At 36.8% G+C, this 105,701-nt stretch overlaps 2 protein-coding genes across 6 annotated transcripts; both read left to right on the top strand.

Moving 5' to 3' along the window:
* Positions 1-7,752: 7,752 nt before the first annotated feature.
* Positions 7,753-46,976, top strand: CARNMT1 (carnosine N-methyltransferase 1). Of its 2 annotated transcripts, XM_057721748.1 has the most exons (8): positions 7,763-8,389; positions 15,168-15,363; positions 16,200-16,363; positions 31,760-31,900; positions 32,837-33,015; positions 35,058-35,171; positions 45,563-45,666; positions 46,363-46,976. In XM_057721748.1, exons 1-8 carry the CDS (start codon positions 7,896-7,898, stop codon positions 46,462-46,464), a joined length of 1,494 nt encoding a protein of 497 aa, XP_057577731.1. In that variant the 5' UTR covers positions 7,763-7,895; the 3' UTR covers positions 46,465-46,976. The 2 variants fall into 2 exon arrangements, with proteins under 2 accessions (XP_057577730.1, XP_057577731.1); XM_057721747.1 differs by lacking the exons at positions 45,563-45,666; positions 46,363-46,976 and adding an exon at positions 43,583-45,556 and having other exon boundaries at positions 7,753-8,389.
* Positions 46,977-59,178: 12,202 nt separating this feature from the next.
* On the top strand, positions 59,179-90,841 carry C2H9orf40 (chromosome 2 C9orf40 homolog). Of its 4 annotated transcripts, XR_009051319.1 has the most exons (5): positions 59,179-59,868; positions 63,962-64,137; positions 71,240-71,384; positions 90,061-90,149; positions 90,669-90,841. XR_009051319.1 is itself a non-coding variant. In XM_057721750.1 (3 exons), the coding sequence occupies exons 1-2, from the start codon at positions 59,440-59,442 to the stop codon at positions 64,118-64,120; spliced, it is 588 nt and encodes a 195-aa protein (XP_057577733.1). In that variant the 5' UTR covers positions 59,179-59,439; the 3' UTR covers positions 64,121-64,137; positions 71,240-71,411. The 4 variants fall into 4 exon arrangements, 2 of the variants coding, with proteins under 2 accessions (XP_057577733.1, XP_057577732.1); XR_009051320.1 differs by lacking the exon at positions 90,669-90,841 and having other exon boundaries at positions 90,064-90,101; XM_057721750.1 differs by lacking the exons at positions 90,061-90,149; positions 90,669-90,841 and having other exon boundaries at positions 71,240-71,411.
* Positions 90,842-105,701: the final 14,860 nt, after the last annotated feature.

The raw sequence follows: 105,701 nt of genomic DNA on the forward strand, positions 1-105,701 counted from the left end.
TTTTTCCCCACTGTACCATAACCTTTTTGAACGCTTGGACCATGAATTACATTTCTCTTGTGTTCACAACACTTAAGAATTTTTTACACTTAACATGAAGACTGACAAATTATTGGATAGGTTATTTTTCTTTAGGAAGTCAATGGTTAGAATCTCAAGAATAAATGAAAATTGTGTAAATTGTTGCTATTCAGAGCCTAGCTCTTTGGGTAATTCTGTTCCCACCTTACTGATTTAAAAATAGCCCCCTGTTTTAAAATGTAGGTTTATTATTATTCAGGTATGGTGAGACCAAGAGGTCAGGAGACAGCTGCCATTGACAAGATAGTGTTTTACTTACAGTCTTCAAGAAGAGGGGTACACTTTACCACATAGGGCCACACTGGGAAGCACCAGGATCAATTAGGAGATGGGGGGGGCGGCAAGGGGAAAGTGTGGGCACAAGCCTTTATTGTGGTTTCCACAGGTTTCCTTTATTGTGCTTTCTTTTCCAAAGACAAGCAGGTTTAGGATTGGCTAGTCTGAATAATTTCAGCAGGCTCTGGGGTGTGGGGACTGTCCCCAGTTATCTAGTACCTGGCCCTGGGTTGATTAGGGCAGGGAAATGTTGACTTGGTGTGTGAGAGTTTGATAAAGAAGATGGTTGAAGGACTGTGGGTTCTGGATTGGTTAGTTTGTATCCGAAAGATTCAGGGAACTTGTTAGCGATCAGACAATTAGCTGGCCCTGAGAGAGGCAGTCTCTCCCCAGCCAGTGGCCCCAGGTGGCAGAGCATTAAGGATACAGAAAATAAGGGTGAGGACCCACTGTGCCCTAGGAGGCCAGGGACTGCAGGCTGCACCTGGGAATCCCCACCTTGAAAGGAATTGTTCCTGAGTGGCACCTTGGGCTTTGCCAACCTGGATTTATAGGGGGAGCTTCCCTCCTGGAGCCCTGTGAGGATTTAACTGCCTCCTTTTTGATTGTGGTTATTTTAAAAAACAAAAAATTTCATTGCAGCCACCTATAAATCGTATTTTACAAACTGCAGAAGTGAAGATACAGAGGACTGCCACCCAGTGAGCTAGGCATTAGACACCAAATGCCTTAGTTTCCATTCTTTTGCTTTAGAGATGCGTACCTGCATATTTAGGGGTGGAATAATGGGATATCTGGAATTTGTGTCAGAATAATGGAGAGCGGGAGGTACAAAGGAAACAAGACTGGCCAGGAGTGATGACTGTTGAAGCTGTGTGGTAGTTCTCATTGCTATTCTCAGTACTTTCTACGTGTTAGAAATTTTCCATAATAAAACTTAAAAAAAAAACAGAATACAGAAAATAAGAAAATATAGTTACTACACTCCCCTCTTTCCCACCTGGGTTCACAACAATTGAGTAATAAGACAAAGTAGAGGCAGATTGTGGTCCAAATATCCCCTCTTTTACTGATAAAGCCTATCTTGGAGAATATAGCTTTACACGAGAGTCAAACGAGCATCCTAACTCCATCCAGAATTAGACTTACTCATATAGTCATAGCAGTATTGGACCAGGACAGTTTTTCCAGCTGGGAAGGATTTTATGGCATGAGCAACAGAGAAGAAAATGTGCTTACTACAAGCAAGTTTACTCCTAAGAGGGGGGAAAAAATAAGGCCAGGAGCTGAGTTGAGCACTCTCAGTTTATCCCTCCCAAATGTACCAATCAGAGGAGATACCCCACCTTCCCCAGGCAGAGGAGCAGAGAAAGTCAAGGGGTATTGCTTGACTGAACTCCCTTTTCATGGATGGAAAGGTCAAGAGCAGAAAGAAACATTACCTTCCACCAAAAAACATTGATTTTTCTGGAGATTTTAGGAAGATAATGGGATTCTGCCACTTTCCTAGCCATGATTCTTCATCCTCATCTCTAATTGGATGGCTCTGATTCTGCAAAAGAAATGCAAAAGAAACCCTGTCTTCAGAACTTCAGTTTTCTGCTGTATGACATCATATTCTTATTCTGATTCTGCCTCTGGCTAAAGGTAAAAAAAAGTCTTGTTTTTTCTTTTTAATATCTCCAGAAAGACATTAAATCTGAACATGGACATGACATCTGCCACAGCTACTTCCTTCTTCTGTAGCCTGATGCCCCCTCCCACCATGACTTTTTATGTCCATCCAAAATATTACAAGCTTGTTTACAACATTTTTTTTTGATTAAGGCACACTTTTAATAAAAGGTTGATATAAAACTTTTGGTACAAAATTTTGTAGAAAAACTAGAAAATTCAGTCTTGCAAAGTAACGAAAATAAATGAGCTCATATTCTGCTGGGGAACCACATATTTTAGCAACTAATCACAAAGAAGAATGAGGCACTCAGTAACAGGGGAAGGGGAGCTCTGAGATGATAGGAGAAGGTAGGAGATGGGTGGGGACTCATGGGACATGGCTGGAAAGATTGCCTGTGGCCCACTGGGAAGGATGTTATACGTTATATGTTATGTTGAAGAACTTAGACTTTATTCAGTAGGCAATGGAACATCACTGAGGGATTTGGATGAGAAGAGCAACATAATCAATTCACTTTTGAAAAAGAAAACTATTTATTGAGAAAAGAATCATCTGAAGTCTCTCATATACCTGAGGCAGTCTCATATATGAAATCTGGAGGCTAGCAGACAAGTCAGGAAGTGTTGCAATAGACCAGATTCCTGACCTAGGCCAAGCCCTGCCCCAAGTAATATTTATGTAAGCTTATTTATTAGCAAGTAAAGTATATACCAGAATTCATTTGGCATAGCGCATAGAGTACAATAAAAGAAACTAAAGCCAACCATTAATTATATATACATATTTAGTTAGTTATGCTTATAGTGTGGGTATATATTAAATCAGAGAAGATTTGTTCTTTGAGAGGATTTGTCACTCCTACTTTATTCCTTTTTTCTGTTTAAACATGAAGATAAAGATATTGTTATTTGCCTTCCTGGCAGCAAACTACCCCCACCCCCACCTAGCTTAGAATATTTAATTTTCTTCTTTTTTTGGGGGGGGAGTTGCATTTGGGTCTTCATGGCTGCACGTGGGCTTTTCTCTAGTTGTGGCGAGCGGGGGCCTACTCTTCGTTGCAGTGCGCAGGCTTCTCAGTGCGGTGGCTTCTCTTGTTGCAGAGCATGGGCTCTAGGCACAGAGGCTTCAGTAGTTGTGGCACTCGGGTCCTAGAGTGCACAGGCTTCGGTAGTTGTGGCACATGGGCTTAGTTGCTCCACAGCATGCGGGATCTTCCTCGACCAGGGCTCAAACACATGTACTCTGCATTGGCAGGCAGATTCTTAACCACTGCTCCACCAGGGAAGTCCCTAGTTTTCTTCTTGATAAGAGATGAGAGGCCTGAGAGGTTTAGGCCAAAATAAAAATTCTGATTGTATTTCAGGATTATGAAGATGCTGTTAATTAGCCTAAGTCTGTTCAGGTAATTCTATATCTTTTTTCTACTATTAGTTTAGAAATGGGAATGTGAAGCACTATGGGAAGTCTGCTGGGTGGCTTCCAGGAAAAGTGTTCCTACTGAAGAAAAGACACTCATACAGGAAGAAACAGGCCTTCTTTGCTGAATTTGTTGTATCTGGGTGTGATGCCTGAAACTGTGGCAACCATCTTAATTAAAGATTGTGAGAGATTAAGCTAGCATGCTGAAAATAGCAGAGCCCAAAGATGGAAAGGACTGGGTTGATAATCTAGATAATTCAACCTGGAGCTGATGTACCTTGTAACTTCATGTTATTTTGGATAGTAAATGTCCTTATTATTTAAGCTAGTTTTAGTTGGATGTTCCCTTCATATCACGGAGAGCAGTCTACCTACTACAGGCTCTCAGAGAGAAAGATACTGTGAGACTTTTATCTATCATCAGTAAAAGGACTCGTGTATGCTACATGTTGTTTCTAAAGCAGTGTTTTTCAAGTTTTAATGTACCTATGAAACACCTGGGGATATTGTTTAAATGCAAATTCAGTAGGTGAGGCCTGAAATACTGCATTTCTAAGAAGCTCCCAGGATTTGTCCATGGTGCTGGAATAGGGTCTACACCTTTGAGTAGCAAATGTAGACCACAGCTATAGCTCAGTAAGGGTTAGATAGATGGGAAACCTCCAAGTGACTGATAGGACTTTTGAAGGGAGAGCCAGGAGTCAGGATGAGGTACAATAGTGACTGCTAATTCAGATAGATTAGCCCAATATTATTCCTTATTAATATTGATAATTTCAGAAAAGGTAAGGGGCAGATAGGTGGTGAAAGCAGGACAAGATCTTAGAGGCTGACTCTGCAGAGAAGAAGGAAGTAGAAAGTGTCTTTCTTACTTGTAGGAGGTGCTCAGACAAAGCACAAATCTTTGATGCTACCCGGGCTTTCAGATGGCTTTTATAGGCCTTTTGCCTGAAAATACTGTGGTACTCCCATCTTTACAACCATAGATAATTTAAACTACTACCAACAAAATAATCTGTAAAATAAGTGTAAAGAAGTGTAAACAAATTTTGATTTTCTTCCACAATTACTACTCTGACACTTTTTTGAGAGAGAAGTAATAGATATGTTACTCTTCTTAAATTTTTGTGCAGATACATTTGCTTGACCGATATCCTAAACATGCATGGGTTTGCCAGGAGGGTCACTTGGCCCTAGATTTCTAGACAGGGAAGCATGCAATAATGTCAACTCAAATTATTCTTTTAACTTGAAATGTTTCCCAACAACAAAAACATTAATGATTTAGAGCTTAGAGGATGGGAAAACATCTTTATAGGGACTACTTTAGTGCTTCTGTAAAGAAATAGTGAGTATTCTTCCTAGCAGTATGGTGGATAACCTATGACTTATTTTGCCAAGTTTGAGAATAACTACTGAGAGCATTAAAATAATGTGTATACAAAGATTGCAACTGGAAGTGGCTCCTGTGATTAAGAATATAAAGATTCACTAAAGGTACAAAGAGATCATTTACAGGTGTCATAGCTTTAGTTTCACAGTGGAGAGTATGCTCATTATTTAAAGACAAATTATGGTATTTTTAGCCTAAATCCAGGTATTAGAACAAAGAATACAAAGCCAAAACTAGCTAGTTGTGAGTCAAAGACAGTACTCATAAAGAGCAGACTTAATAGAGGGATTCCAAGAAGAAAGACTGTAAATCGCAGAATGATGATGATTATAAGGGACCCTGATATTAAGCTGAGCAAGTCCCTAGCTGCTGTCCTCTTTTTCCATGAGGTCCTTAGATCAACAGCAGCTTGAATCTTTGTTGATATGAAAACAAGATATTTAAACATAAAGAGTAAGAAATAGTTTATCTCTATAAACATGTTTCTTGAGCAATGTAGTCTCTTGCTTTTCATCAGTAAAATATGTGTATCTTTTCTTGCCCACCTAGAATGTCAAATTGCTATAAATAACAATTTTTGCAAGCTTTCCAAAAGTAAAAAGACTTCATGAAACTTATTTAAGGCTAAACAAGATCGACTTCAGTAAAGGCAGTAGATCCACTGCTTAATAGTTTTTTGGGCTTTGTCCACGTGCTTTCAGATCTGGGGCTTTACCATTTAGGAGCTGTATGACTTTGATAGCATTACTTAAAGTCTTTAAGTTACAGTGTTTTCACCTGTTAAAGAAAACAGGAATGATGATACTGTTTTAAGTATTAAGCTAAAGTCAATGATGTATGTAGTGTTTAGCACAGTGCCTGGTACTAGTAAATTCTTTTATTCATTCCATAAACTGGTTTTAGAAAATCATCACATGCCAGACAGTGTGCTGGTTGTTATGGGCTTGAACAAAACATATCAGTATATGCCTCTCGCCCTCAAAGAACTTGAGTCTAGTAGGGTTAAAAGGTAAACCAACATAATATATAAATACAAACTTTCAATGAGATATCCACTTGGGGAACATGAGGTGAATAAAAATATACTTATGGTTAATAGGTGAATAGGCCCGCTGATTCCTAAGTCTTTATAAACATTTATTCATTATGAAACAACCTTGAGAATAATGAAGGCGTAACTTTGTTGGTAGGACTGGAAAAACTAAGGGATGCTTAGTGTGTTTTGGTTATTAATTCTTGGAGATTAATTGACCTCTGGATGAAAACATTCCAAAACTTTCAGCCCAGAGGGCCTACTGTTTGGGAAGATTTCTATAGGAGAAAATATTGCAAAGAAGTTAGGAAAAGGAAGTCTTAAGAAAAGTGTTTTAAAACAAGGTCAGAAATGTATTCTAAAGAGATCTGAAAGGAGAGAGAACAATTATTAAGCTGATATACTAGGCATTTCTCACTCTTTATCTCATTTATGCCTCCCAATGGCCCTGTAGGAAGGATAATATTACATCCATTTTAGAAACAATAGAATCAAGACTTCAGGTAACTTTTTAAACAGGTCACACTAACTGGCAAAGCGAAAATGAGAAGTCCATACTTCACTAGCTTCTAGATGCCTTTAGCTTGGTGCAAAAGACATAGGAGGCAATTAACACATTTGTTGGAAAGAATGAATGAATAAATGTACTTCAGCTCTGCTATTTATGTGTCCCTGGGTAAGAAAATTAATTTTTCTGAGTCTGTCTTCATTTGTTAAAGGAATATAACAAGACTTCCTTCACAGAGTTGAGGTAAGGAACAAATAGGTGATACAGTAGGGAAAAACAATTAAAATATAAAATATTAAATGTTATATAGCAAGATATATGTCACAAATTATGATGTATAATTTGTGTGTGCATATGAAAACAGCATTGGTAACAGTTAATATTATGAGAATTTATAATAACTTCCAAACACCAGATTCTAAGAAGAAAGGTACTGGGTAGAAAAGTTGGAAGACTAGGCAAGGAATTGATACATTGTGTCTGGGAAGGGGATATGGGTGGTTAGGGACATGATAAAGAAACTTGACATTTGTAACCCTTTGCATTTTCCCTTTGAATTAATTTTGAACCATGTATTACTGCTTCACTATTTAAAAAATGGACTTTAAACTTTATAAAAAATATTGTATAAAAAGGTAACATTAACATAGAATAACCACAGTACTTTTCTTTAGCATTGCCTTTATTTCAGTTATTAATTTAAATTATGAAAATGAAGCCACTTAATTTTCAATATGATTATATCTTTTTAACAGAATTTCTGGTCCCCGGGCAAGTTTAACTCTTCTGAATAAAACAATCTTCTTTCACCATTATTTTAAAAGGCTAATTTGCTGGATGGTAGATTAAATTGAGTGGAACGAGATATTTTCTAAGAATAACTTTAAATGCAGGTAGGGCAGCCGTTTTATCCATGAGCCCAGAGAGACATGGGGCGGAAAGTTAACGCAGGTAAACAAGAGCCAGTGGTTAAGTCTGCCATTGCTATGGCCACCATTAGATGCTAGCGCTGCACCGCCGCGTCACAGCTCCTTAGCGTTTTGGTGTTCTTCCAAAGTGCGAGTTACTAGCCAGAGTTGGGTTCTGAATTTTTCCTGATCTGCTGCCACGACCAGTCCAGGGCGGGATTAGGACTTTCGCTGTCCCCGAAACACTGAAAAGATGACAGTGTTCCTCTACCTTTATGCAATTAAAAATAGAAATTCACTTAAGAAATTAATTAAAACTTATAGGGCGAATGCACTACCTTCCTTCTAGACTTTTTGAAATAAAAGTTCCGAATAAATTCATCAAAGCTGAACTTTTTTCCTGCATTTTTCTCCTTAGCCACAGTTCAGCGGCCATCCAGCATCCGCAGGCTCTCAAGGCCGAACCACGCGGCTGCTCGCAGGCGCCAGCCCCAACCCACCAGGAATCTCCTCCTTCGCCCCGCCCATCTGGCCCTTAGCCCCGCCCGCCTCACGCGTTGTCGTGACGTCAGCGCGCCGTCGCCGGAGGCCGGCAGCAAATGAGCGCAGGTGGCTGCGGCCCTCCGTCGTGCTCTCGAATGCGCAAGCGCGGTCGTTCCCGGCGCTCGGAAGACCTGGCGGAGCCGGGCGCGGATGGAGGCCTGAGGGCGGCGGGGGCGGAGCGCCCCGCGAGCCGGGGGCATGTCCGCGGCGGGCGCCGTCTAGAGGAAGGCCGAGCAGCCGCCACCACGCTTTCGGCCGCGGCGAGACGCAAGCGAGCCAGGCCGAGGGCCACGGCGGCGATGCAGCGACGGCGGCGCCCTCCGCCGCCCGCCTCTCAGCTGCCCGAGGGCTGCGGGGGAGGCGGCGGCGGCTGCGGGGGAGGCGGCGGGAGCGAGGAGGTAGAAGTGCAGTTCTCCGCCGGGCGTTTGGGCTCCGCCGCGGCGGTTTCGGCGGCGGCGGCGGCGGCGGCCACGCGCAGCACAGAGGAAGAGGAGGAGAGGCTCGAGCGCGAGCACTTCTGGAAGATCATCAATGCCTTCCGCTACTACGGGTAAGGAGCCCGTGGCGGACCCTGGCCCAGTCCGTCGGGGCGCCCGCTGCATGCGGCGTACCCGCCGGCACCGTGGCGCCCGCCGCGCTAGCCTCCCGGCAGCCACGCCTCCGGGGCATCTGAACCGGGCAGCCTGAGCTGACCTCGCGGCCTGGAGTCATCTCGCACCACCTTAGCCTCTCCCGGCCCTGCACGCCCGCGTGTCTGCCGCGCTGTCTGTTGCTCAGCCTCTTGTCTTCTGACCTCAGGATCAGATCAGCCCTCTTGCCTTCCATCCCTCGTTAAAGGTTTGGCTTTGAGGCCGGTGGGGGTGACCGGAAAAGTGCTGTAAGAGTGTCAGATAGAAGATGTTGGTAGAATCGCCAGTGCTGGGCATGATTTGTATGTATTGTCGATGTCCTCCAAAGTGAAGAGACGGAGAGCCCAAGTTCACCTACACGTGGGATGCCGTAGGACGTTTTTTACCAAACTGTTGCCAGTTCTTGTGAGAGCAGCGTTAAGATCCCCCCCCACCCCTTGGCGCTGGGAACGCACGGGCACGTCTGTGGTGACCGAGTGAATGATGCCGCTCAGTGTCTTTAACTGGTGGGTGAAGTTAAGGTCGGAGATGGTCCGGATGTTCTAAAATTTTCAGATTTTTAAGGAGGGAAATGAGAGAGCACTGTAGGAGCTGCCTTTATGATCTTTTTTCTGCAAATATTTATCGAATTCTCATTGTGGGTTGGGCACAGGGGTAGGACTTCTGAAATTCCTAACTTTTACTTTTCTTGTAGATAAATCTTAAAGTAGCTTAGTCACAAAATTATAACTCCAAGGTCTGAAAGGGACTTAAAGCAACTGGAGTTTCAGGTAAAGAAAGCACATTTATTCGTGTGAGAGATGAGTCCACCGACGACTATGTTCTGAGTCTGCAGTTGGAATCAGATAGATGTGACCTCCTACTCATGTAAAACTGTTCCCTTAGGTGGGCTCCTGCTGTGCTTTATGCAAATTTTTTAATATTGCTTGACTGACCTCCTCAAGGGCAGGGACTGAACCTTATTTATTTTTGTGTCACCAGTGCTTGGCATTTTGTTGTAGTCTGTTTTCAACAAATAACACAAGTAGTAGCAAAGAAGTACATTTGTCATTCCCACATAGTTTGTCAATTTGTGACTGATGGTTAAACTAGTTTGTTACTATTCTGAATTTAAAAACTTGCTTAATAAAAGCTTAAAGTTATTCAGACTCTGATTACATTTGTGACATGAATTTTTGAAGTGGAAAGATCTTGATGAAATAATTTACTAATTAAACCCAGGCATAGGAACCATGGATTGCATTATTTATGGAACTCAAAAGGGAATTAGTAGTATGGGGATCTGATTTAGTATCAACATAGCGAGGAAGGCAGACAACCAGAGAATTGAATTTGTTGCAAGTATTGTGTCTGGAAGAACCATACAGGGAGGGGAATAAGTTGACATTAAATAGCTAAAAGTGTTAGGTGCAGAAAAATCTGGTGTATCTTACTGTTGAAAAATGTAGAAAGAATGTTAGGAAATGTCTTGGGACTAGAGTGGACTCAGTTAAAATATGTGTTTATACACAGTTCTAATGTATTAGGACTAGTTTAGAATTGATATTTATGATGGGGTATCAGCTGGGCCTTTTTTGTGGGGAGGACAGGGTGTTTTGACCTGAAACTAGGACCCAAGGATGGCAATACAGAAAAGGGCACTCTGTGTATGTTCTGGTGATTGTGATACAATTTTCTATACTCTCCTCCCTCCCTCCTTCTTTACCAGTTCTCTGTGGGATTGGGGAAAATTTCATTTTTTATAACAGTCCTTCTTGTTTGTAAGTACTCCCTTAAAAAAATTGAAATCCCTGTACTGAAAATAGTAGACAATTAAAAATATGTGTAGGGGTATGGAAAGGATTGTGTAACAGAAAACACTGGATTATTACATTCCAACATTTTATAATCTTCTAGACCTGTTCTTTCCAATACCATAGCCACTAATCACATCTGGCTCAATTTAAGCTTAAATTAATTAAAATTTAATAAAATTAAAAATTCCTTTTCTCAGTAGCCACATGTGGTTATTGTCTGCTGTATTGGACAGTGCAGATGTAAGCCTTTCCATCATTGTAAGTTCTTACGGACGATCCTATTCTAGACCTTTAGCAGGTACTTCCAAATTTCGGAGAGTTTGGTTTTATCGCTCACTGTCTTTTTGTCAGTATATAGGAGATTTAGATAAAGGTTATAAGGCAATAAATGTCTTTTGATTAATATTGTCTCTTTCCAGTGGCTTCCAGATTTGTACTTCCTACAGATTTTGCTTAGATAACATATTCTGACTAAGGTAAAAATGATTATAGCATTGTACTGAATAGCAAAAAACGTTAGCCCTAAGATAACACTCTTGTTATGAATGGAGATACCTACTCACATAGGAAATACTACATTTGAAATATCAAACATCTTGTCAGAAATGTCCTACTTTTAGAAATAGCAGTTAGGTGAAATCTAAAAACTGACATGTGGAGCTCATCTTTACAGGTGAGGGGATATAAAGAGATGAGCAGCTTGCCTAGGGTCATACAACCAAATTGTGGAATTTGGCCTGAATCTGGCCTGAAATCCGAAATCATTAACCAAAAATCTGCACTGCGTTAGTAAGCAGTGGTACTAGTAAGACAGTTTTAACCTTGGGTATTTAATACATATTTAAAATGGATTGAGACAGACTCTCCTTCTGAAAATGTATGCTTTCCTGTTTGAAATTCTAGAATAGTTCAACAGATGCAGAGGAATGAGTCTTTAGCCCTTAGCTCAATCCAGCATTGGACCCACTCTTATGAAAGGTGACAGTCAGAGTTTGGGTCACTGCTAAGGCCAGCCTTCTAGGGAGAGCTGGAGGTAGGAATACCCTTGAGGAAATACAGCTGCTGACTCTATTTTCTCCTCTTAGGTGCCCCAGGATGTGGCCTCTTAGTGCTTACTGAGTTCAGAACCAAGGAGAGTCTGAAGGTTGTAAAACTTTCCTTTGAAGCAGGGTTGGCAAACTTTCTTTAAAGAGCCAGGCAGTCAATATTTTAAGCTCTGAGAGCTGGGTGGTCTCTGCTAAAACTGTTCAACTGTGTGCTTGTGTGAAAGCAGCCACAGGCAGCATGTGAAGGAAGGAGCATAGCTGTGTTCCAGTAGAACTCTACAAAAACAGGCAAGTAGCCAGGACATAACTTGCCCACTGCTGTCTTAAAACACATTGATAATGTAAGCATTTACAGAATAGAGCAGTTAGCCCCCGTTATAATAGTATAGTAAGGATTGGACTCTTCTCAACTTTGCTAAGACCTCATTTATTTTAAGAGAGTATGTAGATGTTATGGACAGCTTTGCATACCGTTAAGTAATCAAGGGTTAAGGGATATGCTGCATCTTATCCTGCTGTGTATAGTTATATCGCTTTTATATGGAATTAACAGGAAGTATGTGCGGGCTTTTCTGACCAATCCATAACGTATTCAACTCCCCTGAATTCTGGTCTCCAGGGAGAACCAGAAGTGGTGCCTAGGGAGCATAACTGAGCATTTATTGATTGCTTTTTACATATGCTGAAATATAGAGTTTAAATAGTGACAAAGATGAGGTTTGTATTTTAGAAGACTTTCTGATTGGAGGTGAGAGGGAGTTAGGTTGGGGAAAACATATTTAGGTAGCAGGCCTCTCAGTTTATCTTTGGGAGACACAGTGAAGGCCTGAGGTAAAGCTTTGGAGGAGGGGGAATATGCACATAGTTTTATGAAGTAGAATCAAAACGATTTCAGGCTTCTTGACTGTGTGAACTATGAGAAGAGGCATTTTAGGATGACTCATTAATTTCTGACTTGAGTGGATGTATGGTGTACCATTCATCAACATCAGCCATATAGGAAGAAGTACAAGTTTTTTTGATGGGACATGTGCTAAGTTCAGTTTGGAAATGCTGAGTTTTGAGGTGTTGTGAAAGGGAGGTTGTGAGGTATCCAGTGACTAGGAATTCTAGGAAGTAATTACTGTGAGACTATTTAACTTGTTGACAGTAAATTGTAAACTGTTGCAACTCTGCTGTTTGCCAACTTTAGTTCCTTAGTGTGATACTCTGATCGCAATGTAAATTGGTACAGCCATTCTGAAAATCAGTTTGTATCAAGAGCTTTAAAAATACTTATCTTTTCTGACCTGGTAATTCTTTGGGGAATTTGTGGTAATTTTGTTTCCCCTGAAATACAGACTTTTTTTTAACACAAAAATTTCATTGTATAGACAAGTGAAAGTATCTAGATGCCCAGTGTTTGGGAAATAGCTAAGTAAATTTTGGTTGATAAGATGGGATAATGATGAAGTCCTTGTAGTCATTTGTCATATAGCCATTTGAGAACTTTTTTTTGACCTGGAAAAGTTCTTTTGATAAGGATGAAGAATTACAAGTGCTTTTAAAACTTTAATGTGCATGTGAATCATTTGGTGATCTTGTAAAAAGGCAGATTACATTTCAGTAGGTCTTGCATGGGACCTGAGATTCCCCGTTCCCAAGTGATATGCTGTGGTCTGTACCGCATTTTGACTAGAAAGGTGTCAGATGACTTTGTCTTAAACCACAACAGTAAAACAGAGAGAAATATGCCAAAAAGTTAGAAGTGGTTGCCTCTAGAAGAGGCGTCATTACGAAATTTTTTCCCCAAGTACTTTATTTTTCTGCATTTTTCATATTTTCACTGTATACACGTTCGTTATATAAATTAGATATACTTCCGATATTTGAGTGCTGACTATGTTTTAGGCACTGGGCTAAGTGTGTTGTGTGCATTATTTTATTACACTTTCAGTGAAATCCATTAGGTAGGCAAAGGAGTATAATGGTATCTACCTCATGGGGTTTTATGGATGTTTTTCAGAATAATTCATTTTAAGAGATTTGGTTTAGTGCCTGGCATTTATTAAATCTCAATAAATCATAGCTCCTGTCAGCATCATCATGGTTATGTATCTCCTTGTTTTGGTATATGAGACAGTTGAGGCATAGAGAAAGGAAGTAACTTGCCAAGAGTCATGTAGCAAGTAGGTAGCATAACCTGGATTTCGATCTGGATCTGTGAGACTCCAGAGCTCACTATTATATTGTCTCGGGGCGGGAAGGGGGGAGAGAAAACATTTGTGCAGCCACTGCCAACTTGATTTCACATTATCCCTAACCACCCCCAGAATACCACCACACACAATCTTCTAAAAATGTGACCAGGTTTTTACTTAAGTTTTGTCAAGTTTCTTTAGAACATCTCTAAACATGACTTTTCAGAAATTAGACAGTAATTTGACATAAAAAGATAAAAATGAGAGAATTATTTCAATGAATAGAGACACTCAGGCAACCAAGTGAAAAAGAATATTTTTCATTTCCATTTAATATTGAGTAAATGCTGAAGAACATTTAAAAGAAACATATGCATTTATGTATTTATTTATTTGTACATGTAAAATGTAAAGAGTGATGTAGTGAACACCTACCACCCAGTTTACAAAAAGGACATTATCTTATCCTTTTCCCCTCAAAGGACATCATTTTCCTGAATTTTCGTTTCCTTGCTTTCCTTGTAGTTTCTCTACATATGTTCAGTCCCTACAATATATTGCTTATTTTTGTACAAGATGGAATTGTACATTATGTATTTTTCTGCAACTTGCTTTTTTCAACAAGTATTTTGTTTCTGAGTTTTATCCATATTGTGTGTACCTGTATGTATTAACTGTATTCCATTGTATAACTATATTGTATTTTCTTTGTTCAGTCTACTGGTGATGGACTTTTTGCATTGTTTCTAGATTTTTTGCTTGTTATTTCTTACAGTGCTGTGATGAGACTTACGTGTCATGTGCCCATTTGCTAGAGTTTCTTGAGTATGTGTCTAGGTGTATGATTGCTTGGTCATGGAGAGTGTGCATATTAAGCTTTACTAGGTAATACTAAATTTTCTGAAGTGGTTGTACTAACTTATGCACCCACCATCAGTCAGTATATAAATATTCTAAATCTTCCACATTTTTACCAATATTTGATATAGTCAGGCTTTTCAACTTTGCCCATTTGATTGATGTAAAATAACATTTCATTGTGAGTGTAATATTTAACTTTCAAAAATGATGTTCTTTTTAGGTTTTATAAATAGGTAGTCCTCAGAGTGACCTTTAGAGTTACCTGGAAACTTTTGGAATACAAAGTGTGAATATTGTTGTGTAAAAAGCTGTAGAATTTCAGTTTTTCATTTGTTTACTACTTTTGTAGTATATAAGATCTTTTACAATATTTTAAAAAAATTCAACTTGGTTGGCTCTTAATTTCAAAACACATTTTGTACATATTCTAAAGTAATTTCAGAGCAGCATTCTGCTATTTGGTGGAGAAATGTAAAGCATTCAGCTGTTTTGCTGAAAAGTTTAGTTTTGGAAAGTAAAATCATAAAAATAAACTTATTGGACATTAATCCTCTTTATGTTTCCTTTTTTCCTCCCTTCTACTTGGTACAGGTATTTTAACTATTTGTCTTTTGTTTGGCTGCTTAGAGAGTTTGTATAAGATGAAAACATACAAAACTTCGTAAGTCAATATCCTTTAAGAAACGAAAAGATCGGAAGTGGCTGGGCAGTATCCAACAGTATAAGGAGATAATTGTACAGGAAGACAACCTTAAAATAAGATTGGCCTCTGGTGAGAATTCTTTTGCCAATTTAAAAACACCTTTTATGTTTTAGCACCAGTATGCATGAGCGAGTGCACCGAACAGAAAGACAGTTTCGATCACTCCCAGCTAATCAACAGAAACTACTTCCTCAGTTTCTTCTTCACTTGGACAAGATCCGGAAATGCGTTGATCATAATCAAGAGATACTACTGACCATTGTGAATGATTGCATACATATGTTTGAAAATAAAGAATATGGAGAAGATGTATGTGAAAGTTTGTTCTATTTGTTTTTATTTTAGCGTTTAACCTCTACCTTTTGAGATCTTTCTTTCTGGATTTCATTTTTATAATTTTGCATGAGTCATTGGCTCTACTTAGAAAATGTTTTCACTTATATGTTCAGGCATCTTATTAGGCTTAATAGAACAGTATGCCCGAAACTGGATTTGTTCACTGATTTTCTTCCCCTAAAAATACTACGATAATAGTGGGCATTTTCATACACTTTTCACATAGTGTTCTGACTTTCATGGTATATGGAGTTAGTGACTTACATTTTTATAAACAACTTTACTAGCTATGTAAAATTCATTTCCCTTGCTAAACATTATTTTCAGAATATTGTATCTATTGATATTCATCTTTTACTTTAAAAATTATTTTCACTTACAAATATCAAGGGACTTTCAGTAATAGAAACTGAAGTCCTGTTTTTGTATCCACAAGATAGATAGAGTTGGGCCACTCCAGTGTGAGCCTCTCCATGCTGCCCCATCAATGACCTGGAGGGAGTTTCTTCCCTCTTAGACAGAATTTTCGGACTCCATAGCAGCTCAGTTTTGGTCCTCTCCTGAGTAAAGACTGCTTAATTATATGTTGGTTTCATGATTAATGGACCATAGTTTATTGAGGGTAGAAGTGAGACCACCAAACTGTTTTCATTTAGAATCTTAAGGTGCACTTCAACCCCTGTTGAGGTGAGAGACAAGTGATTTACCCTCTGAACCATCTATAAAGCCCCTTAATAGCATGTTTATTTAACCATATTCAAGGTTGAGTACTTTCTGAGAAACTAATTGATTTCTCTTTTTTTAAACAGGGGAATGGAAAAATTATGCCAGCATCTACATTTGACATGGATAAGTTAAAATCCACATTGAAACAGTTTGTGCGAGACTGGAGTGAAACTGGGAAAGCAGAAAGGGATGCCTGCTACCAGCCAATCATTAAAGAAATTTTAAAGAATTTTCCAAAAGAGAGATGGTAAATAGTATCTTGATTTTAACCAATTTCTTTAAGATATGTAAGCACTGAGTTTCTCTAAGAGGCATTTCACAGTCTTGATTCATTTTTACAGTTCCTGTGTGCCTGTATTTTTTCATGTGTGAGTGTGCGCTGTTATATTTGTTTTTGGGTGCTTTGTGTGAGATAGCAGTTAACGTATTGAATAATTATTGCTCTAGCACTATGGGAAATTAGAAATTAAACAATGAGAAGACTAGATTGAATGTTCATTATCAGCGATGTCAATTTTTTTCATAATTTGCTTTATAGCAGAACAAAAAGCTGCAAACTATTTTAATTTTCCTCACTATGGCATATTTGTAAGCAAATGAGGGATCTTTAGCTCAGAGAAGAGATCTTAACTTTTTTATGCCATGAAAATCTTGAGCATTCTGAAGCTCATAGTTTCTTTTCCAGGATAACATTTATAAGTGAGTAGAATAACATACAGGATTACAAAGAAACCAGTTATTTTGAAATATAGTTATCAAAATACTTAAAAAGCAAATGTGATATAACCTGCTTTTTATCACATATGACAGTAAATAAAAGTCTAGCAGGAAGTATTAATGTATTTTGAAAATAACTGAACAGTATATGTTATCTTGAGAATCTCAACAGCTAATGTGAAGTGAAAATATGTATCATTTCTATTGGTGATAAAGTCACAGGTACTCCTAAAACTACTGTTTGTTGTCTGCATTCGTAATTGACAAAAAAAAAATCAGTTAAAGGTTAATAAAATTAAAATGTAATTTTTTTCCACCCCCTTATAGGTACAGTGAATTCTGTCCATAGACCTCTTTGGTCTGTGGATCCCAGGTTAGGAACCTGACTTAGAGGTTACATATTTAAAGAGAACCACTGGGTGGAATTCAGACTCGTTTAAAAGGATCTTTGTAGAGAGAGAGGCTCCTTTTCCTCATCTTCTTCCCCTCCTCATTGATGGAAATCTTTAAGTTTGGATGTATCCATCCAGAAATTTCAGTACATATGTGTGTGTGTCCCTTCTCTCCCTCTCTTTTTTGAAATAACTTCAAAATTACAGATAAATTGTATGAATTGTACAGAGAGCTCCCATATATATTTTTTTAAGTAAATTCACCAATTCTTCGCATTTTACATTTGCTTTTTAATTTCCTTTTCCTACTTCCCTTCCTTCCTCCTTCCTCCCATTATGTGTTTGTCTACAGCCATGCATATACACAATTATTATTTAAACTATTTGAGAGATCAGTTTGTATACATCATGCTTTTTACTGCTTAACACTTGAGATTTTTCCTTAAGAACAATGATATTCTCTTACATAATCACAGTGCAGTTACCAGATTGAGGAAATTTAAACTTGAAGCTGTTTTCTAATCTGTGGTCAGTATTTAGGTTTCATAAATTATCCTGATAATGGCCTTTATAACACTTATTTTTCTGTACAGTCTAGGATCCAATCCAGGATATTGTGTTATGTTTAATTCTGATGTCTTTAATCTGGAACAATTCCTAGGCCTTTTTTTGACTTTTATGACATTAACATTTTTGAAGAATACAAGGAACTTATAGAATATTCCTCAGTTTGACATTGTCTGATGTTTCTTCATGATTAGATCTAGATTATATGTCCTCTCTCAAAATAGTTCATAATGGATGTTGTATCCTTTTCAGGATATCACATTCAGAGACATGCAGTGTCTGTTAGCCCATCATTGATGATTTTAATCAAGATGTTATTTGGTTTTCCCACTGTTTAGTTCCTGTTTCTCTTGTAACTAATAAGCAATTTCTGAGGGGACATTTTGAGACCATGCAATTAATATCCTGCTCCTTCTCAAACCTTCTTCCTCCTAGAATTGTCATCCATTGAATCTTGCATGAACTAACCTGTGCTATGATGGTTGTGGAATGGTGATTTTCTGACTCTACAATTATCAGTCAGCATTCTGCTTACAGGAAAGACTCATGGTTTCTATTTTATTCAATAGGTTATAATCCATTACCATTTACAAAAATTTTCGTTTTCAAATTTCCTCAGATTTGGCCAGCAGGAGTGCAGTCAGTTGGTGCCTATGCCCTTTTGGCATGACATGCCTCAGTCATTTTTTTGAGCACTTCCTTTCTGGCATAATAAGATATTTCAGTCCCATCTTGTATCTTCCCTACTCAGTCCTAAAATTGGGTATTTTTTCAAGGACCTGGTTCCTTTTAATGTGGAATGCTGTCTAGAAATCAAGATCTGGCACTAGACATGTTCATTGTTCCACGATGTCATTGCTTATGGGCCTTTCAGTGGACAGAACACACACAAACACACACACACACATACACCCCCCCCCCCCCCCAAACACAAGAAGTCATGAGTTTGTACTGATATCTTCAATTCTATTCCAACCCCATTGGGTTCCTCCCTTTGCTTACTGCATTCTCTATATCTGTCTGTCTGTTTCCACAGTGAAAACCCTGGCTTCTGACAACATCAGTATACTTGCTCATTCACTCAGTCCTACAATACACACAAAATTGTTACAGAATTGCTACCTCCATACTGTAGGAAAAACAAAACTACCCAAAAAGTTTAGGATTTGCTGGCAGTTATTTTGCCCCCAAACTGAGGGCTTTTAATAAAAATATTCTTCATAGTTTACTCAAATTAGCTCCGCTTCAGTCTTCTCAACCTCGATGTGGTTATATTTTTTGTGAAATTCAGTATATTTGGTTTATTTGTTTCTGTTTGCTTTCATTTTAGGGTTGTGTGTTCCTGCCCCCTACCCTATTCTTGTTGATTTTTTTTTCTTTCCATTTGTGGACTAATCATCTCCACAAAACTATACAAAAAAGTGATATTCAGAAAAGTCATTCCTTCCCTTGTTTTTTTATACTGCATCTCACTGCCACTCAACCATGTAGGTAATCAATATTATCGATTTCGCATCTCTCCTTCTTGTGTTTTTCTGTTTTTTTTTAATGGAAAGAAGCAGATACGTATTTTTTTTTCTTTTTAAGTACTCCCTTTTTCCATACACAAAATGGAGCATACTATATTTTATTTTGCACTTTGCTTTTTTCACTTATTGATACGTCCTAGATTAGTTCTGTATCAGTTCATGGAGGTCTTAATCTTTTTTTTTAACAGTTTCAGAGTACTTCAACCAATATCTTATATTTGGTTATTTAAGTAAAGTAGTTGGCAGTATCTTGCAGTTATGCTACAATTAATAACCTTGTGCATGTATATTTTTGTATTGTTGGAGATACAAAAATATCTTTAGTATAAATTCTTTTTTTTCCCTAATCTTCCTTTTTTTTTTTTAATTCTCTTTATTGGAATATAATTGCTTTACCCTGTTGTGCCAGTTTTTGAGGTACACCAGAGAGAATCAGCTGTATTTATTAGTGTAAATTCTTAGATGTGGGATTGCTGCACCTGAAAGGTAAATGCATATTGGTTGCTATGCAACAAAATACCATAAATTTAATTTTAAAACAACACATACTTATTTATTTCATAATTTCTGTGGGTCAGAAGCCTGAGCATAGCTTCGCTGAGTTCTCTGTGTAGGATCTTACAAGGCTGTAATCAAGATGTCTGCTGGGCTGTGTTCTCATATAGAGGCTTGACTGTAGAAGCATCAACTTCCAAGCTCACTCAAGTTGTTGGCAGAATGTCATTGTGGCTGTAGGTCCTAGCTTCTAGTTGATTGAAGGCTAGAAGCCTGCCTCAGTTCTTGGGGGCCTCTAGCAGTTGCTTGTCTTGTGGGCTTTCACAAATGGCTACTTACTTCTTCGAGCCAGCAAGGAAAGTCTCTAGAGCAAACAGGCTGTTACATTGTAAAAGACTCCCTTGAGTCTTTCACAGGAGTGATATCTGTTTGTTAGAAGCAAGTCATAGGTCTCCTGCACACTCAAAGGAAGGAATTATGAAAAGGTGTGAACACCAGGAGGTGGGGACCACTTTAGAGTCTGTCTGCCACTTTTATTGCCACGTATCACTATAAGGGTTGTATTGTTTTGCCTTCTTACCAGCAATATATGAAAGTGCCTGTTTACTCGCAGCCTTGCCAAACATACTATGTCAGTAAGCTTTTGAACTTTTGCCAATCTAATAGATGGCAAATTGTATCTTGGCTTAGCTTTAATTTGCATTTCTCTTTTTGTGAGTGAGGTTGGACGTCTTCATGTGTTTAAGAGCCACTTTACATCCTTTTTGGTTTTGAGAATTATATACTTTCATTTGTATATTATATATGTCTTTTTCTCTCCCCTCATTTAAAAAAATTGCAGTCAAATGCACATAACAAAAGTAACCATTGTAACACAATATTGTAAATGAATTATACTCCAATATAAAAAAAAATTAAACTAGCAGACAAAAAAATAACCATTTTAAAGGAAGCAATTCAATGGCATTAAGTACATTCACAATATTGTGCATCCATCATCTCTATATACTTTTTTTTTTAAGAACTTTTATTGAGATACAGTTAACATGCAATAAACTGCATATATTTAGAGTGTACAATTTGGTATCCCAATCTCCCAGTTCATTCCCCCCAACCCTCCCAGCTTTCCCCACTTGGTGTCCATATGTTTGTTCTCTACATCTGTGTCTCTATTTCTGCCTTGCAGACCAGTTGATTTGTACCATTTTTCTATATTCCACATATATGCGTTTATATACGATATTTGTTTTTCTCTTTCTGACTCACTTCACTCTGTATGACAGACTCTAGGTCCATCCATGTCTCTAAAAATGTCCCAGTTTCATTGCTTTTTACGGCTGAGTAATATTCCATTGTGTATATGTACCACATCTTTTTTATCCATTCATCTGTTGATGGACATTTAGGTTGCTTCCATGTCCTGGCTATTGTAAATAGTGCTTCAGTGAACATTGGAGTGCATGTGTCTTTTTGAATGATGGTGTTCTCTGGATATATGCCCAGCAGTGGGATTGCTGGGTCATATGGTAACTCTATTTTTAGTTTTTCAAGGAACCTACATACTGTTCTCCATAGTGGTTGTACCAACTTACATTCCCACCAACAGTGCAAGAGTGTTCCCTTTTCTCCACACCCTCTCCAGCATTTACTGTTGGTAGATTTTCTGCATCATCTCTATCTATTTCTAAAACATTTTCATCAACACAGAATAAATCCCATATCCATTAAACAGTTACTCCCCATTCTTTTCACCCCAGTTCCTACCTTCGCCAGCACTTTGACTATGAGATATCTAGATGTGGTTTTTCTTTGTGTTTATCCTGCTTGAAGTTGACTTTGCTTTTGAGGGTTTGAGTAGATACACATCACTGAATCAAAAATTCTTTGCTCTTTTTTTTTTAAGGTTTTGTTTGTTTGTTTGTTTATTTATTTAATTTATTTATCTGCATTGGGTCTTAGTGACAGCACCTGGGATCTTCGTTGCAGCATGGGGAATCTTTTGTTGTGGCGCACAGGCTCTCTAGTTCTGACTCACAGGCTCAGTAGTTGTGGCACACAGGCTCTCTAGTTGTGGCATACGGGCTCCAGAGCAAGTGCATGGGCTCAGTAGTTCTGGCATGTGGGCTCTAGAGCGCACGGGCTCAGTAGTTGCCCCATGGCATGTGGGATCTTAGTTCCCAGACCAAGGGTTGAACCTGCGTCCCCTGCACTGAAAGGTGGATTCTTAACCGCTGGACCACCAAGGAAGTCCCTGAAATTCTTTGTTGTTATCTCTTCACATATTTCTCCTACCTTTTTCTCTGTTTATTTCTCTTCTGGGACTCCAGTTACATATATATTAAACTGTTTGCTATTGTCTCTCAGGTTTCAGGTGGCTCTTTTTCCATATTGCCCTTCCCCCTTAACTCTTTTTATATTTTGGTTGGATAATTTCTATTGACTTTACTTGGACTTCACTGATTCTTTATTATGCCAGTCTGTTGATAAGCCCATTGAAAGACTTAAAAGTCTCTTTTGTTATTTAGTGAGCCTTTAATATTTAATGCATGCTGATCCACCTTGTTTGAATACTTATATGTCTGTGTGCCATGTAGATTGTCTTTAGCTGAATAAATATCATGAAACTCACTGAATGTATTTTTGCTTGTGACCAGTAGTTTTTTGGCATGCTGTGCTGTAATTACGTTCTGAACACAAGATGACGGGATAATCGATTCATTGTATGCTTTTTTTTTTTTTAATTTATGTATTTATTTAATTGGCTGTGTTAGGTCTTTTTTTGCTGTGCACGGGCTTTCTTTTAGTTGCGGTGAGTGGGGGCTGCTCTTCGCTGTGGTGCGCAGGCTCCTCATCGCCATGGCTTCTCTTGTTGCAGAGCACGGGCTCTAGGCACGTGGGTTTCAGTAGTTGCAGCACATGGGCTCAATAGTTGTGGCTCACGGGCTCTAAAGCGCAGGCTCAATAGTTGTGACGCACGGGCTTAGTTGCTCCGCGGCATGTGGGATCTTCCTGGAGCAGGGATCGAACCCGTGTCCCCTGCGCTGGCAGGCGGATTCTTAACCCCTGCGCCACCTCGGAAGCCCTGCTTTTCTTTTTTTTTTTTATCACCTTAAGCTTTCATAAGTTTTATTTCATTGTTGATGAAGTTATGAGACTTTACTGATTTTCAAATCTATAAATATTTCTTCAGTCGGGTGTATAGTGTCCTCGGTGTGAGACCCAGAAATAGCTCAATAAGCGAGTAACTTTAGATGCCGCACATTATTTCAGCCATGTTATCAGACTTAAAAAAGAAAAAAAAAAAAAGACGACTACTTGTTTCTGCATGTCCAGATATCTAATGCACAAGATTCAGCAACAGTGTAGGTAATAATTCACTGCCTTTTTGTATGTGCTCTGCAGATATAATTTAGGAAGAAGTTTTTTAGTGACATGTTTTTCTAAAAAGAAGTTTATTCTTGGGCTTCAAAGCTAGGCATATTTGAAATACTTCAACTACAGATACATCAGATTTCAGATTTCAAATGCTTGACATATGTAGTACTCATTTGACAAGCTTTAAATTTCCATTTTTAGTGTCCATAGGCTTTGTTAATGCATTTTGTATACTATACTATGTGTGGATTGAAGATGACTTGTCATAGATAAGATTGTGTGATCTTTGACTCTTTTTTTGCTTGTGTTAATCCACTGTTAGATACATGATTTGCAAATATTTTCTCCCATTTTCACTTTCTTGATAGTCTTTTGATGTAAAAATTTTATAATTTGAAGTCCAGTTTATCTGTTTTTTCTTTTGTTGCCTCGCTTTTCATGCCATATCCATTAAATCATTGCCAAATCCAGTGTCATGAAGATTTTCCCCAATATTTTCTTCTAAGATTTTTATATATATAGTTGTAGTTCTTAGGTTTATTTCTTTGCTCCATTTTGAGTTAATTTTTGCATGTGGAATAAGGTAATGGTCTGACTTCATTCTTTTACATGTGAATATCCAGTTTTCTCAGCACCATCTGTTAAAAAGATTGTCTTTTTCCCTATTGAATTGTCTTGGCACTGTCCTTGAAAATCAGTTGACCATATGTGATGGTTTGTTTCTGGACTCGCTATTCTATTCCATTGGTCTGTGTGTCTGCCCCTCTATCAGTACCATGCTTTCCAAAGGTAAAAATTATAAAAGTAGGGTCAAACATCATACTGAACAATGAGAAAAATATTTGCAATTCATAAGCAATATTCGGACAAAGTATTTGTACTGAGTATATGGTTTGACAATTGTATATTACATATGAGATATTTTAGTCAAGATTATGTGCTTATTTGTGCTTCAGGTTTTTTTTTTCCTCCAGTATGAAAACTTTTATATTAATGTTATTTTTCATATAAATGGAGATCTGAGAATAACTTACAAAATATAGGATAGAACTCTCATCAACTAAGTTGTCTTCTTTAAATTCATTCTTTATATTTGAACAGTTATATTTAAAAGAAGAAACATGTCTTTAAGAGGAAATAAAAATGCAAAAAGTACCCTATTAGATGGGAATTTTATTAGGTTATTTTATTAAAAAAATAAATTTAAATTTATTATTAAGTAAGTTGGGATTGTCTTTATTTTTTTTTATTTTTTATTTTTTATTTTTTGGGGGTACACCGGGTTGGGATTGTCTTTTAAACTAAGATTTTGTGACAACAAATGCACATAAAATATTTCATTCAGTTGCATTCTTTTTAACTACAACTAAGATAAAAAGGCAAGTATGTATCTATTACTATATTACATAAGTGTATCTTGTATACTTAATATATGCTACATATATATTTACTATATCCACATATATACATTTTACCACAAGTATTAGTGCACCATTTACCAAAAAAAAATAATGAAAAACTTCTCGGCCTTTTCTGTTGGTTTGCTACACCTGCTATATTTATTTATAAGATGGTATACATGAGTGTGTGATAATGTGAGTTACTGTGTAATAAATATCCTTTTTGATACTGAGGAATCTCCCCTGTATTCCTGCTGTCCTGAGAGTTTTTGTCACAAAAGGATGTTGCATTTTGTCAAATGCCTTTTCTGTGTCAAATGAAGTGATATTTTTTTTTGTCCTATTAATTTTCTTCTGTTTTAAAGGCTACCTTTGTTTAATAAATTCTACAAGTTTTTTGTTAACTTTTATTGATAGTCTTACATTAAATATTCTACAACTATTAGAATTATAATCGTCTCATTATTTCCTTATTTTTCATACTTTTTATAAATTACTATTTTTAGTTTTAGAAACTTTTATAAATATTGCTGCTTCCAAAAATATATTCTTAAAGTTTCTAGTTGGTGCATTCTCTCAGTGTATATACTATCTATAAAATTATAGATAATATAGTTTAATAGCTTTCGTAAACATAAAGTCCAGATATTTCTCAGAATTCAAAATATCTTTGTTTCTGATAAGCAGACTGTGAGATAAGACTCTTTACAATTGGAATATACCAAAGTTTGTGTATTTTTGAAAGGCTGAATGCCCAATGCATATGTCAGCATAATTTCTAGCACTTTAAACATGATTTCGTTCATACTCAGTGATCATTGAACCATGTATATTACCATGGTATCCAGTCATAACAATGGTAGCCATGCTAAAAGGGCATGTCATTGTTAAAGGTACTTAGTGAACTAGCACAAGTATTATTTTACTGTTATTTGTTACTGTTGTTGCTATTATTATTATTGTTACTATTGACAGGTAGAATGTAGACTGGTGAGAAAAGGATGAATTAACTCTTAATGTTTCTAACAGGTTATTTTAAAATAAATAAATAATTGAAAAAAATTTTTGAATAGGTAAAACATTTTACAGGGTTCAAAATTTTAAAGGTTTCAAAGGATATGAAGTTTCCTACCCAGCTACCCATTTCCCTTCCCTGAAAGTAATCAACGTTATAAAAGTGGACAGAGATATATGAACTTTAAATAAAGTGCACCAAAATATCAAACTGCTTTTTTTTGTCATTATGGTACCCAATGGGAAATTTACATATTTCTTCCTGTCATTTGTTTTGCTTGTTAAATTTAGATCGGTTTCCTTATAGTAGATAAAATGATTTAAAAAAAAAACTTTAAAAAGTAAACCTAATAAAACACAGCAAAGGCGTTATCCATATTCAAGTTGTAACTTTGCCACAAAAAGTAAACTCCAAGTCCTGGGAAAGGAACATAAAAATAGCCCTTCAGAATCCAGGTTGACTGTAGATAAATCTTGGTTAAGTTTGGGTCTCAGATAAATTTTTAGGATTCTGTTTGTGCCACAGCAAGTGCATGGGAATTTGATATTTTTACACTTGGGCTGAATTTGACTCATATTTATGTCAGCTAGCTCTTTTGATTGTGTTCTTTTCTTTTTGAAATTTCAATAAAGCCTATTCTAACTGAGCTGTCTGCAAAGGATAATATACTTAAGTATGCATAAATTAACTATACTTGTGATCATTAAAATACTTTTTCCTATGAAAGCATATTTGTCTTATGTTTGTCCAGTTTGTTCCTGTGTAAAATTTTTTTAAGTGTCTGAGTTTACAAGTACAAGCAGCCTTGAAGCAGTAGATTGATATCTATACTGGGGTCTATTTGTAAATTAAGGGAATGCTGTTTTAATTGTGCTGAACACCAAACACTTCAGGAGTTATTAGCTCAAGAATTTAGTGCTATAAAGTTTATAGTTGCTAAGGAAAGAGAGATTCTTAGGTATGAGTCCTATTTGAAATGGGAAATCACAACCATGTAGAATCATATTCTCTTATGAATCCTGGAAACTGGACTGTATTTTTTAGATCTTAATTTCATTAACCCATTCTATTTTAGAAGAATTTGAAGAGATATTTTGTTTGTGGGTGGGAAATCTATTATGTCTTTGCCTTTCAGTATATGTCTAACACTTCAAGAAGACAATGATATACTATAGAATATACTGAATATATTTTTTAATTTTATATAGTTGAGCATTAGGAAAAAATATGCTGAGCTTTAAAAAAGTGTATTCCATTTAGATTAAAATAAAGGATATAAGTTATAACTTATAAAAGGATTATGTTTAGCTGAAAGAAACCATTTTAAAAGAGCAAAAGGAGATTGCCAAATAACACAAAAGTAGTTTAGAGACTGAAAATAATCTCTTTTTTCCATCCGTAAAGCCCTCTAAGACCAAAGACGAATATATATTTCAGATTTCTTTCAGATCAAGATCTCAAGCACCTGCATTCCAGGATTTCAAGTGCTTACAAATCTAGAGTAGTAACTCAGTGGAAAAACAATTCAAGACTATAACCTGTAGAAAAATAGTGTAAATAGTAAACAGAAAAAAATATAAAGTGCTTAATCTCATAAGAAAATGCAAATGTAAAAACCACACTAAGATGCCATTTTCATCTATTATATTGCAAAGATTTAAAAGTTATATAATTTACTGAAGGTGTGAGAAAACAGGTTGCTGATGGAAGAATAAATTTGTAAAATTTTCTGGAGGGCAGCTTGGTGATATTTAACAAAATTCAAATACATGTCTTTTGATCCTTGCAGTTCAGTTTTGGGAACGCTATCTACAGATGTACATGTGGAAAATTATTTATGCCAAGGATGTTAGTTTTCATGTTATAATAACAAGAGATTGGAAACAATCTAAATGTCCTTAATTAGCAGATTTTGATACATTATTATACAATATTACAGTGGACTACTCATTCATTCATAAAACAGATTAAGATAGCTCTGTGTACTGATCGGGAAAGAAGTTCAGGAAACATTAGATCAGGATTGGTAAACTTTTTCTTAATAGGCCAGCTAGAAAACTATTAGGCTTTGTAGGCAGTGTGGTCTCTGGGGGCTGTTTAGCTCTCTTGTCATGCAAATGCAGCCAGAGACAGTACATAAATGAATGGACATGGCTCTGTTCCAATAAAACCTTATTTACAAATACAGGTTACTGGTTAGTGGGTCATAGTTGCTGACCCCTTTTAAATGAAAGAAGCAAAGTGATGAACTAGGTATATAAACTACAGAAGAGGTATGAATGAAGTACCGAAAGCATTCAGAAAGTGAGTTAAAGCTTTGTCTGGGATATTGGGAAAACAAAGATTTTATAGATAGGTAATAATTTAAACTCAGTTTCTGTAGGTATATAGGAGCTCTAAAGATTAAGGTGAGAGTGTTTTCTGAAATCGGTGAGAAGTTGTCTTGCTGATATACGGAGTTCTTTGTTGGAAGTAGATATGTAAGTTGGGACCATATTTTTGAAGGGGCTAGGTGCTGATTCTGATTTCTAACCCATTTTCTAGTTTGAATAAAAAGTGTGTCAACATCCAACTCTATTAAACCTTGACATTTTCACGTAGTTATTTAAGATCTCTTTTTTCTGTATTATTTTAAAGAAACACTACAGATACAGTTGAAACTGCCCTGTAAAACATACAGAGCACATTCTCTCTAATATACATTTGTTACTCTAATCTTACCTTCCTACATTAGCTACATGTCTGTATGCATGTACATAAACAATATATTGTGTTCTGTACGTTTTAAAAGATCATATGATGGTTCATGGTGTCATTTCACAATTGTTTTTTGCTCAAAATTGTGTTTTATGATTTCTCTGTATGGGCCAGCACTATTCAGTAGACATACAATGCAAGTCACCTATGTTATTTTAAATTTTCTGGTAGTCACATAAAAAGTGTAAATGGAAACAGGTGAAAATAGTATACTTTAATAACCCAGTATATCTGAAATACATTAATATATAATCAGTATATAAGCTTATTAGTGAGATATTTTGCATTCCTTTTTTATACTAAGTCTTTGAAATCTGGTATTTAGTTTATACTTGCAACACATCTCAATTAGAACTAACCACATTTTGAGTATTCAGTAGCCACAAATGAGTTGTGGCTTTTACCATGTGAATTGCTGTTATTCAAATAGAACCCAAAACTTTTGATGCTTGAAAGTTGTGCATACTCCTACCACCAGGGGTCAGCTAAGTGTCATCCTGCTGAGACACCAAGAAAAAGTATTTTGTGTGTTGGAATTTGCTAATTTGCAGCTGCTATGCAAAAATCGTTCTGTTCACAGTAAAGAAAACTTTTTCGAGAACAATATTTGCTGCTGGTGAAACAGTTGTAGCACAAAGGTTGGTGAAACATGATCCATGTCCTCTTCAGACACACAGGGGCTCTCTGTAGTCTTCATTCTTGCTTGTCTGGAAAACCATTGAAACTTTTCCCACTGTTATCAGGGGTGTTACATTTATCGTAAATACACTGCTTCTCCATAGTTGGGCCTTAATAACTACATAAACTTGTTTGCTTGCCTGTTTTTTTGCTGAGAATCTCAGGCAGGCAACATTTGATTACTGAGGCACATATTAATTATATGGCTTAATTCCTGGTTTTCTAAGTTTAAAGTCAGCTCACCATAAAGGTCTAAACTTAGATTTCTATTTCTCTTATTCTCCACAGAATAGAAACGCCCTTGACTTTATAAGGACTCATACTAGAAAGTGCCTTTTAGAGTGTCTTAGTTTCTTTTTTGTTTGTTTTATATTTTTAGAGTGTCTTAGTTTCATACACACTGTGTTTAGAGGGACTTTCTTATATGCTGTTAATATCCCTTATATGAAGACCCAATTGGGGAAAAAAAAATCTAGCTAAGAACAAAGATTTGGGGAAAAGTTCTCCCATTCAGTGCTTGATTCTTGATCATTTTTTCAGTTCTTAGAGAATTTGTTTTAATGTGGCTCCTTTAATATCCCCACTAAAATCCTTTTTTTCTTTTTCTGTAATACAAATAATTGATAGATCTATAGTAATTTCTACTAACTCTTAAGATAAGGCTTGATGTATTCTGTATTCCATGGCTTTATGACAGCCTTTTAATAGTGGTTTTCTGTAGAAACTTTCTGCCACAAGGTAGGGATAAAGAGTTCAGTAGGCCTGATTAGTTTGGAAGTATTTGGTAATGGCTATCATAAAGTTATCTTTCTTTAAGTGAACAAAATAAATGTTAGTACTGTTATTAACACAACTTTCCCTTAAGTTTGGCATGATTTCTAAGATTACCATGATTTCTGCATGGTAATCTTTTACTTGGATTATCAGCCATTCAGAAATTGATTATTAGTGATTATTTTATAAAGATTTAAATACTCAATTTACTTCCATATATCCTTTTACTTTCTGTTGCATTACCTTGATTAAAAAAAAAAAACTAAGCTGAAAACAGCCACTTGTAAAAAATTCATGTTTTTGATTGGGCAAGTGGGAACTGAGAAAAGAAAAGAGGTAGTTCTGGAGAGTAAGTGTTTTGGTGGAGTTGGTAGAGAGTAGAAAATGATAATAGTAGGTCCTTTATACAAGGGCTAGCATAGAGTTCTATAGCTAGGAGTTTTTCAATTCCTGCTTTTAAAAATATGTATGTTCATGTTAGATAACCAATATAGGTAGGTCTGAACAGAATGAGAGGATGTACCCATTTATTAAAAATTAGTATTCATACACAAAAACATATTGCATATAATCAGGAATGAAAAGGAAACATTCTGTTTTATTTTAGTGAAAACTGTTATAAGGTATCTTGGCATTAGTTTGTCCACGTCAAGTATTAGAGAATATCTTACTAATCATAATAAGCCTATTTGCCAGGAATCATTTTTATAAATAAAATGATTATAAATAAGGCATAAAATTTCAGCTTATGCCTTACTGCATATATATAAAATTAAGCAGTAAAACAGACTAAGTAGACTTCATTGAGGTTTTTATACAAATAACCTGTTCCATGTATAGATATTTAAGATTGAAGGACCCCTGGCAAATTCCCTCATTACTGTATTTGTAGACTGAATTTTCAAAAGCCCCATAGTTCTGTTTGTTTCTTTTCATTGTGAAGTGGGAAATGCTAAAGGTTATCAAATGGGCTATTAGTAAAAAGTTCTGTTGCCTCTTGGAGCACGTCAAACTTGAAGGCCATACAGTTTAAAGGTAAAAAAGAATTTTTCATGGGATTAGACTTGGATATTGGGTTTGATTTATGAGCTAAATTTGAGGAATGCAGACAATAGTGAAATTCCTTTTTAATTGACACGATGACCACTGATTATACACGTTTTTCTCTGAATTTCCACAAGAACACCATTTTAGTTTCCTTAGGATTATGTTGACTTCCCAGAAGTCCTGAGAAAAGTCTTTGCTTTGCTAAGGCTTTCTAATGATTTGAAAGTAGAATGGCAGATGTTACAGCAGAGGAAATTTGTGATGGTAGGGTGATGCTAATAAGTGAAGAACAGTTTGGTTGTGAACCTCTGGTTTGGTGTAATATATTTGCATCATATACACTTAATTAGAAAGCAGTGCCCCATTTTCCCCATGAGAATATCCCAGCTCCACATTCTTTTGCTGGTTGAAATATATAAGATTTTAAAAGAGACCTGACACATTAAAATCTGCTTGTACTTAATTTGGTTACATATATAGAATTCAGAAGTAAAGTTATGTCTTGTTTTACTGTCTCATGCTAAAATAATTTTGTTCAATCTCTTTGTATGTATAGGGATCCCTTTGGAATAATTTGTCTTCCCAAAACAGGTGATAACTACTAGGAATATGAGTGTCTTCATAAGTCTTGAACATAAGGCAATTCCTTCTTCTTAAAAGTAATACTTTGGGGACAAAACCCTAATCCAACAACTGAACATTTGATAATTCCCTGTATCCTTATTTCTCATTGATATTGTAGAAGTATTTCTCAAATTTAAGAAGTCAGAATCTTGAGTGAGCTTATTCTTACTAAATATTTTAAGTTTTTAGTTGTTAATATGGATTTTGTCTTTTTTTATTTTTTTTTTCCCTTTTCTTTGAGGGGTTGGACATAATTGCCTTATTTCATTTCAGGGATCCTTCTAAAGTAAATATTCTGGTACCTGGTGCTGGACTAGGAAGACTGGCCTGGGAAATAGCTATGCTAGGTTATGCTTGTCAAGGAAATGAATGGAGTTTTTTTATGCTATTTTCTTCCAACTTTGTACTCAACAGGTATTTAATTTACTTTTTGCTGGACATAGTAATTTCTCAGAATCAGATTGACTTACCTATTTCTGAACAATTCTGAATTTGAAGATAAGTACATAGTGTTTAATTATGGTATAAATCGTAAATGTTTCTTATACTAAAATTGAATTGCTTATACAATTACTACTTTAATTAGTTGCCTAGTTAATAGAATGTTGAACAGGATGGGTAAGGGATGTTTTAAAAAGTGATTGAGTACTCCCTGAAACTGAAATGATTTCTCTCCAGAATTTAGGGCTATTGTCCTGGAAGGAGTATTTTCTTATTGTTCCTTAAACTTATTCACCCCTTTGTTTCTTTAATGGAATAAGATTTTAATGTAGCAATCATAATTTTTTTCTTAATCAAATTCTTATAAAATGGCTCACATAACTGAGTTGGAAAGATCTCTCAGAACTTCTGTGGCCTCATTTAGAAAGTAGTGGGAAAGAGTTTTTAAAGCCAGAAGAGGTGTGTTAGAGAAAAAAAAATAGCTGCCTTGTTTAGATAATATGTCATCTTGGTAGCAGTGTGAGTTAGGGGATAGTGAGAAGGTAAAAAGGAGAGTGTTGTACAAAATAATTAAAATAATTAGGTAACAAAATCCATACCATTTTTTGAAAAAAATACTTAGACTGTTTTTTACTTGAGCTTGAGTTTCAGCAATATATTTTTAAAAATTTGAATGAATAGCACATTTATATATCTGAATTTAATTTTGTTTCTGTCTTTTAATCCATGATTGGTTACTTATCTACGTGCATATGTGGAGTTTCATATAATTGGGTGGAGTGGAGTGGTAACACTTTAAGTATTTAATTGTATAAGTAAATCTTCAAACAGGTTATATTTTAGTGTTTAAAGTAGACTTTCCTGGTAAAATACTTAGTTAACACTGAATTTTATGCTCATATTTTGCAGATGTTCTGAAGTTAATAAATATAAGCTTTATCCCTGGATTCATCAGTTTAGCAATAACCGGAGGTCAGCCGACCAGATTCGACCCATCTTTTTCCCTGATGTTGACCCCCACAGTCTTCCTCCCGGTTCTAATTTTTCTATGACAGCAGGAGATTTTCAGGAGATATACTCAGAATGCAGTAAGTCCAAAGCAAGCATTTTAAAGATCACATCCTTTATTCTAAATTTAATGAGCTAATTTTTACTAAGCCAAAGGGGTGGTCATTAATTTTGATGGTAGAATATAAGATATACTTCAGTGACAATTTAGAATGTTTTCAAAGTTATGTATAAGGCAATGATGGGAAATATAAAGAAATATGGGATCCCACAGAAATTTAGAATCTGTTGGATCTATTGATATAAGACAACACGTAAACAGGGTTGAGTAATGAATATAATAAAGATGGAAGTAGTTCAGTGTGGGAAGTGAACTCTTTGTGGAGAGGCTGTGGCTTGAAGGATAGGGAGGCATGGCATTCGGAGGTACAAAGATACAAATGAATGAGGGAATCGGGGCTGGTAGAACAGCCTGACTGGAAGGAAAAAGGACATTTGGGGATTTAATGGGAGATATAGCTAGAGAAGCAGGTTGGTTCCAGGTTGTGGAGGATCTTTATAATCAGGCTATGACGTTTGGACCTCAGCCTGGCAAAATGTGGAAGAAATTTAAGCATTAGAGAAAGGGAGATGATAATGGGGAAAGAGGAGAGGGATTGGCAATAGAAGGAAGAAGAAAAATAGAAGGCTGAGGGGTCAGCAAGTTCGTTCAACAGGTATTTCTTGAGCACCTGCTAAGTAGCAGGTATGTTCCAGGCATTACAGAGAGAGCAGTGAGCAAAACAAAGCCCCTGTACACAGGGAACCCGTATTCCAGTTAGAAGAGAGAGGCAGTAACAAATTAATGCTGCAAGGAAGGGAAATAAGGGAGGGTAGAGGGGATAATGAGTGACCAGGGAGGGGCTGCTGGTTTATATAGAGTTCCCAGGGAAGGCCTTTCTAAAAGGGGAACTTAGAAATTGAGCAGAGAACCTCGAGAGAATGAAGAGGCAAGCCATTCAGATCTGTGGGGGAAGGTGTTGCAGACCGAGGGAATGGCAAAGGAAGGAGGATTGGGGGTGGAGAGGGAGCTTGTTCTGCTCATGAAGAGCAAGAGATCCGTTTGGCTGGGGTGTAGTAAGCAGTGGACAAGTGCTGGGAGAGCAGGTTGGAGAGGGTTTGGTGAGGCTGGCTTGTAGGCCACAGCAAAGACTTGGAATTGTACTCAGAGAGCAATGGGAGGCTTTGGAGAGATGAGAGCAGGAGACTAACAAGGTAATAAAGTTTTTGTTTATTTTTCCCAGAACGTTGACATTGGGAAAACCTGCACTCTGAAGGTAGAAGGAGAGAGAAGGTGTTAGATATTGGGGAAATGTTAGGAGCAGGGTCTCAAAATAGAAGTGAAACGATGGAAAATGTTGCTTTGGCAAGTAAAAGTGACTTTCTTCCGGAGCAAGGTTTGAAAGAGGTGGCGAAGGTAATCCGTGGTTGGATCTAGTGCCTTATTTGTACAGACAGCCGCCTTCAATGCAGCCTGTTCTCGGTTCTGTCTCTGTGCCAGGCCACAGTCTCCAAACAGCAAACAGGGTTCTCTGCTGGGTCCCCACCCACTGCTGCTGACTGTCCCCATTCCCCTTTGCAACTGGCAGTTCTCCCAAGTGCTGGTGGATGCTTATGTATGTTGATGCCATTTATTTCTCACTTGGCAGCACATGCATGCAGTCTTTTTAAAACCTTCCAGAATTGGTAGCTAACACTGGTTTAAGTCACAACTTAAAATTCAAATGACTCTTATTTCATCTTAACTGATTTTAAATGAATGCTAGAAGTTGAAAAGATTATAAACAAGATTCTTACAAATATTATTTGGTAAAGATATAGTGATGTAGGTTATCAAAAATAATTTCCAAGTTGATTACCTTATCAAATTAGTATTAAAAGCTTTTATAAATTACAAAGAATCTCATAAATGATTATTTGGTTGCCTTGATTATAGTAGTTGATTGGAAGAGTTTAGCTTCTGTACTCCTGCAGTTAAGTGAAATATTCATAGTCTGTAGAGAGGTAACGGGTACATTTATAGAATTCATTACAAGAAAGGCAAAATAACATAACATGAAGTAATTTGATTTTCCTTGAATAGATACCTGGGACTGTATTGCTACCTGTTTCTTCATAGACACAGCTCACAATGTAATTGATTATATTGACACAATATGGAAAATACTCAAGCCAGGTGGAATTTGGATAAATCTAGGTAAGTTCCTCAGTATTTATTAGAAATTATACATTAATCTGAGTACTTATAGCTGTTCTATATTTGGTAACTTCACAGCATTAAATGTTCACAAAAGTTGTAATCATGTTGTACATGTTGTAAAACCTGCACAGTTTCCTTTAGACTGCATTCTAATTAGTGGTGCAGTTCCTCCAATCATAGCTAGTTCCTCCAAAAGCAGTGGAACCTCCAAAAGTTGTATATTCACACTAGGTCAGTCTCAGCAGTCATAATTTCAAAGAGGTACTATTAGTTCAGTGATAATCATCCCTCATCTTCCCCATGCTTCACTCCATGGAGACAGCACTTCTGTTAAGAAGAAAGTGTTCTTTTATTTCTGTAATGAAACATTTGAGGGAAAGCACTTAATCTCCCCCATGGACATCTCCTCCCCAGTACATATACATTCTGGGAAAAGAGTAGGTATGATACTTTGTGACTACCTTGAGTTTAAGAAAGAGTAGAAACATAATTTCATTTATGCAAAAACCTTTTTACTGCATCCTATTGCTAGGTGCTAGAAATCAAATGATGAGTATGACATGGTCCTTCCCATCCAGAGTCTAAGGGAAATTGCCAGTTTTATCCTCTTCCTTTAAAATAAAGGGAGAATAATGATAATCAAGGTAAATATGCTTGTGATGAAAGCAGCTGTAAAATATAGCCTTGATATGAAGCAGATATCTCTAACCTTGGGTCTTCCTTAAGGGAAAAGTATTCCTTTTTCCAAGGAATGATTGAAAGATAACAGTACCTACTGGGTATTTGCTCTCTGTGGGTTAGGCATTATGTTAGCCACTTAAAAATACCTTGTTTAGTCTCAAAACAACCGTATGTTGAACTGGGATTATTGCTATTTTATTTATTTTTATTTTTAATTAATTAATGTATTTATTGGTTGCATTGGGTCTTCGTTGCTGCACACGGGCTTTCTCTAGCTATGGGGAGCGGGGGCTACTCTTCATTGTGATGTAGGCTCCTCATTGCAATGGCTTCTCTTGTTGCGGAGCACGGGCTCTAGGTGTGTGGGCTTCAGTAGTTGAGGCACACAGGCTCAATAGTTGTGGCTCATGGGCTCTAGAGCGCAGGCTCAATAGTTGTGGTGCATGGGCTTAGTTGCTTTGTGTCATGTGGGATCTTCCCAGCTCAGGGCTTGAACCTGTGTCCCCTGCATTGGCAGGCGGATTCTTAACCACTGTGCCACCAGGCAAGTCCCTATTGCTATTTTATAGTTGAAGAAACTGAATCTCGGGTTAAGTAACTAGCAGAAAGGCTGTGGAGCTTATATATGGTAGAGACAGGCTGACAGCACAGATCCAACCCCTTGAATGCCTAATCAGCTACCTCTGCAGGCTTGCACTGGGTCAGTCTATGACTTAGCATTATTCTGACTGTGCAGTCATTTGGGGATGGGGGCGGGGGTTGTCCTGTACACTGTAGAATGGTTGACAGCATCCCTGGCCTGTACCTATTAGATTCCAGTGGTTTCTCCGGTTGTGACAGCCAAAATGCAGAACCGCCCTTGGTCAAAAACCATTGCTCTGGCCTTGTACTAGTGCCTTAGTCCAGGCCCTCATCATTGCTTGCTTGGATTACTTCAGTAGTTTCCTTAAGAGTATTCCTGCTTTCAAGTTATCTTCAACCCTCTACATCCCTTTCAGTTCTCCATTTACTACCAGAGTGATCTTCCCAATGTGCAAATCTGTCCTTGTCAGACTCCCTGCATAAAAGTCTAACTTTGTTGGTAACCCAGACTCTTCTGGATGTGTACAGTGCCCTTTGTGATCTTTCTTCTGTCTTTGGTCTCTGCATTTTTTTTTTTTTTTTACTGCCTCTGCCCTGACCTCAGGTGTTAGTCCTCTGGCCTAGAAAGCCCTTTCTCTTTCTTCTTTATTTTTATTTGGGGCTCTTATTTTTATGTGCTCTTTAAACTCAGCTCAGGAGATCCTTTCAGATTGGGTTAAATATTCTGTATTTCTCTTTTATATTCTCCCAGAATCTGTCAGTAGCATTTAACACATTATGGTATTATAGTCATTCATCTTTTTGTTTCCCCTACTAGTCTTTAAACTTGAGGAGGGCAGGAATCTCATGCTTCTTCCTCACTTGGAGTGAATATTTAGCAACTTTTATGTGTGTGAATGGATGTATTATTTCAGAATCTGAAATCAGGATCAAAGTAATGTTAAGATGCCACAAAAGATTGCTGCCAAGAAACACGATAAATGGCATTTATATTGGTAAATTCATAATATTCCTGTGGTTTTGGCTTCAGTCACGTGGACTTGGAAAATTAGTTTTATCTGTAAACTGAGAGTGTGTTCCCATGCCCATGGGGACAGTTTGACCCTAACTGTGCTTACATAGACCAGAATGTCAACACATTCATATATAATGAGAAATGTAACTGCTAGTCATTCTGGAATACTAAAAAGTTACGTTGGAAGTTAAATTATAATGAAAAGTTTGCCACATTGTATGAGATTAGAGTTAGGAACATTGTTGACTTATACCAGGGTGAGTCAAAAATTATCCGTACTCTGGCTGTAGAATTTATTTTCATTAACTTTGTAGAAAAGACAAATACATCATTTTTCACATAATCTTGCTTTTCAATATACTTTGCCCATCTGTCAACAAGCTTTTGTATTCCCTCATTAAAAAATGTTTTAGGCTGAGCTGCCAGCCACAAATGCACCGTTGTCTTCACTTCTTCATCAGAAGTGAATCTTCATCCTCGTAGGGCTGCTTTCAGGGGACCAAACAGGTGAAAGTCCGATGGAGAAAGATCAGGACTATAGGGAGGATGCTTTAACACCTCAAAATGAAGTTTTTGCAGAGTGTCGACAGTGTGGACAGAAGTGTGCGGATGTGCATTGTCATGCAAGATCACAACGCCCTTGGATAGCAGTCCTCTGTGTTTAATCCAAAGTTTAGGCTTCAGCTCTTCAGTAAGCATCTCTATCCATTCATACACACTTCTTCATGACAAAACACTTTCTCCATACTGTGCACAAAGTCTTCCATAAATAATGGCACCAGGTACACTTTCAGACCACAAAAAACAAATCACTGCATGCTGCTCTTCTTTCATGCAAATCACAAGTGGGGCATCCATTTTTGCTCACACTGCAGTTACAAATGAAGTGATGTAACACGTTCACACCTGCACAGCAGTGACTGGGGAGACAGTAGCCTTTAACGGAAAGCACCGATAAGACAGTGCGGGTAATTTTTGACTCACCCTCATGAAATGCTTTAAGGGATACTTAAGGTATTCACTTTAATGTTTCCTAGGTTTGGGAAAACTAGTGAGCTTTTCAAGGGAACTCTAATGCATATATCCTTTGGTAAAGGCTCTGATTTGGCAAAATGTAGAAGAATGCATTTGCATCCTGTGCAACTGTTTTTCAGTTTTTCATGGTGACCAGTACCCTTTAAATGCATTTATATGTAATTTATTTTTAAAAGTGGGAGTGTAAGTGTGTGTGTCTATGCACATGCACTGATGTATTTATAGTTGGGTAGTGGAGGGCAGGCAATTAGCAAAGGGAATCTAACTTCATCTGGAAGAATAAACAGGTTAAAATACCAAAGAAGGTCTTTGTAAAGTGTAATGAAAAATGGAGCCCATCAGATTTTAAAGCATTATAAAGCTACAGAATTTTTAAAAACATGAGAGATTTCCTATAAAAGGTGGATGATTGAACACATACATTATCTCCTCATTGAGATCTTCTTACAGTTTATAAAAAGGTGTAAAACATGCACAATGAATGGCAGGGATGCTATCGGGACAAAAGAATGTAACGGTATTTCAGAAGATGGGGTAGGTGGATAAGTTTTGCAAAGAATCCAATGTGAATAGAGCCAGTTAACCTGGAATAACCCTGGAAAATGAGGCACCAAATGAAAAAAAACATAAGTTGAAAATTTATTTAGGAAACAGTTGACCTTTTATGTAACCAAGCTGCCTACCTTATGCCCACTTCCAGTCCATGCTCAGGCAGGAGACCAGAACTTTCATTTACTTGAAACAGTAAATGGAAAAGGAGCAGAATTTATGAAAACATGGCTGAGTAGAGAGTGAGGGTGAAATGTAGGACAGAGAAGAAGAGGACTAATTAAAAGTCTGCATTGGAAAATGATGAAGCAGTGACCCACCACCAGCTCAGCCTACTTCTACTCCCAGCACTTCCCTACCCTGCCTATAAACCTTTTGCTGGGGTTTGAGTGCCAGCTGCCTGTTCTGCACAGATGCAAGTGGCATGGTCATGTCAGTATAGCTATATGAGCTTTTAATAATTGTATGGTGGATCTTTTTCTCTTAAATCCTTTCTGTATCTTTATGTTTTAGATGTGTCTCTTATATACAGAATACAGTTAAATTTTCTTTCACTATCCAATCTAAAATAATCTCTGTCTCTTAACGGGAACCTTTAGAACCTTAAGGATATAAAAGGTTTAAATCAGTTTACCCCAGATTTGGTAAATGGGATCTTCTTCTAGCTGGCTCCTGTGTCCTTTTGACATATCCCTGTCATTTTTTGAACACTTCCTTTCTGGCATAACCAGGTATTCCAGGCCCATCTTATACTTTTTCTGCCTGAGATTCCTGAGGTCAGCCAGTTTTTCCAAGGATTCCTGGTTCCTTTTACTGGGGAATGGTATATAGAAATGAAAATCTGGATTCTACCACTGTGATGGTATTGCTTCTAGGCCTTTTTAGAAGTATATGTATGTATCCTTCTATTTCCATAAACATGAGTTCATGTTTATAGATCAAGAGTTTATGCTGGTACTTTTATTTCCAAAGCAACACTAGGTATAGAGTACAAGGTTGGCATATAGCTTTCAACACACGGAAGATATCATTCCAGTGGCTTCTAGCTTCTGTTTTTGCTGTTGAGACTTTAGTTATTTTAACTTTGAGTAATCAGTTTTGTTTTTAAGATTTTCACTTTGTAGTTTTTTCAGGTTCAATATTATATCTAGGTGTGAATTTTTCTTTTTAAAAACTAGTTTATTGGGCTACCTGAATCTATAAATTTTTTCATCAGCTCTGAAAAATCTTAGCTTAAAAAGGGTCTCCACTTGCCAATATGAGACAAGTGTAGTATCAAAATAAGTAATAACAGTTATTATTTCTACTATTATTTCATAAACCTCCTCTCCCTCATTCTTTTTCTCTTCTTCTGGAAATGCAATCAAATGTATTTTAGAACTTCTCACTCTAGCTTTCACTTCCCTTTACTTGCTATTTTTTGTCTCTCTGTTCTGCATTCTGGATAATTCATTCTGAGCTGTCTTCCTATTCACAAATTCTCTCTTTCACTGTGTCTAACATGTATTTTATTTCTATCAGGTGGGTTTTTGTTTGTTTGTTTTCATCTGCTATGTCATATAAGAGTCTTCTATTCTCTGGATATATTTTCAAGATTGTTTTTTATTTCTTTGAAAATACTGAGTGTGTTTTGTCTGATAATTGTAATATCTCAAGTCTTTGCAAGAAAGTTTCTGCTTTCTCTTGTTCCTGCTGGTTCTTGCTTATGGTTCTTTGTTTCACTGGGCTGTTGACCTTAACCGTTTATTTATTGCTCATTGCCCTTGAAAAGTCACTTTTGGGGATTACCTGAGACCTACATTAAAGGAGTTTTTCTCCAAAGGAATGTGTGTTTGCTTCTGGGAGAAGATTGGAACATTGTCAGAACAGTAAAATATTAAATTCTAAATTAAATTAAAATTAAATATTAAACTAAAACCAGTACTTGAGGTTTATTGGACCACCCAAATTATGTAAAATTAGGCTGAAAATCTACCCTAGGGTTAAAGTGTGGTTTACAGTATCACTCTGAAATGATTTTTTTTTTCTCTTTTTTTTCCCCTTGTTTAGTAAGCACTAGGTCAACTTTTCCTGCAGCACCCCTCCTCCCCACCCCCAGGTTAAAGGATAGAATTCAGTTTACTTATTTCTTACCTTAAAGATAACCCACAAGATGCCTAATATAATGTTGAGTGATCTTTCATACCTACCTTGGGTGGGCTCAGAGTTTTGTCTTTTATCACCCTGGCCAAAAGAGTCTGTCAAATTGCAGCTCCATTTCATGTGAATAGTCAGATACTCTCAGGGTAAAAATGGCATCTAGGTTTACCTCTGGTTAATCCTCTGGGCTCCTGGTAGTTTCTTACTAACTTTTCATTTATTCTGTATTTTTAAGATTTAAAAAAATAAATTATATACACCAGTTTTAGTCGTTTTCAGTAGAAGAATTGGTCAGAATAACGTAACCTGTCTTTACAGGAAGCAAAAGTTCCTTTATATGTTTTTGTATTTTTACAGTGAGCTCTATTTTTTTAATTAGAAAAAAATTGGAAAGGGGGAAAAAAGTAAAAGTCTTTTATCTGCCCATAAATGAAATAGACAGACAACATAAATGTGTGTTATAAAAGAGTAAATGAAAATGACCTATATACAGGGGGGGAAAATGTTCACTTTCATTGCCAATCAAATAAATATATAAATGAGATGCCATTTTTCATCTCATACTGGGTAGGTTTTAAAATTTTTTGCTTGATATTTAGATAAGGTACAGTGAGATAGGGTGTGCTTATGTACTGCTAGTGGGAGTATAGTAATAAAACTTTATTCAGGAAAAAAACAATTTGATAATATATGATAAAATCTTAACAATTCATATGTTGGTCGGGATTTGGCAAACTATAACCCATAGGCCAAATTTGGCCAGCAGCCTATTTATGACCCACCAGCTAGGAGTATTTTTTACTTTTTTGAAGGGTCGGGGTAGGGAGAGACACAAATAAGAATGTGTGATTGAGATTGTATGTGGCCTACAAAGCCTAAAATATTTGCCTTGCCATCTAACTCAGCGGTCCCCGATCTTTTTGGTACCAGGGACCAGTTTCAGGGAAGACAATTTTTCCATGGATGGGGACGGGGCATGGGAGAGTGGGGGGCGGCATGGTTCAGGAGATAATGGGAGCGATGGGAACAGCAGATGAAGCTTTGCTCTCTCGCCTGCCGCTCACCTCCTGCTGTGTGGCCTGGTTCTTAACAGGCCGTGGATCTGTACTGGTCTGCAGCCTGGGGGTGGGGGCCCCTGATCTAACCTATTACATAATTGCATTCATTATTACGTACATTTGTTAGATTAATTGTACTTGTAGAAGTCTGTCAGAGGGAAATAATTAGATATGGGCGAAGACTAAAGACCAATTGATAGGCATACTCATTGAGTAAAAACTTAGACTGAACCTACGTTTCTAACAGTAATGGAATGGATAAATAGTCATAGGATAGCCACATAGTAAAACCATTCTCCAGAAATAATTAATAAAATAGGGAAATATTCTTAATGAAGTATAAGATGCAACACTGTATACGTAATATCTCATGCTAATACATCAAGGAAAGACTGCAGAGAGATACATTAAGTTTTCAGGTGGTTATCTGTGAATATTAGGATTATGCATGGGTTTGATTTTATTTTTTTGCTATTTCATGTTATTTTAGCTTTCTCTTATTGAGCTTGCATTATACATATGGTCGAAGAAAAAATATTTCTTTGCTTCTTCTGTAATTTCCATTAAAAATGTGAAAAGACACGTGAGTTGAGAAAATAAAAGAACTCCTAGAGTGTGGCAGTGTTTTGTTCATCTTTATATATCCAGTGCTGGGTATTTGCTAGGTGGTTGGTAAACATTCATTTAAAGAATGAGCAACCAGGTAATATATGTGAAAAAACGTGAAAAATTTCTCAAGGAAATGCAGATAGAATCATGTATGGCCTATCATTGTCCTCTCGCCAAATTAGCAAATACTTAATTAAAGAAGAAACACATTGCATTTTTTCTTTTTAAATTAGATTGGGGAGGTATAGTTGACATAATAAATTCACCCCTTTTTTTTAAAAGTGTACAGCTTGATGTATTTTGAAAGCTGGATAATCATGTAACCATTACCTCTTTCAAGATAGGGAACATTTCTATCATCCCCTAAAGGTCTTTTGTGCCCCTTTGTAGTCAGTTCTCTCATTTCAATACCTGACAGTTCTCTGTTTTATGTTACTATAGTTCTTCCTTTTCCAAAATACCATATAAATAGAATCATATAGTAAGTTGCTTTTTGTGTCTGGCTTCCTTCACTTAGCATAATGCTTTTGAAATTCACCCATTTGGTTGCAGGTACCAGTGGCTTTTTTTGTTTTTATTGCTGAGTAATATTTCATTGTATGGATATGCTACATTCTGTTTATTCTTTTACTGGATGATGGACATTTGGGTTGTTCCCAGATTATTATGATTATGAATAAAGTTGCTATAAACACTAGAGTACAAATCTTTATGTAGCCACAAGTTTTTGTTTCTCTTAGGTAAGCACCTATTGGTGGTGCATGTATGGAGGAGTTTACAAGAAACTGCCAACCATTTTTCCAGACTGACTGTACCATTGTATTCCCACCACTTCCTAAGTAAGGTGTTAAAACAAGTACTTATTGCAATTGTGAGTGAAAACTGTTATCTCTCTTTTGGAAAGCATTTTGGCAGTTTGAATCAAGTCAGTAAAAATGTTTATTCTCTTTGACCTGGAAATTTCACTTCAAGGAATGTGTTTGTAAGGAAGAATCTGAAATATACACAGACCTATTTGCTGAAGTACCATTTGTAATAGGAGACTGAAAAATACAGCACAACTGTAATGGGTGTCTTCAGTGGTAAAATTAAAGATGCTTAACTGTACATTCAGTGCTATGCTGGGCACTATGGTGGATTCAAAAGAAACTTAAGACATGTTCCTTTATTTATGTAGCTTGTAATGGAACACAACCATGCATGGAAGTAAAATCTGGCCTAGGAATATGTTTATGTAGATATAATAAGACAATATTGTTGGAGGTTCTTAAAATAATAGAGAAGGAACAGCATATGCTTTAGAGCTGGAAAGACTGCTACGAGGCTCTGCATTCTTTAATAAAAGGCTTCAAAAGCTTTGGGATGATCTTGAATACAGTAGGTGCTCAGTAAATGGTAACACCTTTCATTTTTACTAGTACTAATACAACTAACAGGAATTTAAGCTTGATAAAGTAGAGTAGTTTCGTGGGGAATCTTGTTATCTTTTGAAAAGAGCACTAATGTATGAATTATATTTATAGTTTTTTTTTTCTAGTGGTTTACGTACAGTAAAAAAGAGGAGAAGAAAAACTTTTTAACCCTAAGCATTTTTCACAGAGTGGTGAGCAGTTTGGGAGCAGAAACTTTGTCTTGTTACTTTTATCTCTTGTGATTATTAGCACATGGTATGAGGAGTGGGGGATAGGGTGTGGGTGCCGAGTTGGTCTCAGGATTTATAATTAGCCCAATGAAAGGTACAGAGAAGATTGTCTAGATTAGTCCCTTAGTGTAACTGTGGAATGATAACGTTACCTGGATGAAGCTGATAGACTGAGCAAAATGTGAGATTAAAAGATTGGAAAATCTTGTTTGAGTCAGATGATAGTTCTTTGGATATCTGAAATGAGAAAATAGTAAGGGGTGAATGCCATTGTAAAAAGTTGCAATGGCTGGGATTAACTTAGTGCCTTCTATATGCCAGGTGTGGTATCTCACCTTAAAGTCATGTTACAGACGGGGCAGGGTTAGTGACTTGTTCATAGGCACACTATTAGTTGGTGTCAGAGCTGGGATATGAATTGTGCGCTTAAAAAGCCAACACTAGGTGGTCCAGTGGTTAGGATTTGGCGCTTTTACTGCAGTGGCCCAGGTTTGATCCCTGGTCAGGGAACTAAGACCCTGCAAGCCACAAGGCATGGCCAAAAAAGGAAGAAAAAAAAAAAAAGCCAGCTCTAGTATCTCCTTTTTCCTTCTAGGAAGCCCTGCTTATAACTCTCCAACCGCCCCCCCTCACCTCCACACTTTTTCCTGCCCAGTCTGACTTGAGGACCCTTCTCTGCTTTCACACCATACTCAGTTTGTAACTGCAGTTTTGCATTTATTTATGGGATTATAATTACAGTGTATCCTTGCATTTTGGGGACTTGGTATTGTGTGACTCAGCTACTCCCTCAGGAACTAAGAGTTGCAGTTGTAAGGCCCATGACGTGGAGAATCACAGTGCAAGGCTGTCACACCAGAGGGAGTCGTGAATGCAGGCCCAGCACTCAGCTGGCAATTACTTGGCCAAAGTTTCAGGGGTCTGGATACTTGTCCTTGGCAAATGTAACAGTTCTTTACGTCTCCTTTTTATGTTTCATCCTCTACACAACTTATTACTCAATTTGGAATTCAGTTTAAACAGCTACTAGGGCATGTTTATATTTAAGTAGTTCATTGATAGTGTCTTTAAACCGTAGGCCCTCTGCTGTACCATTTTGAAAATTTGGCGAATGAACTTTCCATAGAATTGAGCTATGAGGATATAAAAAACGTTGTCCTGCAATATGGATTCCAGGTAGAGGTAAGGATGGAGTGAAGTATTACCAAAGTTTAACTTCCAAAGCACTTAAGCAGGAATGGTGATATTACGGCAGTTACTGGCTTTGCCTCTCTACCTTTGTTTTCTCACCCAGAAGGTGAAAATAATACTATTAAAATTAGCTTTTAGAATTATAAGGGTTTGCGATAATGTATGTAAATGGGAAACTGTAATCTCTGGTGTAATCACCTTTCAATAAGTGGTAGCTGACCATTTTAATACTGGCCTTTGTAGACTGATAGATACCAGGTAAACAGGGTGGGAGGGCAGGTGTAAAAGGGGTGTTGTTTACTATATGTACTTTTATACTGTTCGATCTTTCCTTATGTGATTATAAGGTTTCATGATATACTTTGACTATTATATTTTAGTTGTATCTTTATTTAGAAGCATTCGATTCATTTAAAAAATAAACAGTAGGTTTGTTCTTAAAGAGAAGTAATATATTACAGTAGTTTAGAGTTCAGGCTCTGGAATTAGACTTCTTGAGTGTGAATTCCAGTTCCACCACTTACCAGAGGTGTGACCTTGAGCAAACCTTTTGTGGGTAAAGTGGATTACTGATAGTGCCAATCTTAGGTACGTGTGTGTAATAAATGAATTAATATGCAGAATGTGTTTAAAATAGCCCCATGGTTGTTGGCATCATCATCATTGTGATTATTGTTTGCATTTCAGGTGGAAAAAGAATCTGTCTTGTCAACATATACTGTGAATGATCTCTCCATGATGAAATACTACTATGAATGTGTCTTGTTTGTGGTCCGTAAACCACAATAATGGTCTCAAGTGATATCACCAGGGAAAAAGTTTAATAATAGCAAATGCTGAAATAAACAACTCAAAATCAACTATCACAATGACAGGACACAACCTCAAATCAGTGGTGCCTTCTTATTCCTAACAAAATTTAGAAATAGCGTCTATTTTCTTAATATGTCTGTCGCTTTTTCAGAAATACACTATGCCGTGCATATTTGTACTACACAAGTAAATATAGAGGAAATGTCTTCAAGTATACCTTTTCCTTGAAGCCCAGAATTATCTTTCAATAGAAAAAACTTTTATCTCCAGTGTCTTCATGAAGCTGTCCATTGCAAGTCTGCCATACAAATGACTAATAGTATTGAAGTCCATAATAATCTCCTTTTTTGTTGTTTTGTATGCATTACACATGTTATTTTTAAAAGTCAAAGGAACCTGTCACTTTCAACATCTGGAATTGGGACTTTTGTTTACTTTGGACCTAAGCAATCTATACATAAAATGTGTATCTATTCTTGTCATTCAAATTATTTGATTTTATTTTCTAGCTCTGCTGAACTTATAGTTGCATCAGACATTTCATTTTTATGAAGTGCTGAATTCATAGGATCACAGGCCAGTAAAATGCATTTTAAGTAACTGAGAAATTAAATTAGTACGTCTTTCGGCCACACTAAACTGAACACTTTTTGAAAGCATACTCATCATGGATCACTCTGAAGTGTATGAGATCTCAACATTCTAAGTGAGGCACAAAAGCCTTTATTAAAGGTACTGCTAGGAAACTAGGGAAATAAGAATAAAATCTGCCCATTTGAAATGTATTTCAAACTATAAATGAATACAGAGTTTGTCAGTGAGATGTTTACAATAATGTCTTTTCTTTAGATTACCTGAATTACAAAAGCAAGCACTTTTTTTTCCGTTAAAACAATTATATACTAGTAAAAACTGTCATGGTAGTGTTAATGTGGAGAAATTTTGATTATGAAATTTAGGGATAAATTACTGCCCACGGTCTGTGTCTTTAATGTTAAGCAGCAGCCATTAATATAATTTCAGATTAATATCAGTTTTGTTCCCTGATAGCTGTAGCTAAAAGTGTATGCTGCTTTAAATTTCTACCTCTAGCATATCTTTATTGGAGGGAGTTTTCCTTTGTATTTTTTAATGTTTATTATCCTGTTTTCCAGTAGCTTGATAAGTAGAGATGACTAATTTAATGTTTTAACCTTTTCTTGGAGAAAAGGATATAATATTGAATATTTTCACAGATGATTGTGATGACATTAAGTGGCAATTTGGATTAGACTTAATCTCAATAATGTGCTGGTAGCATAAATGTCATGTTTTCATAGGAAAACTTACTTATAAATCTTTAGACCTTTATTGTCAGTTAGGTAGGGGGAATCACTATGCGATCTGGCATCTTACCAGTAGGACCTTTTCTGCATATACTACGGGAGCGCCTGTGGCCTTTGCCCATGATGCAGTGAAGGATTCCATGAAGTTAATTTGATTTGTCAAGTTATGAACACCTGTATGTAACCTGTTGAGTGTTTCTGAAAAACTCTTTTTTTCTTTTTTGTGTTCTTCAGTACTTGGCAGATGTTCACTTAGTGGGAATTCTCCTTACCTACCACATGGATGAACTTGAAATTAATTGCAAGGGAAAAAAAACCCCCAAATTTATTATTTTCTTTTAAAGAAAGAACCTAAGGACCATAAGTATTTTTAAAAAGCCATTGAAAGGAAGGGAATGCGTGCTGTAATTTAGAAATGCTTTTTATTCACTGATTAGTATTCACTTTTTTACAACTTGTATCAAAACAAATGATCTTGGTTTTTTCATAAAGGGAAAAACAGGTTGACACCAGTGGGTTGGCATTATTACTTAAAATTTTTGCTATCAGGTTTTATTCTTTAATAATGTTACCTGTATTTCTAAATTATAGCTAATATTTTAGTTAATTCTGAAATCAGTTATTTCATTTGTTTCTAATTTCTCCCTCATGTTATGAATACTGTTTTTTAAACGTACTGTACAAATTTGCATCACTTTTTTTCTCTTATAGCTTTTGTAGTTAATATACTCTAAACTTGAAAATTGTGGTATCAATCAATAATAGAGGTGTCACTGGAGGATTTAATTTTGTATTTCTTATGTGTGGAAATAGCTACTAAAGTGTGTAAGCCTTAAAGTTTAAAATATTTTTCTTAAATAACTCTATACACAAATGTTTTCATTCATTTTCATCAAGTGGGAGGAGATAGGTCCTTGTGCTTGCTTTTGTTTTTGTTTTTTAATTTCCATAATCTGAAGCAGTGCAGGCTAGGGTATATTAATCAGGTGAGCAAGATGGGATATGTAAAATATAAAGAGAAGCTGTATCAATCACAGTATAAAATTATGAAGTTTGAGAACTATAAAATGTACTGTATTTATATGTAACTCTCATTCTAAAAGTTGCCACAAAGGCTGAATTGGAAGCTTCATGTCTGCATGAAATTTCCTATATTTTTAATGTGTATGATGGACATAATTTTTCTTGAATATTAAAGTCTGCCAATTGTTATGAAACAATATTTGCTTGGTTGTTTCCATCTAAATTAGTGATAACCATAGACATGGGGATTTTAATTGAGCACATACACATTTGAACCCTTAGATTAGCCTATTTTTATATGCTTCTAGAAAGTCAATAATATGATTACTTGGTCTCTGAGTATGCTAGGCTTTATACTAATTAATCTTGGTCTTTGGTTTCATTAAATAATCAAACAGGAATTATAAAGGAACCAGTAGAAGAAAATTCCAGGACCAGTCATTAGTAGGACGAGCACTAAACTGGCACTTAGATACTTTTCCTGAGTTATTATTTGTGATCTCGGGCAGGGTGCTCTGAGTTTGTTTCCTCATCTATGAGAGGATTGATACCACCTATTTCAGTGGGTTTTTACGAGGTCATATGTGCTGTATGTGAAATATTATACAGGCATACCTCATTTTATTACGCTTTTGCAAATGCTACAGTTTTTACAAAGTGAAGGTTTGTGACAACCCGTGTCAAGCAAGTCTGTTGGCACCATTTTTCCAAAAGTATTTGCTCAGTTTGTGTCTTTTTGTCACATTTTGGTAATTATTGCAATATTTCAAAGTTTTTCATCATTACTGTATTATGGTGATCTGTGAACAGTGATCTTTGACATTACCATTGCAGAGATTATGACTTGCTGAAGGCTTAGATGATGGTTAGCATTTTTTTAGCAATAGGTATTTTTTTTTAATCCAGAGAATTTTTAAACTATTTATTTGGTTGCACCACGTCTTAGTTGAAGCAGACAGGCTCCTTAGTTGCAGCTCACGGGCTCCTTAGTTGGCGGCTGGCGTAAACTTAGTTGCAGCACGTGAATTCTTAGTTATGGCATGCATGTAGGATCTAGTTCTCTGACCCGGGATCGAACCTGGGCCCCCTGCATTGGGAGCGTGAAGTCCTAACCACTGTGGGAAATCCCAGCAACAGATATTTTAAAATTAAGGTATGCACATTTTTTTAAGACATAATGCTACTGCACATTTAATAGACAATGTAGTGTAAACATAACTTTCATGTGTACTGGGAAGCCAGAATATTTGTGTGATTCACTTTATTGCGATATGAGCTTTATTGCAGTGGTCTGTAACTGATTCTACAGTATCTCTGAGGTATGCCTGTATGTGAATATGTGAAAGCACATGGTGGACAAGTAAATGTGATTTCAATCTGTGTTGACTGCTATATAGTGATAGAAAAAGATGAAGATTGGTAACAGGACTACTTTTAATATTTATGGTGACCACTTGAGAAAAGTTTCAGTGCAATCCTAGGGAAAAGTCAGAGATGACAGGTATAAGTATAGATTCCAAAAGCTTGGTGGGAATTGTAAAGAAAAATAATAGTAGGTAATAGGAGAGAGGGCACAAGTAAAACTTAATGGAGGGTTACCCTCACTTTTACAAAAACATGTTAGTAGTACATGCCTCTTACATATGTTTATTTCTCTTCAGTAGCTGTTGAGAAGTGGGACCATTCAGTGTGTATGTGCACTTTCAGTCAAGCTGCTTTTCACAAAGTACCAATTTACATACCATGCAGCATTTGAGAAAAACTTTGCATCCATTCCTGGCCACTACTGGATATTGCTAAGCTTTTCATATTTTGTCAACGTAAGAAGAAATATCTAATTTTAATATTTATTCCTTTAACTATTAGGGAAGCTGAGCAATTTGCATAAGTTTAAAGGCCAAAGAGGTGTCTTTAATCTGCCAGTCTGTACGCTTTCGCCTGGCAAACAAGACCCAAAAGTTAGTAAAAACAGGTTCATCAAGGGGAGGATTGGTCAGGGTCATGATGACTGCTTTGAGTTCTGGCCTCTGAAGACGGACACATCAGCTTTTGGTTTTACATAGCTGGCACTGAGCCTGACCAGCAGCAGCAGCCCATTGGACCCCATTTGTTGGATCTGTGGTTTGATATTTTACCATTTGTGTAATGTTCTTTGCGATTTTCTCTTCAAATATTTCTTCTGCCCTGCCGTCTCACTTCTCCTTCTGGGGCTTCTTTTACATGTACATTAGATTGTCTGTCATTGTCCCACAACTGGATGCTCTGTTTTTGGTGGTTTCTTAGTTTTTGTTTGTTTTTTTACACTTTTTTTTTTAACTTTTTGTGTTTCAAACTGAATAGTTCCTTTTTACCTATCTTCAGGTCCCTTGATTCTTTCCTCATCTTTGTCCATTCTAGTAATGAAACTATTGAAAGAATTTTTATCTCATATTATGCTTTTTACTTCTAGCATTTCCATTTTTTTTTTTTTTTGTAGTTTTCATCTCTGTTGAAATTCCCTGTGTATCAGTGCAGGTTGTCCACCTTTTTCACTGTATTCTTTAATATATTGTAGATATTTTAGTCCCTAGCTGATAATCCCAATATCTGGCTCAACTCTGAGTCTAGTTCCATTAACTGCTTCATCTGCTGACAAGGGCTTTTTTTTTCTTCTTCTTTTTTCCTGGAGTGTCATAATATTGAATTCCACTTACTGTGTAGAAAAAAACAGAATCTGAGGTAAACAGTATTTATGCCTGGATAGAAATATATACCTCTTAGGTGGCTATGGGAGGTTGAGTTGATCTTGGAAGAACCTGAGTTGGCTTTGCATCTTGTTATCTGCACAGCATCACAGGCTTCAAATTCCACCAGCAGCGAGTTGCTACCTTGTGCAGGACAGAGTTCCTGAGAGGAGAGAGTTGCACACAGAGAGAACATTGGAGATCTGAGGACAGTGCCCCTGGAGTAATCTGCAGAGTACTGATCAGTGCATGTGTGTGAGACAACCAGATACCCAAGCCAGAGAAAAAAAGCACCCCCAAAAATTAAACTCATAATATCTGGTATCCAATAAAAAATTACCATATGTGCAGAAAAGGAAGAAAACAACATCCACAAACAGGAGAAAAATCAATCAATTGAAACCAACCCAGAGAACAGCTAACAGAGGACATTAAAAATAGCATAACTGGGGACTTCCCTGGTGGTCCAGTGGCTACGACTCTGCACTCCCGATGCAGGGGGCCCGAGTTCAATCCCTGGTCAGGGAACTATATCCCACAAGACGCAACTAAAAAAAAAAAAAAGATCCCGCACATGGCAATGAAGATACCAAGTGCTTCAACTAAGATTAAGACTCGGCACAGCCAAATAAATATTAATAAAAACAAAACAAAATAAAAAGTAGCATAACTGTATTTCATATGTTCAAAACGTTATATAGACACATACATAAAACCCACATTGAGCTTCTCGTGATGAAAAGTACCCTGGGATGAAAAGATGTGTATGATTAGGGATGAAAAAAATTATAGGATTAACAGCAGGTGTAGCAACTATACAAAATGAAACAGAGAAAAAAGGCCACAGTAGTTTCTTTGCTGTCCCAAGCTCATGTCAGCTACGGTCTTGTTCTAGAATACTTGCATTTGCTATTGCCTCTGCCTACAATCACTCTGCGTATAAACACAATTTAGCCATTTTCCTCAGGTCTCTGCTTAAGTCTCCCTTATCAGAGAGACCCTTTTTGATCACCTTATATAAACCCTCCCTATCCTTCTTACCCTGCTTTATTTTTGTTTTTCCTCAGCACTTGACAAGATGTACTTGTTTATTGTCTATCTCTCCCACTACAAGCTTCAGTGGGACAGTCAAGGGACAGGGATTTTCTGTTTTGTTTATTGTTGAAACTAGTGTCTAGAATTTTGCCTGGTCATAGCAGATGCTCAATATATTTATTCAAGGAATAAATTTATGAGTGAACATAAGATTGTGAAGGGGCACAGGTATACTTCTGATATGAATACCTGGTTGGATGAATGATGGCTCATGGGGAATACTGCAGGGTGGAGTATGAAACGCCTGTGAAACACCCAGGTGAAGATGACGAACAGTCATTCATTCAACAGTACATAAAGAGCCACTAATACGTGCCAGGCACTGTTCTGAGTGTTTGAGTATATCAGTGAAAAAAAAAACAACACTACATTCAAGGAGCTTACTTTCTAGAGAGGGAGATAATAACAAATAAGTGAATTTATAATAGATTGGAAGGTGTAAAGTGCTACTGGGGAAAAAAGGGCAAGGGGAATCTCAAGAGTCATAAGCAGTGCCAAGTGAGTTGTGGTTTTAAATATGGGGGTCAAGGTTGGACCATTGAGTTGACAGGGATCTGATGCTCAGTGGTGAGGTTTTTCTGCTAAATTGGTAATGGCATCTGCTGCAGTTTTTAGGATTAAGTGAGAAATGTAAAAGGTCTGGCAAATATGTAGTTGCTAAAAATTTTTAAACCACTTCCCCACCCTAAACTACTGTGAGGCTTCATTCAATCAGTCTGAAACAGGCAAGTTTAAAGATAAGCAGAGTAAGTTCATGAAAGTGCATCCCTTCTTTACCAAGAAGACATTGAAAAACTTCTTTGTTGCTTTGTTATTACTAAAGAGTTCTGGGTCATGTTCCACAAGAAGTATTGGGGAAAGAAGTCAGAGTGCTTCTTACACGAAATTATAGGCTAGGCAGAATATCCTACTGGATCAGTATAAAAGTGATTCTGGGATGGGGCAAGGGTGAGAAAGAAGGGTTTCAAGATTTCTGCTTTACATGAAGTGGTACAGTGTTAACTTTTTGTAGACTAAAAAAGTTAAAGATGTATACTGCAATCTTAGAGCAACCTCTAAAAATTAATGCAAAGAGATATAATTAAAATGTTAAGAATTAAATTAAAATGAAATTCAAAACAATATTTAGTTAATCCAAAAGAAGTCAGGAAAGAGACTTCCCTGGTGGTCCAGTGGTTAAAACTCCATGCTCCCAATGCAGGGGACCTGGGTTTGATCCCTGGTCAGGGAACTAGATCCCGCATACATGCTGCAACTAAGAGCCCACATACCACAACTAAAAGATCCTGTGTGCCGCAACTAAGACCCAGCGCAGCCAAATAAATATTAAAAAAATTTTTTTTTTAAAAAGTCAGGAAAGGAGGTACAGAAAAGAAAGGGAACAACAAAATAAATAGTACAACAGCAGACCTAAATCTAGCCATATCAATAATTTACATCAAATGTTAAAGCACTAAACATTCCAATTAAAATACAGAAATTGTCAGAATGCCAGAAAAGCAAGATTTGGCTGTGTATGTTGTCTGCACATTAAATGTAAAGATACAGATAAGCTGAAACTAAACGGATGGAAAAAAAGATATACTATGCAAATGGTAAGCACAGGAGGGCTGGAACAACTATACTAATCTCAAATTAAGACAACTTCCAAATAAAGAGCATTACCAGAGAGAAAGAGGGATGTACATCAGAGACATGACAATTATCATACATGTGTACCTATTAACAGAGCTTCAAAATACAGACAAAAATTGATGGAAATTGAGGGAGAAACAAAAAAAAAATCACCATCATAGTTGGAGATTTTTAACACCCCTTTCTTAGCAATTAATAGAACTATTAGACTGCCCCCCCAAAAAATCAATAAAGACATATAAGATCTAAAAAACATTATCAACCATCTTTACCTAAGTGACATTTACTTACATGACAGCACTGTGCCCAAAACATGCAGAATATATGTTCTTTTCAGGAGCACGTGGTACATGCACCATGATAATTCATATAGTGGGTCATAAAATAAATATCAATAAATTTAAAAGGATTAAAATTACACAGAGTGTGAATTAAAGGAGAATAGAATTAAACTAGAAATCAATAAGAAAAAGTTCTAGGAAAATCTCAGATATTTGAAAAATTAACATAGGTCAAAAAAGAAATCAGGGAAATTAGAAAGTATTTCAAACTGAAAGATAATGAAAATCAACATATCAAAATTTGTGGGTGGCTGCAGATAAAGAAGTGCTACAGGGAAATTTATAGCTTTAAATGTTTATATTAGAAAAGAAGAAAGGCTGAAATCAGTGACATTAGAGATTAAATCAAAAGAACCTAGAGAAAAAAAGAACAAAGTAAACCCCAATTAAGTAGAAATCAATGAAACAGAAAATAGAGAAACTGAGAAAAGACTACGGCCAACAAAAATTTCACAGCTTGAATGAAATGGACAAATTCCTTGAAGCAATGAATCTGGTACTATATAAAACTTAGAGTGGGACTTTCCTGGTGGTCCAGTGGGTAAGACTCCACACTCCCAATGCAGGGGGCCCAGGTGCCATCCCTGGTCAGGGAACTAGATCCCACATGCATGCCGCAACAAAGAGTTAGCATGCTGCAACAAAGAGTTAGCATGCCACAACGAAGATCCCATGTGCCACAACTAAGACCTGGTGCAGCCAAAATAAAAACAAGACAAAACAAACAAACAAAAAACCAACTTGGAGTAAACTAATTTCAAGTTCTATCCAGAGCTTTTTAAAGACAGCCCAGGAGCAACAGCTCCTGAGTAAGAACTCAGAAAATGTTGGAGAAAATAAAAGGGATGGTGTGGGAAAAAAAACTATTTATAAAAATGATACAGTGCCTAGGAATAAACCTAACAAAAGATACATAAGCTCCTTGCAGTGAGAATTACAAAACTCTACTGAGAGACTTTTCAAAAGACCTAAATAATTTGAGAGCTATAAAATATCACTGAATAGGAAATGGGCTCCATATTGTAAAGATGACAATTCTCTCCAAATTGATCTATAGTTTCAATGCAATTGTAATTCCAAAGGGTAACATAATGCCACAAGAAGAGCATGGAAGAGCAAAGGGCCTAGTAGAGGCAAGATATTCCTGAAGAACAAGGTGTGGGGGATTGCTCTACAGATATCAAAGATCTATTACAAAGCTGTGGTAATTAAGACTGTTGAATTGGCCCAAGATAGCAAATAGACCAATCGAAATGAATGGACAGCTCCCCCAAAGTTGTGTGTATTTATGAAAACTTGACTTGTGACAAAACAGGTACTGCATAACAGTGAAAAAAGGACACCTATTCAATATATGGTGTCGAGAAAACTAGTTATTCCATACAGGGAAGGAAAATGAACTTGGGTCTTTTTTCACACCACAAATACACACAAATCAATTCCACATGGATGAAAGATTTAAATGTGGAAGCAAAAATATAAAACGTCTAGAACTTGGGACAGGAAAGGACTTCTTAAACAAGATGTAATATGTGTAAACCAGAAAAGAAAACATCGATAAACTTGACTACATTAAAATTAAGATATCATAGACAGTAAAAATACAAGACAAACTGGGAGGAAATATTTATAATATTTACACCACCTACTACCCATAAGAACATTGCTTTCCAGAATACAAGAGAAGCTCTTCCAAATCAGTTAGGAAAAAACAAAACAAAACAACCAAAACCCCCAATTTTTTAAAAGGGCAAAGAATTTAACAATCCTTTTACAAAAAGGTAGAGATCCAACTTGGGCCAAGCAGAGACTGGGATCAGGCAGGGTGGTCTTGAGGCAGAGGTGGTGGTAAAAAAGGGCCTATGCCATAAGACAAAAAAGAAGCACAAACTATAAACAATTCAAGAAAAGACTGATAATTTAGACCACACTTAAGTTTAGAACCTGTTCAACAAGACACCATGCAGAGTAAAGAGCCAGGATTACTGATCTAGGAATGGTCCATAAACTTTATAAAAAGATGTCCAATATCACTGCGGAAATACAGACTGAGGCCACAATGAGATATCATATCACACTGCTCAGGTAAGACCATACTCAGTTTATTGGTGAGGATGTGACAGAAAGGCATCTCTCATCTTCTACTAGAATGATAAACTGGTAAAAAGCACTTTGGGAAGCTTTAGCACTACCTAATCCAGGTGAAGTTAAACACAGTCTACAAACTCAGTAATTCCACTTTATAGAAACATTCTTGCACATGTACCTTAGAAATTATGAATATGCTCACAGCACACTATCTGTAACTGAAAAAATCTGAAAAAAATTGAAATGTTTATCAACAATGAAGTGGATTCATAGGATAGAATACTAAATACAAATAAATGAAATACCATTATGTGCATAAAAATCTGAAATAAGGAAAATAAGAAAGCAAATGACCCAATTTTAAAATTGGCCAAAATTTGAACATTTTACCAAAGAAGATATACAGATAGCAAGTAAGCCCTTAAAAGATGCTCAATATCATAAGTCATTAGGGAAATACAATGGGATAAACTACCGTGGGATACATGAGATACTTATTTAGAAAGACTAAAATTAAAGTCTGACCAAACCAAGTGCTGGAGAGAATATTAGGAGTTAGAACTCTCATACACTGCTAGTGGGAATGTAGAATGGTACAACCACTTTGGAAACCAGTTTGGCAGTTTGTAAAAAAGTTAAATATACACTTATTATGTGATCCAGCCTTTCCACTCCTAGTTATTTACCCAAAAGAAAAAAAAAGCCTATGTCCACACAAACCCTTATGCACAAATGTTCTCAGCAGCTTTATCTGTAAGAGTCCCAAACTGAAAGCAACCTACACGTCCATCATCAGCGAACGGATAAACAAATTGTGATATATCCACCCATATATATACTTATATATATAAATAAAATAAATGGAAAATTACTCAGCCATGAAAAAGAATGAAATCTTGCCATTTGCAACAATATGGATGGACGTGGAGGATATTATGCAAAGCGAAATAAGTCAGAGAAAGACAAATACTGTATCATTTTACTTATATGTGGAGTCTAAAAAACAAAACAAAGCAGCAAACTTAACAAAAGAGAAACAGTCATAGATACACAGAACAAGCAGGTGACTGCCAGAGGGGACACCGGGATGAGAAGAAAACAAAATAAATGGAAATGCAAAGATCAAACAGAAAAGCTATTGTTTACCACCCGACTTACTATATTTCTGTGTTTATTAATAAACAATTGGGGCTTCCTAGGTGGCACAGTGGTTAAGAATCCGCCTGCCAATGCAGGGGACACGGGTTTGATCCCTGCTCCAGGAAGATCCCACATGCCACGCAGCAACTAAGCCCGTGTGCCACAACTACTGAGTCTGCGCTTTAGAGCCCATGAGCCACAACTTATTGAGCCCATGTGCTGCAACTACTGAAGCCCAAGCACCTAGAGCCTGCGCTCCGCAACAAGAGAAGCCACTGCAACGAGCCCGAGCACCACAACAAAGAATAGCCCCCGCTCACCGCAACTAGAGAAAGCCAGCATGCAGCAAGGCAGGCCCAACACAGATAATAAATAAATAAATAGATAAATTTAAAAAAATAAATAAGCAATTGGTTGCCCTGTCTTCCCATAACAGCCTTGAGGTATAAGGGCGTGGGCTAATGTATAGATAGTACCAACCAGTTAGAGGACAACTATCTTCCTTGCACACTTTTTTCTCTAGATCATAGTAGTTTCTTCCTTCAAAGCACTTATATAAAATTTTCTTCCTTACCTTCTTCTTTACTTGGTTACTGTCTTTATTAACTATTAAAATATAAGGCAAAGTAAACACACTGTTGTTATCGTCTCATTTTCCTCGACAACACACACAATTTTGCTATAAGAAAGGTCTTGAAATCTCACTTCCGATCACCGCGCAGAGCGAGCAGGGAACTCTGCGCTTCCCCCGTAGTTTAAGAGCCAATTTTAGCTTTCAGTCGGAAAGGGGCTGCGCTCCGGGATTAGCTCTTGGATGAGCGACACATCTTCTCTGCAACTTCGTCTGTGAATGTTTAATCAAAAGACCCAGGAATGTGGTGACTACTTCACTTTACACAACAGCCGCTCCAAAACACAGGCTCGTTTTCTTTTGTTTGTGCGTATTGGCTTTAGCTACTTCCCGCAGCCCCGACCCCGGTTCAGCAGTCTGTCTTGAATAACCTCTTAACGTAGCGCCAAAGCCTATTAACACTGATGTATTAAGTTTGTATTCTTCTTTGTTTTAAACTCCTGGGGGCGTCCCTGTGTCCACTGACTTAAGGAAGTGAATATTAACACACACACTTTAAGCTTGGGCTTTGCACGCCCCTCTCCTGGCCCCTGAGGAAAGGTCACGCCCTCCGGGACCCTGGGCCTCTAAGGAACCCGCCGCGGCCTTCCCGCCTCGCCCCGGGGCGCGCACTTCCGGCCGCGGGGACGCTCGGGAGCTCGCCCCGCGAGCCTCCACCAACCAGCGGCACAGCTTGGCCGGCGCGAGTGCGCGCGCGCGCATTTGTGCGCAGGTTCGAATCTCCGCCGCTTCGTGGCTGCTCCCCAACGTCCGGCCGCATCTCGGCCGCGGCGAGGGCCCTGCGCGCGACTGGACCGGACCGGCCGCCCCGCCCCCTCCAGCCGCCGCCTCGCCCGGACTTGGTCCTCGCCCTCCCTCGCGCGCTGCGCGCCCCGCCCTCGCCTTTCGCCTCCAGCTATCGGCGCTCGGCCTCCCGCGCTGGGCGGGCTCCGCCCGAGCCTTCGGGGCCCATGGCCAAGCGGCGTGCGGCCGAGCCGCTGACGTTCCACGTGCCTTGGAAGCGGCTCCTGCTCTGCAACTTTCCTGAGGAGTCGCCGCCGCCGCCGCTCTGGATCCCGTCGCCGGGGGCCTCGCCTCCCGGGCAGCCCCTCGGCGTCCCGGAGCTGCCCCGAAAGCGTAAAATCGACGCGGGGGCTATGAGTGAACCTTCGGTTTCGCCCAGCAAGCGCCGCGATAGTGGTGACACCGGCGCTCCGGACGGCGCGGAGCGGGAGGGCCGCGGCCTGGAAACCGGCGAGCCGCGGCTGCTGCAGCCGCCCGTGAGGCCCTGCGGGCCGGGGGAGGAGCCCCGGGGCGTCCGGCCCCCGCGAGGCGGTGGCGACGACGGGGAGGGGCGCGCGGAGTCCCAGCGGGGAGACTGGGGGGCCGCGCCGCGCCAGGTAGGGGCTGGCGGGGGGCGGGGTGGGGGAGTAAGAGCCGCACTTTCCCGGCACTGCGCGTCCGGGAAAGCAACCGGCCATCCGCCTCTAGACTCGTGTTCGTCACGACACCCCAAAATTGAAAAGCCGGGGTCATGGCCGCAGGAATGAACACCAACTCCCACCCCCAGGCAACACACGAAGGGCCACCTTTGGCAGCGTTTTGGGAGAGTCCGACGAGCTGAGAGCACTAAGCTAAACGGGGGGGGAAACAGACCGTTGGGTGAGGTAGTAGACGTGGCCTTGCACCTTCAGCGCAGTGCTGTCCAAGAGAGAAGCAGGGGCGTGGGTCACGACAGGCTGTAGATGATGGTGAAGATGTTGACTGTGACCGCGATAAGTTAAGCTCAGCGACAAACGTCAAAGGTGTATTGCGTCTTCCTTGGTTTAACGATAACTTTTTTCTGGAATTCGTCATCGATTTCTTTTTGAAGAGAGAGACGAATGTGGTAGCCACCAGTTGGACGTCCTTTAGGCATGGTACAGCTCTTGGTTGAGAGAAAGGGCTTCCGTATATTGGGAAAAGGCATTTTTAACTCAGTGTTAAATCTGATCCTGTGAAAAAGGATCGTTGTTGAAAATAAATTTGGTTCTTAAGGTCAAGCATATATATATATATGAGGATCTTCGGAGAGTTCCCCTTCCTTAGGAAGTGAGTCTGCCCTGTCTCTGCACATAGGATCTGCCTAGACCTGTGGTATTCAGTGTGACAGCCACTAGCTATGTGACACACCTGAAATGTGATTAGTCCAAGTTGAGATGTGCTCAGAGTGTAAAATACACACCAGATTTCGAGGATCTCAAAGAATTTTATATTGATTACACGTTCAAATAATTTGGAGTTATTGGACTGAATAAAATATATTAAAATTCATTTCACCTATTTCTTTTACTTTTTTAATATGGCCATTAGAAAATTTTCAGTTACGTTTGTGGCTGGCATTGTGTATTTACTGGGCAGCTTTGGTCTAATCTTAGGAATTCAAGCTGCGTTTTGGCAGTTCTGGGTTGAACCAGGAGCTCTGAGGGTGGAAGAACCCCAAATGTAGAGCTCAGGCTTCTCCAAATTCTCTTCAACCACAGCATCATAGCATCTACCCCATGTTTATCCATTGTCTTAAGTGTCTTATGCAGAGTTTATCAAATACCTTGTCAATAAAATACAGTAGTAGTTGGGAAAGATCTATTTCTGTGGGCGTGAGAAATTATCCTTTAGATATAATTATGATGCACATTTCTGGATGAAACTATAAATTGTAAATATTTCGACCCCCAGTTTTCTTGAAGTTTAGAAAACATGAGCCTTATTTAGATTTTTTCCTTCAGACTGTTTTAGATGTTCAAATCAGCTTACTTAAGACTGAATGATAGCACTTATGTTTTGAAAGTAGAATAAAGAATTAAAGTTTCCAGGTAAGTCATGTCATACTAATGTGCAAAACCTGAAAAAACAAAAATCCAGATAGTCATCCAAACCTATTTGGTATGGAGATAAGTACTGTGTAGTTTGAAAACTTAACCAGTTTGGTACCCCACCCATACCTAGGCTTGTCTTTCCTACCAGAATATACTGACTGCAGTGTGCCACAAATTGATAAGAGGGAAATGGAAATGGCAGGTAGGCAAAGGAATTTTTTAGTAAACTGACATAGGCATTTACTTAGCATCTCCTAGGAATCACCTGTATTTTCTTCCACAGCAGTCACCACATCTGACAGCTCTCTCCTTATAGTCACTACAAGCCTGTGGCAGGGAACAAGCTTGGCTCTAGGGGTTCCTTCTTCATCAGGACTAGTCCCCTGTTCTCTTTTGGCAAAGCCCAGGAACACTCATCTTCCTTTCTTTTGTTCTGTTCCTTAAGCTGCTTCTTTGTGCACACTTAATTTTCTCCAGCTTCCCTCTTTCTTCCCTTCCATCAAGGATGCATGCTTTTTGTTTTAAGGGTCTTACAGCCAAGGGAAAATAGAATATAGCAAAAACATGTAGGAGGTAAAAAGCTTTTTCAGTTCATGGAGCAGATGTCTTCCTGGTTCCCATTTTGCTCAGAACAGAGCTGAAGTCCCTACCCTTGCCCTTGGGATCTCATTTAGGAAGAATTTCCTCAAATATGTCCTTTCTGTATTGAGGATGCAATCTAGGCAGAATGTAAAATAAAGCCAGTTATTACTTCAATAAATATTCATGCATTTTCTCATGTTGTCACTTTTATGCAGATTCAGTACTTTGTCAGTGCTGACCCTTACTTTTAGATATTTTAAATAGAAAACAGAAATGTTGTGATTTTGGTTCATAGTGATATTGGTTTATAGGCTTCTTGAGATACAGTAACTAGCTGTGTTGGTCAGTTATAGTGCTAAACCATAATTCGCACAACAGCCTTTCTACTTTTTACCAGTGCTGAAACAGACCTAGGTCAAGATCAGAGTTAATGGGTGGTGGAGTTATACAAACCCAGGTCTTTCTGGTGGCAAAATTTGTGCTCTTAGCTACTAGGTTATGCTGAGCTCATTAAAGAATCTTCTTTGGTTTGTGTTTAAAAGGTAATTTGAACAATAGATTTTGTTTCCAAAAGGCAGAAAAGTAGGTCCTTGTTTTTAACCCTATTTACTTATCAAAATGAAATTTATCTTGGCATCCTTTGAGTTATTACATTTTTATCCCATTGTTTAGAAGTTCCAAAGAGACTCTTAATTCTCTAAGCCTTAGTGTCTAAGGCACTGACTGAATTTCTTACTGGGAAAACCTGTGCTCTCCATTTAAGTAACTAGCCACATATGGCTATTGAGCATTGGAATGGGGCTAGTCCGAATAGTGCTGGAAGTGTATATAATACCTGGCAGATTTTGAAAACTTTTAGTATGTCAAAAAGAATGTAAAATATCTCATTTTTTTAAAATATTGACTGCATGTTGAAATGATAGCATTTTGGCTGTGTTAGGACAAATAAACTTAAGATTAATTTCACCTGTTTCTTTTTACTTTTTTTTTTTCACTGACTACTAGAAAATTTTAAATTACATTCGTGGCTTCCATTGTATTTCTGTTGGATAGTGCTGCTATAGCAAATATGAAATTAAAGTACAAATGCAACTTAGCAGACTAAATATAGATGTATAGCTATCCATCTGGGAAAGGTGTTAACCTTCAAAATGATCACTTTGGAAGCCTATATATAATTGCAGTGCCACTTCCTTTGCACAAAGTATTTTGTGGGTGCTTTTCAAATTTTGTGCCAATTTTGAACTTCATTGGAATATCAACTTCACTTCATAGTTACTTGAAACAATTTTATAGCCTTTCAGAATAAGCTGTTGAATTTTGAAGGGGCCAGCACTCACTTGGATTTATCAATTTTGGTATATTGAGTTAAAAGTCATGCTTTGTACAAAATGGTATCTTTAATAAAATCAATTTTTTCTTGTTGTTTACCATGTTTTTATTCTAATGCTTTTTAGAAGGTTGTCAAAATATTTTAGCCTATGTAAAGTCAGTCCCTTAAAATACCAAACATCAGGGAGAAGACCAAAAGTAAGTTTTAAGATATGTGCATGGGGGCTTCCTAGGTGGCGCAGTGGTTAAGAATCCGCCTGCCAATGCAGAGGTCATGGGTTCGATCCTAGCTCCAGGAAAATCCCACATGCCGCGGAACAACTAAGCCCATGTGCCAAAAAAAGAAAAAAGATATGTGTATGTATTTTTTAAATAGTTTCCCTCACTGAAAGGTAAAAAATTTTAAGACCGTCTTCAGGCATTGTTTTTTGGTTGATAAAGAAAATTTTGGGAAGAGAAGCTCTTGGAGAAATTGTTTTAAATTTAAACTACTAACAAGAAATACTTTCACAAATTCATGAATATGAAAATGCACAGATTTGACTGCGTCCATGAAGTACTTTGATTAGGCAGAATTAAAAATGTATATTTGTTGAAGATGCAAAGTTAAAGACTGCAAAATCTTAATGTGAGTTTGCTTTTAAAACAAAAAAACTTTTGTGAAAACCCTTAACCCTTTCTAGACCACTGATGTACTTTGATCTCTTTCTTCTTTTCACTAAAGCTCAATGAAGAATTTTGGCAGTATAACACCTTCCAGTACTGGAGGAATCCTTTACCACCTATTGATCTGGCAGACATTGAAGATGTAAGTGAAGACAACCTGACAGAAACAACACTTCAGGCCAAGAATGATGTGGTTGAGATTGATATGGAGTCTTGACAGAAGGAGCTGAAAAAGTGGGTTTTTCTGAATTTGAGGAGACATCTCTATGTACATTTATGTATTCTTAAGGAAAACAAGTTGTTTTCCATACTTGATGTGATATCATTCCCAAACCTGAAAAATGAAGAAAAGTTGTTTTAAAGATAAATGCCTGCAGTCACTACTGTACCTACCAATAGGGATTTGTCAAGGATATAGTGCAGTTATAGGGGAAGTATTTTATGTATGCATTCTTAAGAAAAATTTACGTTTAGGTTCTAAATTTGAAGATATCAGTCTTATAAAAAGGAATTCTGACAGCTTTATAAACAGATGGGAAACATTCAGATGTTCCTCTTGTTGCACCAAAAAGTTAATTTGTGGTACATGAATATTGTTTTATAATAATTTATTAATAAAATGCTTTCTAATACATTTCATTGACTCTTCGTTGAACAAATAGCTGACTTAAACATCTATGCAAACTGAAAATGGGATCCTTTCTGAAACCTGGTATTGTTTTAAAAGAGCTTTCTAAATGTAAAGTAGTGAGAATTTCAATTTGGGTAGCATGTTTGTATAACTTCCAATATTTAATGTTTGTTAAACTTGACTTTGGGCAATCAGAAATGGATAGAAAACAAAGAGAAATGGGTAGGTGCTTCCTTCCCCCTTTCCCAGAAGGAGGAAAGAACGTTAACGTATTTTTCTTTTCTTTTTTTAAAAGTTTCTTGGTTTTGAATTGCTTTGAGGGCATGTTGTATATTGCTTATTACTTTAGACTTGTAGTTGTCAACATTGACAGCAGTTCAAAAATTTTGCATGGGCCCCACACTTGAGAGATTCTCATATAATTGTCCTGAGGTGGGCTTTGGGTATAGCTATTTTTTTAAGCACCAGTCCTCCTTCCTCCCATTCCTCAAATGTGCAGACCCGTTTGAGAACCACTAGACTAATGATAGTTTTTCCTGTTTAAAGGAGACAACTAACCTGAGCTGAAGCACTGCCTCCTTAATTAGTTTTGTTTTTATTTTGCTCTGTTGATGACTTTGTTACAACTAAATTATTGTGTTGTTATTACTGTTTCATTGTTAAAGAAATAAAGTAAGCAATTTGTATTTGAGTTATATTAGTATCAGTAACTAAGTTAATTAACTTTTGTACTGCATCCAGAATGTTAGCTTTGTAATTGACTAACTCATCCTGCTTGTATATTTTTTGTTGTTAATGACTTTAAATCCAAAATTTAGGAAGATGATAAATGCCAGTGGGGGGGGGGGGTCAAAACAGAAAACCACAATCTTTTGTGTGTACTATAGGATTTAAGTATGGATTGATTTTAATAGGAATATTCTAGAACAGAAGACAAACTGTATAATTAAGGCTTTGGAGTCAGATGTGCTTCAGAGTCTTGTCCTGCCACTTTCTACCTATGTAATATTAAGCAAGTTATTTTTCATCTGCAAGCCCCAGATGCCTCACTTGTAAAATGAGGAACAATAAATAGTATCTACCTCAGACTATGTTTATTGTCAAGCAATGTACCAAGTACCTGCATCATCTCATTTAATTCTCATAAAATCGTACAGGTACAAAAAAAAAATAATTGGAATAAATGTGCTTCCTATAGTTGCACTTCATTCCACTTTAAATTGCTACTAGAATTTTAAGGATAAGAGTTGGGATTGAAGAATTAGCAAACAGAGCAGGCAAGTGGGGGAAAGAAGCCGTTAGAGTACTGTGAAAAGGGGTAAACTTTCTTCTTCCTTTCTATTTGACCTGAGGGTAGGAAGGTGTCCATTTTTTTTCTTTCCTCTTTTTTTAAGTTTTGAAAGGTGTCCATATTTGTGCACTGCTCTTCCTAGTGCCCAAATAGTGCCTCTCACATAGTAGATAGTCAATAAATACTGCATGAAGAAATGAATGGGCGTCGATATCTGTTGATGGGAAGGTCATGCCAGCAATTTTAGGCCATTTCCCGAAGATGCGTATACAAAAGGTTTGGTGTAGAGATCCAGTAGTAAAACATTGGAAATGTGCTAAGTTTATTATATTTATTGTGTAATAATGTGAAGATTAAGACATGTCCCCCAAATGAACAGCAGGAGTTGGTTATTTACTTTGACAAGAAATTTCATAGCTCACCACATTTCAGTGTCTGCGTGAAGGAGATCCCAAGAGTAGCTTAGATGCTTGTCAAGCATATGTCAAAAAACTTTAAAACCATAAGGTAAAGATTTAGGGAGAATACTTGCTGTTAATATGTTAAAAGGTTTCACATTTTTATGTAGGTGTATATATATTTTAATATAAACATTTATACATACATTTTAAGTAAAATATATATAATTATACATGCAGGGTGTGTGTGTGTGTATACACATATATAGAGAGAGATTTGAAATAATTGTGTCCTTTAAAAAAAAGTTGTTAATTTAGTAGGCCTCAGGTAACTTGGTAAAATTGCATCGTGGATAATTGAGATGGAAATTTAAAAGTAGATTTTTTTTGTTGCTGTTTTTTGTTGTATGCCCTTCACGCAGATTCCCTAATGTAACATTATCACAGTACAATTACGAACATGAGGAAATTAACTTCAGTATAATTCTATTATACTTTTATGAGGACATGGAAAGAGTGACTTCAGACAACTGTTTTAAAGAATATATGTCAAAAACCTAAAAATAAGATTCAGATTGCACCACTGTCTTATTAACGTCCCTTTTCTGGCTCAGGATTCAATCCATGTTATATATTTAGTTGTATCTCCTTAGTCCTCTTTAAACAAGTCCTCAGAATTTCTTTACCTTTCATGACCTTTGTACTTTTTGAAGAGTACTCTGGTTAGTTATTTCATCAGATGGCATTTTTTGTTTATTTGTCTGATACTTCCCATAATTATACATTTTTTGTTTATTTGTCTGATGCTTCCCATAATTACACATTTTCGGTAAGAACTCCATAGAAGTGATACAGCCTCAGTGCATCATACCAGGAGGCACTGGATGTCAGTTTGTCTCATTATTGGTGATTGTAACTTAGATTACTTGGTTAAGGTGGCGTCTGTCAGGTTTCTATCTTGTAAACTTAAAATTTTCTCCTTTGTAATTAATAATTATCTTCTGGAAAGATACTTTGGAACTATAAATTTCTTATTTTGCCCACAAATTTTAGAATCATGATGATTCTTGTCTGAAATATTTATCTCTGGTATATGTCAAATGGTAATTTTCTACTTCCATCATCCCTATTATATTTATTTATTGAAATTCTGTAAAGGAAGAGCTTTCTTTTCATCCTCATTTCTATATTCAATTGTTTATTTATATCAATATAGACTAATGAGTATGTATTTTATTCTATGAGTTATAATCTGTTACTATCATTTCTTTGGACAAATCCCAGGTTTAGCCATTGGGAGTCCCTTTGAGTTGGCTCTTGTGCCCTCCCCTTTTTAAATGTATTTTATTATTTATTGTGTGAATACTGGTTGATATTGGCAGTGCGCTTTTCCATTTACAAGGTCCATGGATGGAAATAAGTGCCGATTGTGGCAACACTGTTATTCACTAAACAATTTGAGCCTTGGTATCCTCAGAAAATGGGGATACTAATACTCACCTCAGAGGTGCAGAGGTGGGATGAAATGACATGGTGGCTGTGGGGAACCCATAGTGGGCACTAAATACATATCTCTCCTCCTTTACAGTGCTTGAAATTCATGTATTCACTATCTTTCTGATATTAGATTGGTAACTATTAGTGATCTCTCAATATCTGAGGTTGATTGAGGCAAATACTCTAAGATAATTTTTAAAGAATTTCAGCTATTGAACTATTTGGGGTCCAGAGACAAAACAATAATATCATAGCGCTTTATATTTGTTGGTTGCTATATCTTATATTCTTATGATATGACCCTGTGATAGCCAGAGATGGACCCCAAGATCCCAGCCCCTGTTGTAACATCCAGTTATTTGATCAAACACTGATTTAGGTACTACTGTGAATACTTTCATGGATGTAATAAAAATCTCAAACCAGTTGACCTTAAGATAGGGAGATGAACTAGGTGGGCCTGATGTAATCACACAAGCCCTATAAATATGGGTGGAGAGGCTAGAGACAGGAAGTCAGAGCTGCAAAGTGTGGTTGGGATTCAGTATGAGAGTAATTCTCCTCTGGCCTTGAAGATGGAGGGAGCCCATCTGACAACATGAGAGCAACCACCAGAGGCTGAGGGTGAGTCCTTGTGGCCACCCAGAAAGAAAGTGGCACCTCAGTCCTACAACCTCAAAGATCTAAACTCAGCCAACAACCTGAAAGAACTTGGAAGTGGATTCTTCCCCAGAACTTTCAGGAGGAATATAGCATGGCTAACACCTTGATTTCAGCCTAATTGATAACTGAACAGAGAATGTTCATGTCAAGCTGAACTTTTTTTTTTTTTTTAATAAATTTATTTTTGGCTGCATTGGGTCTCCGTTGCTGTGCAGGCTTTCTCTAGTTGTGGAGAGCAGGGGCAACTCTTCTTTGCAGTGCACCGGTTTCTCAGTGTGGTGGCTTCTCTTGTTGTGGAGCATGGACTTTAGACATGCAGGCTTCAGTAGTTGCAGCACACAGGTTCAGTAGTTGTGGCTCATGGGCTTTAGAGTGCAGGCTCTGTAGTTGTGGCACATGGGCTTAGTTGCTTGGTGGCATGTGGGGTGTTCCTGGACCAGGGATCAAACCTGTGTTCCCTGGATTGGCAGGTGGATTCTTTTTTATAATTAATTAATTAATTGGCCTCATTGGGTCTTCCTTGCTGTGTGCGGGCTTTCACTAGTTATAGAGAGTGGGACCTACTCTTCATTGTGGTGGGCATCTCATTGCAGTGGCTTCTCTTGTGGAGCACTGGCTCTAGGCACCATGGCTTCAATAGTTGTGGCATGTGGGCTCAATAATTGTGGCAGGCTCTCGAGCACAGGCTCTGTAAGTTGTGATGCACGGGCTTAGTAGCTCTGCGGCATGTGGGATCTTCCCCGACCAGCGCTTGGCAGGCAGATTTTTAACCCCTGCGCCACCAGGGAAGTCCCCAAACTGGACTTCTGACATACAGAAGTGAATTAATAAATTGATAAGTTTTGTTTTGTTTTTCTAGGCTGCTTAGTTTGTTGCAATTTATTATGCAGCAATAGAAAACTAATACAGACCCCATCAGTTTTTAGCACTTTCCTTAGCTTCTCACACAAAATGTCTGGCACAGATGTTTCTCTTGTAATTACTCTAGTCCTGAAATTATTTCTTCAAAAAGCCCTGATTTGGGCTTCCTAGGTGGCGCAGTGGTTAAGAATTTGCCTGCCAATGCAGAGGACATGGGTTCGATCCCTGCTCCAGGAAGATCCCACATGCCATGGAGCAACTAAGCCCGTGTGCCCAAAAAAAAAAAAAAAAAAGGCCTGATTCCTTTATTAGAGAATGGTATTTAGAAACAAAGAGCTCATTGCAAGATCTGCTTATTGATATTGGGTGTCATTGCTTCTAGGTCCTCTCAGCTGACAGAACAATAAAATATATTTTGTGTATACAACTATATGTATTTTTTGTGTATATAACTATATGTATTTCAATATCTATCTGTATATTATATCTCTATCTGTATATATATATTTTTATTTTATTTTATTTTATTTTTTTCTGTTTTGGCTGCACAGCTTGCAGGATCTTAGTTCCCCAACCAGGTATCAAACCCATGCTCCCTGCAGTAGAATCATGGAGTCCTAACCACTGGACTGCCAGGGAATTCCTATACATATTTTTTAATGGATTTTTACATATTTAAAAATATTTAAAAACATATGAATTCATACTGATTCATGGTTCATTTTATCTTCCCCTCTTTCTTTGTAACTCCTTTCTCCAACTGAGAAAAATGGGCTTTTTATCCACAGTGTATTTATTTACTCAATCCTCAAATATATATATAATAGTTTGTAAACTGCTAACCCATGCTTCTGTAAAAAATAGGATGGCTAATTAGAGTAGAATATATGTATACACTTCTTTTTGTCTTTAGTCTTTGGATATTCAATTAAAATATTGTTTTCCAAAATTACTTCAGTTGCTTCTTTTTTTCCATCTCTCTCTTCAAAGTGGTTACGTTATTTATTTGTAATACAGTTGGATTCAATTGTTTCTGTTTTGTTTTGAGTTTCTATGTTCGTTTAATTTTGTAAGTTTGTTAAACATTTACATAGTTCTACAAGTCAAAACTATTATACATTTTTGTAAATGTATAATCAGAGAAGTCATCCCCCCTAAATCTTTTACCCTACTCTCATTCCCCTATTTTTCCTATATTATTCTCATCCCTATAAGTAAAAATCTCATTAATTTCTGGTTCTGTTGTTTTTATTTTTGCACTAATGGGCAGGTAGATATGCAATTTCTTTTTTATTTATATATATATACACGCAAATTTATTATAAAACTATGACTAATGAGTAATGGACATGTATTAAACTGCAAAAAATAGTTTACAAAAGAAAAACTATACATGAGCATTAAAAAAATAAACATTTCTAATCAATTGTCTTAAATTTAAAATAAGATACTGTAATATTTTCCTATATAAATTGGCAAAAGTTGCAGATAATGCTTTAGTTTTAGTAACATCTTTCTGAAAAGCAATTTGATGGTATGCTTTAAGAGCCTTATTATCATTTGAACTGGTAATTCTATATCTAAAGATTATGCTAAAGAAATAATCAGAAAATTAGATGCACACTTACATATCACAGTGTTATTTGTAATAGTAACATATTAGAAATAAAAGTAGCTTTGAAGAGAATGAATGGATAATTTACATATGTATAATAGAAGATAATGAGATCATAAAATAGCATTATTAAGAATTTTAATGGTATAGAAAAATGCTTAAAAGTAGAAAAAAATTAGGCCTTTAGGAGCTGATCAAGATAGAGTGAACTCAGTACTCTCCCTTTCCCACTAATTACAACTAACAACTCTAGCTAAAATATACCTGTAGTCTCTGAAAACTAAATGAAAGCATTACTGGATTGGAAACAGAAGTCAAATTTGGCAAAGCAACTCACACAGAGTTAAGTTTTCTGGTTTTATTTCTTACTTTTTTCCCAGCTTTGAACCAAGAGTGAACACTCACAGAACTGCAGTGGCAGCAGGGCCAGCCCAAATTCTGAGAGAAGCTTCAGTTTTTGGGTGGAAGATCAGGAAAGGGAGCTGCTTTGAGCAGGAGAGAGAATTCTGGAGATGAGAGAGCTGGGTGAGTAATCCCATAATTCTGTATATAAACTGGCACTAGTCCTGGGCTCATCCCTAAGGTACACATGCATGGGACAGATTGGAAAGCTATAATATATAGCAAAGGCTTTGAGAACTTAACCACAGTATGAACTTCTGCCCAATTTCTTCACTTATGTCTGAGTAATGGACAGGCCCATAGCAGCATAGCCAAGACTTTGAAAACTGAACTGACCTTAGAACCATGCCCGCAGAAGAGACGGAATTTATGGTCTGAACCTAAATGGGCTGAGTGCCTGCTTCAAAAAAAAACTAAAATCCTCTAGAAGATTTTTAAAAAGACCCAGAATCTCGCAAGATAATATTCAGGACACAATCCAAAATGCTTAACATGCAAACAATCAGGAAAATGTGATCAGTTTTCAAGGGAAAGATAACCAACAGATGCCAATTTCAAGATGAAACATGTTAGAATTATGAAAGTTATTTTTGTATTGCAATATAGTTGATTTACAATCAATATTATATTAGTTTCAGGTGTATAGCATTCAGTATTTTAATAGGTTATATTCCATTAAAATTTGTTACAAGATAATGGCTATAATTCCCTATGTTATACAATATATGCTTGTTGCTTATTTATTTTATACATAGTAGTTTTCATCTTTTAATCCCATACCCCTAATTTGCCTTCCCTTTCCCTTCTGGTAATCACTAGTTTGTTTTCAAAATCTGTGAGTCTGTTTCTGTTTTGATATATATATTCATTTGCATTATTTTTTAGATTTCACATATAAGTGATAATATAAAGTCTTTCTCTGTCTGACTTGTTTCACTAAGCATAATATTCTCTAGGTCTGTCCACATTGTTGCAAATAGCAAAATTTAATTCTTTTTTATGCCTGTTGATATTCCATTGCATATACATATATGCTACATCTTCTTTATCTATTTGTCTATTGATAAACACTTAGGTTGCTTCCATGTCTTGGGTATTGTAAATAGTGCTGGTATGAACACTGGAGTGCATGTATATTTTTGAATTAGTGTTATTGTTTTTTCTGGATATATTCCCAGGAATGGAATTGGTGGATCACATGGCAGTTCCAGTTTTAATTTTTTGAGGAACTCTCTGTAATGTTTTCCATACTGCCTGCACTAATTTACATTCCCACCAGCAGTGGATGAGGGTTCCATTTTCTCCACATCCTCTTCAGTGTTTATTATTTGTAGACTTTTTGAGGATAGCCATTCTGACACATGTGAGGTGAAATCTCATTGAGAATTTGATTTGCATTTCATTAATGATTAGCAATGTTGAGCATGTTTTCATGTGCCTGTTGGCCATATGTATGTCTTCTTCGAGAAAATGTCTATTCAGGTCTTCTGCCCATTCTTTGATTGATGATTTTTGTTTGTTTGTTTAATACTGAGTTGGTGATCTGTTCATATATTTTGGATATTAACCTCTTGCTGGTCATATCATTTGCAATTATTTTCTCCCAGTCAGTAGGTTGTCTTTTCATTTTGTTGATGGTTTCCTTTGCTGTGCAAAAACTTTTAAGTTTATTAGGTTCCATTTGTTTATTTTTGCTTTTGTTTCTTTTGCCTTAGGAGACAGGTCTAAAAAATATTGCTGTGATTTATATCAGAGTGTTCTGCCTGTGTTCTTTTCTAGGAGTTTTATGGTTTCAGGTCTTAACACTTAGCTCTTTAATCCATTTTGAGTTTATTTTTGTATATAGTGTGAGGAAATATTCGAATCTCATTCTTTTATATGTGGCTCTCCAGTTTTCCCAGCACCACTTATTGAAGAGCTTGTCTTTTATCTGTTGTATATTCTTGCCCCCTTGCTTGTATATTAGTTGACCATAAGTGCATGGGTTTATTTCTGGGCTCTCTATTCTGTTCCATTGCTTTATGTGTCAGTTTTTGTGCCAGAACCATACTGTTTTGATTACTATTGCTTTGTAGTATAGTCTGAACTCCAGGAGCATGATACCTCCAGATTTGTTCTTTTTTCTCAAGATTGCTTTGGCAACTTTTGTGATTCTTTATGAATTATCCATAATTATCCATAGGATTATTTGTTCAAGTTCTATGAAAAACGTCATGGGTATTTTGATAAGGATTGTATTAAATCTGTAGATAGCTTTGAGTAGCATGGATATTTTAACAATATTAATTCTTCCAATCCATGAGCATGGCATACATTTCCATTTGTTTGTATCATCCTCCATTTCCTCCATCAGTGTCTTACAGTTATCAGAGTATAGGTCTTTTATCTCCTTGTTTAAGTTTATTCCTAGTTGTTTTATTATTTTTGATACAATTCTAAATGGGATTACTTTTTGCTGTCTCTTTCTGATAGTTCATTTGATAGTTCATAGTTATTAGTGTATAGAAAAGCAACATATTTCTGTATATTAATCTTGTATCCTGCAACTTTGCTGAATTCATTTATTAGTTCTAATAATATTGGGATGAAAACTTTAATGTTTTCTATATAAAGTGTCATGTCATTTGCAAATAGTAACAGTTTTATTTCTTCCCTTCCAATTTGATTGCCTTTTATTTCTTTTTCTTGTCTGATTGCTGTGGCTAGGACTTCCAATACTATGTTAAATAAAAGTAGGGAGAGTGGGTATTATAGTCTTGCTCCTGATTTTAGAAGAAAGTATTTCAGCTTTTCACCATTGAGTATAATGTTAGCTATAAGTTTGTTATAAATGGTCTTTATTATGTTGTGATATATTCCCTCTATATCCACTTTGATGAGAGTTTTTATCATGAGTGGATGTGAATTTTGTCAAATGCTTTTTTCTGTGTCTGTTGAGATGATTATGTGGTGTTTACCCTTTCTTTTGTTAATGTGGTGTATCACATTGATTGATTTGCAGATATTGAACCATCTTTGCATCCCTGAAATAAATCCCTTTTGATCATGGTGTATAATCCTTTTTGATGGATTTGGTTTGCTAAGAATTTGTTGAGTATTTTTTGTTCTATCTTCATCAAGATATTGGCCTGTGATTTTCCTTCTTTCTGGTGTCTTTGATTTTGGTATCAGGGTAATGGTGGCCTCATAGAGTGGATTTGAGAGTGTTCTGTCCTCTTCAATTTTTTTTGGTATAGTATGAGAAGGATAGGTATTAGTTCTTTTTATATTTGGTAGAGTTCCCCTGTGAAGCTGTTCAATCCTGGACTTTTGTTTCCTGAAAGTTTTTTAATTACAAGTTCAATTTCACTACAGTGATCCAGCTGTTCACATTGTCTGTTTCTTCTTTATTTAGTCTTGGCAGGTTGTATGTTTCTAGAAATTTATCCATTTCTTCTAGGTTGTCTAATTTGTTGGCATATAACTGATGGTAGTATTCGCTTATGATTTTTTGTATCTCTGTGGTATTGGTTGTAATTTCTCCTCTTTCATTTTGTATTTTGTTTATTTGTTCCTCTCTCATTTCTTCTTAGTGAGCCTGGCTAAAGATTTATTAGTTTTGTTTATCTTTTCAAAAACCAGCTCTTGGTTTCATTGATGTTTTCTATTGTTTTTTGGATCTCTATTTCATTTACTTCTTTTTTTTTTTTTTTTTAATTGGCTGTGTTGGGTCTTTTTTTTTGCTGTGCGTGGGCTTTCTTTTTTTTTTTTTTTTAGTTGTGGTGAGTGGGGGCTACTCTTTGTTGTGGTGTGTGGGCTCCTCATTGCCGTGGCTTCTCTTGTTGCAAAGCACAGGCTCCAGGCACATGGTCTTCAGTAGTTGCAGCACATGGGCTCAACAGTTGTGGTTCACGGGCTCCAAAGAGCAGGCTCAATAGTTGTGGTACATGGGCTTAGCTGCTCTGTGGCATGTGGGATCCTCCCAGAGCAGGGATCGAACCCGTGTCCCCTGCATTGGCAGGCAGACTCTCAACCACTGCGCCACCTAGGAAGCCCCTATTTCATTTACTTCTGATCTTCATTATTTCCTTTTTTTCTGCTGACTTTGGGCTTTGTTTTATCTTCCTTTTCTCATTTCTTTAGATGGTAGGTTGTTTTTTATTTGAGATTTTTCTTGTTTCTTGAGGAAGGCTTGCATCACTATAAACTTCCCTTTTGGAACTGCTTTTGCTGTGTCTCATAGATTTTGGAATGTTGTGTTTCCATTTTCATTTGTCTGGAGGTATTTTCTGATGTCCTCTTTGATTTCTTCATTAACTATTGAATTTTTAGTAGTATGTTGTTTAGTTTCCACATGTTTGTTCTTTTCTCCTTTTTCTTTATGTAATTGATTTCTAGTTTTAAACTGTTGTGTTCAGAAAAAATGTTTGATATAATTTATATCCTCTTAAATTTGTTGGGACTTTTTTCTGTGTACCATTTTCTCCTGGAGAAAATTCCATGTGTACTTGAAAAGAATGTGTATTCTGCTGTTTTTGGATGTAATGTCTGGTAGCTGTCTATTAGGTCCAACTGGTCTATCATGTCATTTAAGACCACTGTTGCCTCATTGATATTCTATTTGGATAATCTATCCATTGATGTAAGTGGGCTGTTAAAGTCCCCTGCTATTATTGTATAGTCAATTTTCCTTTTATATCTATTAGTGTTTCTTTATATATTTAAGTGCTCCTTTATTGGGTTCATATATGTTAATGAGCGTAATATCCTTCTTGTATCAATCATTATATTATGCCCTTCTTTGTCTTTAGTATAGACTTTGTTTTAAAGTTTCTTTTGTTTGATATAGGTATCGTTACCCCCACTTTCTTGTCTTTCCATTTGCATGAAATGTTTTTTTCTGTCCTCTTACTTTCAGTCTATGTGTGTCTTTAGCCTTGAAGGCAGCATATTGAAGAGTCTTTTTAAAAATCCAATCAGTTTCCCTATGCCTTTTGATTCAAGCACTTAGTAAAGTTTTTATTGATAGATATATACTTATTGCTATTTTATTACTTGTTTCTGGTTGTTTTTGTAGTTCTTCTCTGTTCATTTTTCTTTTTGTTTCCTCATTTGTGGTTTGATGATTTTCTTCAGTAGAGAGCTGTGTTCCTTTCTTTTTAGTTTTTGTTCATCTATTGTAGGCTTTTGATTTGTGACTTACCATGTGATTCATATGTGTTGACCTATAATTATATCTACTTGTTTTAAACTGGTAGTAATTTAAGTTCAAACACATTCTAAAAGATCTACATTTTTTACTCCCCTCTCCCACATTTTGTGTTTTTGATGTCATATTTTACATCTTCATGCTTATCCCTTAATTGTTTATTGGAGTTGTAGTGCTTTTATAGTTTTTTGTCTTTTAATCTATATACTGGCTTAATTAAGTGGTTGATCCTCAGTCTTTACTATATGTTTGCCTTTCCTGGAGGGTATCCGCCCATGTAGTATTCCTTTTTCTCTGAGTCCTCCCCCAGGGGCACAGGTCTCAAACCAATCACTTTTCTTCCCTTATTGCCTGATTATACATGTATAGTCCTGGTTGTATAGGAGTTCTTCTGCCAATTTCAGGTTAGTTTTCAGTGGTAATTGTCCCACATATAGATATATATTTGATGTTTTCCTGGGGGGAGGTGAGGTTCATGTCCTCCTACTCTGCCATCTTGATCCCTCCCTCCAAATTTTCAGTGATTTTAAAGCAGTTATTAAAACTATGCTCAAAAAGAAAGTGAACTTAATGAAAATATAGAATTTCTCAGAAGAGAAATATAAACTGTAAGAAAAGAAAGAAATGTACATTTTAGAAGAGAAAAATAAGATATCTGAAATAGAAGATTCAGTAAATGTGCTAAGAAGCAGAACAGAAATGACAGAGGAAAGAATCAGTGAACTTGAAGATAAATCAGTAGAGATTCTCCAGTCTGAAAAATAAGGAGAAAAAAGTTAAAGAAATAAACAGAGCCTTTGTGACCTGTATGTATCAAAACATAATATATTTGTGTCATTGGAGTCTCAGATATTATGAACAACTTTATTCCTGTAAGTTTCACAAGTTCAGTGAAATGGACCAATTTATTCAAAGGCATAATCTACCAAGTCTCAGTCAAGAGGAAATAGATAACCTGAATAGTCCTGTATCTATTAAAAAAATTAAACTCCTAGTCAATTCTTTAAAACTTCAGATTTACATGGTTTCACTGGGGAATCTACCAGACATTTAAGGAAGAAATTATATAATCTCTTTCAGAAAAATAAAAGAGGAGAGAACACCTTCTAATTCATTTTATGAGGCCAGCATTACCCTGCTACCAAATCCAGAGAAATAATTTCAAAAAGAAAAAAAATCCGTAGATCAGTACCCCTCAAGAAGCTAAACACAAAAGTCCTCTAGAAAATATTCACAAACAAATCTAACAATATATTAAAAGGATAATGTACAAAAAGATAAAAGTGGACATTCCCCTCTAATCTATAAGCATAAATTGAATGGATATAAATATTGTTCTTTTTTTCTTTCAGTAAGCTAATTCCTGTTTTTGTTTGTCTATTTTGTCTTGGTTTTGTTTTTTAGTCCAAGATAGAGTGATGTTGTAATCATTATTACTCCTGAATATTTTATTGGGGTATTTCTAACGCTTAATGAGTCTTTTGAACACCTGGACTTTTCTTTAAAATATGTTGGCTTGACCTTTAAATGAAAGGCAGTAGTTATCAGAAATTACAAGGGCATTATTACATAATTCTATAATGCTTATTAAAATTCAAAGACAATATTTTTATTTTTTTAATATGATAGGTTTTCTAACTTAAGCTTGTAAAACTGCAGGTGCAAAAGTGTGGGTGTATTCAATAATATCTAATAATTCTAACTTTAAGCTTTATAGGCATCATTTGATCACTGGGTTTCATTGTTAAACAAGCAGCTGTAAAGTCTTGCAGGCAGAGACTTCCCTGGCAGTCCAGTGGTTAAGACTCCACACGTCCACTGTAGGGGGCCATGGGTTCCATCCCTGGCTGAGGAACTAAGATCCCACATGCCACATAGTACAGACAGAAAAAGAAAATCATCTGTTTGTAAAAAAATGATAGTAATAAAATGAAGTCTTGCAGACAAAGATGTTAACCCAGTGCATGACTCTCTATCTGTACATAGCTAAATCTATCATCTATAAATGATAAATCTGTATTTAAAAAACATATATTCTTTTTCCAACTATATAAGTAATATGTGCCCATTTTGGAAATTCACAAAGGCATGAAAATACAAAAAAAAATTAAAATCCTGTTTCCAGAAACAATCCTGGTTTTAGCTTCATTTTTCTTATCTGTAGTTATATATATATATACACATATATACATATATATGTATGTATACACACATACACGTATATATTTGAATTCACCATTATTGCTTTGTTTAATCAAAGAAATACAGGGACATGGCTGAATATACATTCAATTTTTTTTAAGTTCACATTTTTATTTTTTATTTTTATTTATTTATTTATTGGCTGTGTTGGGTGTTCATTGCTGCACAAGGGCTTTCTCTAGTTGCAGCAAGTGGGGGCTACTCTTTGTTGTGGTGCACGGGCTCCTCATTTTGGTGGCTTCTCTTGTTGCTCTAGGCTCATGGGGTTCAGTAGTTGTGCCACATGGGCTCAATTGTTGTGGCTCACAGGCTCTAAAGTGCAGGCTCAATAGTTGTGGCACACAGGCTTAGTTGCTTCTCGGCATGTGGGATCCTCCTGGAGCAGGGATCGAACCTGTGTCCCCTGCGTTGGCAGGCAGATTCTCAATCACTGCGCCACCTAGGAAGCCCTCAAATTCACATTGTTTTTAGAACACTCTTGAGTTGTTTTTTTAATTAATTATTTATATTTTGAAGGTAGGTTTTTATCCATAATAATAATTACCAATCATGAAATTTAACATCTATTCACAAGGACAGACTTTCACAGAATCTTCACTGTAGACTGTGGTAAAGAAGAGCAAAAAATTCACAAGTAAAATCTTGTAACCTAAATAGAACTTAAAATATTTGAGGAGTTGGCAATTTATAAGAAAACTATAGTGGGTCCTTCCTCAAACTTTCCTCTAAGTGTGAAATGTATATATTTGTACATTGGATGAAAAGAGACTCATGCTCAGAGAAAGGCAACTAAATTTCTTCAGTACCATCAGGGGCTCTTCCTTCTGATATTGATCAAACATCAACCAAAAGGTCTTGGGACAGCTGGGAAGCCTCCATGCAGGTTTCAAGGCTGCTGCAGAGCAGTGAGATATAGGGTTCCATCTCATTGCATAGAGTCCATCTGCTCACCAGCAGGGAATTCCCTCAACTTTGTTCTGATTTATCAGTTTTTGTAGGACATTATTTCCTTGAAAGCTTGCAGGAGCTTTTATTTGTTGCCACTGTTGTAGAATTTCACAATAGTTTGACTCTCATTTCATTCTTTGTGTTGGGTGCTCATTCAATATGGAAATTTAGGTTCTTGTATTCTAGGTAATTAAAAACATCTATTCTTTGATGATATCCTTGACTCTGGCTTTTCTCTCTATCTAGGACTTCTCAAACTGGTCTATTAATTTTCTTAGCTTTTCCATCCTATTTTTTATATCATTGTCTCTTTGTCCTACTTTCTGGAAGATTTTTTTCAACATTGTCTTCCAACCATCCTATAGAGTTTTTTATTTCTGCTACCAAACTTTTAATTTTTAAGAACTTTTTTTTTGTTCTCAGAATATTCCCTTTAAAATAACAATCCTATACTTGTTCATGGATATAATATATTCCTAACTTGCCAAGTGTAAGAATGATTTCCTTTTTGAAAATTTTTTCTCTTTACTCCTATTAAATGTTTTTTGAAATATTCAATAGCCCTTAGCTATTTGTTCATATTTAAGATTTGGATACTAAAAAGCTCATTACATGCTCTGTGCGTGTGTGAGGGCTGTCAAATGGCACCTTAATTGGAGAGTGGTCTGGCTGGATAATATTTTGAGGAACTCCTGATATTAATACTTTTAGGTCTTTTCTTCCAACTAGTCAGAGTTCCCAGGGAAGAATCTTCTAACCTCCTGTCTGGAAGGGAAGTGCTGACTGAGTGTGCTTTGATTTTCAAGTAAAGAGAAGACTGGTGGTCTAGACATTTATTACATGAAATTTTGATTAATTTCTCTTACCTTAATTTTGCTCAGTGTTTCCTAGTCTAAAGGCTATTTTCTCTTTTTTAAAGGAAATGTTTTTATTGAAATATAACATGCAAACAGAGAGTACACACATAAAAGTGAAACTCACTGAATTCTTACACAGTAAACATACCTGTGTAAGCACCACATAGATCAAGATATAAAACATAATCAGCACCTCTGATGCCTGTTTTATGCATCTTCAGTCATTCTTTGCCCACATCCCAGGTAACTAATATTCTAAATTCTGTCACTTCAGGGAGTTCCCTGGTTGCCTAGTGGTTAGGATTCTGGGCTTTCACTGCCATGGCCTGGGTTCAGTCCCTGATTGGGGAACTGAGAATCCTGGAAAAAAAAAAAATTCTGTTACTCCAGATTAGTTTTTTCTTTTTTTAAGCTCTGTATTGGAATATAATTGCTTTACACTGTTGTGCCAGTTTTTGAGGTATACCAAAGTGAATCAGCTGTATTTATACATATATCCTCATATCCCCTCCCTCCTGCGACTCCCTCCCACCCTCCCTCCCAGATTAGTTTTTGCCTGTTGTTAAACACACACACACAAATACATGTAATTTCCTTTTTTGTTGGCTTCTTTTACTCAACATTTTGTTATTTAGATTTATCTATACTATTACATGTAGCTGTTTATTTTCGTGACTTCAAAGAATTCCACTGTATGAATTTACAATTTATTTTTTCATTTTACTATTGATGGATAATTGAGTTAGAATCAAAGAATTATGGTTCTGCATTTCAAGCACTGTATTTTTTAAACTTTACGGGAGAATAATTGACAAGTATAATTGTGTATACGTAAAGTGTACAACATGATGATTTGGTATACATACATATTGCAGAATGATTATCAAGTTCAAAGTAGTTAACATATACTTAAATACATCACCTCGCGTAATTGACACTGGTAACTCTTTTGTGTGTGTAATGAGAGTACTTAAGATCTACCCTTGACAAGTTTTAGGTACTTAATATCATATTAATAACTATAGTCACCATGCTGTACATTAGATCCCTGTACTTGTTCCTCTTAGAACTGAAAATGTGTGCCCTTTAACCTACATCACCCCATTTTCCTCTCCCCTACCAGTACCTGGAAACCATTCTATTCTTTGTTTCTATGAAATTGGTCAAGTACTATGTTAAATGCTTTATGTGTGCTATCTTATTTATCCATATAATAATCCTAGAGGTGGATACTGTCATTCATACATTAATTCTTTATTCAATTAACAAATATTTATTTATATACCTATTATGTTCCAGGCAGTTTTCTAGGTGTTGGGGAATCAACTAAAAGAAATCTGTGAATAGTTAAATGAAGCAGACAAGAATCTATACCTTTCTGGAGCTTACATTATACAAACAAAATATTTGGTATATTAGATATGGATAAATGTTACTGAGAAAAATAAAGCAAGAAAGGGGATATGAGGCAATGGTGATGAAGGAGAGATGTTTGCAGTTTTAGATAGTGGGCTGAGGAAGATATCAGTGAGAGAATGTCCTCTGAGTCCAAGCTTAAAGGAAATGAGGGGTCAAGCTGTCCAACTCTCTGGAGGAAGAGCATTTTAGGCAGAAGAGAAGATGAGCAAAAGCCTAGAGGAAGGAGCTTGCTGCGCTCTAAAAACAAGGCAGGCAGTGTGGCTGGAAAGCAGTGAGCAAGAAGCAGAGTGCAGGGAGATGCAGTCAGGAAGGCAAAGAGTGGGTCAGATCATGTAGGCCTTGCAGGCCATCCTGAGGACGTTCTTTTTGCCTGAGAAGGAAGGCGTTGGAGTCTTGACCAGAGGAGTGTTGTGATCAGACTTACATACTAACAAAATCATTCTGCTTTATTGAGAATAGACTGAATGGGATAAGGGTGAGGGCAGGGTGGCCTGATATTAGCTATTAGTTTCCCCATTTGATAGATGAGGAGAATGTGACTTGGACATGACCAAGGTCATAAACCCTCAACATGTGGTCCATGGACCAGCAGTATCCACCTCACCTGGGACCTAGAAATGCAGACTCTCAGGCCTCGCTTCAGACCAGCTGAATCTCAATCTACATTTTAGGAAGAGCCCCAGGTGATTCATGTGCACACTGAAATTTGAGAAACCCTCGTCAACTATGAAATACTGTTGTTGAAGCTTATTGATCAGGGGAAAGATACTATTGAAGTGAATTTCTGTGGGAATTTTATTTGGTAGCAAATAGGGAAGAGAGAAGGATACCAACGAGGAGGAAATTACAACTACAATAACCCCAGTAACCCAGAGGTTTGGGGCTGAATGGCTGAAGTAGAATAATGACAGTAGGAGTGAAAAATAATTTAAAAAAAGAAGGAATGGAGGCAAGAGTTTTGTTTTTGTTTTTGCTGCAATGAGCAGCTTGTAGAGAATCTTAGATCTTAGCTCACAGGCCAGGGATTGAACCCAGGCCAGGGATTGGACCCCAGCCATGACAGTGAAAGCACTGAGTCCTAACCACTAGACTTACAGGGAATTCCCAAGAGTTTTGTTTTAATAAATTTATTTATTTATTTATTTATTTATTGACTGCATTGTGTTTTCATTGCTGTGCACGGGCTTTCTCTAGTTTTGGGGAGTGGGGACTACTCTTTGTTGAGGTGCACAGGCTTCTCATTGTAGTGGCTTCTCTTGTTGTGGAGCACAGGCTCTTGGCACGTGGGCTTCAATAGTTGTGGCACATGGGCTCAATAGTTGTGGCTCACGGACTCTAGAGCACAGGCTCAATAGTTGTGGCACATGGGCTTAGTTGCTCCGTGGCATGTGGAATCTTTCCAGAGCAGGGCTCAAACCCGTGTCCCCTGCATTGGCAGGCGGATTCTTAACCACTGCACCACCTAGGAAGTCCCCCCCAAGAGTTTTTTAATGAAGGAAAAAAAAATACATAAAATTTAGGCAATTCTTAGATATACTAGTGGGTGAGAAGGGACCCTGAAACAGTGAGAGAGTTAGATAAAACATGACACTGAAGTTTATACCAAATAAAAATAAAAATGGAAAGAGTATAGATTAAACATTGTAATGCAAATCAGAGAGTTCTGGCATATTTGTTTCTAAGTTACACTACTTTGAGCCTGAGAAGGATTGGTCTGTTAAATAGGAATAATTATAGTGCCTACCTTATAAAATTGCTGTGAAGACTAAATAAGAAAATGAATGTAAAGCAACCATGCAGTGTTTAATGGGTACTCAATAAATGGTGGTGTTTGGGTTCCTCACACACACTCTCTCCTCCAAAGAAAGCATTTGTTGGGGAGGAACGTACTTCTCTCCTCTGGAAGGAATTTTGAATGGGGTAGAAGGTGATAAACCTGATGGCATCTTTCTAGAATGGGTGGGAGAATATAGGAGAATGAGTGGTGTCTACTGTCCTCCAGACACCCAGTTACCACAGTGATCTGTGAGTTACCCAGTAGCTGTGAGGGCAGATAGAGCTGTGTAAGTTCTTCCAGTCCGAGACATTTCCTGCTTGAGTTCAGTTTCCAGCTCTAGGCTTCATTCCCTGTCCTGGTGTCCCACCTTCCCTGTTTCTTTTGAACCCGGATGGGATTCCTTCTCTCTGCTCAAATGTCAGATATGAAGAGTTCATTACTTAGGGACTTCTCTGCAACCCAGCACCAACTCCCCAGTCTGGATGAGGATGAAAGCATCTCAGATAGGACTCAAGTAGCATCTTAGAATGATGCCTAATGCTGGCATTGGGGTTATTGCAGCTATATCAAATTAAAGCATGAAAAGATATATCTGATCTGACCATGCAAAAGTAGTGCTGGTTTTAGGCACTTGTATTTTCTTATCATTTAGGTCTGATTACATTGTAACATCATGAGTATGGCTGTCATTAACTGACTCTGAGTCAACTGAACGTGAACTGTGATCGTCTGTTCATGTGTGTTTATTATGCTTTAATTATAGTAACCTCATAATATTCATGATAAACAATAGGTAGTGATATTATATGTCACTAAAAACAGTTAATATTAGGCTTTGCCATATTATGGAGATAATATAATCCTTCCTTGAAAGTTTCACAAGCCCATTCCTGGAAACTACATTTTTTGGCAGGGGGATGCTATGCTTCCTTTTTATTTTTTTTTTGCTTTCTTTTTTTAAAAATGAAGTATATGTGATTTACAATATTATGTTAGTTCAAATGTACAACATGGTGATTTGATATTTTTATAGGTTAACTCCATTTAAAATGATTATCAAATATTGGCTATATTCCCTGTGCTGTACATTATATCCTGGTAGCTTATTTATTTTGTACATAGTAGTTTGTACCTCTTAATCATCTACCCCATCTTGTCTCTCCCTTCTTCCCTCTCCCCATTGGTAACCACTAGTTTGTTCTCTATATCTGTGAGTCTGTTTCTGTTTTGGTAAATTCATTTGTTTATTTTTTTTGATTCCACATGTAAGTGATAACATACAGTATTTGTCTTTGACTTATTTCACTAAGCATAATGCCCTAAGGTCCTGTCCTTCCATGTTGTTAAGAAATGGCAAAATTTCATTCTTTTTTCTATGGCTGAGTAATAATCCTTTGTGTATGTATGAAATATATATATCTGTATATCTATAACATCTTCCTTATCCATTTGTTTGTTGATGGACACTTATATTGCTTCCATATCTTGGCAATTATAAATAATGCTGCTGTGAACATTAGGGTGCCTATATCTTTTCAAATTAGTGTTTTCATTTTTTTCAGATGTATAACCAGGAGTGGAATTGCTGAATCATGTGGTAGTTCTATTTTTAGTTTTTTTTATTTTTTATTTTTTATTGGAGTATAGCTGATTTATAATGTTGTCATTTTCAGATGTACAGCAAAGTGAATCAGTTATACATATACATATACCCACTCTTTTTTTTTTTAGGTTCTTTTCCCATATAGGCCATTACAGAATATTGAGTAGAGGTAACTGTGTTACACAGTAGATTCTTATTAGTTATCTATTTTATATTTGTATATGTCAATCTCACTCTCCCAACTTATCCATCTCCCACCTTATCTCCTGGTAACCATAAGTTTATTTTCTAAATCTGTGACTCTACTTCTGTTTTGTAAATAAGTTCATTTGTACCCTTTTTTTATATTCCACATATAAATGATATCATATGATTTTTGTCTTTCTGTGTCTGACTTACTTCACTCAGTATGACAATTTCTAGGTCCATCCATGTTGCTGCAAATGGCATTATTTTGTTCTTTTTTATGGCTGAATAATATTCCATTGTATATATGTACCACATCTTCTTTACCCATTCCTCTGTTGATGGACATTTAGGTTGCTTCCATGTCTTGGCTATTGTGAATAGTGTTGCAGTGAATATTGGGATGCATGTATCCTTTCAAATTATGCTTTTTTGCAGGTATATGCCTAGGAGTGGGATTGCTGGGTCATATGGTAGTTCTATTTTTAGTTTTCTGAGGAAACTCCATACTGTTTTCCATAGTGTCTGCACCAATTTACATTCCCACCAAGAGTGGATAAGGGTTTCCTTTCCTCTGTAGCTTCGCCAACATTTGTTATTTGTGATCTTTTTGATAATAGCCATTTAGGCATGAGATGATAGCTCACTGTGGTTTTGATTTGCATTTCCCTGATGGTTAGGCTGTTAAGCATCTTTTCATGAGTCTGTTGGCCATCTGTATATTTTCTTTGTGAAAATGTCTGTTGAGGTTTTTTGCCTATTTTTAAATCAGGTTGTTTGTTTGGTATTGAATTGTATGAGCTGTTTATATATTTTGGATATTAACCCCTTATCAGTGGTATCACATGCAAATATTTTCTCCCATTCAGTAGGTTGTCTTTTCATTTTGTTGATGGTTTCCTTTGCTCTGCAAAAGCTAAGTTTAATTAGGTCCCATTTGTTTATTTTTGCTTTTGTTTCTGTTGCCTTAGGAGACAAATCTAAAAAATATTGCTACAATTTATGTCAAAGAGTGTTCTGCCTATATTTTCTTCTAGGAGTTTTATGGTCTCTGGTCTTACATTTCTGTCTTTAGTCCATTTTGAGTTTATTTTTATATATGATGTAAGGAAACATCGTAATCTCATTCTTTTACATGTAGTTGTTTGGTTTTCCTAGCACTACTTATTGAAGAGACTGTCTTTTCTCCATTGTGTATTCTTGCCCCCTTTCTCATAGATTAATTGACCATAAGTGTGTGGGTTTGTTTCTGGGCTCTCTCTTCTGTTCCATTGTTCTTGTGGCTGTTTTTGTGCCAGTACCATACTGTTTTGACTCCTGTAGCTTGTAGTATAGTTTGAAGTCTGGGAGAATGATACCTCCAGCTTTGTTCTTTTTGTCTCCAGATTACTGTGGCTATTTGGGGTCTTTCTTTGCTCCATATACATTTTAGGATTATTTTTTCTAGTTCTGTGAAAAAATGTCGTGGGTATTTTGATAGGGATTGAATTAACTCTGTAGGTAGCTTTAAGTAGTATACACATTTTAATAATATTGATCATTCTAATTCATGAACACAGCATATCTTTCCATTTCTTTGTATCATTTTCAATTTCCTTCATCAGTATCTTACAGTTTTCAGAGTATGGGTCTTTCACTTCCTTGCTTAAGTTTATTCCTAGTTATTTTATTCTTTTTGATGTGATTTTAAACAGGATTTTTTAAAATTTCTCTTTCTGATAGTTCATTTTCAGTGTAATGAAAAGGAACATATTTCTGTATATTAATCTTATATCCTGCAACTTTTCTGAATTCATTTATTAGTTCTGGTAGCTTTTTGGTGGAAACTTTAATGTTTTTTATATAAAGTATCATGTCATCTGCAAATAGTGACAGTTTTACTTCTATTCCAATTTGGGTGCCTTTTATTTCTTTCTGTTGTATGATTGCTGTGGTTAGGACTTCCAATACTGTGTTAAGTAGAAGTGGCAAGAGTGTGCATTCTTATTTTTCTCCTGATTTTATAGCAAAACTTCCAGCTGTTCACCATTTATTATGATGTTAGCTAATGGGTTTGTCATAAATGGTCTTTATTATGTTGAGATATGTTACCTTTATATCCACTTTGATGAGAGTTTTTATTATGAATGGATGTTGAATTTTGTCAAATGCTTTTTTTTTCTATGCCTATTGAGATGATCATGTGATTTTTATCCTTTTATTAATGTGGTGTATCACATTGATTGATTTACAGATATTAAACCATCCTTGCCTCCCTGGAATAAATCCCATTTGATCATGGTGTATGATCCTTTTTATATATTGTTGGATTTGGTATTTATTTATTTATTTATTTATTTATTGGCTGCATTGGGTCTTCGTTGCTGTGCACAGGCTTTCTCTAGTTGGAGTGAGTGGGGGCTACCCTTTATTGTGGTGCACAGGCTCCTCATTTGGTGGCTTCTCTTGTTGTGGAGCATGGGCTCTAGGTGCATGAGCTTCAGTAATTGCAGCACATGGGCTCAATAGTTGTGGCTCATGGGCTCTAGAGCACAGGCTCAGTAGTTGTGGCACATGGCTTAGTTGCTCTGAGACATGTGGGATCTTCCTGGATCAGGGATCGAATCCATGTCCCCTGCATTGGCAGACAGATTCTTAACCACTGCACCACCTAGGAAGTCCCTTGGATTTGGTTTGCTAATATTTAGTTGAGTATTTTTGCATCTATGTTTACCAGAGATATTGGCCAGTAATTTTCCTTTTTTGTAGTGTCTTTGGTTTTGGTATCAGGGTAATGGTAGCCTCATAGATGAATCTGAGCCTATTCCATCCTCTTCAATTTTTTGTTATAGTTTGAGAAAGATAGATATTAACTCTTACTTATGTGTGTGGTAGAATTTCCCTGTGAAGCTATCTGGTCCTGGGCTTTGTTTGCTTGGAGTGTTTTGATCACTAACTTAATTTCAGTACTGGTGATTAGTCTGTTCAGATTGTCTATTTCTTCCTGATTCAGTCTTGGAAGATTGTATGTTTCTAGAAATTTATCCATTTCTTCTAGGTTGTCTAGTTTGTTGGCATATAATTGATGGTGGTACTCTCTTATGATTTTTTTAAATCTCTGTGATGTTATAATTTCTCCTCTTTCCTAGTTTGTTTATTTTGGCCCTCACTCTTTTGAGACTACATGTTTTTAATACTTCTCTGAGGTGGTGGTTGCGCTTTTCTGTGTATGTTATTGACCCATTCAGTTAAGGATCTGATGAACCCTAACCATGTTTTCCCCAGGAAAATGCACACAATTGTAAATTTTGCATATAGATCAAGGTGTTCCCAGGACCCTTGGTTCCCTTGAAATTTAGGTTAAGAACTTCAGTTCTGGAAGATTTTGTTTGTTTGTTTGTTTGTTTTTGCTTTTTTCATATGCTTGTGGACACTATTCTTTTGTACAACTAAGTAATCATGACAAATGATTATTCAGTGCTTATTATGATCCAGACACTGTTATAATGATAAGCAACAAAGATGACTTAGAGCTTTCCTTCAACTTCCTAGCTGTTTCTTGTAGCCCAACAAAATGAAGTGAAGCTGTGGTGGTTAGGACTGTAAAGTGCTCAGCATTTAGGCATGCAAAGAATAGTTGAAACTCACTCAAAGTGCCTGTTAAATTTCAGAGACAGGGACTTCCTAGGTGGTACAGTGGTTAAGAATCTGCCTGCCAATGCAGGGGACATGGGTTCAATCCCTGCTCCAGGAAGATCCCACGTGTCACGGAGCAGCTAGGCCCGTGGCGTGTGTGAGCCACAACTACTGAAGTCCACATGCCTAGAGCCCAGGCTTCACAAACAGGAGAGGCCACCGCAATGAGGAGCCCGCACATCACAGTGGAGAGTAGCCCCCACTCGCCGCAACTAGAGAAAGCCCGTGTGCAGCATCGAAGACCCAACGAAGCCAATAAATAAATAAATAAATAATAAAATTTTATTAAAAAAAATAAATTTCAGAGACAAAAGCAATGTAAAGGTGCAGAGGGAAAAACTAGTTGAATTTATTTGGACTTGTTTTATAGCATTTAAACAGTTCAAACTTGCTTTTCTTTGCTGGTGATGGAATTGAGCTCCTAAAAGAATCTTGATAATTTGTGGAAGATACCTCAGGAAGGGTGATAAGAATTCTGAGTCATCAATAAACTTCTAAATCAGCAATCTAAGGCTATGAGGAAAATGAGGTTTATAGTGCAATGAATACAACCAGCAACTAGCTCTTAAACTCTACTCAGCACTGTATTTGAGATCCAGTTTCAACTTTCCTTGGCCATTTGACAGGAAATGTACCATCTGCTTCGCCCTGTTGGTGGAGTGAAAGTCCATTGGAAGCCATGCATTTCCAATGTCATCTCAGAGTCCTGTTCACAAATACTGCACAGAAGTTTATCTAAGTAAATCTCTGCCATTTCTTTCTCATATATGGGTGAGATTTTTTTTTCTTCTACAAGCATTTATGAAGGACTGATGAGGTAGTAGATGCTATTCATGGCAATCATTTTAAAGGAAAAAAAATCCTTTGATGGCTAACTAGTGTCTCCAAATTATGTATACCTATTAATTAGTTCTTCCCCATTTTTCCATGCCCCTGGTTTCCAGAAGAGTTGAGAACTGGTAGTTCAAAAGGATGCTGAAGCTTTAGACACAAGCACGGCTGGGAAGAAAAACAAGGCTGAGAGAACACAGAGGTATTGCTAATGTTACTTTTAAAACGTTGGTATTTAAAGAAAATGGATCTGAATAATGATCTTTCCCTTTAAGGGGATGGTAAAGAAATGAAAAGTAAAAATAAAGCCTTTTATAATAATAGTTTTAATAAAATAACCAGTAACAAAGTTGGTAGAGGTGCTAAATACACTTTTATTTAAAATAACTAAGCACCAGCTCAAGAGGACGGTGTATTCACAGCACACGTGCCCAGGATTGATAGAGTTCCCTCAGCCAATTTCCTGCATCTGGAGAGCTCAAGTAGATGACGGCAACAGGAGTGTTATTCATTTCCCCACCAGGCAATCTAAGTCACAGATTCCTGGTAAGAGAGAAATCAGCCCCTTGGGTTTAAAAGCAGCTAAAAACTTTTTACTCAGTTCACATTGCAATTTCTCCCTTTCAGCTTACGCACATGGAAATTTGTTTAGCAATTCTTTTTACATCACAATTTCCATTAGCTGCTCCCACAAACTTGGGTTTATCTGATTATGTGGTAGATGGAAACCTCAGGATAAAATTCAATGGCTGAAGGCTGAGTGAAATTTACCCTGGCTGTGGTTATGAAGAGGGTAAGTGACTGGACCTCTTTGTTGCTCTTGTGTTTATTTTCTCTTATGCTAGATTTTATACATCATAAAATGCAAAAGGCATACTCTTGAGTTTATAGTTAACCATTTAGTTGTGTTTGGTGGTTGTTTTTAAGTGATAACAGGTCAAAACCAAGAATTTAAAACACACAATTAGGCATACATGCCAAACAAAGTTGTTTCATTTTCCTCCTTTAAAAAAAAATTCATTTCTATTAATTATACAGTTTATTTAGTTAATTGAACTGTTATTGAAATGTCTTTCTGCATTATTGGAATGTTGGACTGTTCAGTAAATGGACTGGAGACAATTTTACATGAACAAAAAGACATAAATAATTTTGATTATTGGAAATAGCCAAGGTAGGAACTTAATGGAATATCTGGAGGCAGACTTCAAATGTCAAATAATTCTAATAGAAATATATTTTATGGCTGTGTGTTTTTATTTAGTAAGATGATTTTTTCTTGTTTCTTGAAATCTATTTGAAGTAGTCATAACAGTTTTATAAATGTAACCTATATCAATATTTTAATTATTGTCTTTCCAGAAAAGGAAAATGATATTTGGGTATAATAGAAGTACTTTCATTAGAAGAGTACTAAGTATGTTCTTGCCCATTTCAATTGTGGCAACCTTTTGTTTCAAGAAAATACAGAATTTCTCTTTTTTTGAGACCTAGAACCATCCCGGGCACATAGAAATCTTTGTGGAATTACCTACTGATTATTTATCTATTTTTAAGTCTGCACTTACATTAATGAATTTTAGAAGATATCTTCTAGTCACTTGTGTTAAACTTTTTATTCAGTACTCAATAAGTCAATGATGAATTAAAAAGGAAGTAGAAAAGGATCTTTATCTGAAAGGAATTTAATTCACCTCTTTCTCACTATGAACCAAACCTTTCCATTTTGGAGAACTTTAATTAATACTTTTCATCTGAGTGTTTGAAAAATTATAGAAAACACCACCTATTTTTTACAACAGTGCTCATCATTGGGAAAATCTGGAAAGAAACAAATCTTAATGAACAGGATAGCGGTTAAAGACAATGGAATACTACATAACCTGTAAAAAAGAATGAGGTGAACCTATATTTATTAACATGAAGCCAGTCCAAACTATATTTCTAAGTTATTTTTTAAAAAAGCAAGTTTCAAAAAAAAAATAGTAATTTAGTAGGTATAGTATATTCTCATTTTTTGGTAAAAACAAATAAACCAGTATCTACATTTACAACGTCTATCGGCATATTTTCCGAATCATTTACAGTGGCCATTTTTAGGGGTTGAATGAGAAAGCTTATCTTCTACTCTGTAGATACTAGAATGTAACTTGTAGGGACTTTTTAAATTTACTACTAAAACCTCAGTATATATAATAGGCACGTGATAAATAATGTTGAATTCATGAATGAAGAGATTTATGTAATATTTAAATTTTTAAAAATTAGCACAGTTGATTTTCAACCAGATAAAATGCACAAAATACCTTATTTTTTTAATTAAAAAATATTTAGGACAACTTTCAAAGCCTCTAATCTCTCTTCCCTTCATGTTACCTCTTCTTCTTTTCTACTTTTTGTAACACTTCCCCTCCATTTTCTAGCTAATTTTGATTCAAAGGGAAATGAAAATGTTATGGTACGTGTGCTTACCTAAGATTTTCTGCCGAGGCATCTTACTTTGGGTTTGACATCCATCCTTAGCAATTCATGCATCTAACATCCTATATCGCTGCTTAGCTTTTTATGTACATGCCATCTTTCCAATTTGATGACAAATCCTGGTGAATACAGATCCTGTCTTATGATCCTTTCTGTCCTCAATGCCTAGCACGGGGCCTCACACACAGTAGCATGGCATTGTTGCTGAGTATTCTTTCCACAGACTTTTGTGCAGTTGTTGATAGTATTCTATCATAATCCCTCCTTCTAGGCTGAGCATGGTGTACAATAGGCACTCAGTACGTTTGTTGAATGAATGACTGGTGATTTACTCTGGCATGTAATCTCTGTGTATATGGGTGATAAATTGGGTTCTGTGGGAGATGAGAGGTGGCTGTATCAGTTTGGCCTTCTTTTGGTTGCCAGTGACAGAACAGCTGACTGAAATTGGCAGAAGCAGAAGCAAAAGGGGATTTATTGGCTCATATAGCAGTTTAATGGCACACCTGGCTTGAGAAATAGCTAGACACTGTGGTACAAAGTGATCTCTCTCTCTGTCTGTCTTGTCTCTTTCTCTTATTCTATTCTCAGACAGGCTTTCTCTTTGAGATTATAAGATAGCTGCCAGAATCTCCAAGAACCACATTCTTTCAGATTCCAATCCAGCAGGAAAAAAGTGAGTGTCTTTCAGCAATCCTAGAAAACTAAATCATCACAGTTGCTCAGAGTGGACCAACAGTAACTGTAGCCAGGAGAGTTAGTGTACTGGTTTTGTGAGCTTCTAGGGGGCAGGAGTAAAGCCTCAAGCAGGCCAAGTGGACTGAGGGAGGGGAGAGGAGGATCCCCAAATAAAAATCAAGGTTGTTGCCACAAGAAAGGGGAATAGATGCCTGATAATTAAACAGCAAATGTCAAATGCAAGGTAATAGGATTACTTCATTCTCTTTTTTCCACTCTCCTTAACATAAATATAAGTAAGTAATCGCCAGGAGACCTCAATCAACTCTAGCTCTGTAAGGATGTGCATATAGATACTGTTATAGAGAAGGCAGTTAGAAAGATGGAATAAGAGAGCTTCTGAATTGATTGAACCTGTAGTCTAATCTAGAGCAGTGATTCTCAAATTTGCTCTATACTGAAATTATCTGGGGGTAATTCTGATGCTCAGGCCACTCTTTATAACACTTGTATCAGAATACTCTGTCTAGCGTTGGAACTCAAGCATCAGTACTTTTAGGCTCCCAGGTGTGTTGTGTTATATGCAAGTTGGAGACCCAGTGGTCAAGGGAGGTCTCAGGGAAGATTTAGAATAATTTTAAAGGTACCTGAAACAGTACCTTGGATGTAGTAGATCCTCCATAAATATTTGATGACTTGATTTAAAAGAAGAAAAGAACATGACTGGGCAAAGGTGTGTGTGTGGCGGGGGGTGGTGATATTCGTGAACTGTCTACTGTGTGTAGGCATCGTGTTCAGTTCTCAATATACATTTTGCACTTGATCTTCATAGTCAGGATTTAAAAGAAACCCAAGTTCCATTTACAGTGTGGAAATAAAGATTCAAAAATGCTAAAGTAACCTGGCAAAAGGTCAACCAATGAGTAAAACAGGTCTTTGGGGCTCCAAATTACATACTCTTTCACAATACCACAATTGCAGATGTCAGGTATGAGTTTAAAGGGAAACTCAGCTGTTGGGTATAGTAAATAAATTTACCTGACTAAAGAATAGAGCGTGCACCAGGCATGAAGGCATTCCTGAAAAACTGGCAGAAGTGGCATCATCTACAGTACAGGTTGGCAAACATGGGCCTGTATGCCAAATCCAGCCCACCACCTGTTTTTATAAATAATATTTTATTGAAAGACAGCCACATTCGTTTACATATTGTCTATGGCTGCTTTTGCACTACCATGGCAGAGCTGAGTAGTTGTGACAGATACCATATGGCTTATAGAGCCTAAAATATTTATTAGCTAGCACTTTACAGAAAAAGTTTGCCAACCTTTGACCTAGAGTTTACATTTTTATCTGATAAGCAGTTCTGAGAAGGGATGAGATTGCCATTATCAATCCAGGACTGATGATAATGCTTGTGGCTGTTTGAGTAGGATTCTCCAAGCATCTACTCATTCATTCATTCAATAAATATTTATTGAGCATCTACAAAGTGCAGGACACTCGGAGCTCAGTGGAAATGCAGTGCAATAAATTCTACAGTGAAAAATAGGATTCCACAATATGACAGCCTCTCTCTTGGCTTCCAGGGGAGGGTTTGGCTCTGTCTTTGCTCATCACCACGCGCTCAGCCTTGTAGGCAGTAGGGGGTCACTAAGCATTTGATGAATAAACTAATGATCAATTAACATGGTAGAGGTAAGCACAGGATGCCAGGGAAACACACCTAATCCAGCCTCTGATGGAATGAGGTCAAGGTATGAAGCTGAAGGAGTGGAAGAAGTGAAAGGAAAAAAGGCAGCAAGCTGGGAGGGAGGGGAGCAGCAAAGAGGGAGGGGTTGTAGTAGGAGTTCACTGAACCCATCTTGGACAAGGTCTATCACTGTGGGACTGCACAGAAAGAGAACTATGATCCTGAGCAGTATTTGGTGAAAGATTTGATGTGATAATGAAACACAGAAAAATCTATTCAGTTCCCAAGTCAAAAATCTCCAGAAGCTTCCTGAGGCCTACAGGATAAAATCCAGATTACTTGGCTAGATCTTCAAGTCGTCTATAATTTGTTCTCTGCTGGTTTAATCTGTCTAGTTCTATGCTTTCTGATTGTGCTTTATTCAGCCTTAACTTTGTTCCTTGTAAAAAGACATATCCCTGCTTGGAATGCCCCTCTCTCTCTCTCCCTACCCCCTCTACTAGTTATATAAGATCCAGTGCATCTAGACTCTCTCTCTCTGTTTTTTTTTTTCTTTTTGGTTGTACCTCTTGCGTGGCATGTGGGATCTCAGTTCCCCAATCAGGGATCAAACCTCTGTCCCCTGCAGTGGAAGCGTGGAGTCTTAACTACCTTAGTGCCATGGAAGTCCCACATGTAGACTCTTTTGACAGATTTTTCCCACCTACTCCAATCCTCACTGATGTCTCTGGATCCCATCGCATGTTAACATCCACCTCTCACTTTTAGACACTAAATCAGTATTGACTTGGGCTGTTTTGAGCTGTTTTATGGGTTAATGCTTTACATCCACCATTAGAATGAAGGTTCCCGGAAAAAGGGATCATAAGACTTCCCATGTATCCTTTTAGTGCCCAACAATACTTTATGTACACTTAATATTTGAGTAGACACTTAAATACTTATTGAGTAAATAAATGAGTCAGATGAATAAAAAGTTAGGAGGTTAGAAATGCTGCTAAAAAAGGAAGTCAAAGAATGGAAAATAATTAGAGACAAGGAAAATAAATAGTACTTTGTGGTTTGAGGTGTTCTCAAGAAGTACAGGTTTTAAGGGAAAATATTTAAATTTATTTTAAAACTGTAGTAGAAATTCAGATTTGGAGAAATGAGTTGATGTACTTTTCAGTTAAGGCACTTTATCATCATTGGTGTGTGTGAGATCTTGCTCTTTTTTAAAAAAAATCTGTTTATTTATTTATGTGTTCCTCTTTATCTCCATTCCCCTTGTCACTCCCCTTCCCTCTCACGGCAGCCATTCTAATGCGGTTAATGTATGTTTTCTTTTTGTATCGGTTTTTGTAAAATGTGTATTTTTTTGTTTTTTAGTATGTGTTTAAAACATTTATATACACTGCAATGCATTATGGATCTCAATTTGTATTCCTACTTTTTTCACTGTGTTAAGTTTTTTTTTTTTTTTTAGTATTTATTATTTATTTAGTTGTGCCAGGTCTTAGTTGTGGCACGCGAACTCTTAGTTGTGGCATGCATGTGGGATCTAATTCCCTGACCAGGGATTGAACCCATGGCCCCTGCATTGGGAGTGTAGAGTCTTATCCACTATGCCACCAGGGAAGTCCCAAGTGTTAAGTTTTTAAAGATCTATACATATTGCTATGGTATAAGTCTGTTGTTTCTAACTGCTACGTAAGATGTCATGATGTGAATTTACCACATTTCAGCTATTTACATCTCCAGAGATGGAAACCAATATCACAATCTCATATTGTTTCTTCATAAATCTAATCTCAGAGTTTATTTAGGATATATCTCCAGGAATGGCATTGCTGGATCACAGGATACGCATGTATTTAGTTTGACTAAGAAGTACCAGATTTCAGTGCAGAATGGTGGCATTAGTTTATGCACACATTCCATCCCCTTTCCCCCATAAAGTCTCTTGCAGTTAAAAAAACAAAACTCTGTGAGCCTTCCCTGGTGGTCCAGTGGTTACGACTCTGAGCTCCCAGTGCAGGGGGCATGGATTCAATCCCTGGTGGGGGAACTAAGATCCCACATGCCACAGGACGTGACCAAAAAAACCAAACCAAAACAAACAAACAAATACAGAAACAAACTTCAGGAGACTTAATTTTACATAAAATGAGTAACAGAAAAGTACTGCTTTCAAGTCCACACAAAATTACTATGTGCAAAAAACAGAGTAAGGATCAGAATACCATCCTTACAGAAAATGTAAACATGTCAGAAAAACGTGCTTAAAATAATGTAATCATGTAAACATGATTTTTTAAAATGTAATGATTTAAAACTATAACTATTTTAGAACAAATTAATATAAAATAAATGATAAAAGACATGAATGAGCAATATGAATCAGAAATAGAAAAATTCAGAAATCAGGTGATAGAACTCAAGAAAGAATTAGAAAAAAACAGAAAAAAATTTAATGACTAGACTAGAACAGGCAAAAGAGTAAATAAACATAGAAAATAATGCCTTAATAAAAATGGAAAATAATGGGAAGGAAAAAAATAGAAAAAGGAAAAGAAAAGAGGGGAAAAGTATTTGAGAAAAACCCATAAGTATTGAAGATAGGCAAAGATGATTCATCATGTGGGTCACAGGAGTCCCTGAAGAAGAAAACCTAAGAGAACAGAGCAAATAGTAAAATGTATAATTTCTAAAAGATTTCCTGAAATAAAAAAATTTGAAATAAGTATTGAAAGAGAACATTGAATATCTGAGAACACTGACTTAGAATAACTATGACCAAGACATATTCTGGTAAAATTGCTGAAGTTTAAAGAAAAAATGTGGTTATCTTTAGTCATCTAGGAAAAAAAATAGCATGTGATGTATAAGAGAAAGAAAATCATATTATCAACCGACATTTTGACTGTAATAATCTATGCCAGAAGGAAATGAAGTAACATATTTTAGATATTCAGTGAAAGAAAATGTGGGACTTCCCTGGTGGCGCAGTGGTTAAGAATCCGCCTGCCAATGCAGGCAACACAGGTTCGATCCCTGGTCTGAGAAGATCCCACATGCTGCGAAGCAACTAAGCCCATGTGCCACAACTACTGAGCCTGCGCTGTAGAGCCCACGAGCCACAACTACTGAGCCCGTATGCTGCAACTACTGAAGCCCATGCACCTAGAGCCTGTGCTCTGCAACAAGAGAAGCCACTGCAGTGAAAAGCCTGTGCACTACAATGAAGAGAAGCCCCTACCACCACATCTAGAGAAAGCTTTCATGCAGCAACGAAGACCCAACACAGCCAATAAATAAATAAATAAATAAATAAATTTGTTTATTTAAAAAAAGGAAGAAAATATGAGCTGAGGTTTTTATATCCAACAAGATTGTCCATCAGTTTATTGACCAACAGTTTATCCAAAGGCATAAACTGTTAGCAACATTCAAGGACTTAGAGAATATTGTTTTCATGAGCTTTCCCTGAGTAATCTGCTAAAGAACAACTTAACAATCAAAATGATATGAGAGACCTCATTATATCATTGTACTGGTGGTAGACATCAAATATACTGTATAGTTACTTGCAGAACTAACATTATGTGAACATTAAAAAGGAAAAGTGTATGTAATGATTACCTGGTCAGAGAATGTGGACATGGTACAAGTATTTAAAAAGGAGAAAATTTTGCATATGCAAGAGTTTTTCTAACGGTTTTCAAAAATCATAATGATTGGTGATAGTACTGGAACTGTTTTCTGAGGCTGTAGTGTGTTTATGTGGAATAAAGCAAATGACTAATCAATGGATATTTAATTTTGTTGCCTCTGTCATTGAGAACCAGGATGCTACATGTAGTTGAAAAGAATCAGATTTAATATAAAAGATTTAAATAAAAATCTTTAATCTGGAATATGAATCGGAAATTTAAGTATGAACTCACAAGATATTTTTTCTCTCCACTGAAAAGGTCTAGAAATAATGACTAACCAAGCACCCATGGCACCTAGTCTGTGGTCTTTCTCAAGACCATTCTGAATAAAATAAAACAGGACTTCTTGGAGAAATAGCTAATTCTAGTTTTAGAGCAGGCAATGTATAAGAAAACCCTGGAAAACCTTCACATATTAGAGAGCAAAAGTGCTATTAAAGACTAGTAGGATTATCTCAAATAACTCAGAAGACAATATGAAGAAGCCCCCCCTACTGGGAAATATGGGACAGATTGTTTCAATAGCAGTAAGAATTGTAATGGATTGTAATTTAGTTATGTATTGCTGTGTAACAAATTGCCCCAAAGCTTTGCTTAAAGCCAGACAATTTAGACAACTTTACCATATTGTATAGTTGCAGAGAGTTAGGAATCCAAGATCAGTTTAACTTGTGATTCTATCTTAGGGTCCTTAGAGAGAGTGCAGTCAGGCTGTTCAGTGGGAATGTGTTTATTTGAATCTGAGCGTGAAAGATCCACTTTGAAACTCATTCACATGGCTCTTGACAGGAAGCTTACAGTGCTGCTTACAACATGGCTTCCCTGAGAGTGACTATAGAGAGACAGAGCAGTCCAGTGAGTGGTTACTGAAAATAAAAGCTGCAGACTTTTATAATCCAATCTCAGATCAGGATCTCAGATCAGAAGTGACACACCATTACTTTTGCTGTATGAGCATACCTTGTTTTATTGTTTTACTGTGCTTTGCTTTATTGTACTTCGCAGATAATGCTGTTTTTTTTTTTTTTTTTTTTTTTTTTGGCCACAACACACGGCTTGCAGGATCTTAGTTCACCAACCAGGGGTTGAACCTGCAATGAAAGTGCAGAGTCCTAACCACTGGACCACCAGGGAATTCCCAGATACTGCTTTTATTTTACAAACTGAAGGTTTATGACAACCCTGCATTGAACAAGTCTATTGGTGCAATTCTTCCAACAGCATTTGCTCACTGTGTGGTTCTGTGTCAAATTTTGGTAATTCTTGCAATATTTCAAACTTTTTCATTGTTGTTATATTTGTTATGGTGATCTATGATCAGTGATCTTTGATGTTACTGTCAAAATTGTTTTGGGCACCATAAAGTTTGCCCATATAAGACTGCGAGCTTAATCGATAAATGTGTGTGTTCTGACTGTTCTGCCAACTGGCTTTTCCCCCCTCTCTCTCGCTCTCCTTGGGCCTTCCTAGTCCAAGATACAGCATTACTGAAATTAGGCCAGTAATGGCCCTACAATGGCATCTAAGTGTTCAAGTGAAAGGAGGGGTTACATGTCTCTCTTGCTTTAAATCAAAAGCCAGAAATGATTAAGCTTAGTGAAGAAGGGATGTCAAAAAGACATAGGCAGAAAGGTAGGCCTCTTGCACTATATAGTTAACCAAGCTGTGAATGCAGAGGAAGAATTCTTGAAGGAAGTTAAAAGTGCTACTCCAGTGAACATACAAATGTTGAGAAAGTGAAACAGCCACATTGCTGATATGGAGAAAATTTTAGTGGTCTGGATAGAAGAGCAAACCAGCCACAAACTTCCCTTAATTCAGAAGAAGGCCCTAACTCTCTTCAGTTCTATGAAGGCTGAGAGAGATGAGGAAGCTGCAGAAGAAAAATTTGAAGCTAGCAGAGGTTGGTTCATGAGGTTAAGGAAAGAAGCCATCTCCATAACATAAAAGTGCAAGGTGAAGCAGCAAGTGCTGATGTAGAAGCTGCACAAGTTAAGATAATTAATGAAGGTGGCTGCACAAAACAGATTTTTTTTAAATTAATTAATTAATTTATTGGCTGTGTTGGGTCTTTGTTGCTACGCATGGGCTTTCTCTAGTTGCCGTGAGTGGGGGCTACTCTTTGTTGTGGTGCGCGGGCTTCTTATTGCTGTGGCTTCTCCTGTTGCAGAGCACAGGCCCTAGGTGTGTGGGCTTCAGTAGTTGTGGCAAATGGGCTCAATAGTTATGGCTTACAGGCTCTAAAGCACAGGCTCAGTAGTTGTGGCACATGGGCTTAGTCACTCCGTGGCATGTGGGATCTTCCTGGAGCAGGGATAGAACCCATGTCCCCTGCATTAGCAGGCAGATTCTTAACCACTGTGCCACCTAGGAAGCCCAAGAGATTTTCAGTGTAGACCAAACAGACTTCTATTGAAAGAAGATGCCATCTAGGGCTTTCAAAGCTAGAGAGAGAAGTCAATGCCTGCCTTCAAAGCTTCAAAGGACAGGCTGACTCTCTTGTCAGGGGCTTATATAGCTGATGACTTCCTTTTTTTTCTTTTAATATTTATTTATTTATTTGGCTGCTCTGGGTCTTAGTTGCGGCATGTAGAATGTTCGTTGCCATGTGCAGGATCTAGTTCCCTGAACAGGGATCGAACCCGGCCCTCCTGCATTGGGAACGCAGAGTCTTAACCACCGGACCACCAGGGAAGTCCCACTGGTGACTTTAAGTTGAATATTTTAAGCCCACTATGGAGATCTATTGCTCAGAAAAGAAAGATTCCTTTCAAAATGTTACTGCCCATTGACAATGTACCTGGTCACCTAAGAGCTTTATTGGAGGTGTACAACGAGATTAATGTTGTTTTCATGCCTGCTGACACAACAGTCATACTGCAGCCCATGGATCAAGGAGTCATTTCGACTTTCAAGTCTTATTAATGAAGAAACATTCTCCAGGAGGCTGTAGCTGCCACAAATAGTGATCCTCTGATGGACTGGGTAAAGTCAATTGAAACCCTCTGGAAAGGATTCACCATTCTAGATGCCATTAAGAACATTTATGATTCATGGGAAGAGGTCAAAATATCAACATTAACAGGAGTTTGGAAGAAGTTGATTCCAACCCTCATGGGTGATTTTGAGGGGTTCAGGACTTCAGTGGAAGAAGTAACTGTAGGTGTGGTGGAAATAGCAAGAGAACTAGAAGTGGAGCCTGAAGATGTGACTGAATTGCTGCAATCTCAGGATGAAACTTTAAAGAATGAGGAGTTGCATCTTATGGATGAGCAAAGAAAGTGGTTTCTTGAGATAGAATCTACTCCTGGTAAAGGTGCTGTGCAGATTGTTGAAATGACAACATAGTGTTTAGAATATTACATAAACTTGATTGATAAAGTAGCGGCAGGGTTTGAGAGGACTGACTTCAATTTTGAAACAAGCTCTACTATGGTAAAATGCTATCAAAGGTCTTTGCATGCTATGGAGAAATCATTCATGAAAGGAAGAGTCAATCAGTGCATAAAACTTAATTGTTTTCCTATGTTAAGAAATTGGTTGGGTTGACCAAAGCCACGGCAACATTCAGCAACCATCAAAATCGAGGCAAGACCTTCCACCAGCGAAAGATTCGAGCTTGCTAAAGGCTCAGATAATAGTTAGAAATTTTTAGCAATAAAGTATTTTAAAATTAGGATATATACTTTTTTTTTAAGACAATGCTATTGCACACTTAATAGACTGCAGTATAATGTAAGTAAAATTTTTATATGCACTGGGAAACCAAAAAACTTATGTGACTCGCTTTATTGCAATATTCTCTTTATTGTGGTGGTCTATAACCTGACCCACAATATCTCTGAGGTATACCTGTAATTTACTGGTTACACAGACCAACCCTTGTCCAGTGTGGGAAGGGACCATATAAGGGTGTGAATACCAGAAGGCAGAGGTCACTGGGGGCCATCTTGGACTCTAACTCCCATAGTCTGAAACCCATTAGATATGCTTAAATCCATGAGTTCACTGTAGGAAAAATTTAGAAGCCTATACCTTACATAAAAGACATAAAAGACAATTTTTTTTTAAATGGGCAAGACTAACTATAGCAGCTAGGGATGCACACTTGATTGATAAAATTATAAAGAAATGCAAGGGCAGTTATTAAAATCAGGATAGTGGGAGTAAATGATTACGCTAAAAGCCAAGATAGTAGTTAAGTTTGGAAGGGGGTGGGGACGGTCTGTGATTGAGTTGGAGCACATGGAGAGGCTTCTGGGTGGCTGGCAAAGTTTTATTTCTTGACCTGGTGTCAAGGTAAATGAAAGTGTTTACATTTTAATAATTTACTTAGACAATTTGTTTCATGTAGTTTTTCTTTATCTGTGTTTTATTTTACATTAAAAAGATAAAAACAACATCTCTGAAGAGAATACATCCATGTGGTAAAACACTCAAACACTGGAAAATTTTATATAGTGAAAAATCAATCTTCCCAACTTGTCTACTAGTCCTTGAATTTTCTTCCCTAGAGGTAGCCATTGTCACCTGCTTCTTGTGTATCTATCCAGAGAGATCTCATGCATATAAAATCACACACACACACAAACACACATATGTATGTGTATATGTATATATGTATGTATATATAAATGTGTATAAAATTTCCTCTCATTTGTATAAGTGGTAGAATTAGAATATCGTGTACAGATTCTGATCTTTGTTTATTTCACTATTTTATTTTGTGGATAAAATATCTACCATCACATAGTGCCCTTGAACAGCATGGGGGTTAGGGGTGCTGATCCCCCCTACAGTCAAAAATCATATATAACTTTTGACTCCCCAAAAACCTAACTGGAAGCCTTAATAATAACATTAACAGTCGGTTAAGACATATTTTGTATATTATAAGTATTATATACTGTTTTCTTACAATAAAGTAAGCTAAATTAAAAAATGTTATTAAGAAAATCATAAGGAGGAGAAAATACATTTATAGCACTATGTCAATACCTTAAGTTTATGTCCTCTGTTTACAAGATGAGTTATTTGTCAGTACCTCTATCAATATTTTAGATCAACTCGAGGATGGAAGATGCCTTAGAGGACTGGGGCAGGGAGGGTGGGGGGGACTCGAGGGGGGGGAGTCAAGGAAGGGAGGGAATACGGGGATATGTGTATAAAAACAGATGATTGAACCTGGTGTACCCCCCAAAAAAAAAATAAAAATAAAGAGAAGCAAAAAAAAAAAAAATAGTTTAGATGATACAAAACACTGTAGATATTATACATATTGCTCGCAGTAGATATCAAAAATGAAAAGGTAATGAGAAAAAAATTCATATTTATTTACAGGTAAAACGATACATGCTTTGATAACAAAGAAGCAGCAATATGATTGCTTTATGGTAGCCTAGTGTAATCAATAAGATTACTTCATGGTAGAGTAGCCTATACACTAATGAACAGATCATTATAAATGTTTTGTGGCATGCTGTATTACAGTCATATTCATAATACACTACTGGAAACATTATAACATTTTTTAAAAGACCACTTAGCTGTGATAATAGGCTGATATGCAGTTTTCTCCAATTACGAGAGAGAGGCATATTGTATGGTAATGTAATTCTTTGAAAGCAACGTTATAAAGCAGTAAGAAAACTAACACATTATTAATTTTATATTAAATATCACTCATTTATGCCTATGTAGGAATAGACTAGTATCTACATATGTTTTTACTTATTTATGATGTGGCTTTTTCTTAATTTTTTCAGTATTTTTAGGCCATGCAGTTCGTCTGTACACTTTTTCAAATTGTCAAAAATATTTTTAGAAATTCTATTGTATTTATTGAAAAATAGCCATGTATAAGTGAACCCACGCAGTTCAAACCCATGTTGTTCAATGATCAACTGTATAACGTCAGTTCCTATCTCTAGGCTACAACCCATGTATTTTAACCTGTAAATAGCAGTTTAAAACATAAGACATCTTTTCTAAGAATATAGTCTATTAAGTCAGTAGATATGTTTCTAATTTCTTAATGTGGAGATACTGTTCATATTGATTTTGAAGGTACACATTTTTCACAAAGCTTAAAATTTACCTGTCTGCTTTTTTCACCCAACTTTTCAACTTAAACAAACCTGTTCACCCTTTGATTCAGACAGAATTACCTAGGGAAGGGTGGATTCTGGAGTTAGTGAAGTGCTTCTTCAGCATTCCGCTCAATGAACTCACAGAGATTTTTATGGCAAGTGTTAAAACAACACACCTGTGACTGACCTTTGTGCTCTCAGCGGATAACCGCCTGTTTACGGCAATAACCAAGATTAAAAGACAGATGTACAGGCTTCCACAGCCTTTAAACTCTAATCTTGGGCTAGTAAATATTTCCTGGGCACCAAATTATATTGTTTAAAAAAAAGAGTGTTTAAGTGTTTTAACTGCTTTTTCCTTTAATATTTCTTGCTTTTTCAGTCTCTTAAGTGGTATTTGTTGAGTATCTACCATGCAGTTAGCAGTGGGGTGCCATGGGGGTACCACTGAGGGAAGTACGAACACAGAAAGAGCTTACAGTCTTATGGGAATTCACAATATATACACATATGAACCAGCTAGTGAACAAGATGTATTATATATATTATATCTTGTGTGTTTGTCTTGATGTATAAAATATATATGTAATATATAATATATATCTTATGTGTCTGTCTCGATGTATGTAAATATATATAAACATATGCAGTACACATGTAAATAAACATGTACCCTAAGTGGGAGAGTGGGCAAGATGCGGTATGGAAATTACATGAAGGGATGATAAGCCAAAGCTGTTGGAAGGTGATGTGAATCTGATTGTCAGCAAGACTGTGCTGCAACAAGCTCTGGAGCTGATTTTTTCATTTTCTTTTGAAATAATTATAGACTCACAAGAAGTAGCAAAAATAGTACAAAGAGGTCCCATGTACCACTCCCCCCGGTTCCCCCAGTAGTAACATCTTATATACCTTGAGCACAATACCCAAACTGGCATACTGACATTGGGACAACCTATAGCTCTTTTCCAGATTTCACCAGTTCTACATGCACACACTTCCATGGAGCTGAGTTGATTTTGTCTTTGTTTTGTCTTGTTTTTCAGATCTTTATTGCAGTATAATTGCTTTACAATGTTGTGTGAGTTTCTGCTGTACAACAAAGTGAATCAGCTATA

Source organism: Hippopotamus amphibius, chromosome 2 (assembly GCF_030028045.1).
Source record: "Hippopotamus amphibius kiboko isolate mHipAmp2 chromosome 2, mHipAmp2.hap2, whole genome shotgun sequence".
NCBI classification, from domain to species: Eukaryota; Metazoa; Chordata; class Mammalia; order Artiodactyla; family Hippopotamidae; genus Hippopotamus; species Hippopotamus amphibius.

Excerpts from the sequence above, each read along its gene's own strand:
- CARNMT1 (XM_057721747.1), top strand. The coding sequence starts at position 7,896 with ATGAGCGCAGGTGGCTGCGGCCCTCCGTCGTGCTCTCGAATGCGCAAG. Across the intron at positions 8,390-15,167 it reads AATGCCTTCCGCTACTACGG|CACCAGTATGCATGAGCGAG; the intron begins GTAAGGAGCCCG and ends TTTATGTTTTAG. Across the intron at positions 31,901-32,836 it reads TCCAACTTTGTACTCAACAG|ATGTTCTGAAGTTAATAAAT; the intron begins GTATTTAATTTA and ends CATATTTTGCAG.
- C2H9orf40 (XM_057721750.1), top strand. The coding sequence starts at position 59,440 with ATGGCCAAGCGGCGTGCGGCCGAGCCGCTGACGTTCCACGTGCCTTGG. Across the intron at positions 59,869-63,961 it reads GGGGGGCCGCGCCGCGCCAG|CTCAATGAAGAATTTTGGCA; the intron begins GTAGGGGCTGGC and ends TTTTCACTAAAG.